General features: G+C 48.2%; 8 protein-coding genes across 14 annotated transcripts in view; 4 read left to right on the top strand and 4 right to left on the bottom strand.

The window, feature by feature from the left end:
• PPP1R3F (protein phosphatase 1 regulatory subunit 3F) overlaps positions 1-144 on the bottom strand; it is a 24400-nt gene extending 24256 nt beyond the window's left edge. For 3 of the 4 annotated variants that reach the window (XM_010597679.3, XM_010597680.3, XM_010597681.3), the window contains exon 1: positions 1-10. This exon is cut by the window's left edge and continues 848 nt beyond it. Coding sequence is in view for 1 of the 4 variants with exons in the window: in XM_003417992.4 (XP_003418040.2) it covers positions 1-144 (144 nt within the window). In the remaining 3 variants the exon portion in view is untranslated. The other variant, XM_003417992.4, reaches the window with a different exon arrangement.
• A 111-nt stretch (positions 145-255) lies between these two features.
• FOXP3 (forkhead box P3) lies at positions 256-19318 on the top strand. 2 transcript variants are annotated; one of them, XM_003417970.4, is made up of 13 exons: positions 256-581; positions 3761-5368; positions 11929-12160; positions 12680-12784; positions 12884-13022; positions 13436-13523; positions 13597-13695; positions 14769-14856; positions 15014-15094; positions 15761-15911; positions 16554-16630; positions 18009-18110; positions 18303-19318. In XM_003417970.4, the coding sequence occupies exons 3-13, from the start codon at positions 11951-11953 to the stop codon at positions 18450-18452; spliced, it is 1290 nt and encodes a 429-aa protein (XP_003418018.2). In that variant the 5' UTR covers positions 256-581; positions 3761-5368; positions 11929-11950; the 3' UTR covers positions 18453-19318. The 2 variants fall into 2 exon arrangements, with proteins under 2 accessions (XP_003418018.2, XP_064134356.1); XM_064278286.1 differs by having other exon boundaries at positions 12680-13022.
• A 126-nt stretch (positions 19319-19444) lies between these two features.
• On the bottom strand, positions 19445-39461 carry CCDC22 (coiled-coil domain containing 22). Of its 2 annotated transcripts, none has more exons than XM_003417976.4 (17): positions 39274-39461; positions 38069-38246; positions 25932-26064; positions 25034-25140; positions 24824-24890; positions 24558-24736; positions 23084-23278; positions 22450-22512; positions 22241-22360; positions 21514-21633; positions 21316-21432; positions 21110-21211; positions 20919-21026; positions 20568-20663; positions 20253-20312; positions 20099-20173; positions 19445-19647 (listed from the first exon to the last, which is right to left on the bottom strand). In XM_003417976.4, the coding sequence occupies exons 1-17, from the start codon at positions 39321-39323 to the stop codon at positions 19534-19536; spliced, it is 1884 nt and encodes a 627-aa protein (XP_003418024.1). In that variant the 5' UTR covers positions 39324-39461; the 3' UTR covers positions 19445-19533. The 2 variants fall into 2 exon arrangements, with proteins under 2 accessions (XP_003418024.1, XP_010595984.1); XM_010597682.3 differs by having other exon boundaries at positions 24558-24697.
• Positions 39462-53304: 13843 nt separating this feature from the next.
• Positions 53305-81969, top strand: CACNA1F (calcium voltage-gated channel subunit alpha1 F). Its single transcript, XM_064278285.1, is given in 48 exon segments — positions 53305-53614; positions 55197-55446; positions 55837-55942; positions 56160-56299; positions 56546-56688; positions 56782-56934; positions 57539-57735; positions 57872-57975; positions 60056-60246; positions 60417-60509; positions 60622-60715; positions 60888-60914; positions 61068-61228; positions 62297-62522; positions 63617-63824; positions 63905-64025; positions 64124-64205; positions 65135-65180; positions 65369-65447; positions 65864-65990; positions 66199-66328; positions 66801-66860; positions 66994-67100; positions 67184-67271; positions 67690-67797; positions 67884-67936; positions 70685-70831; positions 71634-71835; positions 71937-72095; positions 72946-73056; positions 73299-73382; positions 74189-74209; positions 74411-74539; positions 74913-74978; positions 75228-75319; positions 75695-75854; positions 76107-76234; positions 76519-76615; positions 76793-76895; positions 77124-77225; positions 77398-77528; positions 77773-77907; positions 78173-78342; positions 79767-79874; positions 79991-80118; positions 80224-80336; positions 80729-80926; positions 81605-81969. Coding segments are annotated over 48 exon segments (6066 nt in total). The 5' UTR covers positions 53305-53457; the 3' UTR covers positions 81836-81969.
• A 3651-nt stretch (positions 81970-85620) lies between these two features.
• On the top strand, positions 85621-97093 carry SYP (synaptophysin). 2 transcript variants are annotated; one of them, XM_010597683.3, is made up of 7 exons: positions 85621-85666; positions 86850-86915; positions 88047-88171; positions 90650-90845; positions 91565-91756; positions 94151-94474; positions 96980-97093. In XM_010597683.3, the coding sequence occupies exons 1-6, from the start codon at positions 85634-85636 to the stop codon at positions 94469-94471; spliced, it is 933 nt and encodes a 310-aa protein (XP_010595985.3). In that variant the 5' UTR covers positions 85621-85633; the 3' UTR covers positions 94472-94474; positions 96980-97093. The 2 variants fall into 2 exon arrangements, with proteins under 2 accessions (XP_010595985.3, XP_064134353.1); XM_064278283.1 differs by lacking the exon at positions 96980-97093 and having other exon boundaries at positions 94151-95482.
• A 2106-nt stretch (positions 97094-99199) lies between these two features.
• On the top strand, positions 99200-111132 carry PRICKLE3 (prickle planar cell polarity protein 3). Its single transcript, XM_064278282.1, has 9 exons — positions 99200-100325; positions 101689-101774; positions 102783-102966; positions 105552-105665; positions 106193-106330; positions 108080-108283; positions 108365-108551; positions 109351-109647; positions 110426-111132. Exons 1-9 carry the CDS (start codon positions 100104-100106, stop codon positions 110995-110997), a joined length of 2004 nt encoding a protein of 667 aa, XP_064134352.1. The 5' UTR covers positions 99200-100103; the 3' UTR covers positions 110998-111132.
• Positions 111133-111210: 78 nt separating this feature from the next.
• On the bottom strand, positions 111211-114131 carry PLP2 (proteolipid protein 2). Its single transcript, XM_003417993.3, has 5 exons — positions 114022-114131; positions 112791-112952; positions 112594-112689; positions 111930-112020; positions 111211-111628 (listed from the first exon to the last, which is right to left on the bottom strand). The coding sequence occupies exons 1-5, from the start codon at positions 114115-114117 to the stop codon at positions 111606-111608; spliced, it is 468 nt and encodes a 155-aa protein (XP_003418041.1). The 5' UTR covers positions 114118-114131; the 3' UTR covers positions 111211-111605.
• Positions 114132-114374: 243 nt separating this feature from the next.
• On the bottom strand, positions 114375-119870 carry MAGIX (MAGI family member, X-linked). Its single transcript, XM_064278433.1, is given in 7 exon segments — positions 114375-117833; positions 117835-117923; positions 118609-118713; positions 118716-118776; positions 118891-119118; positions 119205-119287; positions 119801-119870. Coding segments are annotated over 7 exon segments (870 nt in total). The 3' UTR covers positions 114375-117599.
• Between the last annotated feature and the right edge of the window lie 21138 nt (positions 119871-141008).

The following is a 141008-nucleotide window of genomic DNA, read 5'->3' as shown; positions in this document are numbered from 1 at the left end:
CAGCGGCAGCCCCAGGGCCTCGTCGGCGAACAGCACTCTCCGCGGGGCCGCCGCCGCCTCGGCCGAGGTGCGGGGCTCCCCCGTGGCTGGCGAGGGGGGCGCGGGATGCCGCAGCAAGGGCTCCACAGGGGCCGTGCGCGCCATATTGGCGGCGGCGGCGGCGGCACCGACGGCACCGGCGGCGGGACCACCGGGGGCAGGGCCTGAAGGGGAGGGCAGCCAATGAGAAGGCCAGCGCGGGAGGGGTATGGCTCACTGGGGGCGGAGGCGGTCAGATGAAGACAGTATAGCAGGCAGCCAATGGGGAGCTGCGTGCGGGCTACGTAACGGCGAAATGAGGGCGGGAGTAGCACAAAGCCAATGGGGATGCCCGAAAGTGGACGGTATAGGAGATGGGATGATTAGGGAATCAATGGAGAGGCGGGAATGGAGTGGTCGGAAACGGAATGAAAAGAGCAGAAGTGGGACAGCCAATGGAAAGTCTGAGAGGGAGTGGTATGTGGGCGGCGGGGAAAGTGGACCGGCTACAGGCGATGGAGGCAGCAGGGAGTGAATGGAGAGGCCCAAAAAGTAAGAGATCGGTGAGTTGCATAGGCAGTGGGATGGAAGCTAGAGACAGCGAACAGCCAATGGGGAGCCGCGCCTAGTTGGCGTAGAGGCGGGATGACGATGATGGCTGCTGCCGGCCAATGGGGAGTCTTGTGAGCGTGCACTTCTCTTTGAAGAGGTGGTGACAGAATGGAACTACCAATAGGGAGGCTAGAAGTAGCCCAAGAGGCGATGTGTGAGCGGCCACAGTGGCTGGACCAGAGGGAGCAGAGCCAATGGGGGTGGCGGATGGAGGGGGAGTGAGGCCGAGAGAAGGCGGAGAGCCAATGGGGGACCCATTGTGAGGGCAATGAGCCTTCAAGGGGCAGTGCTAGGACGGAATGAACCAATTCGGAGACAGAAAGTGTAGCGGAGGAAGGGAAGTCGTGGAGGTGGGACGGGAAACAGCACACGCAACGGGGTCGGGGAGGGTGTGGACGGTGTAGGAAGGGATGAATAGCCAATGAGAAGGACATGGTGCTTCAGCAGAACCGGGACTATTGGGTGGTCGGGGCGATGGAACCTAGGATGCAGGCAGCCAATTGGAAGAGCATACCCCTTGTGGTTGACCTTAGCTTCTCCCCAGCCTTCCACAACTCCCCATTGCACCTGGCCCATGAATGCCCACAGACCCTGAGGGTCTGGACTGCACATTAGTGTGAGACCTAAGAAAGCAAAGAGGGCTGGTTGATTGAACACGGGAAATCCAGGGTGGAAAGGAGTGTGCTGTCACATTATAGGGAGAACAACTAGGGTCACATAACAATGTGTGTATACATTTTTGCATGAGAAACTAACTTGAACTGTAAACTTTCGCTGAAAGTACAATTAAAAAAAAGAAGAAAGCAAAAACAGTCCCCCTGTCCCAGTTACTGGGTTACCCCTTCCTACCTCCCAGCCTTTGCTTGAATGGTGCCACCATCGGAGAATGCTCCCAGCATTCTTCAGGACTGGAGGCCATTGTTGAATGAATGGCCAAATTGAGCTTTTTGGCGGATTAGCTTCTTCTTACTTCAGCTCAGCAAACACTGATCCTGACTGTATGCTGCCAGGAGTTAACTGGGCATGTTGGTAAACACTGGTTAAATCACAAATCAAAGCCCTGCCCTCTCTGCCCAGCCCTGCACTCCACACTCCACAGTGGCCTCACTACCCTTCTTTGTGTCCCCTGTCTTTGCTCCCACTGGTTCCTCTTCAGAGAGTGATGTTCCTCCTACTTCCTCCACCTAGCATACGCCTACTACCCCTTTGAGATCTCACCTCCTGTGGGAACTGAGTTGTAGCTTTTGTCTACTGTTGGGCCAAACGCGTCCATTCATACATTTCCCTCCCTTCTGTGAGGATTTCTTGAACACCTACTATATGACAGTTTCTGAGCATGCTTTTATCTCATCTAACCCTCACAGGGTCCCTAGATGGGAAGCGATCCCCCAGCAGACTTCTACCTCCTCAGGTCTGTGGATGGGGTCACAGGTTAGGAAGAAATATGTTCAACTGCAAGTAACAGGAAACTCACAAAATAAGGAGGACTTATCCAAGATAGAATGTAGGCAGTCCAAGAACTCATTCTTGCCCACCCTTTTTGGGTACTGTCAGTGTCTTGGTTTGGCCCCAAGACTCATCCGTCAGCAAATTCTATCAGCTCCCCATTGACAATAGATCCAGAATCCAAACCGTCCTTACCACCTCCACTGCCAGCACCATCACCACTCACCTGGGCTACGCAGTAGCCTCCTCCTCATTGGGCCCCCTGCTTCCACCCTTGCCCTCCAGGTTCCATTCTACACTCAACAGCCAGGGGATCCTGTTAAATCCTAAGTCAGATCCTGTCCCTCTGCTCAGAACCTTCCCATAGCTCCTACCTCACTCCGAATAAAAGCCCAAGTCCCTACCATGGTCAACAAGGTCCTGCATGGCCTAACCCCCTAGTCTCCTTTCTAACCTCACCTCCTACCCTCTCCCTCTTAACCACACCAGCCTCCTTAGTAGGCCTTGAACGAATCAGGCACACTCCCACCTCAGGGCCTTTGCACGGTTTCCTCTGGAGTTACCCAGGTATCTACAAGGCGCCCTCCCTTACCTCCTTCAAGTCTTTGTCAAAGGTCCCCTTCTCTGGGGACTTTCTCTGACCTCTCTGTTTAATCCTGCCCTCTCTTTCCCTACTCTCAGCCCTTTCAATCCCCTTCCCCAAAGCCATCCACAAGGGAGGGTACAGTCCACTATAGAGAGGAAGCGGTGACCTCTACCCCTTTCTGCCCACCTGGTCCCCCAGCCCTCATTCTCAAGGCTCCTGGCTCTTGCAACATCACCATTGCCCCTCCCTGGCTTTCGCCCTGCTCAAGTAGCCTCCTGGGACTCTGGATCCCCACCCTCACTGAGTTTTTCTCCTACCTCTCTGGCCACTCCCTCTCAAGGAGGAAGTGATAGTAAGGGAGAGACAGTCTGGACAGGGTGTAAGGAGGATGCAGCCCACATTCCTGAGACCCTGAGAGAGAAAACCAACTCCCTCCCCTGGGATGAGACAGGTCCTGGGACAGGGAACAAAGCCTCGGCTTCTGCAGCTGGCCTGGTTTGTAGTTACACAGGAAGTGTAAGAAATGTTCAGACACAAGTCCATGAAGAGCAGGGAGTCATTAACCTTGGGGGCATCCCTACAGTTGGCTCCCCAGGGTTCCTTCTTGATAAGCACACCCCACACCTCCTCCTTTACTCCCTCCCACATGCCACAACATCTGTTAAGTACCTACTGTACACAGAGTCCCTTCAGGTCCCCAAGCTGGGGATCTTATCTGAACCTTGGTGCCTCCCCTGGCTGCCCAGCACACACGGACCATCCTTGCGTCTCAGAAGTACCCCACCAACTCAGAAGCTTGCACCAGTGAAAGTTTTGTTTTGAACTAATGGTAGAAGGGGTTCAGTTGGCTGATTTTTTTTTTAGGTCTTTTTTTTTTCTATTCACCTTTTTTCTCCTTGTTTTCACAAAGCCAGACCATCAGGCCCACTCTGGACTTTTTCAGGAGAGTGAGTCTGAGTTTAGGAAAGGCTCTCCTTTTTTTCAGGGTTTGGGAGGTGAGGGAGGAAAAGAGGACAGGCTCAGAGGTGAAGGGGTGGACCTTGGCTACTAGGTGTGTACTATGTGAATAAAAAGCTGTTTCCAATTTCTCTTCCCCAGGCCTGAAGCCAGTCTCGAAGAAGGGTTGGAGTGAATGTTGGATGACTAGAACCCTGGGCCATGCAGGGTGTTGGGGAGGCAAGGGCTGGGAGTCTCAGCCATGGGCTGTCCGGAGAAGCCCATGGGGCTGGTCTCACATGTTGATCATTGGTTGGAGGGGTTGCCCGCCGTGGTGAGGAAATGCAATCGCCAATTCTTGGACAACCTTAAAACTTCACAAGCTTCAAGCCTCAGAGGACTCTCCAAATCCAAGAACCTGCCAGTCATGGCATCCTAGAATTTAAAACTTGAGACCGTTGGGCTCAGGGAAACCTGGGGCTTTCAAAGCCTGGCATCGAGGAAGGCAGGTCCCCCACTCTCCAGCGCTATGATCTTGGGCAAGTTACTTGACTACTTTGCATCTCTGTTTTCCCATTCTGAATAATGGCAATGATAATGAGATGGACCTCACAGGGCCACGAGGAGGATTAAATATCATCATTTGTAAGAAATGTTCAGCGCTGTGTCTGGCACATGAAAACTTCAAGATAAACATCAGCTATGGGGATGATGGCATACATTTGGAATCCCAAATCCTTGGAAACTGGGATTTTTTGAAGCAGAAACTGCAAAGGCTGAGGGCCTCAGAAGCATCAGGGCCTCAGAAGCCTTCATGCGAGAGGGCTGGGTCTCAAGGGGCCTCTGGGACTCATGCGAATGGATGTATTAATTCTGGGAGCCTGGTTGGGACCTTCCCAGTAGGGTAGCCACCAGGTCAGAGCTCTCGGGCCCTAAGACACAATGAAGCAAGGCTTTTCTCTCTTTCCTCACTCAGTGACTCTCAGTGGATTTGGGGAATCAGTAATTCTGAGACTCTTCTATTCCATGAATTGTGGGGGGTGGAGGTGAACTCCCTTGCCTCTTTCTCCATGAAATAACGTATATGCATGCCCCTCATCCTCTGTGGAAAGATGGGCGGCAGGAGCTTCCAGAGTTCCCCCTACCTGGGCAGTGAGAGTGAGGATGACCATATCAATTTCACCTATGGAGAAACTGAGGCGAGGCCTCTGGAAACCCAAACCTATTCTGTTTCTTTCCTTGGTGTTTCCTGGGCCTCGGTTCCTCTCTTTCCTCACAGACCCTCACATATCCCCTCACAGGTGTGTCTCTACTGGTCCCAGGATATCCCTGTGATTTATTTGGGTTGTTTTCCCTTGCTGTTTTTTTTTTTCTCTGTACATACTTTTGTTTCAAAAACTGGAGTTTTCTCATGAGCCCTGCTATCTCATTGATACTTCTCACCTCTGTGGTGAGGGGAAGAAATCATATTTTCAGATGACTCGTAAAGGGCAAAGAAAAAACCCAAAATTTCAAAATTTCCATTTAAGTCTCATAATCAAGAAGCGGAGAAACAGAGAGAAAACTACAAGAACCCCCCCCCAACACACACCCCGTGATTATCAGCACACTCACTCATCAAAAAAAAAAAAAATTGGATTATTAGAAGAGAGAGGTCTGTGGCTTCCACGCCGTGGTTTTTCTTCTCGGTATAAAAGCAAAGTTGTTTTTGATATGTGACAGTTTCCCACAAGCCAGGCTGATCCTTTTCTGTCAGTCCACATCACCAAGGTGAGTGCCCTCCGTTCGCCCCCACCAGATGTGGGCCCTGTTGGAGGAGATAACAGTGAGGTAGGCATTGGGGGGTCAGGGGCCCTCCAGTACAGTCAAAATGTGCACAGCTACTGTATTCCTGGTCAGGTAAGGTATTTTTAAAAAAATAATAGTATTAAATGCCAGAAGACTGATCGTTGAATTACTTAATGCTTGGGAAGAGGCAAAAATAAATAAATTGATGGACTGATACATAGATAGATAGGTAGGATTTTTAAAATACATCAAGTGTGAATTTCAGAGCTTTGAACAAATTGCAACCCTGTCCAGATGTAACTGGAAATTCCAACTGCATCTCCTCTTCTCTCGAGTCCCCCATCCCTCAGTCTCTCTGCACACTCTCTCTTGCTCTTTCGTGTTTCTCTGCCCCCTCTTTCTGTCTCCGTCTCTGTTTCTCTCACTCAGACTCTCCATCCCTCTGTCTCTGTTTTCCCTGTCTCCATCTTTACCACACACCGTCTATCTTTTTTCTTCCATCTCTCTCCCAAGCTGTCTTTCCCTTTCTCTAATCTTTCCTTCCCCCACCTGCCTCCCCACCCATCAGCCAGCACAGAGATTTGTACACTGTTGAAGCTTTGTGTTGAGTATCTTGGAGGAGAGCATTTACATTTTACAAAAATGATTATCAACTCTGCTCCAGTAGAAGGAGGATTGTAAGCTGTCAACTTAGGCTGAGCGCTTATCTGAACTTCTGCTTGCATCATGAGAGAAGACCCTCCTGGGAGGCACTTCATGCCCTTGTCAAATATGATTTAGGTGTGAGGTCTTGCCCCAGGACTGTATGTGTGTGGTCAGAATCCATGTCCAGGAAAAGAGCAGGCCATTCAGGGCAGGGTGAGCTCCCCATCTTTGCAGGCTTAGCTCATTAAGTGTTAGGTATGATTATTTTTTTAACCAAATTAGAATAACACTGTATACTGGGTTTCTTCCTGCTTTTTCAGTTAATAGTAGCATTTTTGTAGATCATTAAAAATTTCATGATTGTTAAGAACGTCCACACATTGGCGTGAACCATGATTGGTTCGGCCAAGTGCCAATTGTTGGACATTTGCGTTGTTTCTAGTTTTTCCCCATAAACACTTCAAATTAGTTTCTTGGATTCTTGAAAATTAAGTTGCTGCATCAAAGGGTATGTGCATTTTTAAGGTTTCTGACCCTTTTCTGCCAAATTGTTCTTCCAAACGGTTGTCCTGTTTTATGTTCCTTCTACTGAATTGACTCGATGGCACTGGGTGTTTTTTTACTCTAGCTAACCCTGGGTGGGTATTACCATATTTTAATACTTTACCAACATGATAGGTAAGAACAAGTATTACTGCATTGTATAAATTTGCATTCTTTGATTACTTTTACTGTTTATTGGCCATTTGTACTTTTTTTTTTTAGTTGTCTGTGCATGTCCTTATTCCTAATAGGGTGTTCATATTTTTTTCTTATTCATTTGCCACAGCTCTTTATTTGGAAAGGATATTAACCTTCCATCAGCCATAGGTATATAGCAAATATTTCCCCCCAATTCATCATTTGCTTGTTCTATTTGTTTATGGTGCTTTTGTGATGCTTATGATGTTTTTATGTAGTCAAATAGGTTAGTCTTTTCATCTGTGGTTTCTGTCTTGGTTTTGTGCTTAGAAAGTCCTTTCCCACTTGAAAAATGAGATAAATGTTCACCTGTGTTGGCTTCTAGTCTCTTTTATGGCTTCATTTTTTCCATTTACTGTAGAGGTTCAGAGTGTGGGTACTAGAGCCAGACTGTCTGGGACAAACCCAACTTCACCCCAAGCTATCTGTGTGATTTTTAGCAAGGTACTTAACCTCTCTGTGCCTCCATTTCCTCATATGTACTGTGAGGATAATAATAGTACCTACCTCAAAGGGTTGTTGTGAGGATTAAATCTATTAATCATGTTAAGTGCTTAGCACAGGACCTGGCATACAGTAAACCTAATTATTTCTGTCTTTAATGGATCTGGAATTTATTTTAGAGTATATGATGGTGGTGACATTTCAAACTGGGCAAGGAAGGGTTGGTGGGAAAATGGACTGATTATTCGATACCTTTATTTTCTCCCTAATTATCCCAGAAACCTGTTGCCATCGAATCAATTCCAACTCATAGCGACCCTATAGGACAGAGCAGAACTGCCCCGTAGGATTTCCAAGGAGTGGCTGCTAGATTTGAACTGCCTACCTTTTGGTTAGCAACCGAGCTCTTAACCACTGTGCCACCAGGGCTCCATTGAAACAATCCATCCTCCACCATTCTCCAGCCTGAAATGTCACATTCATCACAAACTAGATTCCCTTAATATGTGGGTCTGTGTCCAAGCTTTCCACTCTGTTCTGTCACTCAGTGACTGTTCTTGTGCCAGGGCCACACTGTTTTGCTGATTGCTGCTTTGCAATATAATACCTGGCTGTGGTTGTCCCCAGCATCTTGTCCTTCATTATTTTAGGCAGCATCAGTTCCTCCAGCCAGAAACCAGAAGCTGTTCTTTTTTGTGGCATTCATTTTTTTTTCTCTCTCTCTCTCCCTCCCTCCCTATCTGTCCCTCACTGACTGTATCTCCATCTCTCTGTGTCACTGTCTCTCTGTGTTGTTTCTGTCTCTCTTGTTCTGTCTCTGTTTCTCATTTCATTCTCTGTCTCCCTCTTTGCGTGTATTTCTATATCTTTCTGCTCCTGTGAGTTTCTCTGCCTTTCACAGTTTCTCTCAATGTCTCTCACTATCTCATTCTTTCTGTTTCTCACTATATGTCTGTCTCTCTCCCACCCTGTGTCCACTTCCATTTTTCTCTGTCTCTCTGTCTCTCTCTGTTTTTTTCTCTGTGCCCTCACATGTCTGTCTTTCCGTCTTTCTCTTCTCTTTCCTGCTTTATTCTGTCTCTCTTTGTCTCTGTGTATGGATGTCTCTCAGCCAGTCCTCTGGATAGAAAGGCAGCCGTAAACTCAAAGCCCTGCAGACACCTATCAACTTTCTCACACAAAGAGTGGAAGGCCCTGACCCCCATCTACCTCAAACCTTTCTCCTCCTGAGTGTACAGAGGGGCAAATTGTGGCCCAGACAGGCAGAAGAGCTTTCTCAAAGCCTCACAGAGATTCAATAGTAGAGTTGATACCCAAACCCAGACCTCAGGACTCTGCCTTTCTCCCCAACTATGGGCCTCAGTTTACCTCTCAGCACCCATTAGGGTGGTGGGGGACCTGGGCTGCCCCCAGATGCTGCCATTTTCTTTTCTGCCTTCTCCCAGGTTGAGCCCTGACTCAGGCAGGAGGATCCATGTTACAGCATAGGGTCTGGCCTCACAAGATCTGGGCTTGGTGGGTTCCTGGGGACCCATGGTTCAGAAGGCCTAGTTGTCCAGAAGGTGACAATAATGGAAGGATGTAAGTCAGTTAGACAGTCTGTCTGTGGGTCTGGCATCGACAGAGCTCAGCTGTATCCCCAGAGCTGGTGCCAGTATCTGGGACCTCTATCCCAGAGCCCCTCCAGGGAACCTGGTGGTGGGGTCTGTACTGACAAAGGCCAGGGTTTGTTCTGCTCCCACCATGAGGCCCTGGCTGAAAGCGCCCCTGCCTTAACCTTCCCTCCCTCCCTCCTCTCTGGTGGGGTAGCTATGAGTTTGGGAAAGTTGTCCCAGATTGGGCAGGGAGACTGAGGCCTTAACGGTGTCCACTTGCTGACGCTCTGCTAAGCATTTCATGTGCATTAACTTTGAAAGACGGGCACTATTATTGTCCTAACTTACATTTGAGGGGCCTGAGGAGAGTTAAAGCTAGTGGCGGGCAGAGCCAGACCCCAGGCTGTGGGAAGTAGAGGGGAGATCCTGACCCTCCTGCCTTTACAGAGCTCATGAGGGAGGCTGAGAGGGGGCTTGCTGCAATTACAAGCCTGGTAGACAGGCGGCCCTAGGAAGTAATGGCCTTCCTGTCCTTCTGGAGTTCCTGTGAGTTTGGACACCAGGGACCTTGGCCTACAGATACTGAAAAGTTGGACCCACGGACTCCATGGAGTCTGTGATTTGGCGATTCTTGAGTCTTTTGAATCTAAGAAATGATGTTCTATGATTCTGAGGCTCTGGAGTTGTACCATTTGAGGACCCCGAGGGTCCCAGTATCTGTGAGGGCCTGCATGGTACCTCCAAAGCTTCAAACCTTAGGCCTCTCCATGGCCCCAAGAAGGGCCACAGGTGTACAGGATCCAAAGCTTGTCACAGTGGCCAGATGGATGTCACCCACCACATCCGCCAACACCCACGTCACCCACCTGGGCCAAGCTGGCTGCAGGATGGGCCAGCCAATTCTCGGAACGAAACCCATGGGGTGGGGTGTCTTCCCCCTTCTCTTCCTCCTTAGTGCGGATGAAGCCCAGCGCATCCGGCCACCATGACGTCAATGGCAGAAAAATCTGGGGAAGTCAGGGGCTGTGACAACAGGGCCCAGATGCAGACCCCGATACGAGAACACAGTGTGTCCCAGAAACATCCCCCATGCAGCTTCTGAGAAACCTAGTCAGAAAGGGACGCCCCAACAGACAGTGCAGGAAGCTGGCTGCTCAGCCTGGCCCTCCAAGTACCCCATCAGACAGACCATATCCAGGTCTTTTTTTCCTGAGGATGTATCTGTGCTTCCCTGAGTCAGGCCATTCCAGATATGTTTGGGGACATCTCATAAGCTCTGCCAAGCTTCCAGGCAGTTTTAGAAGTGACCACAGGCCAGCCATGTAAGCCAGGCCAGAGTGCTGGCAGCACCCATTCACTCAATCAATCATTCACTCATCTCCTCATAGTCACCAGCATCCTCCCAGGCCTTTGTTCTGAGCCTGCATAGCCCCAGATCCTTGATTCTCACACAGTAATATTCTAACTCCTTGAGAGACTAAAGGCTTAATACCTGGATTCTCACACCTACCTCCCTCAGCTCCACAGCTCTGACAACCCCTATGAGGGGACAGCAAAGAAAAGAAGGCGCAATTACGCCCTCAGAACCCTCCTTGTGCTCGCCTGGGCTACTGTCAGCAGCTGCATGCCCAACCAAGTGCTGTGGGGTGGCATGGGGAGTTTCACACACACACATCGAGAATGGGGCTTGTGAAATGTGCACATGCACACACTTCATGGAGAAAGAAGTGGAGGTCACAAGTCACCATGGACTGTGGAACTCTGTACCTGGGCATCCTCTTCAGTAAAATGGGGTTGGAATGGACTGTACTTCCAGCTCTGATTTCCTCTCAGACTAGGATTATAGGATCCTGAGAAACCGAGGCCCTGCCTATTGGGGAGGGTAAGGTTCTAAGACTCTGAAGAAGGGTCTGGAGCCATTATGGAAGGCTTCCTGGATGAGGATGATGTAAGAGGAGGCCTTTCGTGACTTGGACAGAAGTGGAGAACTGGGCATTCCAGGCAGGGGGACTAGCATGAGCAAAGGCTTGGGGGCAGAGATTGGAGTAAACTCTGGTGAGGGCTGGGTCGAGAGCCCACAGGCCCACCCTGGCTCAAGAGATAGCCTCTCTCCCCTTCTCTGGAACCTGCCATGCTGGCTCCTTACAGAGCAGGAGTCCAGGGATGATCAGACCCTGACCTCTCTCTGAGCTCCAGACTCCAGTCAACATCTCCACTTGCATATTTAACACCAGACTCGTTGTGTCGGTCCACACATGGACCAACTCCCTCCAAACCTGCTCCTCCCACCTCCCCACTTCAGTTAATGTCAGCTTTGTCCTTCCAGCTGCTTAGGCTAAAACCCAGAAGTCACCTTGACCTTCCCTCTCTCACCCCCCACACCCAAGCTGCTAGCAAATTCTGTTGACTCCACTTTCAAAATATACCCAGAATCCACCTACTTCTCACATCTCCACTTCCCCCATCCCAGTCTGGGCCACCATCACTGCTTACCTGGACTTGCAGTGGCCTCCCCACTAGTCCCCCTGCTTCTGCCCTCACCATCCTAGAGTCTGTCCCCCTCACAGCAGCCAGAAGAGTCTTCTAAGTCCAGGCCCCCCTCCACTTCCAGATATGCTGAAGTCACTGGGGTAAAATGCCCCATAAGAAAGCCAGATCAGCCCCAAAGAGGATCAACAAAGGTGTGTGCCTAGAATGCACTGCCCTGTGCAGGGTGCAGGGAGGACCAAAGGCTGAGGCTTGAAGAGAGGCCTCAAGTGAGGATGGGAAGGAGCTGAGACCTACCCTGGCTAAGGCTCCACCAGCCACCCCCAGTCCCTCACTGCCCCCACGGAGGATATGTCCAAACCAGATCTGTGCGAGCATGAACAGGCAAGCAGTGTGCTGGGCCCATGCCCGTCTGCACATGGAGCATGTGTGGAGACACACATGTACCTGTGTTTCTGGCACCAACATGTGAATGCATGTATATATATGACCGGAGCTGGGGTTCAGCTGTGGGAGCCTCCAGGACATGCCCCAGCCAATGCCTGCTCTGACCAGAAGGGGTGTCCATGTGGTTCAAGTGGTTCAGTATTTTGTGTATATTTGTAACTCCCTACTCCTTTGTCTCCACAGCCTGCCTTCAGACAAGGACCCAATGCCTAACCCCAGGCCAGCCAAGCCCTTGGCCCCTTCCTTGGCCCTCAGCCCATCCCTGGGGTCCTTGTCCAGCTGGAGGGCTGCACCCAAGGCCTCAGACCTACTGGGGACCAGGGGACCAGGGGAAACTTTCCAGGGCCGGGACCTCCGAGGCGGGGCCCACACCTCCTCCTCATCCTTGAACCCCATGCCACCATCACAGCTGCAGGTGAGGCCCAGGGCCCAGTATGGGGCAGGCAGGGTGGGGTACCTGGGCCTACAGGTGCCGACCTTTACTGTGGCACTGGGCGGGGGGCCCGGCTGGGGCACAGGAAGTGGTTTCTGGGTCCCAGGCAAGTCTGTGACTTATGCAGATGTTGCAGAGCCAAGAAAGTCCCCACTTGCCAGGCCTCAGAGATTCAAGGCTCTCCCCGACCTCCCAATCCCTGTCTCAGGAGAAGAAACTATCATGGTCCCATGGACACAGCCATGTGTCCCCATTCCCATGTGACAGAGAAGGCTGTCACAAGGGGGTGAAGTGATGGGATTAAGGTCAATTCTACCACTTATTAGCTGTGTAATCTTGAAAAAGTCACTCAGCCTCTCTGAGCCTCAGTTTCCATGTATGTAAAATGGGGATGATCAGAGTACATATCATGTGGGGTTATGGTGAAGAGTATATGAATTAGATGTGTAGAACAGTGAGGATGAGGGTGACATCTCACCCACCTGCTTTTTCCCCCCCCAGCTGCCTACAGTTCCCCTAGTCATGGTGGCACCCTCCAGGGCACGACTGGGCCCCTCGCCCCATTCACAGGCACTCCTCCAGGAGAGACCACACTTCGTGCATCAGGTACGGCCTCTGAACAGGCAGAGGGGAGGAAGCAAGTGGTTGAGCTGTGCGGAGGGGGCCCCAAGCCAGGCTGAACCACAGCTCATATATGCCCCCCAGCTCTCAACAGTGGATGCCCATGCCCGGACTCCTGTGCTGCAAGTGCACCCACTGGAAAGTCCAGCCATGATCAGCCTCCCGCCACCCACCACTGCCACCGGAGTCTTCTCTCTCAAGGCCCGGCCTGGCCTGCCACCTGGTAACACCACAAACCACACCCCTGTGGCTTCACAGAACCCCTGAGTCCCCAAATCCTTGAACATGAGTGTTGGAGGCTTTTCTGAGTTGTGGCCCTCAGGAGGTCAGAGGGGTCAAGTCTTAGAGTCTTGGAAACTCCAACCTCTGAAAAATGTCAGGCTCAGAACCTTAAAGATACAGAATGTCAAAATCACAGAACCGCAGATCTTTGCAGTTAGTCAAAATGTCAGCACTGGCAAATGGCAGTATTTGAGCTGCTCCGTCTGAAGCCTTGGAATTTTGGTACAGGAGAGCCCCCCTGGAGCCAGGGCCTATGAGGCTCAGGAGGGTAGAAAGCTCAGAACGAGAGGCTTTGTGGGCTGAGCTCCAGAGCCTGGCACATGGCCCCTACAGATGCCCTGTCCCCACTCACAGGGATCAACATGGCCAGCCTGGAGTGGTTGTCCAGGGAACCGGCGCTGCTGTGCACCCTCCCCAGCCCCGGGGCACCCAGGAAGGACAGGTCAGTAGGCAGGACTGGGAAGGACCCTCGCCCTACCTACCACCCTCTCCCCTGACACCCTCTGTCCCCCCAGCACCCTCATGCCACAGAGCTCCTACCCACTGCTGTCAAATGGTGTCTGCAAGTGGCCTGGATGCGAGAAGGTCTTTGAGCAGCCAGAGGACTTCCTCAAGTGAGTGGTCCAGCTCCACCCCAGTTTGAGGGGTTCCTGACTTGAAGGGGGGGTATCTGAAGTGCAGGTCTCAACTCAGGCCTCATCCTGATACGCAGTAAGATGAAGGAGGTAAAAGCTGAGACCAAGCACAAGCCTGGTGTCAAGTCAATCCGGACTCATAGTGACCCTGTAGGGCAGAGTAGAATTGCCCCCATAGGGTTTTCAAGGCTGTAATCTCTTCAGAAGCAGGCTGCCACATCTTTCTCCCACAGAGTAGCTGGTGGGTTCAAACCACCGATCTTTTGGTTAGCAGCCAAGCACTTAACCACTGTGCCACTGGGGGTCCTTCAAAAGTTGGGGTCCAGTCTCAGCTCCATCACTCACTGGCTGTGTGACCTTGGATAAGTTACTTACTTAGCTTGTCTGGCCCTCAGTTTTCTCATCCGTGTAATGGAGCATAATAATAGAGGAGTGTACTGTTATTTACCTCCATTTTACAGGTGAGGACAGTGAGGCCAAATAGGTTAAGTGTCTTGACCAAGATCATCCAGTTCCTAAGTAACAGAGCTAGGATTTGAACCCAGGCAGCCTAACTCCAGAATCCACACTCCTAACAGCTTGGCCCTGCCACCTCTCATGTTAGCACACCAGCCTTATTGAAGCTCCGAAGTCCCAGCTCCTCATGATGGCTGTTGCTACACCCTCTCTCCAGCCCCATCACACACACAGATACATCTTCTTCAGTCATATCCAACAATTAGCAGCAACTCCATGTATTCTACTCCTTTCCACAACCAGGCCTTTTCACCTCAACCCCTCTACCTGAAATGCTCTTCCCACTCTCACCCACCTGGCCCACTCTCAGCAAGCCAACATCATCTCCAGCAAGCTCAGGGCCTGGCACATTGTAGGTGCCATGTGGCATGTGCTGAAGGAATGACAGGTGTGAGAGGGAGACTGAGCTAGAGGGGTTGAGGGGACTGAGGCTCTGAGGAGCAAGCTTCTAGAGAGCTTGGGCCCTTCCCACTCTAAGCATTGAGTCAGGAGGCCAGGCCTGTACGGTCACCTACATGGAATCTCCCCCTATCCAGGCACTGCCAGGTGGACCATCTCCTGGATGAGAAGGGCAGGGCGCAGTGTCTCCTCCAGAAGGAAATGGTGCAGTCTCTGGAGCAGCAGGTTATGCTGGGGGGATGGATGAACTGGCCACCCTTGCCCAGGATGAGGGTTGGCATAAAGGGAGGAGGCAGGGCACTCCCAGGGAAGACCACAGCCTGGGCAAGATTTGGCAGATAAGGGCTAGGTTGAAGCCTCACTTGTGCGCCCATCCTTACAGCTGGTAATGGAGAAGGAGAAGCTGGGCGCCATGCAGGCCCACTTGGCTGGGAAGATGGCACTGACCAAGGCTCCATCTGCGGTGAGCGGCCCCAGGCCATAGGCTGCACAGACTGCTGAAAGGCAGGGGACTTACCATCACATGCAGACCCCGGGGAATCCATGGCCCGTGACCCCAGCTCCAAGCATGCCAGACCTAGAAAGCTGCCACCTTCCACTTACAAACCCTCTGACCCAGAGATCCCAAAAATGTGGGATTCCTTGTTCAAAGTTCAAGAAGACAACAGCAGAGCATTAAGCAAAGCAGAGGGCCTTCTGAGCGCAGGGCCCTGTGCAACCACACAAGTTGCATGCCTAGGAAGCCGGCTCTAGGTGCCAGGAGCTATTTCTGAGCACTTACTGGTGTTAGCCTATTCAGTCTTCACAATGACACCGTGAGGTAGGCACCACTATCATCACTAATTCAAAGATGCGGAAAACTGAGGCCAGGGATGTCTAGGTGACTTTCCAAGGTCTCACAGTTCAGTGGTAGAGGACTGAGATGCAAGCCAGGCTTGTGGTCCCAGCATCAGTGCTCTATACACTCCAGTGTTCATGCTCGAACTAACAAATAAGGCTCAGGCTGTTTCATGGGATTCCAAGTCAAACTAAAAGTGAGAAGAGGACACCCTTGATTTCAAAGACATTTATTAAAAAGTAAAAGTGGCAAGTTGAAGCCTCTTGATGACCAGGCTCTCCCCTCCCCCAGGCATCCTCTGACAAGAGCTCCTGCTGCACTGTAGCTGCAGGCACCACGGGCAGTGCCCTCCCCGCCTGGCCTGGCCCTGGGGAGGCCCCCAACGGCCTGTTTGCTGTGCGCAGGCACCTCTGGGGCAGCCATGGAAATAGTACATTCCCAGGTAAGAATGGTCCATGCCTTACATGGTGCTCCCCAAGCTCCCAATCCTGATGAATGGTACAGAGGTGGGGAAGAAAGGGGCTCTGTGCTATTTTTCCCCCAGACCAGGGTCCAGCCTTTGGGAAAAAGTATCTCTCTACAAAAGCTTCCTCTCAGGATTTTCACAACCTTAAAGCCCCCATTATGGTCTCCAGCGTCTAGCCCTGCCTCCCTTTGAGGTTTTGGGCCATGCCTCACCCACTCAGTCTTCAGCTACTCCATCCAGCCACCAGAAAGAAGGAAACTAGCTGAGTCATTCCTACAGGCCCTCCTTCCCTCCTCCCTGCCAGGCCTGGGCTGTGTACTTAAACAGGATCAAAGCCCTCAAGTTCCATTCTGGCTCCCCACTTAATCAGTTACATGCCTATGGTGTGCAAGGGACTTTGCTTCTTTTAAACCTTGGGGAGAATCCATTTTGCAGCGTAAATGATAGAATTTATGTCAGGTGCTCAGCAAAACAGTAACTGTGCTCACTGGAGCCTGCGTGAATGGTGGGATTTCAGGCCCATAGACACTGCACTGGAGAGCAGGGGAGGGAAGGAAAGAGAGGGGAGAGGGAGCCAGAAGATCCTGGATGGGGCCTGATCCTTGCACTCTGTGACAGAGTTCTTCCACAACATGGACTACTTCAAGTTCCACAACATGCGGCCCCCTTTCACTTATGCTACTCTCATCCGCTGGGTAAGCAGGGCAGCTCAGGCCCAAGGTGGAAGAGAAAGAATGGGTGGGGAACCTGTCTCCCAAACTCCTGGCCTCACTCTGACCACCCCTCAGGCTCCTGTATTACCAAACCCCAGTCCCAAGGAGCCCCAAGCAGTGCCTCAAATGTGATCCTCATGCTGGCTTCACCCCAGATCTGCCCACCAGCCCTGACCTAAACCACCATCCGCCAGTGCAAATCAAATTTGCGCCTAAACCCACCCCTTTCCTGAGGTCCTGATACCTAACCCCCTCCAGGACCTATAAAATAGCTTAACAACTAACCCCATCTCTGTCCCTGGCCCTAAACCCACTCCAGGTATTACCTTAACTCCTTCCATACCCCTTAACTCCATCCTTTACCTCAACCCAACCCTGTACATTTGCCCAGCCCGAATGTACCCCAATATGTCCGTACATTCTCCAGCTGGATCCCATCCCTAACCCCTTCCTTTTAACACCTATCTGACCTTTAACCTCACTCCATTTGGCCCCCCACATCTGAATCTCCCTAATGCCCTACCAGAACCTTCACCAGAGCCCGTCTGGACCTTCATTCTAGCCCCACATCTAACCTCAAACCTGAACCTTAACCTAACCCCTACCCCATGCCATATATTGCACCTATCTCTGAATTGAGCCCCCAATCTAAGCCCATCCTGACTCATAGCCTCATTGCAATCATAATCACTGACCCTTTACTTAATCCTATCCCTAAATCCAAACTGATCAAATTCTCTGACCCTCCTTTAGCCTCACCCCACACCTAACCCCAGCCCTGACCCTTAATCTAACCCCACAAGCTCATTCTTGACCCTGAACCTAACCACATGCCAACCGCATACAGTAATTCTGTAACTAGGCCCATCTCTGACTCCTGACCTAATCCCAACCTCACATCCAGTCCTATCTCATCCCCCCAACCAGACTCTTAACTAACCCCTTCCCTGACCTTTAACTCCACCTGGCCCATTACCCCTTCCAAATCCTTGACCCTACTCTAGACCTTTAACCTTCCCAAACCCTGAAACCTCACCCCCATAAAAAGACCCAACTCCAACCCCATCACAGACCTTTAACCTGATCCCAGCCCTAACCCTTAACCTAACCCCACTCCCAATCTCAGCTGATTCTTTACCTAATCTACTGTCCCCGACCCCATGCCTCATCCCACATCTAATTCTGTCCCCAACCCCACACTTTATCCCATATGTAACCCTGTCCCTGATCCTTCACTTCATACCATCTCCCTCCCTACCCTCCCTCTGCCCCCACAGGCAGTCCAGGGTAGGCCCCTGCCTCTTTCAACCCCTACTTTGGAAAACTGACTCCCCTCACCCCCACATTCCCCAATCCCCAGGCCATCCTGGAGGCTCCTGAGAAGCAGCGGACACTCAATGAGATCTACCACTGGTTCACACGCATGTTCGCCTTCTTCAGAAACCACCCTGCTACCTGGAAGGTGAGCTCCTCTGGAGGTGGCAGTGGTTGTGATGGCCTTGAATATCCACTGCAGTGTGGGCAGGGTCGGGCTGGATGGCATGTTGAGAAGGGGCAGGAGGTCGGTTGTTGGTAGGGGGCTGCTGAGCCCAGAGGATGGCTGCCCAGCTGTTCCCCCTGCTACCGGCCCGGCTGGCTGGTCCTCCTTTCACAGAATGCCATTCGCCACAACCTGAGCCTACACAAGTGCTTTGTGCGGGTGGAGAGTGAGAAGGGGGCTGTGTGGACCGTGGATGAGTTCGAGTTCCGCAAGAAGAGGAGCCAGAGGCCCAGCAGGTGCTCCAACCCCATACCTGGCCCCTGATCTCAGAACCAAGGAAAAAAGGAAGGACAGGGGCCAAAATCAGGGGTGGAGGGGGCAGGGGTAACAGGCCCTGGCTATGTCCACAAAGACCAACAAGTGAAGTTTCTACTGTCTTGCCTGCCAGGGACCCTACTTCCCAGCGGACCACCCCTCCTGGATCACATCCTCTGCACCAAGGCTGCTCAGAGGGGCCCCAGCCCCAGCCCCAGCCTTCAATCCCCACCCCACCCCCTGTGACAGGCTCTCCAGCCAAACTGAGCCTTCACAACCAATTATACACATAGCCCACCTCAGTCACTCTCAGAGACCATCTCAGGGCTGGAGAAGTCCACAGACAGTCACAGGTCGCAATCCTGTCACTTGGACTCAATAACTCCCAAACACAAAGGGGCTGCCTCAGTACTCAGAAAACCTCAATGCTGCAGTCACACCAACAAACAAGCACACAGGATCAGTCCTGTCACACACACACAGCCCAAAACATACACACATACCCCAAAACATACACACACAGCCAGCCTGCTGTATCACACAGTGGCTCACCCAGACACATGGAAGCAGCCTTAGGATACTCATGGTCTCCAGTCTGGGAGAGTCACACAGACATACCACCTATCATGTGTGGTCTCATGCAAGCTTCCTGCACACGCACTGAGTCACAAACCCAGCCCACTGGAATGCACCTGCATATCTCTCATTCTCTCACACACACACACACAGCACCCCAGTGTTCTCACAAGTCCCACCAGACAGACAGCTGCCCACCCCACGGCCCTTGCCCTGTGCCATGTGTCCCCAATCCATGCCTCAGCTTAGACTGCACACAGAGCCCCTCGTTTATTTGGGATCCAAGACTCCTATCCTCTCCCCAATAAACTGCAGCCTGGCTCCCACATTCTGGACAATCACCCCAGATAAGGGCTGGGATCAGGTGGGCGGGGGGCAGGCTGGGGTCTGGGTCCAAGACTATACAGCAGGAGGAACTGGACAACAGAGGGAACAGCTAGGGCAAGCACTGGCCACCACGCCAACACCCCAAAGCCCCACCTAAGGCTGGGGGAAGACCTGTGCTAAGGGTTCCTCAGGCCTCACGGACCCGCCCCAGGAGGCCAGCATTCTCCTGGCGGAGGGCTCGGTAGTCCTCACGGATCTTCTCCAGGTTGCTGAGGGTCTTCTTGCCCATCTCTGTCTCAATCTAAGACAATGTGAATATGCATTCCCTTAGCATCCAGGGCCCCATTCCTAGCTCCTGATTGCCACAGCCCCCCTTCTTTATGGCCACTCTGGGCCCCCTCGCCTGCTCCTACAATCCCCTCAAACACCAGCCTGCTTTGTCCCACCACCAGGCATTTGCACGTGTCAGTCCCTCTACCTAAAGCACCGTTTGCTACATGGTAGGGTTTGCCATCACATATTCAAGCTGAAGTCACTGCCAATGGTCCTGAGGCAGGTGTGAGGACCACTGTGGGAAAAGCTGGGGCTCAGAGTAGGCCACTGGCTTGTCCCAGGTCAGACACACAGCTACTAAGGGGCAAGGCGGAGACTCTAGCTGTAGGCTGTATCTGGTCCCACAGCCTCTCCCAGCATAAACTATCCAAATAGCTGTCCCTGCCTGCTTTGGGTTCCTTTCCAGTCCCAGGCCTCACCTGCTCCTCAAGGTCTCGAACCTCCCGCATAATAGTGCCTGTGTCCTCGATGGTCTGGATAAGCTGGCTACAGTTCTGGGGACAGCAGGAGCAGAAGGCTTTAACCCCACCATGGGTCCTCCCCGTCCACCCCCAGGTGGGCCTCTCCCCTCACCTCATGCAGGGCAGCTAGATACTTGTAGGCCTTCCGAACAGCATCATCCTTCTTGGCATCCTAACCAGACAGAGGGGACCTTCACGTTATCAGTAGGCTGACCCTGCCCGCCTACATACTACGTTACCTCCACACCCCACAAAGCCACCTTCTCTCACCCCTGACTTCCTGCTCCATGGAGCAATGCCAGGACAGGGTATCAGCATACCCACAAGGCTCACACAGGGCTCAGACCAAATCCAGCCAGGAAGCAGATGGGCAGGCAGTAGCCCAGTCCCACCCTGACCCTTGCACCCTGCTGGGCCTGCCGCACACCTTGAACACCAGCTCATCAGTCACTGCAAATGTCCGGTCCAGTTTCCCAGAGAGGGAGTTGATTTCCTTCTGAAGCTCCTTCGTGTCAGACAGGATCTGGCAGAAACCAGGGTGGCCACGAGCCCATGTCAGGCAGCGTGGCCAGCCAGCTGGGGGTACTCGTGCATATACTCACAACAAGACAGGAGCTGTGTCACTATGTCACTGTATCAGGGGAGGCAGGGGTGGATTGTGTGTGGCTGTACAGCTCTGCCTACCAGAGGATGTGAGGCCCTGTGTGGCTTTGCTATACACATTTGCCCCATGGGCATGTCTGCCCACATGACCCAAGCCATGGCCATGGTAGCACACCTTAGTGATCTCTTCCTTCTGTTTCCGGATGTTGCCCACAATCTCCAGGATGCGCTGAGTATAGGCCAGCCTGGACACATCTCTGGGCAGAGTTGCCAGCTCTGACACCTAGGCAGGGACACAGCAGGTACTCCCCCAGAACCAACACCCTACCCAGCATCAGCCACCGGAGGTCCTCGCACGGGTCTCACCAGCTGCTTATAGACCTCCTCCTTCCTTCGGGCCTCTTCAGCAGCTACTCGAACACTCTGGTGCAGCTCCTGGATCTCTGCCAGCCTTCGGGATGATTCCAGCTATCCAGGACCCCATGGGCAGGGGCGGTGAGCAGAGCACTGAGATGGCTCCCTAGGGAGGGACCAAGCCTGCCCCAACTATGCCCTAGGATCCCACAACCTACCTCTCTGTGATCCTGGAGCCTCCGTAGGTGGCGGTATTCAGCAAGGAGTGGGACTCGGTGCTTTTCCCACTGACCCGCCAAGTGGATGACCCGCTGGGCACTACTCTCTACCACAAGCTGGGTGGAGTGGGTGGGGGTACATGTCACACAGCCCAGGCCCCTACAGCCCCAATCCTCCCAGCCCAGACCCAGCCCCACCTGCAGCTTGGAAAGGTTGGCAGCTCCATCAGGCAGCAGCTCCACTGCCCGGCTCTTCAGGCGCAGGGCCTGCTCTTGTTCTGCTGTGCTGAGCTCACTTTGCCAACACTCAGTCTCCACCTGCACCATGAGACCCACTCCAAGTCAGTGGGGGAACCCAGTCACACACTCCATCCCACCACCCTACTGAGCCCAGAATACTCTGGCCTACCCTGACACCTCGCAGATGACTACAAACTTGTCTACCCCCTATATGCCCATCAAACCCCTCCTGATAAGGACTGGTACCCGCAGGCCCCTCTAACCCCTACAGATCCACACTGGCCCCTAGGATCCTCTGAAAAGTGCCCACAAGCCCCTGACCTTATAGATCCATCTTGCCTCCAAAGATGCCTACAGACCCTTCTAACTTCCATAGACCCTCAAACTCCTCATGATCCTCACAGACACCTATGAGGCCTGACTGAGGCCCACAGGCCCTCTAACCCCTATAGATCTACCAACCTGTAGAACTGGAAGCCTCCCTGACCCTTAAAACTGCCCTCATGCCCACAAATTCCTCTGAACCCTAAAGACCCCCACAAGTCCCTCACGTACCCCCACAAACCCTTCTGATACCTGCAGACCTCTACAGACTACCTCTCAGCCCCCTCAAGTTCCACTAACCCCTCTAGGCCCTACTTCTGGCCCCACTCCAGCCCAGCAGCCCCTCCCCCATGGCCTCTACCTGCACAAGGCTGACTCCCAGAGTCCTCATGTTGGCTTCAACCTCTTCAATGTTGTGGTTCATTCCCTCTAGCTGCTCCTGAAGGGACTCTAGCTCCTGTTCTTGAGCTGCCCCTGTGTCCTAGGAGGCACAGGCCAGTGGGTGGGGGGGTGTCAGACCAAACTGGTAGACTGGCAAGGGCCTGGACCTACCCCACCCACTCTGCTCACCTGTTCAGGCAGCTGGGAGCTCGCCAGCATGTCAGACACCTGGGCTGCCTGAGCCTCAGGCTCCTGGGGGAATGAAAAGGGAGCATCGTACCTGTCAGGGAAGCCTCTGCCACACAAAGCCAAGCCTCAGCCACCCCACCAAGCACTCTCCCAGCACCACACCCACTCATGTTGACACTGTCAGACTGTGACTATATGAGGATAGACACTATTGGCAACCTCAGACTAAAGTGGCTGCACATAGAGACTTCCCTGGCCCTGATACAGCAACTGCCCCATCTCTGAAGCCCAAATGCCCTGAGAAGTACAGGGGCCCTGCTGGGTGAACACACAAGAAGAGAAGATATGCCCAGGGAAAACAAACACAAGAAACTGTGTGGGGAAAGGTGGTCTTTGCACAAAAAGCACCCCTACAACCCTTACAAGGTCCCCACTCATCCACCCTTTCTCCGCTGAAGTCTCCTGAGAAGCCAGGAGAACCTTCTGGGTGTCCACCTCCAGTGAGGAAAGGACTTGTCCAAGCGGAACATGGGAGCCTGTGTGGATAGAGCTGTGGAAGCGGCATATAAAGCAACCCTCCATCCCTGCCTCAGCTCCTCACAGCATGCCCCATCTCCACACAGGCCCCACCAACCAGATGGAAAGCGAACTTCTCTGAATGCGTGAAGTGGGAGCCCTTGGGGGCACCAGTCCTGGACCCAGCACCCCAGGCCTGCAGCAGCTCTCCCAGGTCTTGGGCTTGTGAAGGGACTCTAAGAGGACCCCAGCTTTGGCGCAGGTGCTCAGCCAGGTACTTCTGCAGCCGCTGGCGCTGCACTTGTGTATCCTCCTGGAAACAGAGAGCACAGTGAAACAGGAGGGCATAGAGGTCTGCTGGACACCCAGGGCCCTGCCTCCTCCAGAAAACCCACCTGACAAGGGCTACAAATAAGCTCATATTCACCCTCAAGCCTTTCCCACCTAGGCTGGCCTCTGACTCACCCCCCTGTCCCTCTAGTCTAGGCTCTTTTCAAGGACAGGGGTCTCCCTCGCAGCCACACTTCTCTCCACCCATATGCTCCCCACGCTGGAAGAGGATGCGACAAGGGAGAGAAGAAGGCATGGACCTCCCAATCAGAGAGACCTTGATAGGATTTACGGGGACAGAGTCAGAAAGAGTGGAAGACAGAGAGAGGCAAGACAGAGAGACAAGAACAGAGGCAGTTTTGAGACAACTAGGGAAATCTGAGTATGAACTCAGTATTAGATACTATTGAGGGATCATTGGTAATTTTGTTAGGTGTGAAAATGGCCCAGTGGTTATGTTAAAAAATGAATGTCGTTATGCATTAAGATATGCATTCTTAAGTATTTAAAGTTGAAATGACATGATGTCTGGGATTTGCTTTAAAATAATACAGCCAAAAAAAAAAAAGTTTGGGGAGAATAGATGAAAAAAGACTGGCAAAATGCTTATAGTTGAAGGTGGATGATAGATATTTGAAAATGCCTATAATTTCAAAAAGGAGAAAGAGATAAAGATGGAACAAATGGCAGCCTGCATAGGGAGAAAGGGGTAAGAAACAAGAAGAGGCAGATACAGAGGCAGAAAGGAAAAAGTAGATAGATACAGAGGTGTATAGAAGGAGATGAGGAGACAGAGGGCAGAAGGAGAGAGACAGAGGGGCAGCCAAAACACAGAACAACAAAGACAGTGACAGGAAAAGATAGTGCAGAGATTTAGAGACAGAAAAAATGAGTCTCAATGACACTTGCAGAGACAGAAAAAGTGAGAGACTCGGGGAAAAGAAGGTGGGAGTAACAGGGAGGAAGGTAACAGTCCTGACAGCCCTGGTTGCTAGGAACTTGGTATGTGTGATTTCATTCTAACCACTACCCCATTTTTCCAAATAGGAAACTGAGGTTCTGAGGAGGAATACTGACTTGTCCAAGGTCCTTAGTCTTTCTGACTCCAATGTCCCAGTTCTTTCAGGGAGTATGGTGGGGGGAAACAATGGAAGAGAGGTACAAAGTAGGGAGAGGAGTGAGGCAAAGGAGCCATGGGAGACAAAATGGGAGCAGCAGTGAACAGGAGCCTCTGCAGCATGGAGCCATGCATTAGGCTGTACCTGGGGTGGGGGACGGGATGCCCGGCGTAGCCAGTTCTCATCCCCTGGGCGGTCCCAGACCATCTGCTGGCAGAGCTGGATGGCGTGGCATTCGAGGAGTGAGGCTGCCCTCTGAGCAGGCTGGGGCACCTGGGTGGGGGCTGGTGGCAGCAGGGGACTCCCCTGGAACTCCCGTGGCTCTGGGGGCAAGCACAGACTCAGCCAGCCCTCCCCCTTCGTGGTGAAGCCAGGCCCACCTCTACCCCTCCCCACAGCCCCACACTCACCTCCTCTGGAACTCAACTCCGGCATGATCAGCCTGCTGGCACGGAGAGGATTCTGGGGGGCTGAGCCCTGGGGGAGAGGCAGAGTCAAAGCCTCCAGGATGAAGTGTGGCAGAGGATACCAATGGGAGGGGGCCAAATACCTGAGTACCCAGATGGGGACAAGGAAGACAGGGCAGAGACACGGCGAGATCAGGAGTTAGAGAGACCTACCTGGATGAGCTGGAGCTTGGGAGTGCGAAGGAGGGGCGGGACCCAGGACAGAGCCAGTTGGTCCCGGATTTGGCTCCCAATGGCTCGGAGGAGAATAGCAGAGTCACCTATGGGAGTAGCAGGGAGTGTTAATCAGGTGACAACACTGTAACTCCAAAAATGTATATTCTGGGAACCGAGCCATCATCCCCTGCCCAGAGATACATATCAATATAACTATCATTATCAAACATTTATTGAGCACCTACTATGTACCAGTCATTGTTCTAGACACTGAGGATATCTCAGTGAAAAAACATAAATGTCCTTGCTCTCATGGTAGAGCCAGGATTCTAAAAGAGGAGAGAGACTATACTAATAGTTATAATACTATCACTGGATAGAATACTATCAAGTGGTAATAAGCAAAGGAGGATAAGGGCTGTTGAGAGGAAGGAGTAATTTTTTTTTTTTTTTAGTAAGAGGGAGGCCTCCCCAAGGTGACATCTGAACAGAAACCTCAAAGAAGTGAGGGGGTGAACCATGAGGATATTTGGGGGAGGAATAATCCAGCAAATACCAAGGCCCTCGGGCTGGAGTATGCTTGGCCTGTTTGAGGAGTGTTAATGAGGACAATGTGATTAAAGTGGATTAAGTAAAGTGGACAGAGTAGGAAGTGAGGTCAGAGAAGCCACTCTAAGCACCAGCTCATCACCTGGGTCAGTCCAACCCCCAGCCCCTTTCCCCTGCCCCACATCCCCTCCCTAACTCCCAACCCTCCCACCTAGGTCTCCCTAAGACACATGCCCCCCCCACACACCCATCAATCATTTTCCACGTCCACCTCGTGCAGCCCCCAGAACACACAGGAACAACCCCTTCTCCCCTCATGCACCCCCCTGCCCCAGGCGCCCTGAACCTGCAGGCTGATCTGCGTCCTCAGAGGCATCAGTAGGCAGACGCTCAGCCAAGAAGAGAAGCAGGTCCCGGAGGTCAGGCTCACTGGGATATAAAAAGTTCTGATAGCCAAGCTCCAAGGGATAGCCCAGGTCCTAGGGGTTGGGGGTGGGGGGATGGGAACATATCAGCCAGGCAAGCAGGATCCTCCTGCCCCAGGAGCCCTGGGTCCAGGCCACAAATGCACACTCTCATTAACCACCACCACCTTCTGAACCTTCCCCTGGCTCCTCAAGGCCTCCAGGCCACTGAGGTGAGCCACAAAGTTATTATACTTATGCTACAGAGGATAACAAATAAGATTAAGGCTCTGGCCTTTCTAACTATGATTCAAAATCCAAAAGCCATGAAAGAGAAGATGGGTTTTTCTGAATACGTGAGAAGAAATATAAATTTTAAAGAAAAAATACAATAAGCAAAATCAAGAGAGTAAACTACAAGTTGGGAAAAAATATTCAGAGCTCATATTATAGGCAAAGAGCTAATCGACATATTATATAAAGAAAAAAAAAATATAAAGAGCACCTAAAATTAAGAACAAAGGCCAGCAACATAACAGAAAAATAGGTAAAAGATATGAACAGACAGTTCACAGAAAAGGAAAGGAAAATGGCCCTTAAGCATATGAAATATGTCTAACCTTGCTTACAACAGAAATGCAAGCTAAAAGTACACCGAGATTTTAAGGTGATGAAAATGTTCTCTAATTGACTGTGGTGATGGTTGTGCAACTCTGTAAATATACTAAAAACCACTTACTTGTACACGTCAAATAAGTGAATTGTGTTGTATGTGAATTATATCTCAATAAAGCTGTTACCAAAAAAAAAAAGAATAGAAAAAAAGCACACTGAGATACTTCAAACAAGTGATCAAACGTAGCATCATGGCACAACCTGACATTATATACTTTTTTGATTATATACTCCTCATTATATACTGGGAAGGAGATAAAATCACTCCTGTGGTAGTCCTGCCAAAAATCTGAACTTAATCATGAGAAAACAATTAAACCAAGTCAGATTGTGGGGCATTCTGCAAAACAAGAAGCCTGGACTCTTCAAAAATATCTGTCATCATGAAAGAAAAAAAAAAAAAAAGACACGAGAACTGCTCAAGATTTAAGATTAAATAGACGCCACAACAAAATAAAATGTATGTTCCCTGACTGGATCTTGTATTTTTTTTTTAAGCTATGCAGCATATTTCTGGGGCACCCGGGGAATTAAAAAATGTAGTACACATTGTTGTTGCTGTTTGCCATCAAGACGGTTCAGACTCATAGCGACCCTATAGGACAGAGCAGAACCGCCCCATAGGGTTTTCAAGGCTGTAATCTTTACCAAAGCAGATTACCACATCTTTCTCCCATGAAGCTGCTGGTGAGTTCGAACCGTTGACCTTTCAGCTAACAGGTAAGGGCATAACCACGGTACTACCAGGGCGCCTTTATATATTGTTGTTGTTGTTAGGTGCCATAGAGTCGGTTCTGACTCAGCGACCCCATGTACAAGAGAATGAACACTGCCTGGTCCTGCACCATCCTCACAATCATTGGTTTCAGCCCATTGTTGCAGCCACTGTGTCAATCTACCTCGTTCAGGGTCTTCCTCTTTTTTGCTGACCCTCTACATAGCACGATGTCCTTCTCCAGGGACTCGTCCCTCCTAATAACATGTCCAAAGTATGTGAGACACAGTCTCACCATCTTTGCTTCTAAGAAGCATTCTGGCTGTACTTCATAAGTTTGTTCTTCTGGCAGTCAATGGTATATTCAATATTCTTTGCCAACACCATAATTCAAAGGCATCAATTCTTCTTCGGTCTTCCTTATTCACTGCCCAGCTTTCGCATGCATATGAGGCGGTTGCAAACACCGTGGCCTAAGCCAGCCGTACCTTAGTGCTCAAGGAGCCATCTTTGCTTTTTAACACTTTAAAGAGGTCTTTTGCAGTAGATTTGCCCAATGCAATACATTGTTTGATTTCCTGATAGCTGCTTCCATGGTCATTGATTGTGGAGCCAAGTAAAATGAAATCCTTGACAATGTCAATCTTTTCTCCATTTATTGTGATGTTGCTTATTGGTCCAGTTGTGAGGATTTTGTTTTCTTTATGTTGAAGTGTAATGCATACTGAAGGCTGTCGTCTTTGATGTCATCACAAAGTGCTTCAAGTCCTCTTCACTTTCAGCAAGCAAGGCTGTGTCATCTGCATATTGTAGGTTGTTAATGAGTCTTCCACCAATCCTGATGCCATATTCTTCTTCATACAGTCCAGCTTCTTGGATTATTTGTTCAGCATACTGATTGAATAAGTATGGTGAAAGGATACAACCCTGACACACACCTTTCTTGTTTTAAACCATGCAGTATCCCCTTGTTCTGTTCGAATGACTGCTCTGCATGAGCACAATTTAGCATTCTGGAATTCCCATTCTTCCCAATGTTATCCATAATTTGTTATGATCCACACAGTCAAATGCCTTTGCATAGTCAATAAAACACAGGTAAACATCTTTCTGGTATTCTCTGCTTTCAGGCAGGATCCTTCTGACATCAGCAATGATATCCCTCATTCCATGTCCTCTTCTGAATCCAGCTTGACTTTTTGGCAGTTCCCAGTGGATGTACTGCTGCAACCACTTTTGAATGATGTTCAGCAAAATTTTACTTGCGTGTGATATTAATGATACCATTCGATAATTTCTGTATTCTGTTTAATCACCTTTCGAATGGGCACAAATATGGATCTCTTCCAGTCAGCTGGCCAGGTAGCTATCTTCCAAATTTTGTGGCATAGATGAGCGAGCACCTCCAGTACTGCATCCATTTGTTGAAACATCTCAATTGGTACTCTGTCAGTTCCTGGAGCCTTGTTTTTCGCCAATGCCTCCAGTGCAGCTTGGACTTCTTTCTTCAGTATCACTGGTTCTTGATCATATGCTACCTCCTGAAATGGTTGAACATCGACCAATTATTTTTGTATGTATTCCTTCCATCTGCTTTTGATACTTCCTGCATCATTCAATATTTTGCTCATAGAAGCCTTCAAAATTGCAACCCAAAGCTTGAATTTTTGCTTCGGTTCTTTCAGCTTGAGAACTGCAGAGCGTGTTCCTCCCTTTTGGTTTTCTAACTCCAGGTCTTTGCACATTTCATTATAATATTTTACTATGTTGTCTCAAGTTGCCCTTTGAAATCTTATGTTCAGCTCTTTTACTTCATCATTTCTTCCATTCACTTTAGCTACTTTACTTTCAAGAGCAAATTTCAGAGTCTTTTCTGACATCCATTTTCGTCTTTCTTTCCTGTCTTTTTAATGACCTCTTGCTTTCTTCATCTATGATGTCCCTGATGTCTTCCCACAACTCATCTGGTCTTCGGTCATTAGTGTCCAGTGAGTCAAATCTATTCTTGAGATGGTCTCCAAATTCAGGTGAGATATGCTCAGGGTCGTATTTTGGCTCTCATGGACTTGTTTTAAATTTCTTCAGCTTCAACTTGAACTTGCACATGAGCAATTGATGGTCGGTTCCACAGTCGATCGTTGGCCTTATTCTGACAGATGATATTGAGCTTTTCCACAGATGTAGTTGATTCCTGTGTTTTCCATTCAGTGAGGTCCAAGTGTATAAAAACAAAACCCAAACCCACTGCCACTGAGTCAATTCCAACTCGTAGCGACCCTATAGGTCAGAGTAGAACTGCCCCATAGAGTTTCCAAGGAGTGCCTGGAGGATTCAAACTGCCGACCCTTCGGTTAGCAGCCGTAGCACCAGAGTTTCCGTCCAAGTGTATAGTTGCCGTTTATGTTGACGAAAAATGGTACTTGCAATGAAGAAGTCATTGGTCTTGCAAAATTCTATCATGTGATCTCTGGCATTGTTTCCATCACCAAGGCCATATTTTCCAACTACCGATCCCTTCTTCGTTTCCAACTTTCGCATTCCAATCACCAGTAATTATTGATGTGCCTTGACTGCATGTTTCAACAATTTCAGACAGCAGATGTTGATAAAAATCTTCAATTTCCTCATCTTTGGCATTAGTGGTTGGTGCGTAAATTTAAATAATAGTCATATTAACTGGTCCTCCTTGTTAAGTATATGGACATTATCCTATCACTGAGTGTTGTACTTCAGGATAGATCTTGAAATGTTCTTTTTGACGATGAACGCTACACCATTCCTTTGTCACTCCCGGCATAGTAGACTACATGATTGCCTGATTCAAAATGGCTAATACCAGTCCATTTCAGCTCACTAATGCCTAGGATATCAATCTTTATGCGTTCCATTTCATTTTTGATGACTTTCAATTTTCCTAGATTTTCGTAGATACTTCATACATTCTACATTCTGATAGTTAATGGATGTTTGCAGCTGTTTCTTCTCATTTTGAGTCGTGCCACGTCAGCAAATGAAGGTCTCAAAAGCTTGACTCCATCCATGTCATTAAAATCGACTTTACTTTGAGGAGGCAGTTCTTTCCCAGTTGTATTTTGAGTGCCTTCCAACCTGAGGGACTCATTTTCTGGCACTATATCAGACAATGTTTATTATTCCATCAATATTAAATTTCATGGGTGTGATCATGGTATTGTGGTTATGCAAGAGAAGGTGATTCTACTTAGAAGAGGGACACTGATGTATGTGGGGATTAAATGTTATGATGTCTGCCACTTTCAAATGGCTCAACAAAAAATGTTTGTAGGGGTGTGTGTGTGTGTCCCTGCATGTATATATATAATATGTATATATATATATATATATAATAGATACATGTAGAGAGAGAAAGTAAATATAGCAAAATGTTAACAATGTGTAGGGAGCCAGGAGAAGGGTAAAGAGGTGTTCATTGTTCTATTCTTGCCATTTTTCTTTAAATTTGAAATTTTTCAAAATACAAAGCTGGGGGAAGCTACACTGTGATATCATTTCTCACCTACTGACTGGGTAAAAATCCAAAAGTTTGATGATATGCTCAGAGACTGTGGAGAAACAGCCACTTCCTCATGCACTGCTGTTGGGAATACAAAAATTAAACACCCCTGGTGAGGGCAATTTCGCAAAATCTAAAAAACTATATAACATCTATGCTTCCAGCTACAATCCCACTTCTAGGAGTTTACCACAAAGATATACCTCCAACAATACAAAAATGTATATGCACAAGATTATTCATTACAGCATTATTTACAAAATATCTAAATGTCCGAGCATAGTAGACCAACTGAAAATACAATGGAGTACTATGCAGGTATAAAAGAAAAAAAAATGAGTAAGATCTCCATTGTCTGATATGAAATGATTTCCAGGGTATATTGTTAGGTTAAAAAAAAAAGATGAAAAACTAGGTTATGTGCTATCTTTTGTGTAAAAAAGGAGGAAAATAAGAATATATATTCATATTTGCTTGTATCTACCTAAAGAAAACGCTGGAAAGATAAGCAAGAGGTGAACAAAAATACCTTATAGCAGACAGGTAAGGGGAAGAAAGGAGTAAATGGTTTGGAGTGGGAATGAGGCTTCTCAAGGTATTGTGCTACTGCTACTTCTGGCACACCTCAGAGATTTATTTTACCCTTTCAGTAGTTAACCACCTTTTACCTAGTTAACAATTCTTTATGGTAAAATTTCCGTGTTCAAATTACTGCTGTAGTTTCTGTCTCCTGACTGGTCCCTGACTGATCTAGCCAGTCAACTCAAAATAATACAATATAAAACAATACAATTCAAAATAATAGTTTCTGTCTCCTGACTGGTCCCTGACTGATCTAGCCAGTCAACTCAAAATAATACAATATAAAACAATACAATTCAAAATAATATTTTTTAAAGAGCCTACACGGGTTTGGGGGTAAAAAAGATCTGGGTTAGAAATCCAGCCTGTCCTGCTTACTAGCTATGAGGCCTTGGGCTAGTTATTTAACCACTCAGAACCTCAGTTTCCTATCTGTAAAATGGGATTAATAATACCTTCCCTATGTGACTGCTTTAAGAAATAAAAGGGCCTGGCTCACGGTAAGGACAGAGGTACGGAAGCTCTTTATAATTGCCGCCGTAATAAGAGGTTCAGGAGCCCACCGACCAACCAGGCAATGTCTGTAAACTTCAGTCATTCATTCATTCACAGGCCCCTCATGGTTAATGTGTGGCATTTGCCTGACCATAAGGATTCCACTCTTAGGTGAATTAGCCCCTCATCCTCCCCTACTCCATGAAGTCCTGGTGGAGCAGCCAGTCCCAAAGCCTCCCTACCCTGGCTTGTAACCCTGGCAGGACACATCAGAGTCCTGGCTGGGGACACATAAATGGGCAGTAAGAGAAAGCAAGCCCTTTTCTGCCACGGCTGCTGGTGGTCTCGAGCTGCACTGGACTCTAAAAGCAGGCTTCCTGAGTTCAAGTCTGCTTTGCCTTTTACCAACTGTGTGGCCTCAGTCAAATCACTTAACCTTTCTGTGCTTCACTTTCCTCATCTGAAAAATGGGATATCAACAGTACCTACCTCAGAAGGCTTTAATTCTACTTCAGAGAATTAAATGAGTTAATACTATGTCACCACCATGCCTGATAGAGAGTACACACTCAAAAACCATTATTATTATATGTGTGTGTGTGCTGGGTCACAATGTAAGATGTATTTATTTCAGAGGGTCACAGTCAAAATGGTGTGAAAGCCACTGGCTTTCAAGCTACTTTACTTTAGATGTTTGACACTTGCAATCGAAGAGTTGTGACAGACACAAAAACTCATTCCAGGAATGGGTTGTGTGAAATGGCAGACATCAAAATATGAAGGCGGCTGAGTCGCAGAAACTGTTGCCAGGAGTAGGGCCCATGAAGAGGCAGACACCAGAATGTAGCAGTACTGAGATGAGGTTGGCCACAGGGACAGCACACAGCTGGGTTAAGAGAAACCCATCTGCCTGCTGCTGGCAAACTGGGGCTGCTGGGGGCCAGGCAATAACACAACTTTTGACCACAGAAAAAGCTATATTTTCTGTCTCATACTAAAGTTAAAAAAAAAAAAAAAACATTGCCATCAAGTCAATTATGACTCAAAGTAAGTGTGAGCAAAAGTAGGTAAACACCCAATCCAGTGGGAGACAGGACTGACAGAAGAGAACAGAGAGTAGTGGGAAGCCTGACTTCCACACCAGTCCCCCCTAAACACCTCCCATTATGCTCTCTCCTTGCCAAACAAAGGCCTTTATAAAGTGTCATCCTCAAGAATACAGCCCAGGGCCAGAAGGACAGACTGCCTACCTCATAAAGCCACCAAGAGCCCCAGACAGAAGAACCTGAGAGCTACGTGAACCTGAGGGCTAGGGGATGAGCAGCGCTCTGAGGTCTATTGCTAAGAGACAGAAACTGCGCAAGCAAAGTCCAAAAAATGAATGAACAACAACACAGTCCTAGAGCAAACATCATACACAATGGTGAAAGGGTAAATGGATCCCTTTAAGACCAGCAACCTAACACACTGTACCAGAAGTCTTTGGTAGCCCAGGAGAAACAAAAAGTGTAAGAACTGGAAAGGAAAAAACTAGACTGAAGTTACTCAGGGATTTTATAAAATTGTTTACAGTAAGTCTCTGGGTACTTGCCCTTAATGTTATGTAAATTTGCTCTCACTCTGAAATGACTGAACTGACTGAACCAACCCCCTACTCGCAACAAATTCTGCATCACAATCACTTTTAAATCACTGATAAGTACCAACTTATCTACAAATTCGACTTAGACACACTTCTGAATGGATCTTGTTCGTAACTCAGGGACTGCCTATACTTGCAAACTCCAAAAGAACCTACAACTATAGGATATAAAGTCACAATATGTAAAGGTCAATTGCATGTCAATGCCACAGTAAATGAAAGCTTTTAAAATATCAGCTATAACAGCAACAAAAAGATACCTAAAATACATCTAACAAAAGATGGGTGAAATCTTTATTTAAAAAAAAAAAAAGATCTTTATATAAAAAATAATTTAAAGACTTTATAGTTGAGTAAGCGGGAGTATGGAGTAAGGTGTATATAAGCTTATATGTGACAGACTGACTTGATTTGTAAATGTTCACTTAAAGCTCAATAAAAATTATTTAAAAAAAAAAGACTTTATGGAAAGATGTTAAAGAAGACCTCAGTCAAAAGAGAAGCATGTTACATTCATGATTAGGAAGGCTCAATATTTTCAAGATGTTAATCCTCCCCAAAATGAGCTAAAGATTCAAAGCAATCCCAATCAAAAATCCCAACAAAGCTTGTCATGAAATGTGACAAGCTAATTCTGAAACATATGCAGAAGAGAAAGGGGCCAAGGATAGCCAAGACCTGCCTGAAGAAGAATAACGAGGTAGGAAGGGATATGCCTTCTCAGATATTAAAACGTATTACAAAGCCATAGTAATTAAGACAAAGAGAAATTACTGCAGGAATTGAAACAACCAAAACAGAAAGCTCAGGAAAGCCCCAGACATATCTAGAAACCAATTTAATGACACAGCTGCCACTACATATCAGCAGGAAAAGGCAGACTATCCAGTAAGTGGGACTGGGACAAATGGTTTAATTTCTTTTCTATAACACCTATCTTCTAACATATAATTTATTTACTGTTATGGATTGAACTGTATACCCCAAAATTATGTGTTGCAAATCCTAACCCCTAGACATGTGGATACAATCCTATCTAGGAATAGGATTTTCTTTGTTATGTTAATGAACCACATCAGTGTAGTATATGTCTTAGGCTAATCACTTCTGAGCTATAAAATGAGCAGTTTAGGCACAGAAGCAAGTAAGGACAAACGGGAGAAGACTGATGCCACACAGAGACCACGAAGGAAACGAGGAGGAGCTGAAAGAGGCAAGGACCTTCCCCCAGAGCCAACAGAGAGAGAAAGCCTTCCCCTAGAGTTGGTGCCCTAAAATCAGACTTCTAGCCTCCTTCCTGTGAGAAAATAAATTCCTGTTCGTTAAAGTCACCCACTTGGTGTATTTCTGTTACAGCAGCACTTAGGGAACTAAAACACTTACTTATCGTGTTTATTTACATATTTGTCTCCCCCAGTGGAATGTCAGCTACATAAGGGCAGGGATTTTTGTCTCCTTTGTATATTGCTGTATCCCCAGTGCCTAGAACTATGTCTGACACACTGCAGGTGCTCAGTGAGTATTTACTGAATGAATGAACAGAAAACATATAACCAACAAAAGATTGGCACCCAGAATACATAAAGAATTCCTATGAATTGGTAAGAAAAAACAACAAAAAACAGAAAAATAGACAAAAGACACCTACAGTTATTTTACAGATGAGGAAACATGAATGGCTTATATGGAAGGATGTTAAATCTCATCAATAATCAAGGAAATACAAATTAAAACTAAAGTAAGATTAAATGGATGGGATCCTGGAAGAGAAAAATGACATTAGGTAAAAACTAAGGAAGTCTGAATAATGTAGAGAGTTAATTAATGGTAATGTATCAATGTTAGTTTATTAATTGTGACAAACGTACCATCCTAATGTAAGATACTTGGGGAAACTAGGTGTGGGGTATATGGGAACTCTCTATACTATCTTCATAATTTTTCTGTAAATCTAAAACTATTCTGAAAGTTTGCTACAAAAAAAAAGAAACAAACTATAATGAGATACCAGTTCACACCTCGATGAGCAAAAATTAAAATGTGTAACAACATCTAATGCTGGTAGTAGGGCACATCCAATTTGAAAGACAGTTTGACTATTTACCTAGTGAAGTTGGAGATATGCACATATTATGAAACAGCAGTTCAACTCCCTCCCACATACAAATGCCAGAAAAACTCATGTATAAAAAACTCATAGTTTAACTTGACTAGTGAAGAATGTCTGCCTTGAGCATTGTACTCTTTTAAGATCTATCTATATGGAATCAAACTGATACCAGCAACTCAAAAAGATTAGACAGGAAACTTAGGGGGTCAAAACCAAAAACCAAACCCACTGCCGTTGAGTAGATTCCAACTCACAGCAACCCTATAGGACAGAGTAGAACTGCCCCATAGGGTTTCCAAGGAGCAGCTGGTGGATTTGAACTGCCGACCTTTTGGTTAGCAGCCGTAGCACTTAACCACTGTACCACCAGGGCTCCAATCAGGGGGCAATGAGTTTATTTTAATGAGGGAGGAACAATTCAGAAAAGGAGAGTGAGGATGGCTGTACAACTTAAAGAATGTAATCAATGTCACTGGTACATGTAGAAATTGTTGAATTCATGTATGTTTTTATGCTGTGTATATTCTCAATGACAACAAAAATACAATAATTTATTTACAACAACAAACTCATGCACAAGATTACCAGGATACATGTTTGAGAATGTTTATAGCAGCATGGTTTGTAATAGGGAAACAAAATAAGAAAACAAATAAACAAAACACATGCATGCATACAAAAAAAAATTGGGAAAAAACAAATATCCCTCAGCAATAGAACAGATGAATAAAAATCCTGAGAGTATGGCCCCCGGATACCCTTTTAACTCAGTACTGAAGTCACTACTGAGGTTCACCCTTCAGCCAAAGATTAAACAGGCCCAAAAAACAAACAATAATACACGTAGTTCAACCATGTATACAGAACTAAATGGGCACACCAGCCCAGGGGCAAGGATGAGAAGGCAGGAGGGGACAGGAAAGCTGGACGAATGGAAATGGGGAACCCAAGGTTGAGAAGGAGAGAGTGTTGACACATCGCGGGGTTGGCAGCCAATGTCACAAAACAATGTATGTATTAATTATTTAATGAGAAACTAACTTGCTCTGTAAACCTTCATCTAAAGCACAATTGAAAATTTTTTTTTCTTTAATGGATAAATAAATTCAGACAATCCAGATTATGGGACAGTCTATAAGGCAATTGGTCTGGACTTTTCAAAAATGTCATGAAAGGCAAAAAAGGCAGAGGACTCTTCTAGATTAAAGGAGACTAGAGGTGGGATAATAAAACACATGCATAATCCTTGATTGGATCCTGGATTAAAAAAAATGTTATAAAGGATATTTTCAGGACACCTGGAGAAATCTGAATACGGACTGTGGATTAGAAAAGATTATTGCATCAATGGTAACTTTGGCAGGTGGATAATGGTATTGTGGTCATGGAAGAGGATGGCCTTGTTCTAAAAGATTAATGCTGAAGCACTGGAAGTGTCACCTCTGCAACTTACTTTCAAAAGGGTCGGCAAAAAAATGCCTATCTACATTTATATATGTAGAGAGAGAATGGGCAAAATGTTATCAACTGGTGAATCTAGGCAGAGTGTACGGGTGCAAAAAATTGGAAATTTTCTAAAAAGTTGGGGAGAAATATAACTTCATACAACGAAAAAGTACACAGCAATGACAAATGAATAACCATAGCTAATGTATCAACATTAGTATCAATAAAAAATATTAGTTCAGCAGGCACTACTTGAGAGCTGGAAGAATAAGAAGTGCTGCTCAGGACTTGAGATATCTGAGGTATTCAATTTCACATGACGACCAGGTCCTGGGCGTGACAGTGGGTGGCCAGCAGAACTGGGACAGAGGACAAGTCCCAGGAAGTGAAGTTGTCATGGACCTGAAAGAACCCAGTGCGGGGAGCATTCTCCACATGGAGATTAAATCCACTGAGTAGGGTCAGAAAGAAACCATGAGAAGAAACTAAAGTCTTCAGTAACCGCAGAAAAATACCGAGGATGTTTGTGGCTAGTGACGATGATCATAATACCAGTGAACACTAATATAACATTTATCATGTGCCAGGCACTGTTCTTAAGAGTTTACATGGATCAACTCACTTAATCCTCACAACCTATTTTTATGATGTCCATTTCACAGACAAGAAAACTGAGGCCCAGAGGGTTAAGTTTCCACAGTTACCAAGTGCTGGAGCTAGGTCTGAACTACTCAGGTAGTTTGACCATAGAGCCAGCAGCCTTAACCAACAGTGAGCGCTAAGCCACAAGGCGAGACGGCAGAGGAGAAAGGAAGAGTTTTGAAGAAGTTTGGTGACTTTGTGAAAGAGGAAGGAAGATTTTACCGAGAGGACAACACTCACCATGCAGGCCTGTGCCAAGCTCATGGCCAGGCGAAACCTGGCAGACATGGCAAGAGGCAGCAGGGGGCTGAGGCCAGAGCCCACGTCAGGGTTGATCACTCGCAGACAGCGGACCACAGCCTCTACAACCAGCTCAGTGGTGAAGGCTCGAAGGGTCTGCACATCTGCAGGAACTGCCCTGAAGAAAAAGGGGGCAGGCTTGATTGGGGCAGTAGTCAGGCAACTGGGATCAGGCTGGGCTACCCTGCCCTCTGGAGAGCCTAACATCAGAGCGAGGGTGGGAAGGGTGCTCACAATTCAGGCAGGTCCTGGGTATTGATGACTACGACTTCAATTTGGAAAACTAAGAACCAAGAAAGCCCTCAGGTCCTAAGACCTGAGTGTAGGAAAATGGTTGATGGATGGGACCTGAGTTGAAAAAAATCTCAAACTTCCCCTATGCTTAAGAGCCCCCATGTTTCTGGTGTCTGAAAAGGTCAAGGGGCCCAGGTGGCATGATCCCTAGGCTTCTGCGTCCCCAAATATGTTCGTTGTGTGTCAGGGCCCCTAGATAATTGAACCACTAGGGTTTTGAGGAGACTAGATGTTGGGAGGCAAGGGTTTTCAGGGGCTGCAAATGTCAGGGTCTCTGGATGTCAAAGTCCCTGGATATCAAGACCTCCGAGTTTCAAGCAATCCAGAAGTCAGTCTCCCTAGATATTGGCGTCCTGGGTTTTTAGGGTCCTAGAAAGGAGGAGGAGTCCCGTGTGTCAGGGTCACAAAAAGTTGAGATTTTAGGATTTTGTTGAGATTTGCCAGATTTTAGGATTCTGGGGTTTTAAACTGCCTGGTTTTCAGGGTACAGGTGACTTAGGATCTCCAGATATAAGGGTTCCAGGGTATTAAGTTTCCCAGTTGTTGAAATACTGGGACTTAGGCTTCCCAGATGTCAAGATCTACAGACTTCAGAGTCCTGGGTCTTGGGGGTTCCAAGGTTTTAATGTTTGGACGTGTTCCGGTCCCTTAGCTTTGGGTTTAGTTTGTATGGTGATAGAAAGGTCTGAGAGGCCCCCGATGACAGAGGGAGAGGGGCAGTGTCTTAGGTCCTGGAAGTTGGAGCCCTGGATGTCAAGGTCCGGGTTTTTAAGGACTCCAGATGACTGGATCGCAGGATTTTGGAGTCCCGAATGCAGGCATGGGGTGGGGGGCAGGGGCCGTGTCCTTACGTGCCGGCCTGGCGCAGGGAATGGATCAGAATCCTGTCCGCCTCCTCCATGATGTAGCCGGGTCCGAGTCGTGGGCCCTGGACCCGGTCCGAACGCCAGCAGCGCAGCTGTTGAGGCCCCCGCACCGCGCCCGCGGTCCACGAAGCGTTACCGGCCACACCGGCAGAGACGGGAAGTGTAGCTCAGTGAGAGAGCGCGGCGCACGCACGTTGCCTGAATCCCTAGTGTATGCGTCCGCACAGACTTAAGCGCGCAATGGCCTCTGGGAATTGTAGTTTTCCCGCCTGCAGCTAGAAGAGCTCTTCCGAGAGGTTAAGGAAGCATACCGTGCGTGTGTGTGTGTGTGTGTGTGTCTGTGTCTGTGTCTGTGTCTGTCCGTCTGTCCGTCTGCGCACGCGCCCTCGCGGGGCTTTAGTGAAAAGCTACTAGGTTTGAGTCTTAGCTCTGCAACTTACTAAATGTGCATCCACGGGCAGGTAACATTATCTTCCCTGTGTCTTCGTTTCATTATCTGTAAAATAGCACTTGCTTCCTAGGATTAAAATAGTTAATTTATGTAAAGCACATTGTACTATGTACCTAACACGTACTAAAGTAAGAAAGCACTATCTATATATGTGATACCAGCCAACCAAACCCACTGCCTCCGAGTGGATTCTGACTCATAACGACCCTAAAGGACAGAGTAGAACTGCCCCATAGGGTTTCCAAGGTTGTAAATCTTTACGGAAGCAGAATGCCACATCTTTCTCCCCCAGAGCGGCTGGTGGGTTTGAACTGCCAACTATTAGGTTGGCAGCCAAGCATTTAACCACTGCACCACCAGGGCACCTTTGTATATGTGATAGCTACTACTAATCATGATTCAATAAATGCTTTATTTTAACATGCTATGCAAATCTGTAAGAAGCCCTGGTGGCGCAATGGTTAAGCCCTCAGCTGCTAACCAAAAGGTTGGCAGTTTGAACCCATTCAGTCGCTCCAAGACAGAAAGACCGGGGATATGCTCCCTTAAAAACGGCATCCTAGAAATTATGATTCAGGGCATATATGAAAAGCCAACAGCCAACATTATACTTAATGGAGAAAGACTTGAGAGCTTTTCCCTTGGAATCAGGAACCAGGAACAAGACGAGGGAGGGCACCCTCATAACTTCTATTCAGTATTGTATTACAAGTATTACAAGTCAGAGCAATAAGACAAGAAAAAGAAATAAAAGGTATCTAGATGGGAAAAGAAAAAAAATAAAATTATCTCTATTTGCAGATGACATGATCCTAAAACACTGCAGAAAGAAATTAAAAAGACTTAAATAAATGGAAAGATCTTCCATTTCCATGGATTGGAAGACTTAATGTTGTTAAGATGTCAATACTACTCAAAGCAAATCTATAGATTCAATGCAATCCTGATCAAAATTCCAACAGCCTTCTTTACAGAAATGGAAAAACCAACCCTTAACTTCATATGGAATGGCGAAAGGCTCTGAATAGCTAAAGCAATGTTGAAAGAGAAGAACAAAGTAGGAAGACTCATGCTTCCTGATTTTAAAACATATTATAGCTATAGTAATCAAAACCGCCTGGTGCTGGTATAACGATAGACACATAGACCAATAAGTAGAATTCAGAGTCCAGAAATAAATGCACACTTCTATGGTCAACTGATTTTTGACAAGGGTGCTAAGCCTATTTTATGGGGAAAGAAGAGTCTGTTCAACAAATAGTGTCAGAAATATTGGATTTCCACATGTTGAAAAATGAAACAAGATCCATGCCTCACACCATACACAAAAACAAATTCAAAATGGATTAAGGACCTAAATGTGCAAACTAAAATCATAAAATTCTTAGAAGAAAATGCAGGGACAACCCAAAGGACTAATGGAACACAACTACCACACCTTCCACAAGACCGAACCTAGCACAACGAGATGATATTCAGCTACCACCACTGGCTGCTCTGACAGGGATCACAATAGAGGGTTGCAGAGAGAGCTGGAGAAATATGTAGAACAAAATTCAAACTCACAAAAAAAGAACACACTTATTGATCTGAGAGAAACTGGAGAAACACCGAGAGTATGGCCCCTGGACACCCTTTTCACTCAGTACTGAAGTCACTCCTGAGGTTCACCTCTCAGCTAAAGATTAGACAGGCTCATAAAACAAACAATACTACATATAGCTCAAACATGTATACAGGACTAAATGGGTACACCAGCCCAGGGGCAAGGATGAGAAGAGAGGATGGAACAGGAAAGCTGGATGAATGGAAATGAGGAAATCAGGGTCAAGAAGGGGAGAGTGTTGACATGTCTCAGGGTGGGCAACCAATGTCACAAAACAACATGTGTATTTTTTAGGACTGATTTGCTCTGTAAACCTTCACATAAAGCACAATAAAAAAAAAAGAAAAGAAAATGCAGGGACAATGCTGTCGGGCCTAGCTTTTATCAATGAACTATCTAATGTAATAAAAGCACAAATAGCAAAAGACAAAATAAATAAGTGGGACCTCATAGAAATTTTAAAAAATTTGTTCATCAAAATAGCTTACAAAAAAAGTGAAAAGATAAGCAACTGGCTGGGAGAATATCTTTGGAAACCATTTATCTGATAAGAAGCTAATAACCAAAATATATATAAAATTTCAACAACAACAAAAAGACAACCCAATCAAAAGATGGGCAAAGGACTTGAACAAACATTTGCCAAAAAAGGACATACAGATGGCCAACAAACACATGAAAGGTTGCTCAACGTCATTAGCCATCAGAGAGATGCAAATCAAAACCACAATTAGATACCATTTCACTCCCATTAGGATGGCTAAAGAGCCCTAGTGGCGCAGTGGTTAAGCATTCAACTATTAAACAAAAGGTTGGCTGTTTGAGTTCACCAGCCACTCCTTGGAAACCCTATGGGGAAGTTCTACTATGTGAGTCAGAATCACTCGACAGCAATGGGTTTTGTTTTTTGTTTTTTTTTTAGGATGGCTAAGATAAAAGAAAGGAAGGAAGGAAGAAAGAAAATAAACCTTGGCAAGGATGTGGGGAAATTGGAACCCTTACCCATGGCTGGTGGGGATGGAAAATGATACAGTCATTGTGGAAAACAGTGTGGCGGTTCCTCAAAAAACTAAAAATAGAACTACCATATGACCCAGCAACTCCACTCCTCAGTATATACCCAAAAGGCTTGAAAGAAGACACTCAAACAGAGACTTGTACACCAATGTTCATTGAAGCACTATTCACAATACCCAAAAGGTGGAAACAACTGAAATGTTCATCAAGACATGAATGGATAATCAAAATGTGGTACATACATACAACGGAATACTACTCAGCCAATAAGAGAAATGACGTCCTGATATGTGCTACAATACGAATGGAGCTTGAAGACATTATGCTGAGTGAAAGAAGTCAATCAGAAAAGGACAAATATTGTATTACCTCACTTATATAAAAAGACAAGAAAAAGAAAATGTATAGAGATCAAAGTTTATTAGGGGTTACCAGGAGTGGGAAGGAGGGGGAAAGGAGAAGGTAACGGTAAAGGAAAAATTGTATTGATTAAAGACAAAAGGGAAAAATTAGTCCAAAGGACTAATGGGCCACAACTACCACAATCTCCACAAGACTGAGCCCAGAACAAATCGATGGTGCCCAGTTACCACCACCGGCTGCTCTGGGAGGGACCACAATAGAGGGTCCCAGACAGACTGGGAAAAAAGTGTAGAACAAAATTCAAATTCAAACAAACTGACAAAAACCAGACTTGCTGGTCTGACAGACTGGAGAAACCCTGAGAGTATGACCCCTGGACACCCTTTTAACTCAGTACCGAAGTCACATCTGGGGTTCATCCTTCAGCCAAAGATTAGACAGGTCTATAGGGTCAACGATAACACACTTGAGGAAAATGGTTCATAGTTCAATCACGTACGAGACTAGATGGGCACACCAGCCCAAAAGCAAAGACAAGAAGGCAGGAAGGGACAAGAAAACTGGACGAATGGATACAGGGAACCCAGGGTGGAGAAGGGAAGAGTGTTGATGTATTGCAGGGTTGGTAACCAATGTAACAAAACAATTTATATATTAACTGTATAATGAGAAACTAATTTGCTCTGTAAACTTTCACCTAAAGCAAATTTTAAAAATCACATTAAGGGTAGGGTTGCACAGCCGATTATTGCAACTGGGTCAAGAATTTATACACTTTTAAAAAGTTGAGTTGGCAAAAGTTGTGCGATGAATATACTTACAACAGTGACAAAAAAAAGTAGCTGGTAAGGCTGCTTATGTACAACCAAATACCTCATGGGATTCGGTTACTTGGATTAAAGGTTTAGGATGATGGTTTCATGGGACATCTCAGCTAATTGGCCTAATAATGTGTTCGGTGCTTCTGTTCTACCTCCTAGTTCATTGAGTAGTGCCTGGGATTTTTAAAGCTTGCAAGCAGAGGCGGGGCCAAGATGGCATAGTAGTCAGATGCTTCCTATGGTCCCTCTTACAGCAAAGACCAGAAAAAACAAGTGAATCGGTCATATATGACAATCTAGGAGCCCTGAACATCAAAGGTAAAGTTGAGGAATAAGACTGAGTGGCAGGTGGAGGGAGTGACATTTCAGAAGCAGTGAGGAGTTGCCAGACCTGACCCGGCAGGAACCGGCACCCTGCAGGCCGGATCTGCTGGTATGCACAGTGAGGCAAGCATTTTCCACATCGAGAGAGAGAGACCGAGTGGTGGAGAGTCTACTCAAGCTTCCAGAGCCAGTGAAAAGCAGTGCTCAACTGGCAAAAGATAAGTACATGCGTCTAACCTACCGCGCAAATAAAAAACCACCCCCTTTGGGAAGAACCTCTCTCCCATTTACATGTCCCAGACCAGCTTCACCTATTGCCGCATCCCCTAGGCCGGAAGCGGGACCTGTCCCATGCCCTGAGCCATTCTCCTGGCTTTGGAGAGGGAAAAAATTAACAAATAGGAAAAAATAATCCGCTGGCTCCCCTAAGCTGGGAACTCATGGCAGGCACAGCCCCTTTGCCTAGGCACAAGCATAAGGGGTCCACAGACTCTGAATGCCTTTCACCCCTGCATAGACCTATGTGAGCCCATTTCAAAAAGCATAGGCCCTCATTAGCACAGTACAGCAGGGTATATACCTGAAGCCTGTTTTCAACTGTATCAGCTATAAGGTGGAGTGGCAGATTCATGACACTCGACACCACTTTGCCCATTAAGCAGGGTCCTCACCTACCCACATCAGGGGCCTAAGAACTGGTGTCTCCACCCACGACACCTAGCCACCTGTGACACGGATCCAAGAATAAGTGGTGCCTCCCAGTCCTTACATCCAAAAGCCTTGAGTGCCCATAGTTAGGCTGCAAAACCCACCTACCTATGCACTGTAGGGAGCAGGGACATGCTTTGCTCTCAGACACTCAGGGGCAAGCTGTCAGCCCCCTGCCTTGCTCAGCACATGACATCCTACTGTAGCCATATACCTGTGCCTACTCTAATCACCCCTGCCCATCTAGGACTCTAGGTGAGAGCCTGCACCACACACTTGGTAACCAACTACCTGGACACCTGAGCTGAATCCATAAAATAAAATAAATGGACTCGTGGGCTCACATACATAGTAACAGCTCTAAACACCTGGTGACAGGACATGAGAACTTCAAAGGTACCAATAATCAAACTAGCTTGCACGACCAGCCTCTTTGGGCATACCAAAACAAAACAAGAAGCTAGGACACAGTAAGCAAACAGAAAATAAATAAATATAATAACTTCTTGATGGCTCAGTGACAACAGTCAATATCAAATCACATAAAGAGGCAGACCACGAGGGCTTCAGCAAGCTCCCAAAACAGAGAATTAAGAAACCTTCTGGAGGAAGATAATTTCTTGGAATTACCAGAGGTAGAATTCAGAAGATTAATATACAGAGCTCTTCAAAAGATCAGGAAGGAGATCAGACAAAACACAGAACAAGTCAAGGAACACGCAGACAAAGCAATAGAGGAACTTAAGAAGGTTATACAAGAGCATAATGACAAATTTAACAGGCTGCAAGAATCCATAGAGAGACAGCAAACAGAAATCCAAAAGATTAACAATAAAATTTCAGAATTAGACAACTCAATAGAAAGTCATAGGAACAGAATTGAGGCAATGGAAGTCAGAATTAGTGAGATTGAAGATAAGGCACTTAACACCAACTTATTTGAGGAAAAATCAGATAAAAGAATTAAAAAAAATGAAGAAACCCGAAGAATTATGTGGGATTCTATAAATAGGAATAACCTACGTGTGATTGGAGTACCAGAACGGGGGGATAACAGAAAATCAGAGAGAATTGTTGAAGATTGTTGGCAGAAAACTTCCCTGATATCATGAAAGATGAGAAGATGTCTATCCAGAAGCTCATTCAACCCCACACAAGGTAGATCCCAAAAGAAAGTCGCCAAGACGTATTACAATCAAACTTGTCAAAACCAAAGACAAAGAGAATTTTAAGAGTGGCTAGGGATAAACAAAAAGTCATCCGCAAAGGAGAGTCAGTAAGACTAAGCTTGGACTCCTCAGCAGAAACTATGCAGGCAAGAAGGCAATAGGATGACATATGTAAAGCCTTGAAGAAAAAAAAAATTGCCAGCCAATAATTATATATCCAGGAAAACTGTCTCTCAAATATGATGGCGAAATTAGGGCATTTTCAGATAAACAGAAGGTTAGGGAACTTGTAAGTCCCAAACCAAAATTACAAGAAATACTGAAGGGAGTCCTCCAGTGAGAAAATCAATAACATCAGATAGCAACCCAAGACTAGAAAACGATACAGAACAACCTGATATCAACCAGATAGGGAAGTCACAAATAAGTCAAAGCTTAAACAGTGAAAATGGTGAAACAGAGATGTCGGTATGTAAAAGATGACACTGTTAAAACAAAAAAGAAGTACTAAATAATGTAGTCATAGATCTCTGATATGGAGAGGAGGTCAAAGCGATGTAAGGAAATAAAAGATTGGTTTAAACTTAGAAATATAGAGGTAAATATTAAGGTAACCACAAAGGAAGCTAACAATCCTACACATCAAAATATAAAACAAGAAAAACATAAAGACTCAGCAAATATAAAATAAACAACAAAAAGGATGAAAAGAAAATACATAAAGAAAAATTACTCAGCACAGAAATTAAGGAAAACAAAGAAACTGTCATCAGCACACACACACACACACAAATCAAAATGGCAGCATTAAACTCATACCTATCAATAATTACCCTGAGTGTAAGCAGACTAAGTGCACCACTAAAGAGACAGAGAGTGGCAGAATGGATTAAAAAAAACACGATCCCTCTATATGCTGTCTACAAGAGACACACCTTAGACGTAAAGACACAAACAAACTGAAACTCAAAGGACAGAAAAAATATATCAAGCAAACAAAAATAAAAAAAGAGCAGGAGTGGCAATATTAATCTCAACAAAATAGATTTTAAAGTAAAATCGACCACAAAGAATAAGGAAGGACACTATATAATGACTAAAGGGTAAATACACTAGGAGGACATAACCATAATAAATATTTATGAACCCAATGACAGGGCTCCAAAATAGAGAAAACAAACTCTAACAGCATTGAAAAGAGAAATAAACAGCTCCACAATAAAGGTAGAAGACTTTAACACACCACCTTAGTGAAGGACAGAACATCCAGAATGAAGTTCAATAAAGACACGGAAGATCTAAACGCCACAATCAACCAACTTGACCTCAAAGACATATACAGAACACTCCACCCAACAGGAGCCAAGTATACCTTCTCCTACAATACACATGGAACATTCTCCAGAATAGACCACATGTTAGGCCATAAAGCATGCCTTAACAGAATCCAAAGCATCGAAATATTACAAAGCATCTTTTCTGATCATAAAACCATAAAAGTAGAAATCAATAACAGAAAAGCAAGGAAAAAAAATCAAACACATGGAAACTGAACAACAACTTGCTCAAAAACTACTGGGTTATAGAAGAAATTAAGGACAGAATAAAGAAATCTACAGAGTCAAATGAGAATGAAAACACATCCTACCAGAACCTTTGGGACACAGCAAAAGCAGTCCTCAGAGGTCAATTTATAGAAGTAAATGCACACATCCAAAAAGAAGACAGGGCCATAATCAAAATATTAACCCTACAACTTGAACAAATAGAAAGAGACCAGCAAAAGAAACCCTTGAACACCAGAAAAAAGGGAATAACAAAAATTAGAGCAGAATTAAATGAAATAGAGAATAGAAAAAACGATTGAAAGAGTTAACAAGACCAAAAGCTGGTTCTTTGAAAAGATCAACAATATTGATAAACCATTGGCCAAACTGACAAAAGAAAAACAGCAGAGGAAGCAAATAACCCAAACAAGAAATGAGATGGACGATTTCATAACACACCCAACTGAAATTAAAAAATCATAACAGAATACTATGAAAAATTATACTCTAACAAATTTGAAAACCTAGAGGAAATGGAAACATTTCTAGAAACACACTACCTAAACTAACACAAACAAAGGTAGAACAACTAAATAAACCTATAACAAAAGAGGAGATTGAAAACGTAATTTAAAAACTCCCAACACAAAAAAGCCCTGGCCCTGACGGTTTCACTGGAGAATTCTACCAAACGTTCAGACAAGAATTAACACCACTACTACTAAAGGTATTTCCGAGCATAGAAAAGGATGGAATACTCCCAAACTCATTCTATGAAACCAGCATAACCCTGATGCCAAAACCAGGTAAAGACACCATAGAAAAAGACAGTAACAGACCTATATCCCTCATGAACATAGATGCAAAAATCCTCAAAAAAAATCTAGCCAATAGAATTCAACAACATATCAATAATAATAATTCACCATGACCAAGGGGGATTCATACCAAGTACGCAGGGATGGTTCAACATTAGAAAAACAATCAATGTAATTCATCACACAAATAAAACAAAAGACAAGAACCACATGATCTTATCAATTAATGCAAAAAAGGCATTTGACAAAATCTAGCACTCATTCATGATAAAAAGTCTCAAAGGGAAATTCTTCAATATGATCAAGGGCATTTATAGAAAGCCAACATCCAACATCACCCTAAATGGAGAGAACCTGAAAGCATTCTCCTTAAGAAGGGGAACTAGACAAGGATGCCCTTTATCACCACCCTTATTCAACATTATGCTGGAGGTCCTAGCAAGAGCAATTAGGCTAGAAAAAGAAATAAAGGGCATTCAAATTGGTAAGGAAGAAGTAAAAGAATCTGTATTTGCAGATGACATGATCTTATACACAGAAACCCCCCCCAAAAAAAAATCCACAAGAAAACTATTGGGACTAATAGAAGATTTCAACAGAGTATCAGGATACAAGATAAACATACAAAAATCAGCTGAATTCCTCTACACCAATAAAGAGAATGTCGAAGGGGAAATCACCAAATCAATACCATTTCCAATAGCCCCCAAGAAGATAAAATACTTAGGAATGAATCTAACCAGAGACGTAAAAGAAAACCACAAGACACTACTGCAAGAAACCAAAAAAAGGAAAAACATACCTTGCTCGTGGATAGGAAGGCTCAACATTGTGAAAATGTCAATTCTACCAAAAGCGACCTACAGACGATGCAATCCCAATCCAAATTGCAATGGCATTTTTTAATGAGATGGAGAAACAAATCACCAACTTTATATGGAAGGAGAAGAGGCCTGGGATAAGTAAAACACTACTAAAGAAAAAGAACAAAGTGGGAGGCCTCATGCTACCTGATTTTAGAACCTACTGTACCACTACGGTAGTCAAAACAGCCTGGTGCTGGTACAACAACAGATACATAGACCAATGAGACAGAATTGAGAATTCAGACATAAATTCATCTGCCTAAGAGCAGCTGATATTTGACAAAAGCCCAAAATTCGTTAATTGGGGAAAAGACAGTCTTTTTAACAAATGTTGCTGGCATAACTGGATATCTACCTGAAAAAAGTGAAACAAGACCCACATCTCACACCATGCACAAAAACTAACTCAAAATGGATCAAAGACCTAAATATAAAATCTAAAACGGTAAAGATCATGGAAGAAAAACTAGGGACAACGCTAGGAGCCCTAATACATAGCATGTACAGCATACGAAACATTACTAACAATGCACAAACATCAGAAGAGAAACTAGATAACTTGGAGCTCCTAAAATTCAAACACTTATGCTCAATCAAAAGGCTTCATCAAAAGAGTAAAAAGAGAACCTACAGACCAGGAAAAAAATTTTGGCTACGAGAAATCCAATCAGCATCTAATCTCTAAAACCTACAAGATACTGCAAAACCTCAACAACAGAAAGACAAATAACCCAAGTGAAAATTGGGCAAATGATATGAACAGGCACTTCACCAAAGAAGACATTCAGGCAGACATATGAGAAAATGCTCTCTATCATTAGCCATTAGAGAAACGAAAATCGAAAGTAAAATGAGTTACCATCTCACCTCAACAAGGCTAGCATTAATCCAAACAACACAAAATAATAAACGTTGGAGAGGTTGTGGAGAGACTGGAATACTTATACACTGCTGGTGGGAATGTAAAATGGTACAACCACTCTGGAAATTGATTTGGCGTTTCCTTAAAAAGCTGGAAATAGAAGTACCATACAATCTAGCAACCCCAGTCCTTGGAATATATCCTAGAGAAATAATAGCCATCCCACGAATAAAAATATGCACAACCATGTTCATCACAGCACTGTTCACAATAGCAAAAACATGGAAACAACCTAGATGCCCATCAAGAGACAAATGGATAAACAAATTATGGTATATTCACACAACGGAATACTACACAATGATAAAGAACAACAATGAATCTTTGAAACATTTCAGAACATGGATGAATCTGGGAGGTATTACGCTGAGTGAAATTAGTCGCAAAAGGACAAATATTGTATGAGACCACTATTATAAGAACTCATGAAAAGGTTTAAACACAGAAGAAAACATTCTTTGATGGTTACGAGGGTGAGAAGGGAAGGAGAGGTGTATTCACCAACTAGATAGTAGACAAGAATTACCTTAGGTGAAGGGAAGGACAATACACAACACAGGAGATGTTAGCACAACTGCACTAAACTGAAAGCTAAGAAGTTTTCTGAATACAACCAAACACTTCAACGGACAGAGTAGCAAGGGTCAGGGCCAGAGGACCATGATTTCAGGGGACATTTAGGTCAATTGGCATAAAAAAATTTATTAAGGGAATGTTCTGCATCCTATTTTGGTGAGAGGTGTCTGGGGTCTTAAAAGCTAGTGAGCGGCTATCTAAGATGCATCAGTTGGACTCAGCCCATCTGGAGCAAAGGAGAATGAAGAACACCAAAGACACAAGGTAATTATGAGCCCAAGAGACAGAAAGGGCCCCATAAATCAGAGACTCCATCAGCCTGAGACCAGAAGAACTAGATGGTGCCCGGCTACCACCAATGACCGCCCTGACAGGAACACAGGAGAAAGTCCCTGACAGAGTAGGAGAAAGTGGGGTACAGAACTCAAATTCTAGTAAAAAGACCAGGCTTAATGGTCTGACTGAAATTGGAGGAACCCCAGAAGACATGGCCCCCAGAGTCTCTGTTAACTCAGAACTCTTCAGACAAAGATTAAACTGGACTATAAGACATAATATTACGCTCGTGAAGTGTGTGCTTCTTAGCTCAAGTAGATACATGAGAAGACTAAACGGGCAGCTCCTGTTCGAGGTGAGATGAGAAGACAGAGAGGGACAGGAGCTGGTTGAATGGACACAGGAAATCTGGGGTGGAAAGGAGTGTGCTGTCATATTTTAGAGAGAGCAACTAGGGCCACGTAATAATATGTGTATAAATTTTTGTATAAGAAACTAACTTGAGCTATAAACTTTCACTTAAAGTACAATAAAAAAAAAAAGCTTGCAAGCAGCCATCTAAGGCACAACAATTGGTCTCTATTAGACTGGAGCAACAGAGGAAGAAGGAGAGTCAGGAATAGGAGGAGGAACTGGAATGTGTGTCTAATTGCCTCCATCAACAACTGCCTCCTTTGCCATGAGACCAGAAGTACATGGTGCCCAACTACCACTACTGAACATTTTGATCAAAGATTCTACAGAAGAATCCTGATCAAAAGGGGGAAAATAGTGAACTGAATTTCAAATTTTCATAGAATCCAGTTTTCTGGAGCCCTGGAGGCTGGATGAACCCCTGAAACTATTGCCCTGACATAATTTTTAAGCCTTAAACCAAAAATGTCTGCTAAAGTCTTCTTAAAACCAAACAGTAGTTTAACTTAACTAGTAAAGAATGCCTGTCTTGAGCATTATTACCTTTTAAGATCTGTCTATATAGAATCTAATTGAAAACGGCAACTTGAAAGATTAGATAGGAACATTAGGGGGTAATGAGTTAATGTGAGTGGGGGAGGAACAACTCAGAAAAGGAGGGTGAGAATGGTTGCACAACTCAAAGAATGTAATCAATGTCACTGAATTGTACATGTAGAAACTTGATTTGGTGCATGTATGTTCACAAAAACAACAAAAATAAATTTTTTTTTAAGTTTACACAGTAGCTTGCTAGAGGCCAAAAAGGGTAACATTACTCTAGGCCTATGCTGTCTACTACAGTTGCCACTAGCTACATGTGGAAATTGAGCACTTGAAATGTGGCTAGTCCAATTTTAGATGGGCTGTAAGTGTAGAATAGACATTGAATTCTGAAGACTCAGTATGAAAAAAGAATGTAAAATATCTCAATAGTTTTTATATTGATTATATGTTGAAGTGGTATTATTTTGGGATATATTGAGTTAAATGAAATTATTACTAAAATTTAAAAAATTTGTATACAGCCTAGAAAAACTTATAGGGCAGTTCTACTGTGTCACTTGGGGTTGCTTTGATGGTTAAGGTTGCGTGTCAACTTGGCTGGGCCATGACTCTCAGTGGTTTGGCAGTTATGTAATGATATAGTCATTAATGATGTGATTTAATATGATCAGCCAATCAGTTGTAAGGGGAGTTTCCTTGGGGGGTGTGGCCTACATCAGATATACGTATATGGATGTTCTGGAAAAGCTCACTTGCTTGCTCCAGATCCTGCATCTGACTCATCATCATCTGACCTCTGGTTCTCGGGACTTGAGCTAGCAGCCTGATGTACTGCCTGCCCATCTTAGGATTCATCAGCTTCCGCAGTCCTGTAGACCAGCAGCCTGTTGTCTGAGCTGCAGATTTGGGATTCATCTCAGCCCCTGCAACCACGTGAGTCAGGAGAAGCCTCCAGCCAAATGCCTGACCCACAGACTTGGGACTTACCAGCCTCCATAGCTGTGGAGCCACTTCCTTGAGATAAGTCTTTATATATCTTCATTGGTTTTGCTTCTCTAGAGAACCTAGCCTAAGATAGTTGCTATGAATCAAAATTGACTCAATGGCACATAACAACAACCTACATATCTGTATAATCTAAAGAATAATTACATAGCAAACATCTGTGTAGCCACCATTATTGAAAAGACCATCCTGTCTTCATTGTTCTGTAGTGCCACGTTTGTCGTAAATCACGTATCCACACATACAAGACTCTCTGAACTCTGTTCTTAAGTACTATAGCTTTATAACAAGCCTTAATAGTCAATATGGCAAATCCTCCCATCTTCTTTTTCAAAGGATTTTGACTTTTGTAGGTCCTTTGTACTCCAATATACATTTTAGAATCATTTTGACAAGTTCACGGTAAAGTGTGCTGAGATTTTTATTGGGAGTGTGTTGATTCTCTAGGTCACTTTGGGAAGAATTGACATCTTCACACCATTGAATATTTCAACTAGTAAACTTAATATATTTCTCCATTTATTTAGGTTCCCTTTAATTACTGGATAACATTTGATAATTTTTTTTCCGTGGAGATCCTGCACATGTTAGTTTATTCCTATGTACCTCCAATTTTGAATACTGTTGGGAAATGGTATAGTTTTTTTTTTTTCTTATTTATTTTCTGACTGTTTGGTGCTGGCATGTATTTGGTAAAAATTTAATCAGTGGCTTTTCTGCTGCCAAGCTTTGGCCCACAAATGTCCCATCTGCACCCCTGCTCACTCTCCCATCCACCCCTGTTATTGCCCCACCCTCTGACCTTAATCTCTCCAAAGCTGGGGAAAGAGAGGGGGACTGTATGCAGATGGCCCTTCAATCTCCAAAGGAGGATGTCGGAATCTGAAGGCGGGAAAGGTGAGAGAAGCTTTTCACCCCCTGCAGACCCTAGGAACAAGCCTGGGTTTTGCTCCACCCTCAGCCCCCCTGCCCCACCCACTGCCCACTGGTACCCCAACCCAGGAGAGCCTGTGGGGAACCAGAATCACATCACCCTGTTCCCGTCCCAGCCAGTCTCAAACACAGTCCCATCCCCACCGGGGCCCCGACACTCAGACTGTTCCAGACACTGCCCCCCATGGCCTCCCAGCCCCATGCACAGCCTTAATTCCCAACTGAAACCCAACTCCAATCCTGGTCCTGACCCCTATTCTAGCATCCTACCCACCTCCAACTCCAAAGCTTAACCCTAACCCTAATACAAACCCTACTCAACCACAGGGCAAACCCCAATCTGGATACAGACCTTACTATGAGCTCTAAAATCATCTAACCTCAACCCCAATCCCTGGATGTCAATACTGTTAGTGACTGGCTTTCTGGCTGTTCCGGAAAGAGCACAGACCCATTGTTAATATAGAGAGAACATATACCTGATAATGGTAGTAAATCTTAAGGGCTCTGGAGTCGGACTGCCTGGGCTTGACTCCCAATTCAGCAACCTCATCAAGTCACTTAGCCTCTTTTTGACTCAATTTCCTCATTTACAAAATGGAAATAATGCTATGTGCCAGGCATTCTTCTGAGTGCTTTAACTCATTTAATCCTCACAACAACTCTGAGGTAGGTAATTTTATCATCCCCATTATACAGATAGGGAAACTGAGGCACAGAGAGGTTACAAAATTTGCCCAGGGTCATACACAGCTACCAAGTGGAAGTGTCAGGATTTGAATTTACACAGCTCGTTTCCTCCAAAACTAGGGATCTTAACCAGGTCAACCCTACTGCCTCTCGGAGGTTGAAATAGGCCATGGGAGTTGGGAATGGCTTTAGCTGAAAACTCAAATATAAAACTCAAATCCCACTCAAAACTCAACTTCAGTCCCAGCCAACCTTGATCTTAATCCTAATCCCAACTCAATTCAAATTCCTAATCCTAACCTTAAATCAAACTTTAAATCAAACTTCAATCCCACTCCACTTCTACCCCAACCCAAAACCCATTCCTCAAACTTAACCCTAAACTTGACTCCAACTATAAACTTTATCCCACTCTATGCCGATTTAAACTCTACCCCCAAGTCTTACTTCATCTGGAAATTTTTATCCCTCCCTCACTCCTATATAAACTCTTACTTGACCCATGATCCTGATCCCAACACCAACTCTTACCCCTGATACTTAACCCAGGTCCTCCCAATTCTCCCTAATTTTACATACTCTACTCTCCTTCCGTGGTGGTGTAGTGGTTAAGTGCTACCACTGCTAACCAAAGGGTTGGCAGTTCGAATCCGCCAGGCGCTCCTTGGAAACCCTGTGGGGCAGTTCTACTCTGTCCTATAGGGTGGCTATGAGTCAGAATTGACTCCACAGCACTGGGTTTGGTTTTTTTTTTTTTTTTACTCTCCTTCCCTCAGGCAGAGGGATGGGATCAGGTAGGAGGCAGGCACGATTGCCCAATACACTTGTCCCTCCCTGACTCAGTTTCTCCACACAGACACTACCCCAGAGCCCTGTCCAGCTAATGGGACAGGGACTGGTCAAGAATGGGGCCTGTGCCCTGGGCCCCCAGCCGAAGGGAATGAAATCTGCGGGGCATCAGGTCTGGGCACCCCTAGGCGAAGGACCCAGCACAGCAAGCACAAGATGGTGGCAGTGGCCAGTGCACAGAGGTCCCCCCGGGCCCTCTTCTGCCTCACCCTGGCCAATCCGCTGCGGAGATCCTGCATCAGCATTGTGGAGTGGAAGCATCCTGGATGGCCAGGGGCAGGGACCAGGGTGAGGGTCACTAAAGTACCAAGAGTCAAGGATTGGGCTAGAGCAGGAATGGAGGAAGACTAAGGTCACCAGGGATCAAGGGTCAACAACTGGATTAGGACAGCAGTGGAGAAAGGTGATGGTAACCAGGGGGGTCAAGAGTCAAGGACTGCGTCACAGCAAGAATTGGGGATGGTTAAGGTTTTCAGGGGGTTAAGTCAAGGCCTTGTCAAGGGGGTTAAGTCAGGGAAGCAGCTGGGAATGTCAGGGCTGGTCGTCTTGGGCTCAAGGGTCAGCACTGGGTGAGGAAGACGCCAAAAGGGAGGGGGGAGGGAGGTCCTGGGCCACTCTGTCTAGATCCTTGACTGTGTCCACCTGAGGCCCTTCGACATCCTCATCCTGCTGACCATCTTTGCCAACTGCGTGGCCCTGGGGGTCTACATCCCCTTCCCTGAGGATGACTCCAACACTGCCAACCACATCCTGGTGAGGCCCGCCTACGCCATTCAGATACAGCTCCAGTAGAGCCACACCTCAAGCCTTCCAGATAGGCCCCGCCCCTCTCTCACCCAGGCGACCACTTCACCCCCCCGCCCAGCCCCACCCGGTCCCCCGCTAGCCTTCTCCCTTTCCATCCCCACTTCCCCTCCCCCGCGTCAAACCCCACAGCAAAATAGCTCCCCAATCTCCCGCTCCACCCCAGGAGCAGGTGGAGTATGTTTTCCTGGTGATTTTCACTATGGAGACTGTGCTCAAGATTGTGGCCTACGGGTTGGTGCTCCACCCCAGCGCCTACATCCGCAATGGCTGGAACCTGCTCGATTTCATCATCGTCGTGGTCGGGTGCGCGTCTGGGGAGGTCACTCCATCCCATTCTGCCTTTCCACCCCAGACCCTCTGAATTCTGGGCTCAAGGAGACGGCTGTCTCAGACCACCCCCATTCGGCCGCCAGGATCAGGAATATTAACATATTTCAAATTATTTACATTTCCAGCTAAAGGGACTTGTGCTTTTCCGGGTAGAAGAGAGAGGTGGAGGGATTGCCAAGGCCTGGCCCTCGCCTCTCTGACCCATGCTCCTCCCATCAGGCTGTTCAGTGTGCTACTGGAGCAGAGCCCCGGACGGCCAGGGGATACCCCGCATACCGGGGGGAAGCCCGGGGGCTTCGATGTGAAGGCGTTGCGGGCGTTTCGGGTGCTGCGGCCACTGAGGCTGGTGTCCGGGGTCCCGAGTGAGTGACATGCCCTGGGGGTTAAGAGTGGGATGGTAGGGGTGGGGCTGAGCTGACTCCACCCCTACTTCGGCCCCTCCCCCCACCCCACAGGCCTGCACATCGTTCTCAATTCCATCATGAAGGCTCTGATGCCTCTGCTACACATCGCACTGCTAGTGCTCTTCGTCATCATCATTTATGCCATCATCGGACTCGAGCTGTTCCTCGGACGCATGCACAAAACGTGCTACTTCCGGGGATCTGGTCAGCCAGCCCACTCCCTCTTGGGACAGACCATGCCTCCTCTGCTAGCTCCTAGCCCCGACCCTGTTCCCCAGGAAAACCACCCAAATTCACGTACTTCTCCACCTCCCCACACACACCCAAACCCCACCCCCGTACTCAAGACTCCGCCCTCAATCCCGAACTACAGCCCTCAGACCTGCCCCACAGTCCGAGACCCTGCCCAGTACATAAGACTCCACCCTCAACGACTGGTGTCATATATCAAAGTCCTTCATCCCTACCTCCTCAAGCCTTGCCCCCATACTCTCTGGACCTACCCTTTTTTCAAGAGACTTCCAAATTCACAACACTCCGCCCTCAAGCTCATGCCTCGCGGTTATTTGCTAGAACCTACCCCAAGATTTACAGGCCCATTCCTCAGATCCCGGTGGGTGGGACTCACAGCTTCCCGTCGGTTCAGAATCTTGGCCTGGCAGGGTTCGGGGTTCCGGAGAACACAGAGCTAGGGCCCGTCCTTGACTTAGAAATCTAGGCACCTGAGTCAAACTCCCTAGGTGGACAAGGATTCAGGGTGGCAGCAGGTGGGCTTGGAGCAGAGCCCCGAGCTCCAGTCTCCTCGCAGACGTGGAGGCAGAAGAGGACCCATCGCCTTGTGCGTCTTCGGGCTCCGGGCGTGCGTGCATGCTGAACCAGACTGAGTGCCGCGGGCGCTGGGCAGGGCCCAACGGGGGCATCACCAACTTCGACAACTTCTTCTTCGCCATGTTAACGGTCTTCCAGTGCGTCACCATGGAAGGCTGGACAGACGTGCTCTACTGGGTGAGGTGGATAGAGGGCATATGGGGGCGGGACGTGGGGGCAGTGTCCATCGTAGAGGCGATACCCGCCCTTTATCCACGAGCTCAGGAGGGAGTGTCTACACACCCTGAGGGATACATGCCCCCTCTCTCCCCAGATGCAGGATGCCATGGGGCATGAGCTGCCCTGGGTGTACTTCGTGAGCCTGGTCATCTTTGGATCCTTCTTCGTCCTCAACCTTGTGCTGGGCGTCCTCAGTGGGTGAGAGGCGCATGCCACACCTCACAGTTCCTGCCCCCTCCCCTTTTGTGGCTGGCAAACTCCCTAGGCCCTTCAAAGCGCACGTGAAATACTCCTTTATTCATTCAACCAACATTTATTGAGCATTTACTATGTGCCAGGAACAGAATAAGAAATAAATATATCTGCCTTCCTGGAGATTCCATTCTAGTGGGGAGAGACAGACAATAGCAGCATACCCAATAAAACCCATTGCCGTGGAGTCGATTCCGACTCATATCGACCCTATAGGACAGTGTAGAACTGCCCCATAGCATTTCCAAGGAGGAGCTGGTGGATTCAAACTGCCGAGCTTTTGGTTAGCAGTGGAACTCTTAACCACTGGCCACCAGGGCTCCAACATACACAATAAATAAGTGTACATATGCAGTAAATAATTATCTATACATATGTAGTGTTTTATATAGGTTTGGGTTATGTGCTATGAAAAGAAATAAAAATCAGGGAGGGGAGCAGATCTTGCAATTATAAATAGGGAGGTCAGGGTAGTGTTGCACAGCTGATTGTTGTAATAGCTGTCAATAAGTTGTACACCTGTAAAAAGCCGAATTGGCAAAAGTTGTGTGATAGATGTATTTACAACCCAAACCAAATCCACTGCCCTCCAGTCAATTCTGACTCATAGTGACCCTGTAGGACAAAGTAGAACTACCTCATAGGGTTTCCAAGGCTGTAATCATTACAGAAGTAGACTGCCACATCTTTCTCCCATGGAGTGGCTTGTGGGTTCAAACTGCTGACCTTTCAGTTAGCAGCCAAACACTTAACCACTGCACCATCGGGGCTCCTATATTTACGACAATGGCAAAAAACAAATACAAAGAAACAATAGCTCCTGAGGCTGCGTATGTACAACCAAACACCTCATGGGATTTGGTTCCTTTACTTTGAGGTTTAGGGTCATGGCTTCATGGGACATCCCAGTTAATTGGCCTAATAACATGTTTAGTGTTTCTGTTCTACCTCCTAGTTCATTGCATAGTGCCTGGGGTCTTAAAAGCTTATGAGTGGCCATCCAAGGCACAATTTGTCTCTATTCACCTGAAGCAACAGAGGAAGAGGAGAGTCAGGAATAGAAGGAGGATATCGAATGTGTGGCTAGTTGCCTCCATGAACAACTGCTTCCTTTGCCATGAGACCAGAAGAACTGAATGGTGCTTGCTACCATTACTGAACATTTCGATCAAAGATTCTACAGAAGAATCCTTATCAAGAGGGGGAAAACGCAGAACAGAATTTCTAATTCTCATGGAGGTGGATGAACCCCTGAAACTATTGCCCAGAGATAATCTTTAAACCTTAAGCCAAAAATACCCCTGAAGTCATCTTAAAGCCAAAGAATAGTTTAGCTTAACTAGTAAAAAAGTTCTGCCTTGAGCATTATGCTCTTTTAAGAACTATTTTTGTGGGATCAAATTGAGAACAACAACTCAAAAGATTAGATGGGAACCTTAGGGGACAGTGAGTTTATGTTAATGAGGGAGGAACAACTCAGAAAAGGAGGGTCAGAATGGTTGCACAACTCGAAGAATGTAATCCATGTCACTGAATTGTACATGTAGAAACGGTTGAATTGGTGTATGTTTTTGCCGTGTATATTCTTAACAACAACAAGATAAATAAAATTTAGGAAAAAAACTGCCGTGAGGATGACAATGTTCTAAAATTGGATAATGGTGATGGATACACAACTCTGTGAATATACTAAAAATCACTGAATTGTACACTTTTAAAGGGTGAATTGTATAGGATGTGAATTATATCTCAATAAAGCTATTATTAAAAAAAAATAAGGAGGTCAGGGCCAGGCCTCATTGAGAAGTGGTATTTGAGTAAAAACATGAAAGAGATGCGGGTGTGAGCCATGTAAGTATCTGAGGGAAGAGCGTTCCAGGCAAAGGGAACAACCAATGCAAAGGCTCTGAGTCTGGAATATGCTTAGCATATTCAAAGAACAGTGAAGACTCCAGTGTGGCTGGAGTGGCGAAGGCAAGGGGGCAGGGGTGATTCCCTCACCTAGCCCTCTATTCTTCTCCCTTAGGGAGTTCTCCAAGGAGAGGGAAAAGGCAAAAGCACGAGGGGACTTCCAAAAGCTACGGGAGAAGCAGCAGTTGGAGGAGGACCTGCGGGGCTACCTAGACTGGATCACCAAGGCTGAGGAGCTGGACATGGAGGACCCCTCTACAGGCGGCAACTCTGGTTCTGTGGCTATAATGGGCCAGGCTGGCCACCGTGGGCAGCCCCAGTCTGACCTGCTCCCTGCTTCACACATGCCTTCCTGAGACCCTGCAACAACTCTGGACCTGGCCCCCAGTTATGGCCCAAATAGACTCCAAATAACCCCCCCAAGACATGACCCTAACCCAAGCCATGCTCCCCAACTATCCCCTTTGCCCCCCTAGGGCTTCCACTTGCCAAGCTGACCAATAGGAGACTTGGACGTCTGCGCTGGTTCAGTCACTCCACCCGCTCCACACACTCCACCAGCAGCCATGGTGGGGGTCTAGCTAGGCTGGGGCAGAGGGCGAAGTGGGTGGGCAGTGGAGAAGTCCAAGAAGGAACTCTGGGGTCTTGAGGTTCTGATTTCTATCCCCACCCTGCCCACAGCCAGCCTCCCAGCCAGTGACACCGGTTCGATGGTGGAAACCCCAGGAGATGAGGATGAGGAGGAGGGGGCTCTGGCCAGCTGTACACGCTGCCTGTGAGGGCCCCTGGTCCTTGATCCTTGGCCCCAGCCCAGAACCTAGTCCAGACCCCGACCCCAGTCCTTACTTCAGCTTCAGACCTTGACCTCAGTCGCTGACCCACAGTCCCAGCCACTGACTCCCCCTCAGCCCCTTATCACCCCTAACTCCCATTCCCCTCTTTTCCAGAAACAAGATCATGAAAACCAGGGTCTGGTGAGTTGGGAAAGCTGTCTGGCTCCTTGACCTCATAATCTTGTGACCCTCACCTCCAATCCCCCCACAACCACCAGGCTCCCCCACCTTAGTCCCTCAGGGCAAGCTTGAGTAGGTAGTCTCAGCTGGTGGGCTCCCCACCCCCACCCCCAGCCACTGCCTCTGCCGAGCCAACCGAGGCCTGCGAGCGCACTGTCGGTGGGCAGTGAAGTCCAATGCCTGCTACTGGGCCGTGCTGCTGTTGGTCTTCCTCAACACACTGACCATCGCCTCAGAGCACCACGGGCAGCCCAAGTGGCTCACTCAGACCCAGGGTTTGTCTCCCAGCCTGCCAGCCCTCTCTTCCACCCCCCAATTCTCTCCATCTCAGAAGCTCGAATCTGGGATATCTAGGGTGCCCCAGACCTCCAAACACTGCCTTCCCACCCAAATAAATGTAGAAAATCTTAGCTGGACCCATCCTACCTTGTAATGTACAGTTATGTAGCACTTACTGGGTACGTCAAACTCTATTTACATCATTCATCTTCCCCACAACCTTATGTCAATTAAGTGCTGAGGCACAGTATCGTTGAATACTGAGGCACTGACTGATCCCAGGACTCAGCTAATAAGTGGCAGAACCAGAGTTCAAAACCAGACAGCCTGACTCCAGAGTTCAGGCTCTCAACACCACACTCTTGGACAAGTTAACCCCTCTGCGCCTCAATTTCCCCATCTACAAAATGGACATATTAATAGTATCCCCTTCATGGAGTGTTTGGAAGGATTAAATGAGTAAAAGGGGAAAGTGCTTAGAATATTGCCTGGCCCAAAATAGGTACTTTATAAGTGTTCAGAAAAAAAAAAAAAAAACCAAACCCATTGCCGTCGAGTTGGTTCCAACTCATAGCAACTCTATAAAAAAAAAAAACAGAGTAAAACTCCCCCATAGAGTTTCCAAGGAGCGCCTGGTGGATTCAAACTACTTAACCACTCACTAAACCACCAGGGTTTCCTTATAAGTGTTAGTGCTTATTATTATTCATTATAACCTCAACCACAATCTAAAAACTGAGTACACTTCTAACACCAGCCCCCAAACCAACATCGGTCCCAACTAAACCCCAGACCTTAACTCTACCCTTGAATTGGAGTTTTCCTGGACTTAGGAGGCTGACTCCTGTCCCTACCCCAACCCTGCCCCTTGCCACAGCTGCAGGTCCCTCAAAACCTCACCCACTCTAACACACAAACTCGCCCCAGCCCCTAAACCTAACCCCACCCCATCCTGATCCTAGTTTGATTCCAGTTCCCCCAGATGGCCCCATAGGGGAATCTACCTCTCCCATATCAACATGGAGACTGGCCAGCCCAATCACCTTTGCCCCTCTCCTATGCAGAGTATGCGAACAAAGTGTTGCTCTGTCTATTCACGGTGGAGATGCTTCTCAAGTTGTATGGTCTGGGTCCCTCTGCCTACGTTTCCTCCTTCTTCAACCGCTTCGACTGCTTCGTAGTCTGTGGAGGCATCTTAGAGACCGCCCTGGTGGAGGTGGGCGCCATGCAGCCCCTGGGCATCTCAGTGCTCCGATGTGTGCGCCTCCTCAGGATCTTTAAGGTCACCAGGTATGTGGGGGGCAGGGAGGACTGGGGCCCCAAACAGAGTCCTAACAGCCCCTACCCCAGCTCCAGTGATAACTTTATCTGCATCACCACTCACTTAGCAAATATCCTACTGTGGTCCACGCACCATTCCAGGCCCTAGGAAGTACAAGAATCAATGCAGACACAAGTTCCTACTTTCATGAAGATTAGAGTCCATGGGAGGGGGGGTGTCTACTCCATTTCTGTCCCCTTCCTCAACCTCAAACCCAGCCCTAACATTATCCCCAACCCCCTCCCCAAACTCAAATCTATTCCCATTTCCAACCAAAACTCCATGCACAACCCCCGAACATAACATCATCCACACTTTACAACACTAACACACAATTCCGAACCCACCTCATTTCCAACTTACTCTGTAAATCCCACCCATAACCTTATCCCCATCCTCATCTTTAACCACCAGTTATAATCCCATCCTCAGTCCCAGACCACAACACCACATCCCTAACCCCTAACCATCACTCTACCTCCAACCACAACCCTATTCCCTATCCATAATCCCATATCTAATACCAGATTACCAACCACAACCCATTTCACAATGCATCTCCAACTCTATCTCCAATGCCACCCTCAACCACAGCCCCATTCCCAGCCCCCCATCTCATTCTCATTTCCAACCCCTATTGAAACCTCTATCCTAACCCTAAACAACCACAACTCAACCCTCAACCACAACCTCATCCCCAACTTCATCCCCAATCTCAAATAACCCCCAGCCCATACCCACAACCTCAACCCCAGCTACAACCCCTAACTACAACCTCTTCCCCTAATCCCAATCCCAACCTGAAACCCAACTGTAGCTTCACAAAGTTCCATCTAAACTCCATCCTAACCTCATCTCCCATTATACCCCTAACACCAACCCTAACACCAAACTTGACTTTCCCTTCACTTCTTATTCTAACCTCACCACAACTCTAACCTTGACACCAAACCCCAGTTTAACCCAGCCCATCCCAATGCATCCCAAGCTGGAGCCCCTGCCCTGGCTGGTGACTCACCAGTGAACATGCAACCAACTCTGCCCCCTCCCATCTCTGCTGCAGACACTGGGCATCTCTGAGCAACCTGGTGGCATCCCTGCTCAATTCAATGAAATCCATCGCATCCCTGCTGCTTCTCCTCTTCCTCTTTATCATCATCTTCTCTCTGCTTGGCATGCAGCTGTTCGGCGGCAAGTTCAACTTTGACCAGACCCACACCAAACGAAGCACCTTTGACACCTTCCCCCAGGCCCTCCTCACTGTCTTTCAGGTGGGGCCTGGAAACCCTGGGATGAGTGGATTGGTGGATTGGGAGGGTCTCAAGAGCTTCACGATGACTTCCTACCCCAGATTCTGACGGGCGAGGACTGGAACGTGGTCATGTATGACGGTATCATGGCCTACGGCGGTCCCTTCTTCCCAGGGATGCTAGTCTGTATCTATTTCATCATCCTCTTCATCTGCGGCAACTGTATCCTGGCTAGCAATGGGGTGAGGGTGGTTAGGGAGATCTGGGAGCACCAGCAGGTAGGCTGCCTCTCCATCCTTTTCAACCTAAGCTCACCTCAGACATCTTGCTGAATGTGTTTCTTGCCATTGCTGTGGACAACCTGGCCAGCGGAGATGCAGGCACTGCCAAGGACAAGGGCAGGTGAGGTCTGGCTCCACCCCAACGAAGTCTTCCCTGGGATCCCTGACAAGGAACCCCCACACACAGCCCACAGCACCAGAGATATGTCTGGCTACCCTAGTAATCGCCACCTCCAAATACAATGTGCCATTCATCACTCATTCAGCCTGAGTTTACCGAGCATCTACTTTGTGCCAGGCTCTGGTCTAGACACTGAGGAGACAGCAGAGATCAAGGTAGACACAGTCCTTGCCTTAGTGGAGCTGACATTCTAGTTGGGGAAGAGAAGTAAAATACAAACGAATGTATATTACAGTTTAATTGAGTATGCGTTAATATGTAATGCAGAAAAAGAAAGCAGAATAAAAGGACAGAAAGAAATGAAGATTGCTCTTTGGTAAGGGTAGTCAAGAAAGGCCTCTTTGAGGAAATAACATTTAAATAGAAATCTCAATGAAATGAGGGAGTGAGCCATGCAAATATCTGTGGGAAGAGTGTGCAAGGCACGGGAACAACAAGTATTAATGCTCTTAACACATTCAAAAAACACCAAGGAGACCAGTGAAGCTGGAGCAGAATGAGCAAGGAGGAACAGTAGGAGGTGAGGTCAAAGGGGGACTAAAAAAAAAAAAAAGCAAACCCAGCGCCATGGAGTTGATTCCAACTCATAGTGGCCCTATAGAGAGGCCATATCAAGGGCCTTGTGAACCACAGTGATGACTTTGGTTTTTGCTCTGAGTAAGTGGGAAGGCAGAGGAAGAACATGACCAGGCTTAGGGTTTAACAAGATCCCTCTGGATGTTGTGAGAAGAACAGACTGTGGGGGGTGAGGGAAGAAACAGAGAGGTTCTGTGGGATTCAAGACAGATCTCTTCTGACTGCAATGACCCCCTCAATCTTGTGTACCCACTGCAGTCCTCAGCAATCACCCTCTCCATCTCCTCACACAGGGAAAAGATCACTGAGGGGAACCTCCCACCGGAGAATGGGGCGTTGGTGAGTTAGAAGCCAGGGCATTGTCTACACCTCCCACCACCACCAATATCTGTCTGTCTGTGCCTGTCTCTAACTCCCATCCTCTGCCTATTCATTCCCCCATGACTGCATCCCTTCCATACTTCCCCTGTGTCCATCCTCTGGCGTCCACCATTGATGACCCCCATCTCCCTCATGGGGACAACGAGGTACCTGATGGGAAGAACGAGGAAGAAGAAGGTGCAAGGAATGAAGGAGCAGGCAAGTGAGCAGAGCCAGGTGGAGAAGGTGTGGGACCTTGGGGTCAGAACCCTGGCAGAGCTACTGACCCCTGAAACCCCCTGCTCTAGGGAGCAGCCTTTTCCGAAATCATCCTGAAAATGATTGGTGTGTGGCCAGCAACATTTGGGAACACTGATGTTAAAGAAGAGAAACAGACATTTCGTTTTACTGTAGAACTACTTGGAGCTTTCATTATAAAATTATTGGCATAGTGATGTTCATTCAATACACATTTACTTAGCTCCTACTGTATACCAGACACTGTTCTAAGTGCTGGGGATAGGAGTAGTGAATAAAACGGACTGAAATCCCTTCACCGAGGAGCTGGCATTCTAACAAGGGGTGGGGGTAATTTACTATGTGACAAGCACTGTTCCAGCTGCTTTACAAAATTTTTCTCAATCAGTTCTCTCTGGTGCCAGGCATGGAGGAGGAAGAGGAAGAAGAAGGTGTGGGGGGTGTGGAAATCCTGCAGGAAGTTGTACCCAAGGAGAAGGTGGTACCCATCCCTGAGGGCAGCGCCTTCTTCTGCCTTAGCCAAACCAACCCGTGAGTCCTGGGGAGGGGTGGGGGCCAGGGCAGGAGAGGAGTGGGGCAGGGGCAGGGCCATGGAGTAGTCAAGTCTCCCCAGTCCCCACCAGTCACAGAGGGGTGGGGTGCATGACCTGTTGCAACACGGCCAGAGTTGTATCCTTCAGGCTCCCCCAATCAATTCCAGGGTCATGGGTTCTGATAGTGGCCCATTCCCCCTCCCCAGGCTGAGGAAGGCCTGCCACACCCTCATCCACCATCATATCTTCACCAATCTTATCCTGGTGTTCATCATCCTCAGCAGCGTCTCCCTGGCCGCTGAGGACCCCATCCGAGCCCACTCCTTCCGCAACCATGTGAGCCTGTGGCTGGGGGATGGGAGGGCACTTTCAGAGGGGGTCTTACTGAGCTCAGGCCAAGGCCAGGGTGGAGATGTGGGAAAAGTGGGGCAGAGAGAGAGAGAGGAGCAATAATGGCTGCTCCACAGTGTCAGGCTTTAGTGCGTATGCAACATACTTGGGGAAGCGCCAAGTGTCAGCATGTGACTGAGGAAGAAGCTGTGATCAGAAAGTTTAAGCAGGCTGAAGGCATTAGCTGGGTAGAGGTAGAAGAACCCATATTTGAACCCTAATCTTTCTGATGGCCAAGCTTTTCGGCTTGTAGAGAAGCCGTTGATGAGGAGAGGGAGGGAGAGAGGGGAAGGGAGAGCAAAACTTACATAGAGAGGGGCACACATGTGCGTGCACATGCACATACACACGCACATACACACACCTAGGATCTCCTAGGCCATGACTCAGTGGCTCCCTCTTTCCCACCACCCCCCAGATTCTGGGGTACTTTGACTATGCCTTCACCTCCATCTTCACTGTGGAGATTCTACTAAAGGTGACTAATGGATATCTATTTATACCTCCAGTTGTCCCACCCACCGCCATAGCCTACCTCTCTTGTCCCCATCTCCTCTTCCTCCAACTATCCCTTGGGTCTAGAATCTAGCCTGATGTCTTCCTACCCCCAGATGACCGTATTTGGGGCCTTCTTGCACCGTGGCTCCTTCTGCCGTAGCTGGTTCAATCTGTTGGATCTGCTGGTGGTCAGCGTATCCCTCATCTCCTTTGGCATCCAGTGAGTGACCCCTTGTCCCACCCCATTCCTCCTAGAACTGAGGCCAGGCCTGGGCTGTGGCCTAAGAACTGTCCCCTCCCCAGTTCCAGTGCCATCTCAGTGGTGAAGATTCTGCGAGTACTCCGAGTACTGAGGCCCCTCCGAGCCATCAACAGGGCCAAGGGACTCAAGGTAGCTCCCACCCCACCCAACTCCACAGGATCCAGGCCCTGCCCTGCTCCTGAGGCTAGGATCACTGATCAGAGGACCATTATCACTGATGCATGCAGCCTTGACCCAGCATGTAACTACACATCCCAGATCACTGGCCATGTGGCCTGACCCGTGTTCCTCACCAGTGACCATTTGTTCCTTACCACTAGCCACATTACTTTGATCCAAGTTCCTGACATGTAACCACGTATCCCTGACTGGCACTCATTCCTGGTTGGTGCCCACACATTCCTGGCCCACATGACTGTCTCTTAGCTCTAACCCACAACCACATGTCCCTGGCCCAAGTCCCTGAGCATCATCCATGACCAGAGTCCCCACCCCATGGCTGTTGTGGACTGCTGTGCCCATTAGCCATATGTGTGGGTGCCTGTAGCATGTGGTGCAGTGTGTGTTCGTGGCCATTCGGACCATTGGGAATATCATGATTGTCACCACACTCCTGCAATTCATGTTCGCCTGCATTGGCGTGCAGCTCTTCAAGGTAAGGTGACACACTGGAGGGAGGCCCAGATAAGGGTCAGGGCTGGGGTGAAGGATGAACCTGCTTGAAAAATGTCCTCCTTACAGGGGAAATTCTACAGCTGCACTGATGAGGCTAAACACACTCCCCAAGAATGCAAGTGAGTACCCAAGACCCTGCCCTCCACAGAGCCCAGAACCCCTGCCAAAGACTGTAGGGGCCCCTAGGTCTTATCAAGGCCCCAGATACTCCTAGAACTCCCCCCAGAAAAAAACTTCAGAGATCTCCGGATTTCTTTAAGACTCCCCATAATTCCCCAAGACCCCAAGATACCCCCTCAGAACTCTCCCAAGAACTACAGAGGCCCCAGATCTCACCGAGGCCCTCAGAAGCCCCAGTACCTCCCTCAAACCCTTCTCCACATTCCTCAGAGTTACCTACATTCCACCTGAGACCAGCTAGCAAGCAATCCTCAACCTCCCCAAAAGTCCTCGGCTTCCACCTTGAGACTCCTGTATAGGGTAGTAGTTTAGAGTGTGGGCTTTGAATTCAGATATTTCTGGTTCCAATCCTACAGCCGCCACTTAGCGAGACTTAAGTACAATTCTTAACTTTGCTAAGTCCCATTTTCCTCAACTGAAAAAGGGAGATAAAGAGAGTGCCTATTTCACAAGGTTATTAAAAGGGGTAAATGAGTTATTACCTGGAAAGTGCTTAGCACAGTGCCTGGCATGTAATTAGTGCTGATAAATATGGGCTATTGCGGAAATTATAGAACAATATCATTAATATCACACGCAAGCAAAATTTTGCAGAAGATCATTAAAAAAAAATGGCTGCAGCGTATATCGACAGGGAACTGCCAGAAATTCAGGCCGGTTTCAGAAGAGGACATGGAACCAGGGATATCATTGCTGATGTCAGATGGATCCTGGCTGAAAGCAAAGAATACCAGAAGTATGTTTACCTGTGTTTTATTGACTATGCAAAGGCATTCGACTGTGTTGATCATAACAAATTATGGATAACATTGCAGAGAACCGGAATTCCAGAACACTTAATTGTGCTCATGAGGAACCTTTACATAGATCAAGAGGCAGTTGTTTGGACAGAACAAGGGGCTACTGATTGGTTTAAAGTCAGGAAAGGTGTGTGTCAGGGGCGTTTCCTTTCACCATACCTAATCAATCTGTATGCTGAGCAAATAATCTGAGAAGCTGGACTATGTGAAGAAGAATGGGGCATCAGGATTGGAGGAAGACTCATTAACAACCTGCATTATGCAGATGACACAACCTTGCTTGCTGAAAGGGAAGAGGACTTGAAGCACTTACTAATGAAGATCAAAGACCACAGCCTTCAGTATGGATTGCACCTCAACATAAAGAAAACAAAAATCCTCACAACTGGACCAATGAGCAACATCATGATAAATGGAGAAAAGGTTGAAGTTGTCAAGGATTTCATTTTACTTGGATCCACAATCAACAGCCATGGAAGCAGCAGTCAAGAAATCAAAAGACGCATTGCATTGGGCAAATCTGCTGCAAAGGACCTCTTCAAAGTGTTGAGGAGCAAAGATGTTACCTTGAAGACTAAGGTGCTCCTGACCCAAGCCATGGTATTTTCAATTGCATCATATGCATGTGAAAGCTGGACAATGAATAAGGAAGACCGAAGAAGACTTGACGCCTTTGAAATGTGGTTTTGGCGAAGAATATTGAATATACCATGGACTGCCAAAAGAACGAACAATCCATCTTGGAAGAAGTACAACCAGAATGCTCCTTAGAAGCAAGGATGGCGAGACTGTGTCTTACATACTTTGGACATGTTGTCAGGAGAAATCAGTCCCTGGAGAAGAACATCATGCTTGTGAAAGTACAAGGTCAGCGGAAAAGAGGAAGACCCTGAACGAGGTGGATTGACACAGCAGTTGCAACAATGAGCTCAAGCATAACAATGATTGTAAGGATGGCTCAGGACCGGGCAGTGTTTTGTTCTGTTGTGCATAGGGTCGCTATGAGTCGGAACCGACTCGACAGCACCTAACAACAACAACAACAAGATTATTAGTAGGGAGTCCTGGGGTGGCACAAACAGTTCAGCGCTTGGCTACTAACCAAAAAGTCGGCAGTTCTAATCCACCCAGGGACACCTCAGAAGAAATGCCTGGTGATCTACTTATGAAAGATCACAACCATTGAAAAACCCTATGAGGCAGTTTTACCCGCCATAAGTCGGAATCCACTTGAAGCAACTGGCTTTGGAGTCACAACCATTGAAAAACCCTATGAGGCAGTTTTACCCGCCGTAAGTCGGAATCCACTTGAAGCAACTGGTTTTGGAGTCCCTCGGTGGTGCAAATGGTTAACGTGCTGGGTTGCTAACCAAAAAGTTGGAGGTTCGAATCCACTCAGAGGCACCTCAGAAGAAACACCTTGGTGATCTACTTTCAAAAAATCAGCAGTTGAAAACCCTGTGGAGCACAGTACTACTCTGACACACATGGGATCACCATGAGTCAGAGTCAGCTCCATGGCTTCTGGTTGTTATTAGTATGACTTTTCCCTGGGTGCTGATTATGATGATGACAATGATGATAATGATGGTGATGGTAGCTAACACATATGATGCCAGACACTATTCTCATTTATTGACTTATTCAACCCTTGCAACATTCCATGAAATAGGTACTACCATTATCCCTATTTCACAGATGGGGAAAACTGAAGCATGGAGAGGCTACAAGCCAAGGTCACCCAGCCAGTAAATGGAGGGGCAAGATTTGAACCCAGGCTATACAGTTCCACTACTATGCCCTGCTACCTCAATGCTGGAGTCCCCATCCCCCTTTCCACAGCTCCCCAACCTTCCTCACCCACCCCCCTGTCTGCAACACCCATAGGGGCTCCTTCCTGATGTACCCCGATGGAGATGTGTCACGGCCCCTGGTCCGGGAACGGCTTTGGGTCAACAGCGATTTCAACTTTGACAATGTCCTTTCAGCCATGATGGCCCTGTTCACTGTCTCCACCTTCGAAGGCTGGCCTGCGTGAGGGGCAGGGTCTCAAAGGAATGGGCAGGAGACTGGGCAGGGGTCTCTGGTGGATTGGATTTGGATCTCCTAAAAATGAGTGGGAGGGTCTCTTGGGGATGTGATGAAGGTCTCTTGAGACTGGATAAGGGTTTCTGGGGACTGGTGGTAGTAACAGAGGAATGGACAGAGGTCTGGGGGCTTGGGTGGAAGACCTCTAGGAATTCGGTAGAGGTCTCTGAGGGACTACGTAGAAGTCTAGAGAGGGCTGAGTGGGATTTGGGAGGACTGAGTTTGGGCGGCCTCAGGGGACTGGGTCGGGGGTCTCTGAGAAAATGGAACTAGAGATTCAGGTCTTTCCAGAGGGCTGTGCAGGGGATTTGGAGGTCTTTGGGGTACCAGCTGGAGATTTCTGGGGTGAAGGAGCAGGGTATTCAAGTTGATGGGGCAGGGGATTTGGTGATCTTTGGAGGTTTGTAGGGGCGTTCTGAGGAGCTGCATGGGGTCTCCAGGTGACTGGAGAAGGAGAGTTGAGGGTCTATGGAAATTTAGAGAATTTGGGGGATGTATATATTTTTTTTATAAGGGTCTCTGAGTACCTGGGGAGCTGGAACAAGGGATTTGGGGGGGTCTTTGAGGGCCTGGTGGGGGCCTATTGGGGGATGTATAGAGGTCTCAGGTGATTAGGGCAGGGTATTTGGGGGTCTTTGGGGTGCCAGGTAGGAGATTCTGAGGTGCTTATGATGAATAGTCTGTGGGCTAAGGAAGCTGGGATATCCCCTCACCTGTTCCTACCTCTGTCCCCCACCGACCCCTACAGACTACTATACAAGGCCATTGATGCACACGCAGAAGACAAGGGCCCCATCTATAATTACCATGTGGAGATCTCTGTGTTCTTCATTGTCTACATCATCATCATCGCATTCTTCATGATGAACATTTTTGTGGGCTTTGTCATCATCACCTTCCGTGCCCAGGGAGAACAGGAGTACCAAAACTGTGAGCTAGACAAGAACCAGGTGACTCCTGACCCCTAACACTTTACCTATGGCCACCAACCCCCCAATGCCTCCTTGCCTCAGGACCCCACTGCTCACTCATGCCCTCCACCCGACTGCAGCGCCAGTGCGTGGAGTATGCACTCAAGGCCCAGCCACTCCGCCGCTACATCCCCAAGAACCCATATCAGTATCGCGTGTGGGCCACTGTGAACTCTGCTGCCTTCGAGTACCTCATGTTCCTGCTCATCCTGCTCAACACGGTTGCCCTAGTCATGCAGGTCTGAGCTCTCCACCCCACCCCTGCCAGACACCTAACTGTATTCGCCTCACATAATCCCTTGGGAACCCTTAGGAATGTTCTAGGTGCAAGTAACAAAACCTCCACTGACAGTGGCTTAAGCTATAGAGACATTTGCCACATTTCTTCAAATCTAAGGCCAATAATTGTAAGTTGCATCCTGATTTCAGAGATGTTAAACCCAGTGTGAAAAAAATGGCCAATGGCAATTGAAGTTACTGTTGGTTTTAAAATGCACTCCAGTTTCAGAAATTCTAAATTGTGAAAAGATGTGCGTCCTAGAGTCAATAAAATATAATAGTTACCTCACATAACAAGAAGTGTAGAGGCAGACTGTTTTGCTCATTGCTCATCTGGGACCCAGGATGTCTATCTGTCTACTTAACCATTCTTAACAAGCTGGTTTTCATTCTCATGATTGTTGCTTTATGGTCACCAGATGGCTGCCACAGCTCCAGGCATCAGAACTGCATTCAAGGCAGGAAAAAGGAGGGAGGGTTGCACCAGGGGGCTCTCTTCTCTCATTTGAGCCTTTTATTGAAAAACAAAATATTTTTTCACAGAAGCCACCCGACCAGCAGCAGACTTATGTTTATGTCTCATTAGTCAGAAACTGGCCTTGCCTAGCTGCAAAAATAAAGGCTGGGAAATCAAGGACTTGGCTTTCCTGCATCCATAATGGGAGGCAGACAGTGTGAAGGGTTTGGCCAACCCATAGTGCTACTACATCCCCAGACTCACCTCAGTCCAGGCCAGGAAAGATTTAGTTGGTGGATGGGTGTGCCATCTCTGCTTCAGGCTCTGTCCCCACACCCAATTTTCTTCCCCAGCACTATGAGCAGACTGCTCCCTTCAACTATGCCATGGACATCCTCAACATGGTCTTCACTGGCCTCTTCACTGTTGAGATGGTGCTCAAAATCATCGCCTTCAAACCCAAGGTGCACCCCAGCCCTAGACCCACTCCCAGTGTGTGAATTCCTTGGAGTTGGAGCTCATTGAAGAACTGTCACGGAGGCAGCCACCAGGAAGTCAGAAAACTGGGGAGTGGGAGGGATATAGGTATAGGCCCATTATGTGATGCAAGTGGGGCCCTGCCTCCTCAATGCCCCCTACTGCTACTGCTCCCCTTCCTAGCTTCCTAGCTCTGAGAAGACAGGGCACTGCTTTCCTCCTGCTACAGCATTACTTTGCTGATGCCTGGAACACATTTGATGCTCTTATTGTGGTGGGCAGCGTGGTGGACATTGCCGTCACTGAAGTCAATGTGAGGATTGGCCTCTCCACTAACCCAATCTCCCCCCACAAACCTTCCCCCACCTCCATCCCAGGGCTCTCTTTCACATGGGCGAGTGGCTCCCACTCACATCTACCCTACTCCTGGAGACTCAGTGCTCCTCATTCTAGTTATATCTCTTCTGAGTCCCTAGCCCCCACTTTACCAGCTCCCTCATTCCATTTTGCAACCCATCCACTGACTCTACCATCTCCTAAAATGCCTCTCCTATTATTTCTGTTATCCCCTTCATTGCCTCTACACCCCTCTCCAATGGCTTCATCATCTCCACTGTCTCCTGCTTTGGCTGCATCATCTTTTCCGACTCCTTCATTGGCTCCATTTCCTCCACTGACTCTATCATCTTCAACACTGGGTCTTTCACGGCTCTGTCATTGTCACTGACTACACCATTGGATCCATCGTCTCCTCAATTGGATACTACGTGATTCTATCATCTCAACTGACAACACTGATGGTCCTGTATCTCCATAATGGCTTCTCAATTGGGTCCTCCATCGGATCTCTGATCTCGCATCTCCATTATCTCCACTGATTACACCACTGGCTCCATCATTTCCTCCATTGGCTCGAATATCACTCCTACACCTTTACACTCTCCTCTCCCTTCCACCACCATTACCAACTTTTTCCCATAACCATCTTGATCCACTACCACATAACCTTCCCGGTCAACCTCTGCATAAACCATCTCCAATATCTACTCCATATTTCTCCTCTTATTCATTTGGGCCTGTGTTCTCATCATCTCCTCTTGACCATCCATCCTTCTTTAGAATGGTGGCCACCTTGGTGAGGTATTCTCCCACTTAAAACAGGGGATCTCTTTTTTCCCACCCACTCTCCTTTCCTTTTTTCTTGGGAGTCCTTAGAGATGCTTCCTGACCACCTGGGGCCTGAGTTCTGAGAGATTTGGGGGTGGGAAGGCCAAGGGATGAGACAGGGAGGTGGTTAGGGCAAATGTAGACTGAGCATATCCACCATACTCCCAACCCCAGAGCTCTGAGGACAGCTCCCGCATTTCCATCACCTTCTTCCGTCTTTTCCGAGTCATGAGGCTGGTCAAGCTTCTCAGTAAGGGTGAAGGGGTCCGCACATTGCTCTGGACATTCATCAAGTCTTTCCAGGTAAACCTCCACCCCATTCCTTTGACCACCCCCTCACCTTTACCTTCCATCTCTCAGCCTGCCCTTTACCACCCCCAGAACTACAAGTCCCAGCATGCCATACCCATCTCCAATCTACCATTCCCAGCTTTCCCTCTTCTCTGGGCTCCCAAATTCCCAGCATGCCTCTGGCCTCACTGGCCCTACTCTATTCTATTTTATACTGTTTATGGGTGGATCCTATGCCCCATTTTGGGAGATACTGGTAGTCCTGGGCACTCTGGGATGAACCATATCTCCCAGAGCATGCCCAGGCCCTGGGGAGCAGTGCATTCTGGGGCTTATAGTTCTCTGCCTGGACCTGAGCATCTATCCTCTCACCCCACTCCCATAGGCCTTGCCCTATGTGGCTCTTCTCATTGCAATGATATTCTTCATCTATGCAGTCATTGGCATGCAGGTGAGTGGGAACCCTTAGGGGCATCCATCAGGCACCCCTTTGTTGGGGGAGGGGGTCAGAATAACCCAAAGTGGGTGTAGTGGGTGGAAAGAGAGAAATTGGATGACCGTGGGTCAATCCACATCTGTGAAATGGGATCAGCAGTGCCTGCTTGGCAGGGTTGCGGGAAGCCTATAGGCTTTATGAGATCTTAAATGGGTGGGAACTTGTGGGGGGCATCCCTCCAACACAGCCCTTGCGCACCCACAGATGTTTGGCAAGGTGGCTCTTCAGGATGGCACGCAGATCAACCGAAACAACAACTTCCAGACCTTCCCACAGGCTGTGCTGCTTCTGTTCAGGTGACATCAGCCTCAATCCCCAGGATCCGCCCCCCCGCCCCGACCGGGTACCCACATACCTTCTCAGGACCCCAGACTGCCAGTGTTATGGAAATCACAGGGCAGTATGGGGCTCCATATACCCAAGACCTCAGCCTTCCCTCTTCTGAACTTAAAATGCCACCCCTTCTCGGGCCTCAGTGCTCCATCTGTAAAATGTGAACATGACTGTCATCAACATGGTTACACCAGCTGTTAAAATATTGAAATGCTGTATGTGCCAGATATAGTCCCTGGAGAGAGATGTGGGTCATCTCACTCCCCCAGCCTCCACAACTCCACTCAACACAATATCATAGCCTTCCCTCCAGGACACCACCCTTGTGTGACCCCCAGGTGTGCCACTGGTGAGGCATGGCAGGAGATAATGCTCGCCAGCCTTCCTGGGAATCGGTGTGACCCTGAGTCTGACTTCAGCCCCGGCGAGGAGTTTACCTGTGGCAGCAATTTTGCTATTGCCTATTTTATCAGTTTCTTCATGCTCTGTGCCTTTCTGGTGAGAACCATTTCCCACAACCACCACTACTGCCATGGGGACTGGCTCTGAGGGGCCCAGCAAATGACCAAATGAGGTGGGGAGCCCAGATCTTCAGAGTGGGTGAGGGGGGCTGGCCTGATGACTAGATCAACCCAGAGACTCGTGACCCAATGACCATATAAGTTCACCCCAGCCTCCCACTAACACCCCTCCCACCGACCCTGCTCTGTCCTTTGCCTAACACCCTGCCCATTGCTCACTGGCCCACAGATCATAAATCTCTTTGTGGCTGTGATCATGGACAACTTTGATTATCTAACCAGAGATTGGTCCATCCTGGGCCCCCATCACCTGGATGAATTCAAGAGGATCTGGTCGGAATACGACCCTGGGGCCAAGTATGCCCTCTAACCCTTGACCTGGGATCCCAGGGTTCAATGCACTGCACCACACAGTCCTCCAGCCCCAGAACCTCTGACTTATGCCCCCCACTACCTAGTCAATAGATGCCCCAAGGGTTCCACTGCTCCTGTCTTCTGCCCTCCCCAACTGCCCACCGGTTCTTCTATGGCAGGATCTGGGGGTGGGAAGGCAGTTACGAGTTTGTGGGGTATTGAGAAAGGGCTAGAGGGAATATCATCATCCCAGAGGTGCCTCTCCGCCCCCTCCTCACCTGCCCCAGGGGCCGCATCAAGCACCTGGATGTGGTTGCCCTCCTGAGACGCATCCAGCCCCCACTGGGATTCGGGAAGCTGTGCCCACACCGTGTAGCCTGCAAGGTCTGTCTCCCAGGCCTCCGAGAGGGCTATTTACCACGTGACGGGGGTGGGCAAAAGACCCTGCCTTGGGTGGGGAGAGAGTGTTTGGTAGCATACTCAAAGGTTTCTGCCCCTGGGCATTCATGCCTGCGTATCCAGCATTTGCCTAGAGTGGGTCTATGTCTCTGGTATATGTAGAGGCTTGTGGCGATGAACATGCCCCTCAACTCAGATGGGACAGTGACATTCAATGCCACACTCTTTGCCCTGGTTCGGACGTCCCTGAAGATCAAGACAGAAGGTGTGACTGGGGGACAGGAGGAGGAGAGGATGTGGGGAGCAAACCCATTGAGTGGTGGGCAGCACCCCTAGCTCTGAACCTCAAAATGGGTGACTTTGGCCTTTCCAGGCCTATTTTCCCAGTGGGGGTGGTGTGTGGCTATGGTAGAAGTTTGTGAAGCCCCCCGCGCCAACAACAACAGTGAGTGGGCAGCTATGAAGTGTTCATGCCACACACACCCCAACTCAGGGAACCTGGAGCAAGCCAACCAGGAGCTGCGGACTGTCATTAAAAAGATTTGGAAGCGGATGAAGCAGAAGCTTCTAGATGAGGTCATCCCCCCACCAGATGGTGAGCAAGCCCAACCCCAATTCCTTAAGCCCACCCCTGAATGTGAGGTGATTACTCACCACAAGAAAACTAGCACTGGGCAGGGTGAGGGGGAGTCCATGCTGGTGGGCAGGGCTGGCGGGGTGCGGGGAAGGACCCTTGTGTAACTTGGCCTCCTCTCCCTCACCCCTAGAGGAGGAGGTCACCGTGGGCAAATTCTACGCCACATTTCTGATCCAGGACTACTTCCGCAAATTCCGGCGGAGAAAAGAAAAGGGGCTACTACGGACTGAGGCCCCCCCAAGTACCTCCTCTGTTCTTCAGGTCTTCAAGGCAGGGCATGGCCTGGGTGGAGGGGTGTGGAAGCATCGTGCTTGGAGCTGACCTTCCTCTTTATCTTATGAAACCCAGGTCATGGATGAGGAAACTGAAGCCCCAGGACCCACAGAAAGTCTGGGGTGGCCTAGGGTCTCCTTCCCCCACCCCATACTTCTGCATGGGAAGCAGGCTCATCGAGGGGGTGTTTCAACCCTAAGCTGCCCCACTTCCCTATTTTCCACCCCCATAGGCTGGTCTGAGGAGCCTACAAGACTTGGGTCCTGAGATCCGGCAGGCCCTCACCTGTGACACAGATGAGGAGAAGGAGGAACAGGGGCAGAAGGGAGAGGAGGAAGAAGATGAGAAGGATCCAGAAACCTACCAAGTGAGGACAAATTTTTACTCCCTCAGGAACTCATGGTGGTAAAATACTCCCTGGATACCCTGAGTGACTTTGACACTGTCCTGGGAGAACCCCCCGCCCCCAGCAATGGAAAAATATTTATTTGGTACCCACCATCTCCTGTTAGGGAACAAGATCCAGATTTGGGCCCTGGGGAGCTCATGGACCAGTAGGAGAGACACACTATATGACCAAGTGACTTAGATATAACCTGGATGCAACACTCAGTCCTGTGGATTCTCCACAGGCCCCAATAGGCTCCCAGCCCCCATCTCGTCGGAGTTCCATGATTTCTGTGTCTCTGCCTGTTGGGGACAGACTCCCCGACTCACTCTGTCTTGGGCCCAGTGATGACTATGGGAGGACTTCCAACTCCAGACAGGCCAGTATGCCCCAGACTGGATTCCACACCTGCAGGTATTGGCAAGGGCCTGGTGGAAGATCGTGGGGGGAAGGCAAGAACTAGATACTGAATAAGGGTAATTCAGGGGTCATAGGAGGAGGAGGAGTGCCTAGAGGGCCGTGAAATGGGAATTTGGAAAGGATGGAGGAGATTCAAGGGCTCAGCTGGGAATAGAGGGTACCAAGAGATTCATGTGGGAAAGGCAGCATGGTTTAAAGGAAAAATCATATGACATGGAACTAAATGGGTTTAAGTTCAAATCCTGACTCTGCCATTTGCTAACTAAATGACCCTGGGCTAGTCACTTAGTTTTTGTGATCCTCAACTTCCTCATCTGTAAAAGGGGGAAAACAGCACTTACCTCACAGGGATAATGACAGGATTCAATGAAGTAATGCATGTCAAGTGCCTAGCTTTTACAGCCTCCTCCTCACCACCCCTCTCACACCCTCAGTCCTTGTGTTGCAGCTGTCTTTTCAACTGGCCAATTTTGAATTTTTTAAACTTTGGGTCCTTCTAACGAGACAAAGCATCTATTAAGAAAGCCCATGTACACTTTACAATGGTTAATTGTTAACTTTATGTTATATGAATTACCTCAATTAAAAAAAAAAGCCCAGTGTTTCTGTAGAGGATGGGGCATGGGACAAGAAGTAGCCAGGGGCTTCCGACATCTAGTTCAATTGGCATAGTTTATAAAGAAAATGTTCTACATCCTACTTTGGTGAGTAGTGCCTGCAGTCTTAAAGGGTTGTGAGCGGCCATCTAAGATATTCCACTTGTCCCACCCCATCTGGAGCAAGGGAGAATGAAGAAAACCAAAGACACAAGGGAAAGATTAGTCCAAAGGACTAATGGACCACAACTACCGCAGCCTCCACCACACTGAGTCCAGCACATCTAGGTTGTGCCCGGCTACCACCATTGACTACTCTGACAAGGACCACAGTAGAGGGTCCCAGACAGAGCTGGAGAAAAATGTAGAACAAAATTCTAACTCGCAAAAAAGACCAGACTTACTGGTCTGACAGAGACTGGAAAAACCCCAAGAGTATGACACCTGGACACCTTTTTAGCTCAGTACTGAAGTCACTACAGAGGTCCACCCTTCAGCCAAAGATTAGACAGGCCCGTAAAACAAAAATAGTCTAAATGGACACACCAGCCCAGGGGTAAGGACGAGAAGGCAGAAGGGAACAGGAAAGCTGGTAATGCAGAACCCAAGGTCAAGAAAGGGAGAGTATTGACATTCATGGGGTTGGCAACCAATGTCACAAAACAGTATGTGTATTAATTGTTTAATGAGAAACTAATTTGCTCTGTAAACCTTCATCTAAAGTACAATAAAATAAATAAATAAAATAAAAAGAAGTAGCCAGGGGCCCAGGGTCACCTAGTGGAAGGATCTGATCTGCCTAAAATGCCTCATCTTCCCCAGGAGAAGCTCAGAGCCTCTCATTTTCACAATCCCAGAAGAAGGAAGTTCTAAGCCCAAAGGAACCAAAGGGCAGGACAAGCAGGACAAGAAAGAGGAAGCCTCTAACCTGTACTCTCACCGAGACACGTGAGATGAGCCCATGAGCCACATATGGGAGGGTGGGGCTGATGTGCCCATCTTCCATACCCAAGCCTGAGCTCACCCCATCCCTCCCTCCCACACAGGCTCTCCTACCTAGATGAGCAGGCAGAGACACCCCCACGCCTGGTCCTTTTGCCACCTCACAGACCCCAGAGATATGTGGATGGGTACCACGCCCCCCATCGCCGTCTGTTGCCCCCCACCCCTGCAGGTGACAGCGGGAGTGGGCCCTAGAAGCCCCCCAAGGGCCAGCAGGGCAGGCAGCTGGGGAGGCACTGATGTCTCTCTTTGTCCCCGGTGCTCCACCTGCCCCCAGGTAGGAAGCCCTCCTTTACCATCCAGTGTCTGAGGCGCCAAGGCAGCTGTGAGGATTTACCCATCCCAGGCACCTATCATCGTGAGCGAAATTCAGGGCCCAGCAGGGTGCAGGTGAGGGGGGGGATCTGGAGGGGTGGGGGTAGCCTAAGCTGAATTTATTAAACATACTACATGCCAGGCCTTTCTTAAGAATGAGGCATGTATGAATGCACATAATCTTCACTATACCTGAGAGGTGGGTACTGTTGTTACCCCCAGTTCACAGATGAGGAAACTGAAGCCCAGAGAGGCTTACCCAAGATCACACAGCTAGTAAGTGGCAGAGCTGAGATTTGAACCCAGGCCTTATATGCTCTTACATAAACTTGTTTGATTTACACCCATTCCGTTTCATTCCAGTTGTGTACTGGAGGTAAGTGGTAGGCGCAGGACTGAGTACTAGACCCTCACCCCTCACATCACACCCATCAATTACTGCCTTTCTGGTGTTTATTCTGGCCCAGGGTTCCTGGGCAACCCCTCCTCAGCAAGGTCGGCTCCTATACGCCCCGCTGTTGTTGGTGGAGGAGGGTGCAGCAGGGGAAGGGTACCTTGGCAAATCCAGTGGTCCACTTCGTACCTTCACCTGTCTTCACATGCCTGGAACCCATTTGGAGCCCAACCATGGCAAGAGGAGCAGTGCTGACAGCCTGGTGGAGGCTGTGAGTCCAGAGGGTGCATGGGCAAGAGGGGTGGGGGAGGAGAGAAGGAGGAGTTTGAGGAGAGAAAAGGGGTCCCCAGACTCTGTGTAAGGGGTCCTGGCAGTGCAGTGATTAAGCACTGGGCTGCTCACTGAAAGGTCGGTTGTTTGAACCCACCTGCCGCTCTGCAGGAGAAAGATGTGGCAGTCTGCTTCCATAAAGATTACAGCCTTGGAAACCCTGTAGGGCAGTTTTACCCTGTCCTATAGGGTCGCTATGAGTTGGAATCGACTTGCAGGCAACTGGTTTTAGTCTCTGCGTTGTGTATATAGATATCCTGTTGCTTTGCAACATCTGCTCAGCCTGATGTGTATACCTCTGTTCCCACTGACTTCCCTGCATACCCTCATGAAAAAAAAAACATTGCTGTTGAGTCGATCCTGACTCATAGTGACCTTATACAACAGAGTAGAACTGCAACATAGGGTTTCCGAAGAGCGGCTGGTAGAATAGAACTGCTGACCTTTTGGTTAACAGCAGATCTCTTAACAACTGTGCTACCAGGGCTCCTATACCCTCATGGGACACCCTTATGAGTAGGAATCGACTCGACAGCAGTGGGTACGGGACCCTGTATGTGCACAACTTCATGTTGTCGCTCTCTCCTCTGGCAACACTGATGCCATCTGTACCCCCTAGGTGCTCATCTCTGAGGGACTGGACCTCTTTGCCCAAGACCCACACTTTGTGGCCCTGGCCAAGCAGGAGATTGCGGATGCATGTCGCCTGACACTGGACGAGATGGACAGTACCGCTAGTGACTTGCTGGCACAGGGGGCCAGCTTGCTGTATAGCGAGGAGGAGTCCATCCTCTCCAGCTTCGACGAGGAGGATCTGGGAGACGAGATGGCCTGCATCCACGCTCTCTGAATTCCCACTCCTCCCCCACTGCTCAATAAACCTCCTGCCCTCCTTTTCCCAAAGGGAGACAGGCTTGGACACCCCCCTGTGTTTCAGTATCTCTGCACTGGGGGCCTGGGGCTTCCCAGAGGCTCCCATCCATCCACCCTGTTCCAACCCTCAGTCACTGCCCACACATGTGTATTTCCAGAAACCAGGACAGCCGGGCGTGATTATTCAGTGTCAGGGAAGGAGGGGGAAGGAGAAGGAAGAGACAGCGGCCAAAAAAAGCTGGAGACAGAGTTGAGGTGTGGGTGGGGGTGGGGGCTCGACAGAGACAAAGAAAAGGGGAGAGGATGTGGTAGGGCTTGAATGAGGACAGGGGGACCATCAGAGATTTCACAAGAGGTCAGCCAGGTCAGACTGCAGAAGGACAGATGTATAAGAAAGAAAGCATGATGAAACTCAGAGGACAGTCCTGCCAGTAGAAAGGCCCATGGGTTAGAATTGGCCTGGCATGTGATGCATCTTGGGCAGAGGGGTCCTCTGCAGGCATCAGGAAATTAAGAGAGGCTAAATTGGGATCTCCCTCCTCCCACCTGAGGAAAAGAAGAAAATCTAAATCTACTGATAGAAGACATGGGTGACAGCAAAAGGCTGGGTTTCCAGCCCAGAGAAGCCCACTCAGGGCCCACCTGGCTTTCCCAAGACCACCTAAGAGTAACCCACTCTCCGCCCACACAGATCCCAGAGCTCTTCTTTCTGCTTCCTGCTCCACTTTTAGTCACAGCCCAACCTTTGGGTTCTCATTCGTTCAGTGACAATTTATCAAGCACTTACTGGATGCTGGAAACCCTGGGTGCATAGCGGTTAAGTGCTATGGCTGCTAACCAAAAGGTCAGCAGTTCAAATCCACCAGGTGCTCCTTGGAAACCCTATGGGGGCAGTTCTACTCTGTCCTATAGGGTCACTATGAGTCGGAATCGACTCGACGACAATGGAAAATGGGTACTGTATGCTAGGCACTGTTCTAGGTTTCCCTCAAAGCAAACCGAGCTGGCTTAGAGATGTGTACTTGTCCAGAGTAGTATTCTGCCTCACTTCAGAGGAATTGGAGGCAGTGTTGGGAGTGGTCCGAGATGGGGTCCCCACTGAGGAGGATCTGACTTAAGGTCTCCTCCTAGCTCTCAGAGCAGAGGCTTGTCATTGCCATAATTTGTGTCAATTCAGCCAGGTCTGAAATTTGGGAAAATCCAGAATCGGAGAATGGCACTCAGAACATAGAGATACACTAAGCCTTGAAATATGAGTTGGAATTTTGGCCCTGTTGTCTAGAACATGCACAAAGGTTTGAAGTGATTGGGCTGGTGTATTGTGGGAATAGCAAGTCATGGGCAGGGCACAGAGAGTGAAGGGAGGCTGTTCAGGGTGAGGTGGGAAAGGCCACCTGAGGCCAGAACATGAAGAGCTTTGAATGCCAGGCACCAAGCTCTGAGATTTTTCCTGAAAGCTGTGGGGACCCATGGGAGGGACTTGAGTAGAGTAGTGACATAGTTAACTTTGCATTTTAAGTAGAGGCTCTGACTGCTGTGCTGAAAACAGAAAGGAGGAGGGAGAAACTGGAGATGCTATAATTGGAGGGAATAATGGTGGCCTTAGCCAGGGGAAGTAGCAGATGAGAAGTGGGTGGATTCCAGAGATGTGTAGGAGGTAAAATGGACTGTTTATTGGACTCTGCTAAGTGCATTACAGTGGTTATCTTGTTTAATCAGTACATAACACTATTCCAACATTATTAAACCATCTTACATGCCCAAGGTCATATAGGACTAAACATTAGAGATGAGATTCAAATTCAAGCAGTTGTGTGCCAAAAACTATGCTCTTTAACCCCTCCTGTATACTGCTTCCCCCAATATGGCAACATCTGGAAATTCCATTAGATATTTGTGTGAACTTTTATGTGTGTTTTTAAAAATAGGTATACATTCAGATGGTTCAAAATTCAAAAGGTGCAAAGGGGTATAAAGTGAAAAGTTTCCCTTTTCTCTAGAGGAAACCAGTGTTATCAGATATCTTTCCTGCATGTGTAAGATGCTGTGCTCATAAATTAGCACAGTGGTTAAGAGCAACACATGCTGGAGCCAGACTTCCTGCATTCAAATCCTGGTTCCACCACTTACCAGATGTGTGATCTGAGGCAAGTTCCTTCAACTTTCTGCACCTCAGTTTACTCAGCTGTAAGAAGAGGGTAGTAGTAGTACCTACCTCATAGGGTTGCTGTGAGGATTAAATGAGTAATATACATGAAGTTCTCAGAACAAAGCACACAATTTAAATGTTAGCTATTGTCTCTGTGATATAATCCCTCCCTCTTCTTTGTACCCAAGTCCCACGTGGTTTGGCATCTTTTTACTTAAATATCTTGGCAACCATTCTATATCTCTATATTGTTATTAATGACAGCTGCATAATAGTCCATTTTGTGGTTGTATCAGAGTTTATTTAGACAAGTCACCAGTAATGTGCACTTAGGGAGTGTCCACTCTTTCCTATTATAAACAGCGCTGCAGTGTATCTTATATATACATCTTTTAGCACATGTATGAGTCTATCTGGAAACCCTGGTGGCATACTGATTAAGAGTTTGGCTGCTAACCGAAAGGTCAGCAGTTCAAATCCACCAGGCACTCCTTGGAAACCCTATGAGTCTGTCTGTAAGAGAAATTCCTAGACTTGTAAATGCTGAGCCAAACAGTATATGAATTTGTTTATTTGCTAGAATTTGTCAGATTACCCCCTACAAAGGTTATACCAATTTTACTTTCACTGGCAATTTATGAGAATCCCTGCTTCTGGCTAACCAGCCTATATAAAACATTATCACACTTTTTGACATTCACCAGTTTCAAAGATGAGTAACAGTATCTTAGTAGTTTTTATATGCATTTCTCTTATCATAAGTGAGGCTGAGCATCTTAAGTGCCAACTGTATTTTACCCACTGGATTTTGCAACATGACATCACCATTGACTTTGGTGGGACTAGCTTTAGTAGCATGAAGGAGGGGTAGTCAATTAAGAGAAGGCTGAGGAATAAATAGGACATTAAGTGTAGGCAGTTGGAGTAGGCAAGAATTTGACTAAGAAGAAGAGAGAAATAGGGGAGATGGCTGGAGGGCGAGGGAGGGGTTTTGGGGAGGTGTTTAAAATTCAAAAGAGATGGGTGATGGTTGCACAACATGTTAATGTAATTGATACCACTAAATAGCACACTTGAAATACACTGAATTGTCAAATGTTGTTACATATATTTTCACAACAATAAAAAAATACAAAACAGAAGGAATCCTCAAGACCTTGAACTATGTTTAAATTGCAGGGACTCTGGGCTGGGTGACCTTGTGCGAGTCACTTAACCTCTCTGGGGCTCCTTTTCCTCATCTGTGAAAACAGGGATGATAGCACTCTCTACCACATAGGGATGTTGAGAGGATTAAATGAGTGAACACATTTAACAAAGTCAGAAAAGGCCTGGCAAAATGTCACACTGTATGAACGAGCGATCCTCCTCTCCCCACACCGCTGGCTGTGTTTTCAGAGTGAATGATCTTTTTAGAACCGTCTCATTGCTCCAGTCTTCGGGGTGGAACGAGAGCCTGAGAGACTTCTGCACCGCCCTCGCTGCGCAGCTGCGAGCGGCGGGCGAGGCTGGGGACGCGAGGGGCGGAGCTGCAGCCCCCTGGGCTGTTCCGGCGATCGCACGCCCCACCCGCCGCGCCTGGCGCCCGCCCTTGCTAGCAGGCGCATCCCGCCCCCCGCATTGCTGATGCTGCTGGCCGACATGGACGTGGTGAATCAGGTATGCTCTCCAGCACCGCGGACAGAGCTCGCCGCAACCTGGCCGCCTGGCCCGAGTCGCACCAACCGCTGCATCTGGTGACAGGGTCCTGGCAGCAGGGTCCTGTCAGCACAGTCCCGGTCCCCCGGCTCTGGGGTTCGGGGTCTGCGGCAGGCGAGGGGATGAAGGGGGAGATGGAGAAAAAGGGTGCGCTTATGCCGCAGCGAAGGCTGACCGCAGGGCCGCAGCGGGAGCCTCCAGAAGCCGAGTTCTTCCCTGGAGTCCTCGAAAGAAGGGAGAGGGGCCCTGGGTCTGGGGTGAGGGCAAGGGCTGTGGGGAGGGGAGAGTGGAAGGAAGAGCGGGAGGGGCAGCTGCGGATAAGCTAGGAAATAGAGCGACAGAAGGCGCGGAGGTGGGGGAATGGGGGACGGTAGGGCTAGCGCCTGTCCCTCCCAAACACAAATAATACCCCCTTAGACGACCTCTAGAGCATACCTAGGGAGCCGATCTGGCTTTGCCTCTCCAAAACCTTCAGTCTCTCCCCACCCAACACATACCCAGTGAAGCCGTGTCCAAACCCTCCCCCCACCTTAATCAGCCCAGACCCTCTCCGCCATCTCAATCATCTTCACCACCTCAGAAACTCACCCCCTCCCTAACCAGTACCAACTCCTCTCCATCTTCATCACCTCAGACCACCCCCACTACTATCTGACTCACCTTTACCATTGCAGACCCTTCCCCCTCAATCCGACTCCCCCCAAGGTACGACTCACCTTCACCGCTCTCAAAACCCCTCCCCCACTCTAATGAACCCTGATTCCCTCCCCATCCTCCGCCTTTAGCCCGTTCACCATCTGACTCATCTTTACCGTTTCAGACCTTCTCCTCTTTCCTAACTACTCCCGACCCCATCCCCATCTTCCTCACCCCTGACCTGCATTCCATCTGATTCACCATCACCCCAGACCTCCTCCCCCAGACCCCTCCTCTAGTCCTAAACCCCGAGGGTCTTCTCTCATAGCCCCTGGTGCTCACGCCTTTCCTGAAGTGTCACTTTCTCCCTCTCACCCCCTCTCTGAATGTCACACCCTCCCCGAAGTCACATGCCCCACCCCCAGGGATCAATGCCTGGCAGCCTCGCCCCTCACCTCCCGCTCCACCCCTAACTGCTCCATGCCCTCCCTGCCATTTCTCTCTTCAGCTGGTGGCCGGGGGTCAGTTCCGGGTGGTCAAGGAGCCCCTCGGTTTTGTGAAGGTGCTGCAGTGGGTAAGTGTGGGCCAAGCCACGGGGGAAAGTGTAGGGTGAGAAGGGAGGTAGTGGGATCTTAAAGAGCAGAGGTGGAGTTGGGGTGGGGAGCAAGGAATGCATCCAGGTAGGGGAGGGCTGGGAGGAATGGGGGAACTGGGTTCCAGAATGAAGTCCCAGGGACTTGGGGCCAGAGAACAGATGGGCTGTGATGTCACATAGGGCCAAGGGTACTCACATTGTGAAGTGGCAGTTTGTGATGTCCTGCTTTCCCTCCTAGGTGACAGCGGGGAGGGGAGGGGAAGCCTGTAGCCCTTTGGGGGGGGGGATGTGAAGCCAGAGAAACCCAGAGACAGTGAAGGAGACAGAGATAATGAGAGACAGAGAAAAGATATAGAGAGATAGAAATATTGAGGAAAAAAAGATGCAGAGATGAGAAAAGATACAGAGATGAGAGAGACAGAGAGGAAGACAAACAGAAAGAGACAAAGAAAAGGGAAACAGAGAACAGAGATGCAAAGAGAAATAGACACAGGAAAGAGGCAGGAAATGAGATGGGGGAAAGAGACAGAGAGAGAAAAGAAACCACCGACACACCGAGAGGCATGAGAGAGACAGACAGAACCAGAGAGAACCATACAGACACCAAGTGAGACATACAGACAGAAAGAAAAAGACACAGTGAGAGACAGAAAAAAGACAGAGGCAGAGACACACATATTGATTAGACAATCAGGCAGAAAGAGGAACAAAGACAGAGATATCTAAGAAAGACAGACACACAGAGAAACAGAGACAGACATGCCAAGAGAAATAGACACAGAACAGAGACAGAAACAAATACAGACAGACACAGAAATAGAGAGACTGAGACAAGTAGAGAGACAGAGGAGGAGGGAGGGAAGATTGCGGGGATCAGAGCAGTGAGAGGTAGAGACAGAGAAGATACACGGAGAGATAGAAGCAAGAAGAGACAGCCATACCCCTGTAATCAGCTTGCCCTTGGACCTGATGAGCCCTGATTACAGAGTGGGGGTGGGGACCAGCCCATCTGCTGCTGCCTGCGCTTGGCTCCTGCTCTGTCCAGAGAAGGGCAAACCCCCCGCCACGTGCACACAGGCTCACTGGCCTTCCCCATCCCTGCTGCCCAAGGTCTTTGCCATCTTCGCCTTTGCCACATGCGGCAGCTACAGTGGGGAGCTCTGGCTGAGTGTGGAATGTGCCAACAAGACCGGGAGTGACCTCAGCATCGAGGTTGAGTTCGAGTACCCCTTCAGGTGTGCCTACACCCTGCCACACCCCTGGGATCCCCACAGACCTGGGAGAGGGTGGGAGAGCATCAACACAGGCCACCCCCTCATCCCTGGTGGCCCCTGCCTAGCCCCCATCTCAGGAGGCCATACCCATTCAGGTCACCACCCATGCACAGAGCACCCACCTTGTGCCTGGCACTGCTCTGGACATCTAGGACACTGTGGTAAGCAAGACAGACATAGGCTGTGCCCTCTGGCTATGTTCCAGAGTGAGGAGAGGGGTGGGAGATAGCCAATAAACAAGAGTCAAAAGATATTTATTCACCTTAACAGATAATAAGCACCCAGCAGGTGCTCAGTTAATGTTAGCCAATATGATTCAATCCCCATTAATTCCATACACATGTTTTGAGAAATTAGTATATGCCAGGTACTGCTCAAAGTGCTGGGGACATTAGCAGTGAACAAAACAGACCTAAGTCCCTACCCTTGTGGAACCAACATTATAACAAATAAATTAATAAAGAGAATAATTGCAGATTGGGAGAAATTCAAGGGAGGGCTTCTCATGCAGGGTTTTATGATAAATAATGAGTGCTTAGATATAGGTAATGATTAACCTCGGTTAAACAATTCCGGTAGTTCTTAAGCTCATACTGTAGTGCTGGGCACTGCTGGGTGCCAGGTATACAAAGAATGAGCATAAGCAGGCATGGCTGCTGCCCTCACATGGGATGTTTACGTTTACCTCCTTGGGGATGGGAAAACAGAGACCCACAGGCACAATTTCTGGAGAGGCCTCTGAGGGCCTGGGTTCAAATCTAGACTCCTCCATTACTTGGACAAAGCACCTAACTGCTCTAGGTCTCAGTTTCCTCATCTGTAAAAGGGGATAATAATAGTACCCACCTCACAGGGTTGTGGTGTGTAATCAATGAGTTAATACTTGTAAAGTGTGTAGCATAGTACAGGGCACACGATAAGCACACCATAAGTGTTGTTAAGCAAAATAAATAGAAAATAATCAGGCAAAAGCTCACGGATTGAGTAGGAAACTGTTTTTTTTCTTGAGCACTTAAGGATAAATGTAGGCTCAGGAGATCACCCAGCTGGGAGAGGGGAGAGTGAAACGAAATGATAGAAACGATAGAAAGAAGAGGAGCTGCCAGGAAGGCGTGACCTGAAAGGTAGGAGGGCAACCTGGGAGCCACCTTTTCACAGAAGCCAGAGAGGAGAGAGTTTGAGGAAGGAGGGGTAGTTGGCAGCCATGAAATACTGGCGAGCCAGCCCTTTGGGAATCTACAAGACCACAAGAGTCCCCTGTGGACCCCCACACCTCCAACACCTAGGACCATAAGCCCTGAGGATCTACCCTTTACCCACATGTCTCCCACAGAAAAATCTCTGCTCTGGGTCCCCCTGACCAAGCCCCCACCCCCACTTCCCTGTTATCCCCCGAGAACGCCTCATTCCCCTTTGGTGCCTTGTAAGTGACCAATAAGTGTTGGTTCCTTCCCTCAGGACTTTTGCTACCCAAGGGTACAAGCACCATTTGCTCAGTCTCAGGATCCTGAGGCCACAGCTTCCCCTCCACACACAACTTCCCAATCTGCCCCTGTCCCCCTCACATACACACATCCTGTCCCAGTATCTCTTCTACCCTCCTGACTTTCTGTCTGTTTCTTCCTATTTTGTAGTCTCTGGGCTCTGAAAAGTATAGTTTTTCTTTTTTTCTCTCAGAGACCTGAAGAAGGGTGGGGGGAAGAGTCAACATGATATAGGGGGAAAACATGGGATTCAAATAATCCCAACTTTGCCATTTCCTTGCCAGCTGTGTGACTTTGGGCACATTAATCCACTTCTCTGAGCCTTTTTTTCCACCTCTACATTTCATTCATTAAACATTTATTGAGCGCCAACTATGTGGCAGCACTGTTCCAGGCCTTAGGGTTACGGCAATTAGCAACACAGAGGAACTCCTGCCCTCTTGGAGTCAGAGCAAAAATCAAGATAAATAAGTAAAATACATGGCATGTCAGATGGTGATCACTGCTACAGAGAAACATGGAGCAAGGAGGGGAGCTAAAGAGTGCTGGTGGGGTTCAATCTAATTTTAAATAGTGAAATAGATAAGGCCTCACTGAGAAGGTGATAGCTGAGCAAAACTTAAAGGAGACAAGGGCACAAGACAAGCATATATCTAGGGGAAGGACATTCCTGGCAAAGGGAACAGCTAGAACAAAAATGCCTAGCATGTTCTAAGTGTAACAAAGAGGCTAGAATACCTGAGTTGGAGTGAGGGATAAATAACATCTATTTCTCCAGAATGCTGTGAGCAATCAATGAAATGGACTGGTGCATAGTAAGTGCTCTGTGGATGGTTATTTCCTCCTCTTCCTGGGACCTTGTCAGAATTGGGGCGGGGAGGGCATGACTGGGAGGAGGTGGGTGAATGAAGGAGTTCTCAAGGGTTGGGCCACACCTGCCCACCTCTCTATGCAGGCTGCACCAAGTGTACTTCGACGCACCCACCTGCCAAGGGGGCACCACTAAGGTCTTCCTAGTGGGGGACTACTCCTCATCAGCAGAATTCTTTGTCACAGTGGCTGTGTTTGCCTTCCTCTACTCCATGGGGGCTCTGGCCACCTACATCTTCCTGCAGAACAAGTACCGAGAGAACAACAAAGGGCCCATGCTGGTGAGTCTCCACAGCCACTTGCATGCATAGACATAGAGCCTTGGGCAAACAGCAACGCTCATAGGCTGCATCAAATCCCAGACAGGCCCTCACACAAGCAGCCACCATAACAGCCTCACATGCTGCTACTATGAGTCTACACCAAGCATCAGGGACATGGAGCCATGGGGTCACAGAGACATACAGCCTACACAGAATCCCATACAGCCCCACACTTATTAACCTGACAGCTGTCATACAACCATGCAGTCTGGATCAAAGAAAGGAGCACACATAGGGTCCCTGTCACACATAGGGTCCCTGTCACAGCCATGCATGTCATCATGCCACACAATCACACTGATTCCTACACAGCTGTACTCATACGCCCTCATCTCAGACACAAAAGGACACAAATTCACACATGCTGACAAAAGTGGAAAGACACACTCCTTTCCACAGATTTGAAAACCATCCCACAGATTCCCCCCCTTACCCCCACACACATATCACAATCACACTTCCATACCCTCTTGTCATGTACATACACACAAGCCCATGCTGGGAGAAGCATCTTTAGGTGAAAGTGTGGGGGGGCTTCAGGGCTTAACAGGGCAAGAGAGAGACAGGCCTCTTCTTGGGGACCCCCACTTTGAAAAGCCTGTGATCTGAGGAGGCCCCATGGCTGGACAAGAAGCAGCCCATTCACAGTGTCATCTCCTCCACCCCACCTGCTCTAGGACTTTCTGGCCACTGCAGTGTTCGCCTTCATGTGGCTGGTTAGCTCATCGGCATGGGCCAAGGGGCTGTCAGATGTGAAGATGGCCACAGACCCAGAGAACATTATCAAGGGGATGACTATCTGCCGCCAGGCGGGGAACACATGCAAGGAGCTGAGGGACCCTGTGACCTCTGGCCTCAACACCTCAGTGGTGAGCCCTGGGAAGCCAGCTGGGCTGGCTGGAGGGAGGGTTTGGGAAATTTGCAGTCAGGTGTGGGAAGCAGTGGAGAGAGAGAATGAGAGAATTCAGAAGAAATCCAAGAGGCCTACCTGGAAGAGGCATGATAAAAAACAGAGCCCTGAAGGATGAGACACTACTGTCCAGATTAGATTTGGGAGAACTTGAGCCCAGACCTAGTCATGTAGAATCTCTGGCAATTCCATCTCCTCTTGGGACACAGTTTCCTCATATGCAAAATGAAGAAATAACTGGAAATGTTACCCGCTAATCACCCCCTGGAAACCCCGGTGGTGTAGTGGTTAAGTGCTACAGCTGCTAACCAAAGGGTCAGCAGTTCAAATCCGCCAGGCGCTCCTTGGAAACTCTATGGGGCAGTTCTACTCTGTCCTATAGGGTCGCTATGAGTCAGAATTGACTCCACAGCACTGGGTTTGGTTTTTTTTTTTTTTTGGTTAATCGCCCCCTGGTGGCTACAGTCAGACTGTGTGGGCTCAAATCCCAGCTCTGCCATTTGCAAGCTCTGTGACCTGAAACTTGTTACCTTCTCAGGCCTCAGCCTGAGCTTGTAAATTGAAGACTAATAATAGGTTCTGCTCCAAAGTTGAGTATTTAGTGACCTGATAACATACAAAGTGCTTAGGAAAGGGCTTGATAAGTGTTATATAAGTGTTACAGATGTATACCTTTTATATGAATTTATTATAGAAATATATAATGTATATTTTGTGCATCTTATATATGTAACATGTGCATTATGTGTGTATATTATATGCATATATATATGTATACATATGCATATAATATATATGGTGTCCCTGTGTGGTGCAAACAGTTAATACACTGGGCTGCTTACCAAAAGGTTGGAGGTTCGAGTCCACCCAGAGGCACCTCAGAAGAAAAACCTATCAATCTACTTCCAAGAAACCAGCCACTGTAAACCCTATGGACTACAGTTCTACTGTGACACACATGGGGTTGCCATGAGTTGGAATCAACTCCATGGCAGCTGGTTTTGGTTACATAATATGTAAAAAAGACCAAACTCGTTGCCATGGAGTTGATTCTGACTCATAGCAACCCTATAGAACAGAGCAGAACTGCCCCATAGGGTTTCCAAGGAGTGGCTGGTAGATTCAAACTGTTGACCTTTTGATTAGCAGCTGAGCTCTTAACCACTACACCACCAGAGCTCCATATAATATATACACATATATGACTCTGGAATGATAAGATTCCAATATTCTCTTCTGGCAGTTGCTGGCTGTATGACCTTGGGCACTTCAGCCTCTCTGGGCCTGATTCCTTAACTGCAAAATGGAGATATTACTTCTTGTGCCAAAATTGAATTTTAAATGAGCTAATGACATGTAAAAGCAGCCCTAGTGGTGCAGTGGTTAAGAATTCACTGCTGACCAAAACATCAGTGGTTGGGGGGTTCGAACCCACCAGCTGCTCTAGGGGAGAAAGATGTGCAATCTGTGCCAGGAAAATTGCAGCCTTGGAAACCACATGAGGCGGTCCTACTCTGTCCTATAGGGTAGCTGAGTCGGAATCAACTGGATGGCAATAATTTTGAGGGGGGGAATAACATGTAAAGTGCTTAGAAGAGGGCTTGTCATATAGTAAAAAGGTTATATAAAATGGTTTATATGTTATATATTTACATAAAGTCCATATATTTATATTTTAACATGAAAGTACATATATATATTTATGGAGCCCTGGTGGTGCAGTGGTTGAGAGCTGGGCTACTAACCAAAAGGCCAGCGGTTTGAATTTACCAGACGCTCCTTGGAAACCCAATGGAGCAGTTCTACTTTGTCCTATAGGATCGCTATGAGACCCTATCGAATCAACAGCAACAGCATATATATTTATACTTGTGTATAAATTTAAAATTTTTTTTATTTATACATATATGTGTTTATATACATTTTTATATCTATATGTATATATACATATTTAATAAAAATTTGTTTACATTTCACTATAAACATATTACAAATTTTTTAATTTATGTAACATGTAAGACTCGAGGGCACTGGGTATACATGTAAAAACGTGTACATATATATTTTTTTTAATGGGCAAATATGTAAATACCTATACATGCAATACTGATAGATCTCAACATCACCAGGAATCTGAATTCTGATACCTCCCCTCCCCAAACACACACAAGGTGATTTTTCTGCACATTGACCTTCACACAGTGGGACTTGAAGGGTCCAGGTTTCAGAAACCACTATCCTCCGGGAGCTCCTAGATTCTTGCAGCCGCCGATCCCTGCGCTTGGCCTCTATGTTCCCCAGGGCCGTCAAGACAATGGGCGTGGGCCGACAGCTGGGCCTTGTCTCCCTACAGGTGTTTGGCTTCTTGAATCTGGTGCTCTGGGTCGGCAACCTGTGGTTCGTGTTCAAGGAGACAGGCTGGGCCGCCACGTTCCTGCGCGCGCCCCCCAGCGCCCCAGAGAAGCAGCCAGCGCCCGGGGACGCCTACGGAGAGGCGGGCTACGGGCAGGGCCCCGGCGGGTACGGGCCTCAGGATTCGTACGGGCCCCAAGGTGGCTACCAACCTGATTACGGGCAGCCCGCCGGCGGCGGCGGTTACGGACCCCAGGCCGACTATGGGCAGCAAGGCTACGGCCTGCAGGGTGCGCCCACCTCCTTCTCCAATCAGATGTAACTGGTGAGTGACTGGCGGGCGGTGCGGCCAAGGAGGGTACAAGAAAGGAGATGGGCGGGTAAGTGGAGCAATAACAGCCAGGAGATGTGCACTTAGGGAGCTTGCCAGGCAAGTAAGGACGGAAGTTCGAAGACACCGAAAGAGGCGGGGCTACAGCTAATAGAAAAACTAGCCAATGAATCCAAAAAACCCAGTGCCCTCGAGTCGATTCCGACTCATAGCGACCCTATAAGATAGAGTAGAACTGCCCCATAGAGTTTTCAAGGAACGCCTGGCGGATTTGAACTGCCAAGCCTTCAGTTAGCAGCCGTAGCGCTTAACCACTACGCCACCAGGGTTTCCAGCCAATGACTAGAGAGCGGAAAAGTGGTGCTTGAAGAGAGGCGGAAGGAAGAGCCAATGGGAGAAGGCAGGTCTGTGGGGAGGGGAAAGAGAAACGGGCAGAGCAACCAATGACAAGCGGCAGGGTAGAAGAGGTGGGCCTTAGAGGTGATTGATGAGCCAATAGGAGATAAGACCTATGGCTATGATAAACCGGCTTGGGTCATTAAATTCAGACGAGCTCACCAATCCGGGAGGAGATAATGGATCTGCCGCTACTCCCCACCCCCGGAGGTAAATGATTGAGGTGGTGTGGAATTTCAAAGAAGGAAAAGGGGCGGGGCGGGAACACTAGAAAGACTGGAGGGCTACTTGCTGGGCTTTACAGGAGAAGTGAGGGGTCCCTGGATGGCACAAGTGGTTGAAGCGCTGGACTGCTAACCAAAAGACAGTTCACACCCACACGGAGGTGCCTCAGAAATAAGGCCTGGCAATCTGCTTCCAACCTTGAAAACTCTATGGAGCAGTTCTACCCTGTACTCATGGGGTCTCCTTAAGTCGGAATCGACGATAACAACAAAAGAGACCTGAAGTTTCTATAGACTAATGTGAGGGGACAAAGTGGGAAGAAAAGGTGTTGTTTCTGGTAGGGGGATGGCTGATGGGGCAACACGTGGGTGGGGGTAGTTTCTGGCATTGGGTTGGCCAGGATGGAAAGGGCAGGGAGGAGTTTATTAGGCATCCCACATCTAATTCATCAAAAAAAAATACTGCTGGCTGTACCTTCAAAATAGATCTATAATTCTCCCACTTCTCATTATCATTTCTCCCCTAGATCTACACACACACCTCCACTGACTGTTTTGCTCACAGCGTCCAGAGAGATTTTGCTAAATCCTAAATCAGGCCAGGAGTGTTCTCTGCTTAGAACTCTGCCATAACCCCCAACTTTCTCAGATTAAAAGCCAAAGTCCTTGTTGTAGTTACTTTTCTGACCACATCCTACACTCTTCCCCTCACTCACTCTGCTCCAGCCAGCCACACTGGCCACTTCATTGTTCTCAAGCATGCCAGGAACAGTCCAACTTCAGGGACTTTGTACTTGATTCTTTCTTTGCCTGGAGTTTAACACCTACACACACTGATAACCTTACCTGGCCAGCACATTCTCATCCTTTTGGTCACTTACTCAGAGAGGTCTTGCCTGACTACCCTGTCTAAAAGTTATCCCTGTGCTTTTCTTTATCACAACCTTCAATTATTAGTTTTATGTTTGTTGACTATCTCCCCCACTAGACTAGGGGATGTGACCATGCCTTATTCATGTTGTACATCCTTCACTTAAAGCACTATTAATGTTAAGAAACATTTATTTATTAATGTTAAGAAACAACATGGCATAAAACATTTTACTCTTCGCTGCTCAAAACCCTCCCACTGCTCACACCTCATCCAGAATCAAAGCTAAAGTGCTCACAACCTGGTCCACAAGGCCCCATTACCTACCTCTCTGACCTCACCTTCTACCACTCTCCCTGTCGGTCACTCCACTTTAGCCGCTCTGGCCTCCTTGCTGTTCTTCAAACACACTAGACATGGTCCCACCCATGGACTTTTGCACTGGTTGTTCCCCCTGCCTGGAATACTCTCTCTGCACCCCTCATCCATCTGTGTGGCTTATACCCTCACCTCGAGTCTTTATTCAAATCTCCATGACCTCTTCCCTGACCATTCCTATTTAATGTAGCAACCTTCCCGTGTTGGCAACTCCTAATCCTGCTTACCCTATTTGACTTTTCATTTTTTCCATGTCACTTATTATCTCCTTATGTCATACTAGATAATTCACTTATGCATCATGTTCATTGTTTGAAGTCTGTCTCCCCCTGCTACAATGTAAGCTCCCCCAAAACAGGGACATTTGTTGAATTTAGTTTATCATAAATGGTTAGAACAGTACTATTAATGGAGTTTTTTTTTGTTGTTGAGAGGGGACCACCTTGCCCATTGAGGGCAAGATCAGGGATATCTTCCCAGTAGGGGCAGCTGGGATGAAGTCACAGGGATATGAGTGAAGGGGGAAGAAAGGAAGAAAAGGCATGTCAGGTAGAGTGCGGCCTAACCTCTCTCTGAGGGTACCACCTGTGTCTGGACGGTCTCTCCTTTCTGTTTCTTTTATCTTCACAGGTCAGTACAACCCAGGAGGACCCATAGATGGGCAAGAGTTCAGGAGAAGGCCTGCCCCGCTCCCCACCCCACATCCCAGGTCTCCTCCCCTCAAGTTAGGAGACTCTGTCTTTGCTGTTTATATAGATAGATAGATACCTATTTATCTGTCTGAGCCCTGCCCTCGCTCTACTCCTCCCCATGCATTAGGGGTCCAGTCTTGAGTGGGCCCCTCTCTTAACCCTGCCCCTTCCCCTGTATTCCTCAGCCCCTCTCTGCTTCCCAACCCTGTCCCCTGAGGTTGGGGGACTCTGGAAGGGGACAAGGAGAGGACAGACCTCAGCTGTGTGGGGAGGGTGGGTGTGACTTCAGACTCTCTCCTCTCTCTCCCTCCCTTTCTCCCAACTCTGGCCTTGGTTCTTCCAGCAATGCCTGGACAGGGGCCATTAGGGGAAATGCAACCCTGAAAGTGGAAGAAAGGCAGAGATTGGGGTGGGGGCTTGGCGTGGAGAGGACAGCTTGGGACCCAAGGGTGGTCTTGGAGGGAAGCTCTGGAGGGGAGGGGACTAGTTAGCAGGGGATCTGGGTTCTAGATACACTGGAGTCTAAAAAGAGGGGCACCCTAGAGCATTCTGGTGGCTGGGCTTGGAAGGAGTCTGAAGGTGTGGTTTGAGAAGGGGTGGGGCTTTAGAGTAGGACTTGGTTCAATGGAAGGGTGTGACTTGGGGCTCAGGAACATGGCTGGGAAGAAGTCTGAGGGAGAGGTTCTAGAGGGGTAGGGCTTGAGCCAGCAGTAGGCGAGGCTCCAGCGTAGGGAGGACTTGGATTGGGACCATAGTCTATGGTAGGAGTGTGGCTTGGAACATACACCAGGCTGAACTTGATTCTAAAGGGGGCAGATCTAGAGCAAGGCAAGAAGTGGAATTCAGGAAGGGGCCACACACACTTGGGGTGAGGTCATGGTCTAGATGGACAGGGGTTTAGAGTGGGGCATGGATGTTGGTTTCAGAAGGGGCAGACCCCCCAGTGGGGTGGTGAAAAATATATTTTAAAGCCAGCGGGCTCGGGCAGTAAGGGAGGAGGTGCGGGATGTGTTTTGTTGGGGGGGATGCCCCTAGTCAAGTCTAGGGATAATGCCCTGGGCAAGTCTGTGAGCAGGAGTAGCCTGGGGAGAGCTGACAGGTATGGGTTGGAGGGTGAAGGGTGGGATCTAGAGAGAGGCACCCCCACACCCTGTCCCACAACAGGACAGCTAGGAAATCAAAGGACACAGCCAATAGGTCTGTGGGGCCAGCCCACCCAATTCTCTTTCTCCTTCCCTCTTCCTCCCTCCCTCCACCCCTCACCCCCGAGTCTCGGGGGTGACTGGAGGCCCGGTCTGGAGCCCCTATCCTGCACCTTCTGCTGTGTCTGTGATATCGGTAGTGCCTGTGATCATGTGTTGCCATTTCGTCTGGCCGTGGCCCCTCCCTTCCCTCCAGACCCATACCTTTCCCCCTCCCCCACACCCTTCAGTATTGTTCTGAGACCCCTCCCCCAGAAAGAACAAATATGATTAATTCTCCTTCCCTAAATAAACTCCTCAACCACCTAGTCAAGCCGGCTCTGACTTCTCAGTGTGCCTTTTTTGATGGGGGACAAGGGAAGAGATGGGGGAGAGGAGGCAAGAAGAAGCTCTGCCTCTGACACACTAGACGCCTTTCCAGTTGCCCCACCATTTTAGGCCCCTCCCAGAATGTGATGCCAAGCCCCACCCTCTGCGAAGCCTCAATACCCATCTAAGTTATGCGCTGAGTAGCCCTGCCCACAGCCCCCATTCCTGGCCATCGAATCCGGTGTCTCAAGGGCTTGGTTCAAATTCTGGTACTTTAGCCCCGCCTCTTCCCGACCCCTATAGAGCCCTGCCCTCAAATCTCCAAGAGGTCCGAATAGGACACCCACACTTCACAGGGATACCTCACCCTACCCCTCTTCCGTATTCTTCAGACCCTACTATCTCTCTGCGAACCAAAGGCTCGGCAGTTCGAATCCGCCGGGCGTTCTTTGGAAACCCTATGCGGCAGTTCTACTCTGTCCTATAGGGTCGCTATGAGTCCGAATCGACTCGACAGCACTGGGTTTGGTTTTTGGTTTGGACTATCTCTCCATTTCCTTGCCTCCACCCCAGCTGGAAAACCGGGAGACCGACTAAGCAGCAAGGCTGGGAGGCGGGGCACCGGAGTGAGTCACTCGTTGATTACCTCATTCCTGTCACACTTCCCGACTCCTCCCTGGGGCAAGGAAGGGCGGGAAGTGACTGGACTATGTGTAATGGTGGGAGGAGGAGGGTCCGCGGCGCCATGATTAAAGATCCGGCTGACCACTGGCGCTCGCCGCCGTGCCTAAATAGAGACCGGTCCCGAGCGCCGGAGTTTTAACTTCGGCCCGGAAATCCCCTCCTCCCAGCCCGGAGGCACAGTAAAGCCTGAGAGCGCGGAGGAGGGACTCCCAGCTCTGGGACTAAACTCAGAGAACCGGATACTGGAGTGGGAAAAATGGGGGCAGTGAAGAGGAGTCTTTAAGATCTTCTCCGGACTTAGGGGGCATGACAGTTGAGGTTCTAAGGACAGGGAGAGGGCGGGGAAGAGGGCCTGGGAACTTGGCCGATGACATTAGCCCCTTCCCTATAATCTCAAATAATCTTGGTACTGGGAGGGGAATGAGAGCGGGGATATAAAACCTAGTTTTGTGATAAAGGCAAGGGAGCACCAATTGGGGCTGAGGATGGGGTTGGGGATCATTCTTGCAGCATTCACCTGGGGGAAAGAGACCCTCAGAACATCACCAATGGGGAGGAGGCCAAGAGGTGTCTTTAACCCATCACTCAGATCCCCCAAATAAACATTCACGATAAATCGACACGAAGTGTCAATATAAATACCCTAGTGCTCCACCCCTTCCAGTCAGGTCGCCGCCTCCAAGGCCCCCCCCGCCATCCGTACACACTCTACCGAGTTCTCAATCCTTAGAAAGCCCAGTGAGAAGACCCGCGGCACATTGAGGTTCTGGGGCCTGTGTCTTCTGATGCCCGGCTCTGGCCCGGGGCGGGAGGGAAGGGGGTTTTCAGGTATCGCACTCCTGGGCTGCGTGCCTCTCACCTTTAGGCATGGGGCGCCTTGGCTGGGGAGAGACAACAGGCCCGGGGGCGGGCCCTGCGAGGTGCGCTCCTCCCAAGCTGGTATCAAGTTTACGGAACCGAGCTGCCCGGCCGGACGCGCCGTGGCCTGACAGACGCGAGGATTCCATTAGCCTGACCTGGTCTGGCCTGACCCTACCCGGGCGCGCCATGTTCGTGCGTGGGTCCCGGAGGCGACGCTCCGGGCGCGCGGTGAGCGGTACTCAGGGCAGCGGTAGGGGCCGGGGTAAACTGAGGCCCAGGCAAGGGCGCAAGGGATAGGGATATCGAGGAGGTGTTCTATGAAGCGTCATTGGAACCCCCAACCCCAGGATTTCCAGACCCGAGGGGCTGGAGTTGCTCGAGGCGTGTGGGTGGAGGAACTTCTAGATCTGGTGGCCCATGCTCTCTAATCCCTTCTCCACTCACCTTTATCAGCACCCCTGAGAGCTGGTGTGCTCCCCACTTGAGTGAATTATGGGAGGGGATTCTGAGGGTCAAAAGATTGGGTCCTGTGGTCCTGGGCTGAGCAGGGATCTCCTGAGCTTCTGAGGGAAGAGGCTCCCTGTTCTTGGGGGAACATACACTGAAGAGTGGAGTCCTACTTTTTGGGGTGTCCGAATACTGAAGGTTTAGAGACTGGGATTTGAGGGAAGAGGGCTTCCTCCTGAGCGGGGAGCTTTTGACTTCATAGATAGGAGGGTCTCTGTTCCTTTGGAGGGGGTCTCTGACTGGGGAAGGGGGGGTCTGGGTTTGGTGGTACAGTGAAAGAGTGAATAGTCCTAGAATCTGAGGACTGAGGGCCAAGGCTTCTTGGGATGGAGGCTTTGAATGGAACGGGGGCCTCCAGAGGCCCCGGGGTGAGGGTTCCCAGTTCCTTGGTGATGAGTGGATGAAGCCAGGTTTTTGAAGAAGAGTTTCTGGCCAGAACAGGTAATTGGGGCTCCTGAGGGTGGCGCTGTGGTTAAGAGCTATGGCTGCTAACCAAAAGGTCGGCAGTTGGAATCCACCAGCCGCTCCTTGGAAACCCTATGGAGCAGTTCTACTGTGTCCTATAGGGTTGCTATGAGTCAGAACCCACTCGACGGCACCCAGTTTGGTTCTTTTGATTTTTGAGCTCCTGAAGGGACGGGCTGGTATCATGTGGGGATCCCAGGGAGGAGTGGGGTTCCAGACTCCTAAGTCGTGGAAATTGAGTGTTGCTGGCCTCATGGTTGGGGAGGGGCCATGGATGAGGCCTGGGAGGGGACATCCTGATTAGGGACTGTGCTCTGGTGGGGAGAGTACTCCGAATTCTGGGGCAGGTGTTTGAGGCCTAGAGGGGTCCGAAGCTGGATAAAAGGATCGTAGGTCGGCCTGGGGAAGAGAATTGCCTGAGAAATAGGCATACAGGGAGGTGGTCTCAGCTGCCCCGCCTCTGCCTCGGTCGTGTCCCCCTCCCCCCGCGCTCCGGGCGCTGTCCCAGCCTGCCCAGCGCTGCTCTGGTAGGACAGGCCCCAGCGTGTGGTCCGGGGCTCTTTAGTGGAGAGGCAGGTGTTGACTTCTCCCTCCCCGCGTCTGCCTCCGCCCACTACAGCCTCCAGAAACAGAGGACCCAGACCGTGGCCAGCCCTGCAACTCCTGCAGGGAGCAGTGCCCTGGCTTTCTGCTGCATGGCTGGAGGTAAGTGACCCCCTAGGCCCAGCCTTAGTCAGAGCTCAGCCCCTCAGGGAAACCCTCAGAGGCTTAGGCCACCCCCTAGACTTGAGCTCCGCTCAAGAAAGGAGCTCAGTTCAGGAAAGAGTCTAAAGCTCAAATTCAGATCTCGGACCCTGGCTTATTCTGGAGTCCTGTTACTAGGAGAGCCCCACCCCCTACTCCCCCTCCGCCTCCACCCCCTACTCCCCCTCCGCCTCCACCCCCTACTCCCCCTCCGCCTCCACCCCCTCCGCACCGCCCCCGGAAGTGTCTTCCCAAGATTCTGAGTCCTATCCCTAGGAAGATCCTCAGACTCAGGCTTAGAGCACCCCCCACCGACCTCCAGCCACACCTCTCCTTAGGTTCAGACCTCCTCTCCCAGACCCGGTGTCCTATCCTCCTACTGGAGTCCTGCACCCAAAAAGTCTGATGAAATACCACAGATAGAGCCCATAGACCCCAGACTCAGGGCCCTATCCACAGGCTCAAAGCCCTGCTCACAAGTTCAGAGCCTCATCACAGGCTACAGCCCCACCTCTAGGGAAAGTTCCCCACAATATTCTGAGCCAGTCCTGGGGAAGCCCCTAGATTTATAACTCCAGTCTCAGTCTCGCAGCCTGCGCTGCTCATTCTGCTGCCGGGGAGAGTCTGACCCAAGACCGGGAGCCCAAAGGTCAATGGATGCCCCTTAGGCCCCACAGCCCCACCCCTTCACATCCTGCCCTCAAGCTCACAGCCCTCCCAGAGTTCAGAGCCCTGCCCTCTGCTGGAAGCTAAGCCGCTCACAGCCTCTTAGCACAAGCCAGCCCATAGGCTCACAGCCAAGACCCCCCTCTCAGCCCCTTCCCCAGGTCCAGAGCCCTGTGCCGGCTCAGAACCCTGGATTGGTGATAATCCGCATGTACATGTCCTTCAGTTGGGCTCCCTTGGGCTGCAGAGGGATCCAGGTGGGAAACCCCGTTAGTAACTGACTCCCAACTCCAACTGCCTCAGAAAGATCTGCCAGCACTGCAAATGCCCGCGGGAGGAGCACGCGGTGCATGCGGTGCCTGTGGACCTGGAACGCATCATGTGTCGGCTAATTTCAGACTTCCGGCGCCACTCCATCTCTGACGACGACTCAGGCTGTGCCTCTGAGGAGTATGCGTGGGTGCCCCCGGGCCTCAAGCCTGAGCAGGTGACCAGGGACTGTCCACCCTCTCTCTTGTTCTCCAGTGGGTGGGTACACACACACACACACACACACACGCACACACACGCATGCGCTCAGGTGGGAACCTGTTATGCTGTTTCTGGGAAGTGCCACCTTCGTGGTCAAACTGAGGGTCCTTCTGACCCCTCTGTGATCTAGGGGTGGTCAGCTCCTCACACTTCACTGGAAACTCAGTGATCACTAGACCAGTTCCTCAGGGCGTGTTCATCGCACTTCTATTCTACCCCTTACCTCAGGCAGGAGTGGATTATCCAATAAGCAAGGTAAGCATGGGCTTACTTGTGCTTATTTACTAATCTGTAGTAAACAATTAGTAAGTAAGCACAAGTAAACCCGTGCTTACCTTGCTTATTGGATAATCTGCCCCTGACCTCAGGCTCTATCCTAGCACTTCATTCACCCCATCTCCACTGATTCCTTCATTCAACAAATATTTATTGAGCACCTACTGTGCATCAGACACTGTTCTAGGCATTGAGAACACAGCAGTGAACAAAACACAAAAAATATCTCTGCCTACATAGAAGATAGAGTCCAGAAGGGAACAACAGCTAATAAAGAAACCTGTAAATATATGTCAGATGGTGCAAGGGAAAGGAGGGGTGGGGCAAAAGAGAGACAAGAATATTAAATAGGGTGCCCAAGTTTGCCTCTCTGAGAACTTGATGTCTGAGCTTCCCCGCAGGAGGTGAGGAAGTGAACCATGAAGATACCTGGGGTATGAGCTATCTAGGCAAATAGAATAGCCAATGCCAGGTAAGAGTGTGCATGTATGAGGAACAGCGAGGAGACGAATGAGGCTGTAGCAGAGTGAGTGAGGGGGAAGAGTGGTTGCAAGTGAGGTCAGAGAGGTGATGAGAGCCATGGAGAGGACTTTGGCTTTTACTCAGAATGAGGGGTAAGCCACAAGAGGGTTGTGAGCAGAGGAGGGATGTGATCTGTCTTATGATTTAACAGGATCTTTCTGGCAGCTGAGTGTAAAATAGACTGTAGGGGCAAGAGTGGAAGTAGGGAGACCAATGAGGAGGAAGGAAGCTACTGTAATAGTCCAGGTGAATGATGATGGTGGTGGCAATGGAAGTAGTGAGAAGTGGTCAGATTCTGGAAATAGTTTGAAAGTAGAGCTAGAGGATTTGCTTGTGGCAGTCAGAGAGAGAGGAGTCAAAAGATGGCCCTAAGGATGGAGTTGCCATTAACTGATATGGGGAAAGCCAAGGCAGGAGCAAGTTTAAGGGATAAGACCTTAAGTTTAGTTTCAGGCATCTTGAGTTTGAGATGCTTGCTAGACATCTAAGTGGCAATGTTGACTGGAACTGAAGGGAGAGGACAGGGCTGGAAATATGCATTTGTGAGTCATTAGCAACAGATAGTATTTACACCCATGAGGTTGAATGCAATTCCCAAGAGAATAAGTATAGACAGAAAAACAAGGAGAGGACCAAGAACTGGGCCCTAGGAGCCTCCCACATTGAAGGGTCAGCTAGTTGAGAAGGAACCAAAAAAGAGACAGAGGAGGAGCAGCCAGTAAGGTAGGAAAACCAGGAACACGTGGTGTCCCAGGAGCCAAGGGAAGAAAGTATTTCCAGGAAGAGGGAGTAATCAGCTGTATCCAGGCAAGTCAGATGAGAACTGAGACCTGAACAATGACCTTGACAGACACAGAGGAGGGGGGTAGAAGCCTGAAGGGATTGGGGTCAAGAGAGAATGGGAGTCCTGGAACTTAGAACAAAGAGAATTTTCTTGTGCGGGGCTTCATCTACTAAGAAATGTAGATTATAATGTCCTCAACAAAAATCCTACAGTAAGTTCAATGTAGTTTCATTCACATAGCTTAACACACAAAATTGTACCTCAGTGAAAACCATGCTTTCAAGGAGCATGTAGGCATGGTTCTGAGGGTCCCACTGAATGCAGAAATTAACCATAGGTTTTTATGAAGTAATAGATGGGACCACATGCTCTTCCAACAATCCTCCCTAAATAGTGCTTCTGTCAGTAGGGCTTTGGAGAGGACTTGGGCAGCAGACAGTTTAAACTTGGACTATGAGTACTGTGTTTTGCTGATTAAGTGTAGATCCAGCCTCAAACTTTCTCTCCAGCTTGTACCCAAATTTAGTTACACAGTGAACATTCAAGTCAAAAGAGAAAGAATGAATAAGTTATGTCCAATGGACCTCAACAAATATATATATATATATATTTTTAATGCTTACAAATAGAACTTGCACTGATGTTTAAAGAGGAAGAGAGTGTGAGAAGAGAAGGTGGAGACAGCAAATACAGACAACTCTTTTGAGGAATTTATCTGTAAAGGGAAGGACAAAAATGGGGCAGCAGCTGGAGGGAGAAGTGGAGTCAAGATATGAAGGAACTCTAAGCATATTTGTGACCTGACAGAAATGATCTAACATGTAAGAAGAAAAGGTGAGGGAGTGAGTAGAAGTTTCCCTCTGATGACTTTTTCTCAGAGAAGTAGGGACCCACCATCAATTGCATCTCAACTCACCCATGGTCTCAATTGCTTTCTTCTATCCCCCATGCCCTCCCAGGTATACCAATTTTTCAGCTGCCTCCCAGAGGACAAGGTTCCCTATATCAACAGCTCTGGGGAGAAATATAGGATCAAACAGCTGCTACACCAGCTGCCACCACACGACAGTGAGGTAAGAAGACAGAGAGGAAATGCCATTAGGGAGCACAGCCTGGGCAAATGCAGGGCAGCTAGAAAGAAATGGGCAGGGTCTTAGGAGGAATAGGCGAGCTGATCTGAAATGAATTGAGGTGAATTGTCTGGACAGGCAGGGGCAATCAAGGGATACTCCTTGGCAAAACCACAGATGAGCCTTGAAGAAGTATTTAAATCCCAAACCCACTGCCATTGAGTAGATTCCAACTCATAGGGACTCCATAGGGTTTCCAAGGCTATAAATCTCTATGGAAGCAGACTACCACATCTTTCTCCTGAGGAGCTGCTGGTGGTTTCGAACGGCCAACCTTTCAGTTAGCAGTTGAGTGCTTTAACCACTGTGCCACCAAGGCTCCTTTGGAAGAAGTAAGTGGTGGCTATTTCAGGAAGGAGGCACCACCTAAACAAAGGCCTAGAAGTAGACTTTTTGAGAATGGATAAAATTCGGAAGAAGGTGGGGGCAGGCATCAAAGGAGGAGCCTGGAAGACCCCCACTCTCCCCAGGCACAATACTGCACAGCACTGGAAGAGGAGGAAAAGAAAGAGCTCAGGGCCTTCAGCCAGCAGCGGAAGCGAGAGAATCTGGGACGTGGCACCGTGCGCATCTTTCCAGTGACCATCACTGGGGCCATCTGTGAGGAGGTGAGCCATGAAGGGCCTAGGCAAGTGAGCAGTGCCTTTGCTCCAAGCCTTGGGGTGTAGAGTCCATCTCCCAGGCCCTCAGGATAGGAGGCCTGCCACTTAGGCCCTAGTTGTGTCTCTAGGGTATTCTCTGGTGGATGGAGTCTGCCCCCAAAGCCTCCTTTTGGGCAAGGACTGTCCCTAAGCACTCCTGATAGGTGGGGGCTTATTCTTCAGATCGCATTGTTGAGGTCTGTCTCTAAGGAGGCCCTACTAGGTAGTACCTTGTCTACGGTTTCCTCCCCCAATCCAGGCAATGACGTGGCCATGGACAATCTCTATGATCCTCCTATGGTTGGAACTTGCCCTTAAGAACTGACACACAGTGGCAGAACCTGTCTCTAGAGCCCCATCACCCACTGCCGTCAATTCCAACTCATAGCAACCCTATAGGACAGAGCAGAACTGCCCCATAGAGTTTCCAAGGAGTGCCTGGTGGATTCGAACTGCTGACCTCTTGGTTAGCAGCCGTAGCACTTAACCACTATGCCACCAGGGTTTCCCTATAGTGGGTGGAATTTGTCTCCAAGGTCCCCTCAGCGGGTGGGACCTGTCCTCAGATCCTACTGTTAGGTGAGGTCTGTCACCAAGGTCTTGGTCGGTGGAGACTGTCTCTATGGTCCCCCACAATGGGTAGGGCCTGTCTCAAAGTTACTTCCTGGAGCAGCCAGTCACAAAGGCCTGCAGATGGGTGTGAAATGTGAGTAAAAGTAATAGCGTGCCAGAACCTAACTTCAGGGGGATAATGACCAGGATCATCTCAAAGCTGATTCCCATGAGGTAGAGGTCAGACACATCTCCAACCTGTTTATTAATTCTGACACCAGCCATCCCTTCCACAGCATTTATTACTTCTCTTCTGGGTTTAATAATCCATTGCAATGCCACATAGAACTCACAGACCATACTTACAGTTAAATGGTTTATTAAGGAAGTAACAGGGTACAACTCAGGATCAGGATCAACAGGCTACAACTCAGGATCAGGAAGCATGTAGGCAAAGTCTCTCTTCTTCAGTGCAGGACAGCTCTCTCAGCTCCTCTCTGCTGTGCAGGCCTCCTCTCAGCCTTCTCATAACAGGTTCCTCTTGGCCCTGCCATCTGTCATCACTGACTCTGCTGCTGGGCCCCTTCTAGGCCTATCACTGTCTTCAGTGTTACAGCCTTGACCCATGTAACAGCTCTTTTAGGAGGTTCCTTGCCTCCTCTTTCTCTACTTTTCTCTCTTCTCTCTTTTTTCTTCCTTCTGTTTCTGTCTGCTTCCTGTCTGAAAAACCTCTGTGCGGATGGCTGCATACATGCACAAACTCCTTGTCAATTTCAAGGCACAGCCCTCCCACCAGGGCCACAAACTGACCAATTTCCTCTTAGTAGGCCACAGATGCTTCATCTGCACAGTGTATTGACCAATCCCTGCAAGGTGTATACCAATCACAGGGCAGACTACAGCCTAAGACCAGACAAAAAGCATCAAACCACAATTTGTTTACAGCTTACCAGGAAATATCAATCAAGGTGGACACAAATAACAAACCCTAAGGGGTAGAAAACTAGACAAAGGTAACTCCTCAAGGCTTAGGGGAAAAATCTCTCAAGATATTTTTCCAGAGAACCAAGACAAAAGGCCACGTAAAGGAACTCATTTCACCACAATGGGGAAGGCTCAAGTGTGGCATTCTTGGTAATGGTGACCGTGTCTGTCATTTGGCAGTGTGGGAAGCAGATTGGAGGTGGGGACATCGCAGTGTTTGCCAGCCGTGCAGGCCTGGGTGCCTGCTGGCACCCACAGTGCTTTGTGTGTACCACGTGCCGGGAGCTGCTTGTGGACCTCATCTACTTCTACCATGCTGGCAAGGTCTACTGTGGTCGCCACCATGCTGAATGCCTGCGCCCACGCTGCCAGGCCTGTGACGAGGTGCGTGCCTCCCTGCCCAGGGGTGGGGTGGAGGGGGTGGGGCAGACCCTTCTGACGGTCACAGATGGCCTGCACCCCCAGATCATCTTCTCCCCTGAGTGCACAGAGGCCGAAGGCCGGCACTGGCACATGGGTCACTTCTGCTGCTTTGAGTGTGAAGCATCACTAGGAGGGCAGCGCTATGTCATGCGTCAGAGCCGACCCCACTGCTGCACCTGCTACGAGGCCCGCCACGCGGAGTACTGTGATGGCTGTGGGGAGCATATCGGTGGGTGAACATGTAACTGGATAAAGGGATGGATGGATAGCTGGGCCACATCCCCACCCCAGCAGGATTTCTCCTATCCTCCAGGCCCCATTCTCATTATGCCCTATACTCTAAGTCTAGCCCCATAGGCCTAAACCCTTCACTGCAAGTCCCACCCCCAACATACTGCCTTATGCCATACTTTGTAAACCTCACCTACACCACACTAGGCCATGAGCTACACATCTAGGCTTACCTCCAGAATACCCTCTACTTCCCAGCCCCCACCCCCCAACCACATCCTACCCTCTAAGCCTATCTCCTGCTATCCTAAGCTATGTCTTGTTCTCTAAGACTCTTGCCAGCTAGGTTAGGTCCTACCTTCTAAGCCACACCCTACCCCAGACTCAGTCTTTTACTACCAAGACAACCCCTACCTTCTAAGCCCTGCTCCCCATCTAGGCCTCAGCCTTCAGGTCCAGCCTTCTACCCTCCTTCCACTTGAAGTTACCCTTTATGTCTAAGCCTGGCCCACATCTTAGAATCCAATGCTCGCCCGTACCCAGGGTTAGTCTTCTGGGAAGGGCACTCTGGGAAAGAAAGGGAGGAGAGAAAGTGAATGAGGAATCCTGGGTAAGGACCAAACCTTGGATTTTCTGACTTCTACCAAGAAAAGCCCTATTCCAGAGAGGTAAGGGGGATGTCCTGGGGCACACTCAGATTGATTCGCCCGCTTCCTCCTGCAAAAGAGGCCCCATTCGGGAGAGCGTGAGGGTGTACCTGGGAACTCTGCCTCAGTGTTCACCCTCTTGCCCTCCAGGCCTGGACCAGGGCCAAATGGCTTACGAGGGCCAGCACTGGCACGCCTCAGACCGATGCTTCTGCTGCAGTTGCTGCGGGCGGGCCCTTCTGGGCCTCCCCTTCCTGCCCCGCTGTGGGCTAATATTCTGCTCACGTGCCTGCAGCCTCCGGTCAGAGCCCACTGCTCCGGGGCCTGGCCGCCGCAGCTGGAGCGCAGGCACGGTCTCCACACCGCTCGCGGCCTCCACAGCCTCCTCTGCTGTCGAGGGGGCGTCGGAGACAGCAACCAAAGGCACCAGCACCAAGTCAGCGCCTGGTGAGCTTCTGGGGCTGCGTCCAGTCCCGGCCCACCTCAGCCCTGGACCCTCCCCTTGACTCCCCCAGACCTTTCACCAGCAGCATTCCTGGCCCGCCTCCACCTCAGGCCAGGCTCCATCTCTGTACCTTTCCAGGCCCAGTCTCCAGCCCAAACTATACCTGCTTCGTGAGCCCTAGTTCCACCCGCCTTCTGTACCGGGCCTGTCCTCTACCACAGTTTGTCCCTGCTTGAGCCCAAGTTCCTTCTCCTTTCTTCAACCATCCCTGTTCTATCACAAAACTTGTCTGCTCCAGCCTATGCCCCACCCCTCTTCATCTGAGGCCTCTCCCCTATACCCTGACCCAGCCCCATACATCGGTTCAGTCTTGCTCCTCCTCCCGCGTTTTTACTTCCAACCTCCTCTTCTCCACCCAGAGTCTGCTCCAGGCATTGTACTCCCCAGGACCCCCCCACCTGTCTGCTCTTTTTTGACCCCTTTCCTCACTTTCGGAAACCGAGGTGGCATAGTGGTTAAGTGCTACCGCTGCCAAGCAAAAGGTCGGCAGTTCGAATCCACCAGGCGCTCCTTGAAAACTCTATGGGGCAGCTCTACTCTGTCCTGTAGGGTCGCTAGGAGTCGCACTCGACCGCAGCGGGAGTTTTTTGTTTTTGTTTTATCCCCACTTTCCCAGTCCTGATGGGGGGGAAATGGAGAGAAGGCCCTTCCACAGGCCTCCCCGCGGAGGGCACCGGCGGAGGGCAGACACATGGAATCGCTCCGTCTCTCCCTTTCCAGCTGCAGGTCCTGAGGAGCCCACCCGTTTCCTGCGAGGGGCCCCCTACCGCCACTCCATGCCTGAGCTGGGGCTCCGAAGTGCCCCCGAGCCACCTCACCAGCCAGACCCGCGCCTGGAGGACAATGCGTTTGGGCGCCAGAGTGCCCCGCGCGTCAGCTTCCGCGACCCTCTGGTGTCTGAGGGAGGCCCGCGGAGGACCCTGAGTGCGCCCCCAGCCCAACGCCGCAGGCCACGCAGTCCGCCGCCCCGGACCTCCAGCCACCGCCGCCGTCAACACCACCACCATCACCGCCGCCTTCTGGTCAGACGTAGACACCATCAGTGTGACTTAGAACCGGGGTCGGACTCAGGATCTTGCTCCAGCTCACCCTCCAGCCCCAGTTCTGAGTCCTCAGAGGACGACGGCTTCTTCTTAGGGGAGCGCATCCCACTACCCCCGCACCTGTGCAGACCTGTGTCGGCTCAGGAATCTACAACTGAGACCGACAACTCCCCACCCCCACTGCCCCTCGGGGACCCACGCCCCTGGATTCCCCGCCAGGCCCGAGACAAGAACTGTATAGTGGCTTGAAATTGAGGCAGTCCTGGGTGAGGGGGTCCATTTTGAGTCAGTGCAGATGAGGACCCCCAGCATGACTCATAAGCCCCCTTCCTTCCTCCCTTGTGTTTGCATTATTGAAATAATAATTTAATATTTGTTGTAAAACAGGCCTGGCTTCTTTGCCTCCTTGCTCCAGACCACCCCCCAAATTTTCCCCCTCCTGATGCTTGAAATTTATCCACATTTGATCAAAGGATTAATTTATTCATTATCATATTTTCTCTAACCATCTTTTTTTATTTATCCCTCCATAGAAACCCCCCACCAAGGAGATCTGGAGTGGGTCACAATCTCGTGCCCTTCCCTACTCATTTTGTGACTTAGGTGGGGCATGTTCCAGGCAGAACTGATGTCTCCCTTTGGATACTGGAGAAGGAAAGGGGGAGGTAGCCACACCCATAAATGTGGCCACACCAAGAGGGTTGATTGACAGGCTGGAAGACAAATTCTCCCTATAAAGGCCCTTTTACCTCAATAGGGGACTGGGGGCTGGCTGGGAATGTTGTTGTGGGGGTGGGGAGGACTTATTAGATGGAGGCATTATTTGAAGGTTGCAGAGAGAAATTAGGAGAGTTCACCTACACCGGGCCATCTGCGGGGTCTGCAGGGTGAGGAAAAGAGAGAAAGCATTGGCTGGATCCATATGCCCATTTTACAGACAATCATACTGAAGCCTATGTGGGGGCAGTTCTACTCTGTCCTATAGGGTCGCTATGAGTCGGAATCGACTCGACGGCACTGGGGTTGGGGGGATGAAAGGACAAGCCTTGGGCCAAAGCTATAAGTACCAGTAAGGGACAGAGTTGGCATTCATGCCCTTGGGAGACCCCTTTCCCTTTCCTGCCCCCTCAGCACTCCCCTTCCTTTTCTACCTCCTCAGCACCCACCACACACACACTTACCAGTGGGGGCTGCTGTATGTCTTTGCTGCCGAAAGGGGAATGTGATGTAGGCATCATAGCCAAAGAGACACGTACTGATTAGGCCCAGTACCTGGGGGTGAGGGGAGAATGGGAGTGAGGGTAATTGGATGGATTAGGCTGGTCAGCCTACTCAGCCTCTTACCTCCTTGTATCCACCACCTCCAATCATTGCCCCATGTAGATGAATCAAGCCCCAGGTTAGGAAACCAGAGAGCCCCAGGAAAAGGCCTGGAGACTGAACGCTACCCCACTCTCCCTCCTCCTAGCACCTCTCAACACAGGGCAGCCACATCCTGGCCTTACATGCAGGGGGCATCATCCAAACTACATTTATTGACACAAAGTTCCAGGAGATGGTAGTCTAGTGTGTTGACAAAGGGGCCACCTGTTTGTACTTCCCACAAAAGTCCCTGTGTCAGACAAGGGATACTCCTTTACAGCAAAGGCTGATCTTAAGGAGCAGCCGGGAGTACACAAAACCAGGGCTTGAGTTAGACTTTTCTGTAGCATGGACTCTTGAGGCCCTGAGGACAAGCATGACTTGCCAAGGGTGACACACTTTCTACCAGAAGTAGAGGCAGAAATGGGCCCTAGAAATGTGAACCCCTCTCCCTGTGCCTTGGAGCTGCTGCCCCGCCTTTACCCCAGCGATGATTTTGGAGGCCTTTCCTTTCTCAACAAGGACAATAATGGAAGTGATCAGGAAGAGGATCGCAGCAATGAGTGCTCGGAAGAAATCCTGTGAGGAGAGAGAAGAGGGACATAAACGCCCAAAACACACTTGATAATCCCAGTTGCCTGGTGCCTCCCCAGCCTAGCCAAAGTCAGCCCCTTTCTCACACTCCAGGGCCAGTTGATGAACTGTATCTTGGTGTGCAGGTCACACATGTAGATGACAAAGAAGACAGCGGCCAGGATCATCTCAAACACAGGCAGGGAGGAGTAGTAAGCTTGGCCGTTTGCCGGGGCACTAAAGCAGATCAGAATCACCAGGCACAATATCTGGAGGAATGACACCAGAAACGGGCCTTGATAAACTTTCAGGGCTGAGGGGTCTCAAATTTAGAAGCCTTTCGGGGCTGAGAAGATGACAAATAATAAGAGCTAAACACTTAAATTGTGTGTTTACTGTGTTCTAAGCATTATTCTAAGAGCTTTACAAATATTAACTCACTTAATCATCACAATAACGTAATAAGTTGGGTAGTATTAGTACTACTATTAGTATTATCAGTATCTCTATTTTATAAATGAGGAAACTGAGGCACAGAGAGGTTAAGCGACTTGATCAGGTCACCCAGCTAGTTATGAGTAGAATTGGGTGTCTCAGCTTCTCCTTTTTTCTCTTTTAGGGCAGGGACGGATGAGGGGAGGGTCCTCGCTGTGAGGTGTTTTGTGAGCACTGCTGGCTCCAGCTTCAAGGCCCTGAAGGGTGGGGATATGCGGTTCCCCCAGCAACCCCTCTGGAAGCAGAGAGAGTGACACCCGAGGAACAGGGATCTGTTAAAAGGCACCGCACCCCTTTTACGAGTGACTCAAAGGCGGCGTCCACTTTGAGGGGGCGGGAAACCCAGACTCTCCAGTGGCCCGGAGAGCTAAAAGACCTCCTTCCGGGTCCTAGAAGGACGAGGAAAAACCGGCGGAAGGCAGGGCGCCTTCCCCCTGTGAAACTAGCGCGAGGGGCCCCACCCCAACAAGCCCCGCCCCTGGGCGCGCTGCCAGCCCGCCCGCCAGTGCCCAGGCCGCGCCACGCCCTGCCACTGGAGGCCACCACTTCCCAACCCCCCAGAACCCTTTGATGAGTCCATGCGGGCCCCCACCACACTGTCCCCTATATGCTCTCTTGGTCCCTCGCCTCATTCCGTGGGCCAGGAACTCCCGAACACCATTCCCAAACTCCAACAACTCGCCCTGCTCCCCTAGTTTTGGGTCTCCACCAGGAACCCACCCACCCACGCCCCACTGCAGAGCACCTCCGGCCACGTGCCTGCCTCACACAGGGCCGCAGGGCTCCGCGTGGTCCAGCCATCCCACCCCACGTTTGCCCACCAGCCTGGCCCAGGACGCTCACAATCTCAGCAAACAGGAGAATTCCCTTTCGGGTGCGTGAAAAGTTGGTACAGGCAATCCAACAGCCGGGTGCCGAGAGGCGCTCGGAGTCCGCCATGGCGTGAGCCGGAGTCCCTGGGGATATAGGGGATCTACTCGCTTGCTCGCAGTTTCGAGGACGCTGCACACCCAGCCGTGGTGTCGGCCGTCGGACCGGGAAGGGGGCCCAGGGGAGAAGGAGGGAGTGAATCACTGCGCGGAGCCGAAGCGGGCGGGGCCGGAGGGGGCCGGGCCAGGTGGCTGCCGCCCCGGAAGCCCCCTCGCCCCGCCCGGCACGGATATTCCCCGCTTTGCGCACAGGCCGTGGGGCACCCCATCTCTGAAGGGCTCCTGCCTTTGAGGCTTGGCAGTTCGAAGTACCAGGTGCGATAATCGCGAGACCCTTCGCCTTTTGTAGACAAATGCGCTGGAGGCTGCCTCAACTCAGAACGGTGGAATCTGACTTTGTGAGAGTGACTCAGTTTCTTTAGCTGTAAAAAACGATCAAGATTAAACCTGAAAGACTCGGGGCTAGGTACGTTTCCGGAATTTGGAATATTTCGAATTTGAGGAAGTTTCCCTGCTGCATATACAGTATACTATTTAACACTCTCAGGGGGTCAAGAGTTGCCCATTAAAAAAAAAAAAGGAAGCGAACACGTTTCTTTTTCCTCAAGGAAAGTTATGAACGTTCACAGTAAGTAAGGTAAGTAAGGCTCAAAGTTGTCCCTTGTTAGGCCAGGTCAGGTTTTGTAACCAAATGATGCTAAACTTGTGGGAAAACTGTCGGTTTCCAGAGCTTTTTGGACTTCAGAATTGCAGTTGAAAGATCGTGGAATGTGGGATAAACCTCTTCGAAGTGATGGGAGATGAAATGAGAGTGTGTAAAAGCTGAGAACATAGCCTGATTAGTATCAAACATTCAGTAAATGGCTGTGAACATTATTAATAGTGTCAGAGCCCATGGGACCCAGGATCTGATTCTCCGTTCTTAGATCTGCATATCTTTGCCATAAATTCTGGGTCTCAGTTTCCTGGTTCTTAGGGGAGGGGCTGTCAGCTGAGCCCTATCTAGATGAGGGATGGGGAAGGAGCACAGGTTTATTGCTGAAGGCTTGGCAAGATGAGGGCATGGCTCCTGGGGTGTGATAATGCTGGTGACATTTGCAGTGTGTTACTTTGATCAAGTAATTTCTCCTGGCCCAGCCTCAATTTCTGCATCTGACACTGCACTTGGTCAGGCAGAACAAGATTCCCTGAGATGTGCCTAGGGGCATGCTCTCCAGACTGGACTTTGGTTTCTCATTTGAGGTGGGGAAAATCATTGCTGGAAGGCCAAGACTGTTCAACCCAAGGGGCTTCCTGCTCTCACTCCCAATCCAGGGCCCCTCAAAGCCCAGGGTGCTGAGTGATTGGATGGTGGAAGGGATGAAACATATTTTTCCAGTGCTGAATGTGTGCTTCCTAATTCTGTGAGGACATACCTGAGTTTCTGGAACAGAACAAGCTTGGTGCTGCCTCAGGGCCTTTGCACTTGCTGTTCTCGTTGATGTCAATGCCCTTCCCTAGCTCTTCATACCTCTGTATTCTGGTCATTCAGGTCCCAGCTCAAATGTCATATATTAAAAGAGGCCGGAAACTCCCAATCATTACCTCCCCCAATATAACCTTCTTTTGCTATCTTCATATCTCTCATTTCTCTCTGAAATTATCTTTTATTTATTCATTTTCTTGTCTAACATCTATTTACCCGAACTACATCAGCTATGCAAGGGTAGAAATCTTTCTGATTTGTTCCCCCCGACTCTCCAGTGCCTATCACAGTGCAAGATATATAGTTGGGGCTCAATTAATACTTGTCAAATGCAGGTGAGATTAAGAGGACAGGTTTGGGAATCAGGCCTTGATTAAATCTCCCTTCAACCCCTCCCTCAAAGTATTTACACTCTCTAGGCCTCACTTGGAAACCCTGGTGGTGTAGTCGTTAAGTGCTATGGCTGCTAACCAAAGGGTGGGCAGCTCGAATCTGCCAGGCGCTCCTTGGAAACTCTACCGGGCAGTTCTACTCTGTTCTGTAGGGTTGCTATCTTCTCTCCTCTGCGAAATGAATGCATGAGAGTTGTTGAATAGATGTAAGGAGATGAAAAGAGATAGAGTAAAGCCTGTAGCAGGGATAAGACAAAGTAAATGGTGGCTGGGGTTACTATTATTAGTCTCCTGGGTGTGACTGTGTTTATTAATACTGGGGCTCTGGGGCCCTTTCCTGACTTTGGTAGAGCCACACCTCTGGCAGGCTGAATCAGGGGTAGCTGGAAGCCCCAACATGCTCCCCTATAATGTTTACAACACTAACCATCCCAGTGTTCACCTATTTATCCCCCAACTCCCAGCTCTCCCAGCCTGACTCTTCAGCTGCTCTCTCCTCACCAGTGCCACCCTGGACTCTCACACTCAGGGCCGTTTATTTCTCTTCCCCTTCTTCTCTCACAATAGGGGCGAGAGTTGCCTGTTCCAGGCCGACCACAGCTTCTTTCGTTGAGGGGATGGAACCAAGTGTTCAGGATGTGGTGACAGCAGAGGTGCTTGGTCATTTCTGGCCTCAGCCAGAGCGTGGATACTATGGTTGGAGTCCCGCTGGGCATGTAAGCCAAGGCTGTAGGGCTCTGTTCCCAGGGTAGAGGAGCCTCTGGGCCTCTCCTGGGACCGGAACGCCAAGTGGGTGGCGTGTGCACACAAGTTCAGTCCGCTGCAGTTTGTCACCATCTATGGAAGAGATGGGCGTGGCCCAAAGTTTTTAACAGCCTTTTTTAGCCCGGCCCGCCTGGGGTCGCTGACTCACACCTTCCAGTCTCCACCCCAAAGGGGGCTCCAGGGCCCCATCCCGTGCCCCTCCCCCCGCCGTGGCAGGCTACGTGCCAGCGAAAGCTGGCAGACGAGGCCGGAAGCGGGAGACCGCAGGCTCCTGGCGAAAGAAGCCACCCTGCTTCTAGCCATGCTATCTGGACGTTAGCTGACGGTCTAGACGATTCCAGGCGGGGGCTGCGGGTATACTGGTGCACTTCCGCCACAACAAGCCCACTTTTGCATTTTCCACCCCGCGCACTGTGAGCCCCGCGCACCTCAAAAAAAGTGAAATGTGTGAATGGACAGAGGAGCAGGAGTTGATGAAGAGAAAAGAAGTGTGGAGAGAGCATGCCCAGCTAGGGACAGGCAGCAACAAACACCCATCAGGAGGCATGAAACAAACAGCACGAGAAGAGTCTCATCTAGAAACCAGTCTGGCCCACCGCTCCTTTACAGGGTGGCCTGGGCAGCCCCACCCTGCTTAGAGCACCTGGCAAGTCCAGACTGGATAAAACTATTTTATTACTTCCTCCGTTCTGGACTCGAAGCGCAGGGCGGGCTGTCAGGAAGAGCCATACCACTAACGCCGCAAGGGGATGGCGGGCTGGTCGACTGCGCAGCAGGAGGGGCACCAGAGTAAGTGGGAGCTCTCCAGACCTTGCTAGTTTGCGGTGGGCGGGGCTGTACCAAGTGAGCACCAGGCCTTCGGATGTTCACTCAGTGCGTCTGCCTTGAGGCTGCTGTCTCCAAAGCAAGCTGCGAGCTCCTGGGGACCCCGAGGGCCCGCGAGAGCCGTTCCTCGCTGGGCACCAGCCAGGGTCCCGGGGAGCTGGGAGACTGGTCGTCGGGGTCTTCCGTGTGGCGCTCAGAAGGAGAAACCGCTGCAACGCTGACCGCCGCCTCTGAGCTAGGCTCTGGGAGGCCCTGGGTCCTGGCCGTCGTCCGGGAACCCTGGGTGCTGAAGTGGGGAAGCGCTGGCGCTGCAAGACCTCCTTACCTCCAGTTCCCTAGGATCCAGGCTGCGATCTAGGAATGGCAGGACTGCGGGTTAGACTGGGCGGTGGGGTGGGAGGCGGGGGGGGGGACCTTGGCTGAGGGCCACCAGATACTCCAAGGGCTGCGGGAGACAGAGATTCCCGCCCTTAGAGAAACCTCCCTAAAGGTTGGGACACCTTCTTTACTGAGACCTTTTCCCTCCTGGATCCAGGACACCCTCCTCAGGAATCATTTCCCACAACCCTCAAAGGAAATCAAACCCCAACCTTGACCTCGGAAACCCGAACCCCTTCCCTGTACGACTCCTGACCCTTTCTTCGCTCAGGCCTCCTTCGAGTCTCATCGCTCCTTTTCCTTATCAACTTCTCATCTTTTGGAACCAGACTCCCCTACCCTCTAGGACCCTATTCCCTCCCTGCTGAGACTACTATGCTTTGCCCTTCTCGATCTTTCCCTCTGAACACGCGTTTACCCCAGGCCCCTTCCCTCCTTTCCCCTCCCACTACCTCGAAAACTCCTCCCTGAAAAGCACAATTACTCCCATACTGGGACCCTGCCGCCCCGCCCCGGTTTTGAAAATACAACGACCTCTCCCAGCAGGCACCGACTGCTGACCCTCGCCACTGAGACCGCCAACCACTCCCCCACCCAGGACCCCAGTTCCTCCACTCTGCGACCCTCTTCTTCTCCACACAGATCCTTGACCCTCCTCCACTGGGACACCCCCCACCTCTTTTCTGGGGCCCTCTCAACCCCTCAGGCTTGCCGGGGTGGGTCTCAAAAGGCCTGCGGAGCACAAGACGTAGGCGGGGGCCACCAGAGCGGATCCGCTCTGCGACCTGGCCTGCGTGAGGCCGTGCGTGGACTCCCCGTTGATGTGGAGCACGAGGTCGCCGGCCTGCAAGGGCATGAGTCAAGGGGTGTTATAGGAAGGGCCAATGGAGGGCACCCTGACAAAGGGGGGGGTCCAGGATAGCATCCAGAGAAGAAAGGAGGGCGCCTTGGTGCTTACCTGCAAACGACCACAGAGCTGCGCCGGCCCATCCTCCAGCAGCCCGAGCACGGCCAGTGGCACGTCCCTGGCAACATCTCGACCGCCACTAAAAGTGAGGCCAAATCCCGCGGGACCGCGGATCAACTCCACACAGAACCCACCAGAGGTCTGGGGTGGTTTCGAAGCACAACGTGCGTCATCCTGGGTCGCTCTGGGCAGAGTTGTACTCCTACCCAGGGTCTCTGACTAACGATGCTACAGAAAGGACACGGGAGCACTTAGGTTGTCAGTGCCAAAGAAAGTGGCCTTGAATATGAGAACTGGGGTGATACCTGGCACTGGTGTCTGACAACAGGAGCTTGAGGCAGGCAACTGTCTGTGACCTCTATATCAGCAGAGTCCAGCCTGCTGACACCTGGGGATAGAAGAGACTGAGAGGAAGCAGTTGGGGGCACTCCATAGAAACTATCTAGGTTTCCCCTGCTAAATTAACATTGTATCCTCATCTATTTGAACTCAATATCCTAGCCTTGGAAACCCTGGTGGTGTAGTGGTTAAGTGCTACAAATGCTAACAACAGTTTGGCAGTTGGAATCCACCAGGCACTGCTCGGAAACTCTATGGGTAAGTTCTACCCTGTCTTATAGGGTTGCTATAAGTTGGAATCTACTGGACTACAACATTTTTGTTTTTTTTTCAATCTTAGTCTCCTGCGCTCAATTAACAATTTGGGCCCTGTCCCTCAAGTAATCCTCCTGGCTCCACCCACATGAATAGCTGTTCTGACCCTACCCTCTTTTTTTTTTTTTTAACAAGCCTAGCCCCAGTAGTCTGGGGCTTCTTTTATTTATGTATTTATTTATTGTGCTTTAGGCAAAAGTTTACAAATCAAGTCAGTCTCTCTTACAAAAAGCCATACACACCCCACCATGCACTCCTAGCTGCTCTCGCCTTAATAAGACAGCACATTCCTCCTCTCCACCCTGTATTCCCTGCATCCATTCAACCCGCTCCTGTCCCCCTCTTCCTTCCCATCTCTCCACCAGACAGGAGTCACCCACATAGCCTCATATGTCTACTTGAGCCACGAAGTTCACTCCTCACCAGCATCATTGTCTATCTTATAGTCCAGGCCAATGCCTGTCTGTAGAGTTGGTTTCGGGAATGGTTCCAATCTTGGGCTATCAAAGGGTCTAGGGACCATGACTGTCAGGATCCCTCTAATCTCAGTCAGACCATTAAGTCTGGTCTTTTAATGAGAATTTAAGATCTGCATCCCACTGTTCTCCTGCTCCATCACGGATTTTCTGTTGTGTTCCCTGTCAGGGCAGTCATCAGTTGTAGCCAGGCACCATCTAGTTCTTCGGGTCTCAGGCTGATGGAGTCTCTGGTTTACGTGGCCCTTTCTGTCTCTTGGGCTCATATTTACCTTGTGTCTTTGGTGTTCTTCATTTCCCTTTGCTCCAGGTGGGTGGAGACCAGTTGATGCATCTTAGATGACCTCTTGCTAGCGTTTAAGACCGCAGACGCATCTCACCAAAGTGGAATGCGGAAGGCTTTCTTAATACATTTTGTTGTGCCAATTGACCTAGATGTCCCCTGAAACCATGGTCCCCAGACCCACGTCCCTGCTACTCTGGCCTTTGAAGCTCTTGGTTGTATTCAGGCAACTTCTTTGCTTTTGGTTTAGTCCAGTTGTACTGACTATCCCTGTGTTATGTGTTGCCCTTCCCTTCACCTAAAAAAAAAATTTTTTTTGTCTACTATCTAGTTCCAAATATTAAATGATGCAGGAAGCATCAAAAGAAGATGGAAGGAATACACAGAGTCATTATACCAAAAAGAATTAGTCGATATTTAACCATTTCAAGAGGTGGCATATGATCAGGAACTGATGGTACTGAAGGAAGAAGTCCAAGCTCCTCTGAAGGCATTGGTGAAAAACAAGGCTCCAGGAACTGATAGAATATCAACTGAGATGTTTCAACAAACAGATGCAACGCTGGAGGTGCTCACTCGTCTATGCCAAGAAATATGGAAGACAGCTTCCTGGCCAACTGACTGGAAGAGATCCATATTTATGCCTATTCCCAAGAAAGGTGATCCAACCGAATGTATAGGGTCACTATGAGTCGGAATCGACTCTATGGCACTCGGTTTGATTTTGGTTCTGGTTATCATTAATATCACATGCAAGCAAAATTTTGCTGACAATCATTCAAAAATGGCTGCAGCCTATATCGACACAGAACTGCCAGAAATTCAGGCTGGTTTCAGAAGAGGACGTGGACCCAGGGATATCACTGCTGACGTCAGATGGATCCTGGCTGAAAGCAGAGAATACCAGAAGAATGTTTACCTGTGTTTTATTGACTATGCAAAGACATTCGACTGTGTGGATCATAACAAACTATGGATAACACTGCGAAGAATGGGAATTCCAGAACTCTTAATTGTGCTCATGAGGAACCTTTACATAGATCGAGGCAGTTGTTCAGACAGAACAAGGGGATACTGATTAGTTTAAAGTCAGGAAAGGTGTGTGTCAGAGTTGTATTCTTTCACCATACCTATTTAATCCGTATGCTGAATAAATAATCCGAGAAGCTGGACTATATGAAGAAGGACGGGGCATCAGGATTGGAGGAAGACTCATTAACAACCTGCGTTATGCAGATGACACAACCTTGCTGGCTGAAAGTGAAGAGGACTTGGAGCACTTACTAATGAAGATCAAAGACCACAGCCTTCAGTATGGATTGCACCTCAACATAAAGGAAACTAAAATCCTCACTACTGGACCAATGAGCAACATCATGATAAATGGAGAAAAGGTTGAAGTTGTCAAGGATTTCATTTTACTTGGATCCACAATCAACAGCCATGGAAGCAGCAGTCAAGAAATCAAAAGACGCATTGCATTGGGCACATCTGCTGCAAAGGACCTCTTCAAAGTGTTGAGGAGCAAAGACGTTACCTTGAAGACTAAGGTGCGCCTGACCCAAGCCATGGTATTTTCAATTGCATCATATGCATGTGAAAGCTGGACAATGAATAAGGAAGACCGAAGAAGAGTTGACGCCTTTGAATTGTGGTGTTGGCGAAGAATATTGAATATACAATGGACTGCCAAAAGAATGAACAAATCTGTCTTGGAAGAAGTGCGGCCAGAATGCTCCTTAGAGGCAAGGATGGCGAGACTGCGTCTCACATACTTTGGTCATGTTGTCAGGAGGGAGCAGTCCCTGGAGAAGGACATCATGCTTGGCAGAGTACAGGGTCAGCGGAAAAGAGGAAGACCCTCAACAAGGTGGATTGACACATTGGCTGCAACAATGAGCTCAAGCATAACAACGATTGTAAGGATGGCGCAGGATCGGGCAGTGTTTCCTTCTGTTGCGCATAGGGTCGCTATGAGTCGGAACCGACTCGTGGGCACCTAACAACAACTATCTAGTTAGTGAATATCCCTCTCCCTCCCTCACCACCCTCGTAACCATCAAAGAATGTTTTTTTCTGTGTTTAATCTAGAGTTCGTATAACAGTGGTCTTGTATATTTGTCCTTTCGCAATTTACTAATTTCACTCAATATAATGCCTTCCAGATTCCTCAATGTTATGAAATGTTTCACAGATTCATCATTGTCCTTCATCGATGGGTAGTATTCCATTGTGTGAATATACCATAATCTATTTATCTTTTTTTATTTATCCATTCATCCGTTGATGTGACCCCGCCCTCTTGACTAACATCCTGGTCCCAACCTCTCGCCCTCACTCTAATGACACCCAGGCCCCATCCCGTCAACTAACACCCTTAGATTCACCCTGGGGCGATAATACAAGACTCGGCTCAAAAACATTTCAGGCTCTGCCGCTAATTAGCCTTCTAAACGCCATCCTATTCTTGCCATTTCAAACCCCACCACCAATACGTTCAGACCCCACCCCCTTGACTAGCTGTCCAGGCCCTGCCTCTTGACTAACTGCCGCCCCAAGAACTGTCCAGGCTCCTCTTCCTCAAAAATAACATTCCAAGCCCCGCTGAGAGGGCTAAAGATCGAGCCCCAACCCTCAACTCGTTTTCCAGCTTTCACCTACTGGAATAACCCTCCTAGCGTCACCTCCTAAAGTAACATTCTAGGATAATCCCCAGGCTCCGCCCCCTCGAGTCACCCTTCGAACCCTGCCCCTTAAATTTACATCCCTTGTCCCCAGTCCCGGCTCTGCCACTCTAGAAGAGCCCTCTCTTCTCCGACCCCACCTCCTGGAAAGACCCCGCTCTGGGAACTCACCCTCCTTGTGGCGCAGGCGCAATGTGGCACCTGCCCTGCGTACCAGCGCCGCCACGTCGGCCGTAGCTCGGGTCGCCAGGGGGCGCGCGTCCAGCGGCGCCAGGAGCTGCCGGGCGCTGGGGCCCACCGACAGGGGAAGACCGCGGCCTCCGAGGGTGAGGGGAACAGGTCAGCACAGACCCTGAGCCTTGGCGAACACCCTAACTTGCAGATGTCCGAAGATCTAGAAGTGCCCCTCGAGATCCCCAGAGATGACCCGACCACTCTCTCGATAATATGGAGGTCACCGACTGCCCCTCAACGTCTCCGTGACCCCCGACCTTCCCGGGTATGTCTATGGACCCCCGCTCCCCCACAATATCCCTGGAGATAGCTATTTGACTGCAATATTCCCGGACATCTCCGACGGCCCTATGAATATCTCCGACTGCCCCCAACATACCCGGGACCTCGACTGCTCCCTAATAACCCGAGATTCCAAACTCTCCTCCACAATGTCTCTGGGGACCTTGATCCCCCCCCCCAGTCCCCAATATCCTGAAAGAGCACGGTCTGTCCTTCATACACCCTAGACCCTGGTTCACCATTCAGATATCCTAGGGAACTCGAGCTACCCCCATAAATTCCCTCAGAGGCCCCCTTCCCCAGGTAGCCCACATAACTCCACATTCCCTCTGCACACATCCCTAGGGGCCCCGAGCTACCCTCCCCCCGCCAATTCACAGCCGACCCTGATTGCCCAGTTGTCCCTAGTGACCCTGGGCAGCCACCCTCCCCCCGGCCATCTCCCCGGAGACTCCTGAAAGCCCCCGGGTCTGGGGCGCAGCCCGTCCGTGTGGGTGGGGGTGGATAGGGGGTCTTGCGCCCAGCCCCCCTCTGGGCGCCTTATACCGCCGCCGCTTGGGGCGCCAGAGCTGCTCTGTTTACAACCAGCAGGAAGGAAAAGGTGAGGAGCAGAGAGGCAGGTTGAGAGGTGTCAAGGGCCGTACCCCTTCCCTCGCTCCCCGGCTTCCCCACTCCCCGTACCTCCTCTGCTTCCCCTACGGTCCGCAGCGCCCCCTGCGCGTGCCTCCATGGCCAGGACTCGGCCAAGTGAACTAAGTCCCGGCAGCGACTCGGTTCGTGCGCTGGGGCGCGCTCACCTGGAGACCCGCCTAGGCCCAAACTCTGCTGAGGCTGGCTGGTCGGGTGCTGGCGCTCCGACCCGCGCAGCGACCTGCCTGGCAACTAGCACGGAGCCCTCTCTGTGCGAGCCAGCATGAGCGCTTGGCCTCGCTCTGCCTCAGGCACTGCCTGTTTTCTGAGGACCCGGAGCTGGGCTCCTCATTCCACTGAGAAGATGTTGCCATCCCACATATAGCAAGGGGGAGTTGAGGCCCGGAGAAGTTAAGGGCCCCGTCCAAGGCCCAACTTCTAAAAATGGGGGTGCAGAACTGGAACCCAAGCTTGCTAGGGAGTTCTGCAGCCCCCAGCAGAGCTTTGCACACAATAGGCACTCCGGAATTTTGCAATGAATCTTTGCCTAAAACAGTAGGGGCCTGGAAGGGTGTGGTGGGGCCTGGGAGGGTCCTGCCCTTGGAGCCTTTGGGGCCATGGGAAGGTTTGAATCCCTGAGCATTATGGGTTTGGGAGACTCAAAAATTGGGGAGGAGAGATAGGAGCCTGAACTTGAGGAGGTTTTGAAGGTTCTGGGTTGGATGGGCCACCAGCCAATGTGAAGGGAGAGATGAGGCCCCATCTAGGTCTCAAAAGTGGAGTCTGAGAAGGTAGGCCCCAAGGAGGAGCCTTTGGGCAGAGTACTACTGTAGTGGAAGGAAGAAGGGGGTTGCAGTGAGGGAAGGACCTGTGACTGTCACTTTGTGGAGAAGCTCAGAGAAGCCCAAGTCCCCACAGACAGCCAACAACAGAGGTAGCTTAACCCCAACACGCACTTGGTTCATGGCTGTTTCACTAAGACGTGTAGATACACACTCCTCATGCCCATTCTGGCTGGCTGGGCAATTTCTCTGATCCCCCTACAAGGCCCAGTGTTGTCATAGATAAAACAGGCTGAAAGATTGCTGCTTTTATTTCTCCCCCAGCCCCTGTCGTTCCCCTCTTTAACCTGACCTCTGCCTGAGGGAGGGGCCTACTGGACCTCCATCACTGCTCTGCCCTATCCACCCATCCATGTGCCTTCAGCCACTGAATTGGGCTGCCACAGCTCCCCAAATAGTCCCACTGTTTTTCCCATCTCCCTTCCTTTGCCCATGCTGTGTCTTCTGTCTGGGAGGCCCTTCCCAGCACCTTGTCTACCTGGAAATTGCCTGCTTGTTATCAAGGCCCAGGTCAAAGACTGCAACCCTTCATAATTTCATTTCTGACAAGAAAGAACATGTGTTAATATGCAGAAGATATATGGTTGGTGTTCTGAATTGAATTGTATCCCCCCAAAATACACTTTGTAAATCCTAACCCCTATTCCTGTGGTTTGGAGCCTTGGTGGCACAGTGGTTAAGAGCTGGGCTGCTAACCAAAAGGTCGGCAGTTCGAATCCACCAGCTGCTCCTTGGAAACCCTATGGGGAAGTTCAACTCTGTCCTATAGGTTCACTATGAGTCAGAATCAACTTGATGGCAACAGGTTTGGGTTTTTTTTTTTCTGTTTATTCCTGTGGCTATAATTCCATCTGGGAATGGGTTTTCTTATGTTAGTGAGATAGTATTAATGTAGGCAGAATCTAAATCAATCTCTTTTGGAATATAAAAGAGATTAAACAAGCAAGTGAGCAGCAGAAATGAAGGAAGAAGCCGCATCACATGAAGGTCACTAGGGAACCAAGGAACAAAGACCTTCCCCCAGAGTCTGCGAGAGAGAAAGCCTTCCCCTTGTGCTGCTACAGTGGAAATACCATAAGTGGGTGGCTTTAACAAACAGAATTTTGTTTTCTCAAGGTTGGGAGGCTAGAAGTCTCAATTCAGAGTGCCAGCTCTAGAGGAAGGCTTTCTGTCTCTGTCAGCTCTGGGGAAGATCCTTGTGTCTTTTCAGCTCCTTGGTGATCCTCCTGTGGCATGGCATCTACTTCCTCCATCTCTGCTTTTTTGCTGCCTGTTTAATCTGATATTTTATATCTCAAAAGAGATTGACTTAAAACACACCCTACACTAATACTGTTCATTAACGTAACAAAGAAAACCATATTCTCAAATGAGATTATAAAGACTGGTATAGTAGAATTTACAACTAGTATTTTTGGGGGACAAAATTCAATCCAGAACATTTCACCCTTTGCCCCCCCTGCAATATCTATGTCCTTCCAACATGCAAAACATATTCGCCCTATCACATCATCCTAAAAGTCTGAGAAAATAATTTTAATTCTCCTGGAATCCGGATTTCTGGCTTTCATGGGATTTGGGGTAACCCAAACAGGCCATTGCCCTTAGCTGCCCTTTTGAACCTTGAGCCTTGAAAAAACTGGTTACTAAAAGTCACTTTTAAGTCAAACAACGGTCTAGATCAACTAGTAATACCATTTTATTTTATGCATTGAAGAAGTCAGTCAGCTTCGGGAAACAGACTCCAAAGATCAGACTGGGAACTATGTTTACGATAAATCAGTAATTATTTTAATTGTTCTTCAAGAAAATGCTGTATGAAAGTCCTTCGTGACCACAGATTTGTTTATCATTTCTGTTCCCACCCTTTTTTCCATGGCAAAGCTGGTAAGATTTTGTATAAAAATTTTGGACGTTTTCTCATCTTTGGAACATTTTTGACACTCCAGTGGAAATGTTACCCCAGTTTGCAAGTCATATATTCAATAAACGTCAATCAATGTCTGTTATTGGCTTAATATGATTTTTCTTTTAACAAGTATTAAATCAACTCCAAGTGCAAAAATCCCATCTTCTGAATCATCTAAATCAAATATAGGTGAGACTTCAGGTGTATTCTATCCTGGGTCAAAATTCCTCTTTATCTGTGAACCTGTGAAATCTAGAATACAAGTTATCGGCTTCCAAAGTACAATGGGGGAACAAGTACAAGGTAAACATTTCCATTACAAATGGGAGAGATTGGAGGGAAAGACGAATAATTGGCACCAAGCAAGTCCAAAACCCAGCAAAACAAATTACATTAGCTCTCAAGGCTTGAAAATAATCCTCTGTTGTCCTGGGTCATCTGGACAATGGCCCCGCCCTCAGACTCTGTGCGTTGGCCATGCCCTCTGGATTCTGGGTGGAGACCCCTCAGCCCTGGGCTTCAACCCTGCCTTCCAGGCTCACTAGGACAGCAACTCTGCACCCTCAGCTTGGAACTGGCCCCATTCTCCTAGTCCATCTTAGTGGCGACCCCGCCCCTTCAGCCACAGTAGGCTCCCTTCTCCTGCCCCTTGGGCATGGAAGCCCTGCCTCCTCCCCTTTGGGCTGCAGCCCCATATTCTTGGCACACCTGAATGGCAACCCTACACTCCAGAACTAAGTTGTGGGAGATCTCACTTTTTGAAACCTAAGAGGCCATGTCTTCGCCCGTTGAAACCTAGGAGGTAGTTGCTCCATCCTTTGAAGCCAAGTCAGCCCTGTCCCCACCCCCCAACAGTTTTGCTGATCTCTGAACTGTTCCAGGGATGGTCCTTTTTTTTTTTAATTGGAGGAAAACAGATGTAGCTCCTTTGGCCTGTTTCCTGCCTGTAGAATTCCAAGAGACAGACAGCTTCCTACCTTTTGTCCTGTATCTATCCCATTCACTCTAAGCTGATGGGTTTTCTGCTGTGGTAGTTGGTTAGATCCATGAGTCACAGGCTTAATTTCTTTAACAAAAGATTGTGTGGCCATGTCCTTGGTGAAAAAAGTTTTGTTTTCATTTAGCACAGTTCATTTTTAAGTCCCATCTGTTTCCTCTCGCGTTTTACTATAAGTGGTGGAGGGTGTTATACATTGAACTGTGTTCCCCAAAAATGTGTGTCAATGTGGCTAGGCCATGATTTCCAGTATTGTGTGATTGTCCACCATTTTGTCATCTGATGTGATTTTCCTATGTGTTGTAAATCCTACCTCTATGATGTTAATAAGCCAGGAATCAATCTAAAAGCTTAGGTTGTATCTGAGTCAATCTCTTTAGAGAAAAAAAAGAGAGAGAAGCAAATAGGGAGACAGGGGGACCTCCTACCACCAAGAAAGCAGAGCGGGAGCAGAGTTTGTCCTTCGAACCTAGGTCCTTGCCCTGAGAAGCTCCTAGACCAGGGGAACATTGATGACAAGGACCTTCCCCTAGAGTCGACAGGGAGAGAAAGCTTTCCCCTGGAGCTGGCACCCTGAACTCAGACTTCTAGCCCCCTAAACTAAGAGAAAGTAGATTTTTCTTTGTTAAAGCCATCCACTTGTGGTATTTCTGTTATAGCAACATTACATAACCAAGACAGAGGGCAATGGGTTTCTCTTTTTGTATGACATTTCTGGCCTTGGTCTTGTAACTCCCACAAAATAATTGGATGGGACTATGCAAATAAGGCATGTAAAACTCTTGTCAGAATGGGCTGGGATATGCAAATAAGGTGCTTGTGGCCCACAAAGGGGTTTGGTCAGTGTTGCAATCCACTAGGCTTAAAAAAAGCCAATCCTAGAGGTTGAGGGGGAACCCCATTACCATCAAGAAAAAGAGCCAGGGGCAGAGTATGTCCTTTGGATCCAGGGTCCCTGCACTGAGAACCTCCTAGACCCAGGAGACAGAAAGCCGTAACACTGAAGAGCTGTAACGCTGGAGGTAGCAGCGGCATGAGAAGGCAGTGGCACAGGATGGCAGCAGCATGGGACTGGCAGACAGCAGCAGTGGGTTTACCAACCCATGGAGTGAAAGAGCTGAGTGCTTTCAGGGAGGAGGCTTCCTGGCAGAGTCGGGTGCCTCCACCCACTTATCTGTAAGCTAAAGAGCTGTAACTCTTGCCCAAATAGCGTACAGGCCAGGCTCAAGCAAGGCCCAACAGCAGAGGCTGAGAAGAACCTGTCTTGATTTAAGAACTGTATCCTGAGATGTTCCCATTACTTCCAAGTTGATCCTGATCCTGAAATGTAACCTGCTATTTCCCTAATAAACCCAAAATTGTCAGTATGGTCTGTGAGTTCTGTGTGGCCATTGCAAATGAATTATCAAACCCAGCAGAGAAGTACAGAGAGAGCGGTAGGGAGTCACAGCTGATGTGAGAATCGGTAAAATGGTTGGAGAGTGGAGGTATGTCTGACCTCCACCCTGTAGGAATCAAATTTGGGCTGATGCGGATCTTTTTTTTTTTTTTTTGATTGTGCTTTAAGTGAAAGTTTACAAATCAAGTCAGTTGCTCATTCAAAAACCTTGCTATGTACTCCTAGCTTCTCTCCCCCTAATGAGACGGCACACTCCTCCTCTTCACCCTGTATTCCCTGTGTCCATTCAACCATGTCCCGTCCCCCTCTGCCTTCTCATCTCGCTCGAGACAGGAGTTGTCCACATTGTCTCATGTGTCCACTTGAGCCAAGAAGCTCACTCCTCACCAATATCATTTTCTGTCTTAGAGTTCAGTCCAATCCCTGTCTGAAGAGTTGGCTTGGGGAATCGTTCCAGTCCTGGGTTGACAAAGGGCCTGGGGACCATGACCTCCGCGGTCCCTCTAGTCTCAGTCAGACCATTAGGTCTGGTCTTTTTACAAGAATTTGAGGTCTGCATCCCACTGTTCTGCTCCATCAGGAATTCTTTGTTGTGTTTCCTGTCAGGGCAGTCATCAGTACTAGCCAGGCACCACCTAGTTCTTCAGGTCTCAGGCTGATGGAATCTCTGGTTTATGTGGCCCTTTCTGTCTCTTGGGCTCATACTTACCTTGTGTCTTTGTTCTTCATTCTCCTTTGCTCCAGGTGGGTTGAGACCAATTGATGCATCTTAGATGGCTGCTTGCTAGCATTTAAGACCTCAGACATCACTCACCAAAGTGGGATGCAGAACCTTTACTTAATACATTTTGTTACGCCGATTGTCTTAGTTATCCAGTGCTGCTGTTAACAAGTGGATGGCTTTAACAAAGAGAGGTTTATTTTCTCACAGTAAAAGGCTAAAAGTCCAAATTCAGGGTGTCAGCTCAGGGGAAGGCTTCCTCTCTGTGTTGGCCTTCTCATCAATCTTCCCCCAGACTAGGAGCTTCTCTGTGCAGGGACCCCCGAGTGCAAAGGATGTGCTCTCCTCCTGGCACTGCTTTCTTGGTGGTATGAGGTCCCCAGCTCTCTGCTTGCTTCCCTTTCCTATTTATCTCTTGAGCGATAAAAGGTGGTGCAGTCCACACCCCAGGGAAACTCCCTTTATGTTGGATCAGGGATGTGACCTGGGTAAGGGTGGTGTTACAATCCCACCATAATTCTTTTCAACAAAAAATTACAATCACAAATGGAGGACAGCCACACAATGCGGGAAATCATGGCCCACCCAAATTGATACACACATTTTTTGGGGGACATAATTCAATCCATGACACCAATTGACCTAGATGTTCCCTGAAACCATGGTCCCCAAACCCCTGTCCGTGCTACTCTGGCCTTCAAAGCATTCGGTTGTATTCAGGAAGCTTCTTTGCTTTTGGTTTAGTCCAGTTGCCCTGACCTCTCCTGTATTGTGTGTCGTCTTTCCCTTCACCTAAAATAGTTCTTGTCTACTACCTAATTAGTGAATACCACACTCCTTCCCTCCCCACCCTCGTAACCATCAAAGAATATTTTCTTCTCTGTTTAAACTTTTTCTTGAGTTCTTATAATAGTGGTCTCATACAATATTTGTCCTTTTGTGACTGACTAATGTCACTCAGCATAATGCCTTCCTGATTCCTCCATGTTATGTTTCACGGATTCATCATTGTTCTTAATCGTTGCATAGTATTCCATTATGTGAATATACCATAATTTATTCATTCATCTGCTGATGGGCACCTTGGTTGCTTCCCTCTTTTTGCTATTGTAAGCAGTGCTGCAGTGAACATGGGTGTGGATATATCTGTTCATGTGAAGGCTCTTATTTCTCTAGGATATATTCCAAGGACTGGAATTGCTGGATCGTATGGTAGTTCTATTTCTAGCTTTTTAAGGAAGCCCTAAATCGATTTCCAAAGTGGTTGTACCATTTTACATTCCCACCAGCAGTGTACAAGTGTTCCAGTCTCTCCACAGCCTCTCCAACATTTATTATTTTGTGTGTTTTGGATTAATGCTAGCCTTGTTGGAGATGGTATCTCATTGTAATTTTGATTTGCATTTCTCTAATGGCTAATGATCACGAGCATTTCCTCATGTATCTGGTAGCCAACTGAATGTCTTGTTTGGTGAGGTGCCTGTTCATATCCTTTGCCCATTTTTTAATTAGGTTATTTGTCTTTTTGTTGTTGAGTTTTTGCTGTATCATGTAGATTTTAGAGATCAGACGCTGATCAGAATTGCCGTAGCCAAAAACTTTTTCCCAGTCCGTAGGTAATCTTTTTACTATTTTGGTGAAGTCTTTGGATGAACATAGGTGTTTGATTTTTAGGAGCTCCCAGTTATCTAGTTTGTCTTCTGGTGTTTGTACATTGTTAGCGATGTTTTGTATACTGTTTACATCATGTATTAGGGCTGCTAGCATTGTCCCTGTTTTTCTTCCATGATCTTTATCATTTTAGATTTTATATCTAGGTCTTTGATCCATTTTGAGTTAGTTTTTGTTCATGGTGTGAGGTATGGGTCTTGTTTCATTTTTTTGCAGATGTATATCCAGTTATGGGAGCACCATTTGTTAAAGAGACTGTCTTTTCCCCATTTAACAGACTTTGAGCCTTTGTCAAATATCAGCTGCTCATATGTGGATTGATATATGTCTGGATTCTCAATTCTGTTCCATTGGTCTATGCATCTGTTGTTGTACAGTACCAGGCTGTTTTGACTACTATGGCAGTATAATAGGTTCTAAAATCAAGTAGTGTGAGGCCTCTCACGTTTTTCTTCTTTTTCTGTAATGCTTTATTTATCCAGGGCCTCTTCCCTTTCCATATGAAGCTGGTGATTTGTTTCTCCATTTCATTAAAAAATGTGATTGGTGTTTGAATCGGAATTGCATCTTATCTACAGATTGCTTTGGGTAGAATAGACATTTTCAAAATGTTGAGTCTTCCTCTCCATGAGCAAGGTATGTTTTTCTGCTTATGCAGGTCTCTTTTGGTTTCTTGCAGTAGTGTCTTCTCGTTTTGTTTGTATAGGTCTTTTACTTCTCTGGTTAGATTTATTCCTAAGCATTTTATTTCTTGGGGGCTACTGGAAATGGTATTGATTTGGTGATTTCCTCTTCGACATTCCCTTTGTTGGTGTAGAGGAATCCAACTGATTTTTTGGCCGTTTATCTTGCATCCTGATACTCTGCTGAACTCTTCTATTAGTTTCAGTAGTTTTCTTGAGGATTCTTTAGGGTTTTCTGTGTGTAAGATCATGTCATCTGCAAATGGAGATACTTTTACTTCTTTGCTGATTTGGATGCCCTTTATTTCTTTATCTAGCCTAATTGCTCTGGTTAGGACCTCCAGCACAATGTTGAATAAGAGTAGTGATAAAGGGCATCCAGCAGCCAAACTCTTAACCAGTGTGCCACCAGGGCTCCTTTTACTGTTAACCCACTGCCGTCGAGTAGATTCTGACTCATAGCGATCCTATACGAGAAAATAGAACTGCCCCCATAGAGTTTCCAAGGAGCGCCTGGCGGATTTGAACTGCCAACCTCTTGGTTAGCAGCCATAGCACTTAACCCCTACGCTACCAGGGTTTCCACCTTTTACTATTAAAAAAAATTTATTTATTTTATTGTTATTTTTTTTTACTATTAGGCACCTTAAAACTCTTCCAGCATTCATTCATTACCCAGTTCCAAAACCTCTTCCATATTTTAGGTGTTTGTTAGAATAGCATCCAACTCTCAGTTATCAAATTCTGTCTTAGTTATCTAGTGCTGTTATAACAGAAATACCATGAGTGGGTGGCTTTAACAAACAGAAATTTGTTTTCTCACTGTTTGGGAAGCTAGAAGTCTGAATTCAGGATAACAGTGGGCGGTAGGGGACGACTGTCCATCTCTGTCAGCTCTGTGGGAAGGTCTTTGTCTTTATTCAGCTTCTTTCCTTGGCTCCTTGGTGATCTTCATGTGGCATGGCTTCTATCTTCCCCCATCTCTTTTTTGCTGCTTGCTTAATCTGCTCTTTTATATCTTAAAAAAGATTGAAAACATGCCCTACACTAATGCTGCCTCATTAACATAAGAAAAAAATCCTATTTCCAAATGGGATTATAACCACAGGTATGGTAGGATTTACAACACATATTTTGGGGGAACACAATTCAATCCATAACACCTTCCCACCCTCTCCTCCAGGGCCCAGTCTCCTGGCACTCCCCCTGTGGACTTCTCCAATCCTGCAGGGCAGTCCTGGTCACCAGGGTCACTGTCCTGTCCACCTGAGCTGGAATCCTCTCTGTCTCCTCTGGACATCCCCAGGAGTTTGGCTGGTGTCTGGTTTTCCAGGGGTCCCTAGCAGAAGATGGGCTGCACCCATCTTCTGCATCTCTTGAAGCCAGGACAGTTTCTTTGTATTGCCCCATTATTCTGGGCAAACTTCTTACGCTGAGCAGTGACCTATGATTTGTGAAATGAGAAGCCAACATGAGACACTATTATTATCCCTGTTTTAAAGATTAGGTGATGGAGGCCCCAGAGAGAGTAGGGAACTTTTCCGAGGTCACACTGCCAGGGAAGTGGTGGAGCTGAAATTTGCACCAGGCTGTCCTGGCTTCAAGAGCTACATTTAAGCCCCACACTATCCTGCCCCTCTCTAGCTGCATGTGAGGTGTTTGTCTGGCTGCCAGCATTTGTACCAACCTGAGTCTGGGGTTGGGTAGGGGAAAATTAAGACCTTCTATGGTGGCACAGTGGTAAAGAGCTTGGCTGCTAACCAAAAGGTCAGCAGTTTGAATCCACCGGCCTCTCCTTGGAAGCTCTATGGGGCTGTTCTACTTTGTCCTATAGGGTCACTATGAGTCAGAATCACCTCGACAGCAATAGGTTTTTTATACTGCAGTTGGAGCCCTAGTGGCTCAGTGGTTAAGAGCTCAGTTGCTAGCCAAAAGGTCAGCAGTTCAAATCCACCAGTCAGTCCTTGAAAACCTTATGGGGCAGTTCTACTCTTTCTCATAGGGCCACTATGAGTTGGAGTTGACTCAAGGGCAGTGTCTTTTTTTTTTTTTTTGGCATACTGCAGATCGCCATACAATTCTCATTCATTTGTGCATTCTACAGACATTCTCTGATGCCTGCTCAGAACTTGGCCCCATGCAGGGGTGGTTGGGGACACAGGGCTGCAATGGCTCTGCCTGGGCTCTGCCATTGGGAGGCTCACAGACTGAAGGAAGAGGCACTCCATACACTGACACAGATACTGAAATTGATGGCCTTACTATTGCAGCAGCTCAGACCCAGCTAAGGGAGACAATCCCATTTTAGAAAAGAGGCCATAGAAACAGCAACGAGCCTGAGATTAATGTGTTGTTTTATTGCAAGAAACCCAGACATTTTAAGAAAAAATCATTTTAAATTAAAAAACAAATCTAACAATATACCAACCAACCAGACATCTCCTAAAGTAGCATGAAGGGGCTCCAGGAAATATACAGGGGCTTTTCCTATGGTAGGACTAAAGAAACTACTATTCAAATAAATTGGGAACCATGTAAATTTTTAATTGACACAGGTGCTACCTTAGCTGCTTTGAACCCCACAGGTTTGCAAAAGCCCATGTCCTGGGGTAATAAAACCTCAAAAATAGTGGGGGCTACTAACCAAGAATGAAATGCAATGCTTGAAGATACATATTCTAGGCATTGGTGAGCTGAGATGGACTGGTATTGGCCATTTTGAATTGGACAGTCATATAGTCTACTACGCTGGGAATGACAAATTGAAGAGTACCGACATTGCATTCATTGTCAAAAAGAACATTTCAAGATCTATCCTGAAGTACAATGCTGTCAGAGATAGGATAATACCCATATACCTACAAGGAAAACTAGTTAATATGACTACTATTCAAATTTACACACTACACACTACTGCCAAAGATGAAGAAATTGAAGATTTATACCAACTGCTGAAGTCTGAAATTAATCAAAGATGCATTGATAATTACTGGTGATTGAAATATGAAAGTTGGAAACAAAGAAGAAGGATCAGTAGTTGGAAAATATGGTCTTGGTGATGGAAATGATGCCAGAGATAGCATGATAAAATTTTGCAAGACCAACGACCTATTCATTGGAAATAGCTTTTTTCAACAACATAGACAGTGACTATACACATGGACCATGCCGGATGGAATACATGGGAATCAAATTGACTACATCTATGGGAAGAGAGGATGGAGAAGCTCAATGTTATCACTCAGAACAAGGCCACTGGTTGACTCCAGAACAGACCATCAATTACTCATATGAAAATTCAAGTTGAAGCTGAAGAAAATTAAAACAAGTCCATGAGACCAAAGCACTACTTGAGTATATTCCACCTGAATTTAGAGACCATGTCAAGAATAGATTTGACACATTGAACACTGTCTTTTAGGCTGGGTTGTCTAGAGAAGCAAAACTAGTAAAGCGTATACATACATACATACAAAAAAAACCCAAACCATATATATATATATATATATATATTATGTATACATAAGTACATATATAAACATATGGGAAACCCTGGTGGCATAGTGGTTAAGTGCTATGGCTGCTAACCAAGAAGTCAGCAGTTCAAATCCACCAGGAGCTCCTTGGAAACTCTATTGGGCAGTTCTACTCTGTCCTATAGTGTCGCTATAAGCGGAATAAACTCAACGACAGTGGGTTATACACACACACACACACACACACACACACATATATATATATATATACACACCAAACCCATTGCCGTCGAGTCAATTCTGACTCATCGTGACCCTATATATAGAGATTTATATCAAGGGAACGGCTCACACAATTTTAGAGGCTGAAACATCCCAAGTCCATGTATCAGGATAGAGGCTTCTCTCAATTCACGTAGCCATAAGGGCTGGCAAACACAAGATTGGCTCCCACTCTCAGGCTGTGAAGATCAAGGAATTCCAAGATCTGCAGATAAGCTGATAGGTCAAGTCCTGAGAGCCAGAGGTCAGACAAACAGGAGGCAGCTTCAGGATTCCAATCCCAAGATCTGCAGATAACCTGATAGCTCAAGTCCTAAGAGCCGGAGGTCAGATGAACAGAAGGCAGAGCAGGAACCAGAGTGAGCAAAAAAGCCAGAACATCTGCTTATATTTGGATACAGGACACACCCCCTAGGGGAATTCCTTTCAATTGATTGGCTACTCACAGCAGATTCGATCATGGGCATGATCACGTATAAACACTGAGAATCATGGCCCAGCCAAGCTGACAATCTTAACCATCACAAACACTAATGACTGAAGACCATATGAGTTGTGAGACGACATGAAGGACATCATACATGAAGAAAGCAAAAGGTCATTAAAAAGACAGGAAAGAGGGAGGCGGGGCCAAGATGGTGAAGTAGTCAGATGCTTCCGGTGGTCCCTCTTACAACAAAGACCTGAAAAAACAAGTGAATCGATGATATATGACAATCTGGGAGCCCTGAACATCAAAGGCAAAGTTGAGGAACCAGACTAAGTGGAAGGGGGAGGGAGATACAGTTCAGAAGTAGAGAGGTGTTGCCAGAACTGACTGGGCGGGAACCGGTACCCTGAAGGCTGGATTGGCTGAAGAGCACAGCGAGGCAAGCAGTGGTGCTCAGGACAGGTTTTCTACATCTGGAGAGACCAAGTGGCAGAGAATCTGCTCAACCCTCCAGAACCACCAAGAAGAAGCCTTCAATCGGCAAATGATAATTACATGAATCTGACCTGTCACATGGATCAAAAACCACCCCATTTAGGAAGAACCTCTCTCCTGCTCCCTCCCTCCTCTGCACTGGGTCCTCAGACCAGATGGCTTCAGCAATTGCCCATTACTGCTTCTCCTGGGCTGGAAGTAGGGTTCGTCACATGCCCTGAGCCATTCTCCCAGCCTGGGAGAGGAAACAAATTAACAGACAGAAAAAAATAATCTGCCAGCTCCTTTAAACCAGGAACTCAGGGCAGGTACAGCTCCTTTGTCTAGGCACGGGGATAAGGGGTCTGTGGACTTTGAATGCCTTTCACCTCCGCGTAGACTTGTTTGGGCCCATTCCAACACTGTAGGCCCTCATCAGCACAGTACGACAGGGTATATTCCTGAAGCCTAACTTCACTGCATCAGCTATATGATGGAGTGGCAGGTTTGTGACATTTGACACCACTCTGCCCAGTAAACAGGGTTCTCACCTACCCACATCAGCGGCCTGAGGACAGGTGGCTCCAACCAAGCCACCTAGCAAACTGCAACAGGGGCCCAAGAATAAGTGGTGCCTCCCAGTCCTTACAGCCAACAGCACTGGGTGCCCATAGCTGGCTTCAAAACCCACCCACCCAGACACTCAGGGGCAGCTGTCAGCCCCCTCCCTTGCTCAGGGCATGACTCCCTACTGGAGCCAGACACCTCTGCCTACTCCAATCACCCCTTCCCACCTGTGAATGTAGGGAAGAGCCTGTACCACACACATAGTGACTGACAATCTGGATACTTGAGCTGAATCCATATAAGAAATGTAAAAGGACTCCTGGGCTCACATACCTAGTAACAAATCTAACCACCTAGTGACAGGATGTTAGAGTTTCAAAGACACCAATAATCAAACTAGCTCACATGAGCAGCCTATTTGGGTGTATCAAAACAGAACAAGAAGCTAGGACACAGTAAGCAAACATAAAATAAATAAATAACTTATTGATGGCTCAATGACAACAGTCAATATCAAATCACATAAATAGGGAGACCATGATGTCTTCAGGAAGCTCCCAAAACAAAGAATCAAGAAATCTTCCAGAGGAAGGGAATTTCTTGGAATTACCAGAAGTAGAATATAAAAGATTAATATACAGAACTCTTCAAGAGATCAGAAAGGAGATCAGGCAAAACATAGAACAAGCCCAGGAACGGAACACATAGATAAAGCAATAGAGGAACTTAAAGAGATTATAGAAGAGCACAATGACAAGTTTAAAAGGCTGCAAGAATTCATAGAGAGACAGCAAACAGAAATCCAGAAGATTAACAATAAAATTTCAGAATTAGACAACTCAATAGAAAGACAGGGAGCTGAATTGAGGCAATGAAAGTCAGAATTAGTGAGACTAAAGATAAAGCACTTGACACCAACTTATTTGAGGAGAAATCAGATAAAGGAATTTTAAAAAATGAAGAAACCCTAAGAATTATGTGGGACTCTATCAAGAGGAATAACATATGAGTGATTGGAGCACCAGAACAGAGAGGGAAAACAGAAAATACAGATAGAATTGTTGAAGATTTGTTGGCAGAAAACTTCCCTGATATTGTGAAAGATGAGAAGATAGCTATCCAAGATGCTCAACGAACCCCACACAAGGTAGATCCCAAAAGAAAGTCACCAAAACATATTATAGTCAAAGTTGCAAAAACCAAAGATAAAGAGAGAATTTAAGAGGGGCTAACAAAAAGTCACCTACAAAGGAGAGTCAACAACTAAGCTCGGACTACTAAGCAGAAACCATGCAGGCAAGAAGACAATGGGAAGACATATATAAAGCCTTGAAGGAAAAAAATTGCCAGCCAAGAAATATATATCTAGCAAAACTGTCTCTCAAATATGATGGCAAAATTAGGGCATTTCCAGATAAACAGAAGTCTAGGGAATTTGCAAAAACCAAAGCAAAATTATCAGAAATACTAAAGGAGTCCTCCGGTTAGAATATCAATAACATCAGACAACAACCCAAGCCTAGAACACAGGACAGAGCAACCAGATAGAAACACAGATAGGGAAGTCACAAAAATAAATCAAAGCTGAAAATAGGGAAACAGAGATGTTAACATGTAAAAGATGACAACATTAAAACAAAAAAGAGGGACTAAAACAAATGCAGTCATAGATCTTTCATATAGAGAGGAAGTCAAGGTGATATAAAGAAATAAAACATTGGTTTAAACTTAAAAAAATCGGGGTAAATGTTAAGGTAACCACAAAGGAAACTAACTATCCTACACATGAAAATATGAAACAAGAAAAACATAAAGACTCAGGAAATACAAAATCAGCAGCAATGAAAAAGATGAAAAAAAGAAAATAAAGAAAAAAGACTCAGCACAGAAAATTAACTGGAACAAAGAAACTGTCAACAACACACAAAAAAGACATCAAACTCATACCTATCGATAATTGTGTTGAACATAAATGGACTAAATGCACCAATAAAGAGACAGAGAATGGCAGAACAGATTTTAAAAAAACACCATCCATCTACATGCTGCCTAAAGAGACACACTTTAGTCTTAAAGACACAAACTAAAAATCAAAGGATGGAAAAAAATATATAAACCAAACAACAATCAAAAAAGAGCAGGAATGGCAATATTAATCTCTGACAAAATCAGCTTTAAAGAAAATACACCACAAAGGATAAGGGAAGACACTACATAATGATTAAAGGGTTAAGACACCAGCAGGACATAACCATAAAAAATATTTACACACCCAACAACACGGTTCCAAAATACATAAAACAAACTCTAACAGCATTGAAAAGAGAGATAGACAGCTCCACAATAAGAGTAGGAGACTTCAACACACCACTTTCCGTGAAGGACAGAACATCCAGAAAGAAGCTCAATAAAGACACGGAAGATCTAAATGCCACAATCAACCAGCTTGACCTCATAGACATATACAGAACACTCCACCCAACAGCAGCCAACTATACTTTCTTTTCCAACACACATGGAACATTCTCCAGAATAGACCACATATTACGCCATAAAGCAAGACTTAACAGAATCCAAAACATCAAAATATTACAAAGCATCTTTTCTGATAAAAAAGTAGAAATCGATAACAGAAAAAGCAAGGAAAAGAAAGTCCAACACATGGAAACTGAACAACACCTTGCTCAGAAACTACTGGGTTATAGAAGAAATTAAGGATGAATAACAAAATTCACAGAATCAAATGAGAATGAAAACACATACTACCAGGACCTTTGGGACACAGCAAAAGCAGTGTCCAGAGGTCAGCTTATAGCAATAAATGCACACATCCAAAAAGAAGAAAGGGCCAAAATCAAAACATTAACCTTACAACTTGAACAAATAGAAAGAGAGCAGCAAAAGGAGCCATAGGGCACCAGAAGAAAGCAAATAATGGATATTAGAGCAGAATTAAATGAAACAGAAAATAGAAAAACAATTGAAAGTGTTAACAGGATCAAAAGCTGGTTCTTTGAAAAGATCAACAAAATGGAGAAACCATTGGCCAAACTGACAAAAGAAAAACAGGAGAGGGAACAAATAACCCGCATAAGAAATGAGATGGGAGATATCACAACAGACCTAACTGAAATTAAAAGAATTTTAACAGAATACTACGAAAAATTGTACTCTAACAAATTTAAAAAATCTAAAGAAAATGGACAAATTTCTAGAAACACGCTACCTACCTAGATGAACACAAACAAAGGAAGAACAACTAAATAACCCCATAACAAAGAAGAGATTGAAAAGGTAATTAAAAAGCTCCCAACACAAAAAAGCCCGGGCCCTGATGGTTTCACTGGGGAATTCTACAAAACATTCGGAGAAGAGTTAACACCACTACTACTAAAGGTATTTCAGAGCATAGAAA

This window comes from Loxodonta africana, chromosome X (genome assembly GCF_030014295.1).
Source record: "Loxodonta africana isolate mLoxAfr1 chromosome X, mLoxAfr1.hap2, whole genome shotgun sequence".
Lineage (NCBI taxonomy): Eukaryota > Metazoa > Chordata > Mammalia > Proboscidea > Elephantidae > Loxodonta > Loxodonta africana.
The sequence above is the reverse complement of the archived record's forward strand: the minus strand, read 5'-3'. Positions and strand labels throughout refer to the sequence as shown.

Coding starts and splice junctions, on each gene's coding strand:
- FOXP3 (XM_064278286.1), top strand. CDS start 11,951: ATGCCTAACCCCAGGCCAGCCAAGCCCTTGGCCCCTTCCTTGGCCCTC. Junction 15,095..15,760: donor TGACCAAGGCTCCATCTGCG/GTGAGCGGCCCC, acceptor CCCCTCCCCCAG/GCATCCTCTGACAAGAGCTC. Junction 18,111..18,302: donor ACCACCCTGCTACCTGGAAG/GTGAGCTCCTCT, acceptor CTCCTTTCACAG/AATGCCATTCGCCACAACCT.
- CCDC22 (XM_003417976.4), bottom strand. CDS start 39,323: ATGGAGGAGGCGGACAGGATTCTGATCCATTCCCTGCGCCAGGCCGGC. Junction 38,247..39,273: donor TCCCTGCGCCAGGCCGGCAC/GTAAGGACACGG, acceptor CTTTTTCTTCAG/GGCAGTTCCTGCAGATGTGC. Junction 22,361..22,449: donor GCTCCCAGCTGCCTGAACAG/GTGAGCAGAGTG, acceptor TGTGCCTCCTAG/GACACAGGGGCAGCTCAAGA.
- PLP2 (XM_003417993.3), bottom strand. CDS start 114,117: ATGGCGGACTCCGAGCGCCTCTCGGCACCCGGCTGTTGGATTGCCTGT. Junction 112,690..112,790: donor TCATCAACTGGCCCTGGAGT/GTGAGAAAGGGG, acceptor CTCTCCTCACAG/GATTTCTTCCGAGCACTCAT. Junction 112,021..112,593: donor CCTCCAAAATCATCGCTGGG/GTAAAGGCGGGG, acceptor CCTCACCCCCAG/GTACTGGGCCTAATCAGTAC.
- PRICKLE3 (XM_064278282.1), top strand. CDS start 100,104: ATGGGGCGCCTTGGCTGGGGAGAGACAACAGGCCCGGGGGCGGGCCCT. Junction 102,967..105,551: donor CGGGCCTCAAGCCTGAGCAG/GTGACCAGGGAC, acceptor ATGCCCTCCCAG/GTATACCAATTTTTCAGCTG. Junction 108,284..108,364: donor GCTGCCAGGCCTGTGACGAG/GTGCGTGCCTCC, acceptor CTGCACCCCCAG/ATCATCTTCTCCCCTGAGTG.
- SYP (XM_010597683.3), top strand. CDS start 85,634: ATGCTGCTGGCCGACATGGACGTGGTGAATCAG. Junction 85,667..86,849: donor ACATGGACGTGGTGAATCAG/GTATGCTCTCCA, acceptor TTCTCTCTTCAG/CTGGTGGCCGGGGGTCAGTT. Junction 88,172..90,649: donor GAGTTCGAGTACCCCTTCAG/GTGTGCCTACAC, acceptor CTCTCTATGCAG/GCTGCACCAAGTGTACTTCG.